Source organism: Pholcus phalangioides, unplaced genomic scaffold (assembly GCF_987345545.1).
Source record: "Pholcus phalangioides strain wild (caught in Gottingen) unplaced genomic scaffold, Ppha-v1.0 ptg000024l_1, whole genome shotgun sequence".
Classification (NCBI taxonomy): Eukaryota; Metazoa; Arthropoda; class Arachnida; order Araneae; family Pholcidae; genus Pholcus; species Pholcus phalangioides.
Window position 1 is genome coordinate 9994465 of NW_028301616.1, and position 144179 is coordinate 10138643.

The following is a 144179-nucleotide window of genomic DNA, read 5'->3' on the forward strand; positions in this document are numbered from 1 at the left end:
TAATACCGTTATTTTGATTCATACTTTAATAAATGTCATATAACTTTAAATTTATACGATTTTCATAACATTGCACATTAAAACTGACTCCTCTTAAGTCGTCACTCCGCTTAAGCCGTCATAATTTTTCGATAACTTGAGGTGACGACTTATCGAGGTTTTACTGTATATGGCATCCATATTTATTATGGGCATCTTTTTCTCAGCCAACTCGTTGGGCATTTTTCCTGTTGTGGTCTTGTATTTGTGTTTGTTATGGTTTCCCTTGTGTGTGTGTGTGGGGGGGGGGCGACGAGAGGAAAGATATTTCCAAAGAAGAGGGCGATGGAACGAAAAGTTTCAGAAACTATACTCTTAGGTGGAAGCATATGCAGAAGACAATATACTCTATCTCAATTCTTCACTATTACTTTTCTTGATTTTTATCTCATAGCAACATTGTCCATGGCACTTCAAAGCAATTTACTATCGATTGAATTAGATAGGTGACTTTCCTTTTCAAAATATATGGCAAAAATATTTCACTGAATTGTGTGTGAATTTATTGTCAAATAACTTCATTACTCGTAACTTGAATATTCTTTGGGTGTTCCGAGTGTAGCCAAAAAACGTGCTGGGCATCGATTCCTTAAATGATAATGCTGAAAAATATATTTTGCGAGTATACTTTTTCCCACAAACATAATCCTATTGCAGACAAAGATGCATATGAAAGACCGTCTCCTTTGATGGTCAGTTGATTAATAGAAGAAATTTGGGAAATTATTACTTTTCATTGTTGCATAAATAGAAGATTTCGTCCTTATGATTATCAGTTGAACGTATCGTTTCATTGTGGTCGTTCATTGTTGTAACAACAATGATATTTTTATTCCTCTTTCTATATAAAGAGCCGCAGTTACGGTTTCGGTTGCCGGTTAGTTGACTCTCTCCAACTTTTGAAAAAGTTTTATTCTCAAATAATTTTGGGGGATCTATGTCTCTTCGTTGAGCTGTTGGATTGGAGCCTGGGTAAAATGCGTGGTGAAGAACCTCGGGTTCGATAAGATGCCTCTTTGCATTTATCGATGAACGTGGTTGTCGAAGCGGTGGTCTGGATACAGAGGTTAGCCATAGTCCGATCCTTGATATGTATGTGGCCAATAATCTCAACTCCTTCTGGTCCGTCATGAAAGGGGAAGGCTTTGGCTGATTGAAGGAGCGTTCCAAAGCTTTGGCTACCGTTGGTAATCGTGATGCACATATGTTGTCTGTAGCCCCGTTTGTTCGACTCCTAACGGTGTCCCGTGTTCCAAGAAGACTGGGAAGGCTGAGCCGAAAGAGAGCCCATCCGTATTTTATTTGAGGGTTAATTTCAAAAGGTGAGTCGACCAACCGGCGGGGCCTGACCGAAAGAATGGTGCTGACTAGACCTGTTAGTGATTTCTGGACCGTCGGGTCCTTATGAGCAGATAAGCAACCGAAAACAATAAGGAGAAAACATTCAACCACATCATTGATGACGCAAAATATGAACTCCTGATGTTTTTTTCATTTTCAGCATTTTAATGCATTTGTTAGCATAAGTTGATAAATATATTTTTTTAAAATAAAAAAAAATTCAAACACTAAAATTAAATTTGATGTATATTTAAAATTAATGTGTAATATAGAGTTCTATTATGAAGAAAAGCTACTTATATAGCTACTTAAAGCTACTTATAACTTTATACTAACAGTTGCTCTGTTAGTCTATGGGGATTCTTCTTCATGTTGGAAATTTTTTTGGGTGAAAATTTCTGTTTTTCTGTCTTTTTGTATGTCACCGGGATCCACGTTTGCTGTAAGTAACCTAATCACAAATTTTAGGATTCTTTCTCTTGGTGTTTAGTATGTATAATATTAAAAACAAAAATTCATCAAATATTCTTGTGACTATCAAATACAAATACAAACACAAATACAACGCCACAACAGGCAAAATGTCCAACGAGGTGGCTGAGAAAAAGATGCCCATAAAAATATGGATGTCATATATTTCAAAAATACAGCAACCCAATTAAAAATGCAATTAATAAAAATTATAAACAATATATACACGTGATAAAATATTATACAATGCCCATAAAGAATACTTATGGTTGTCTTAATCTAAGAATGGATAGCTTCTCGATTTACCCCAACATGTTTATCGTATTTCTTTTTAAACGTGTCAATTGTGTTACAATTTACTACCTCCTGTAAGCTATTCCATTTATTAACAACCCTATTGGAGAAAAATTCCCTGCGACATCATAACCTTGCATTGTCCCTCACCAATCGATACTGGTGTCCCCTTGTAAAAGCAGTCGATTGGCGGTGTACTAAAAATTCATGGTCCATCCTATCCATTCCATTGAAAATTTTGAACACTTCGATAATATCTCCTCGACACCTGCGTTCATCCAATGTAAACATATTCAAAAAATGAAGTCTCTCATCATAACTCAAGCCTCGTGTGCCAATAAGGACACGCCTAACTCTTCTCTGCACCCCTTCAACCAAGTCTATGTCCCTTTCTGTAGGTATGATCTCCAAAACCTTACAGCATACTCCAGTCCAGAACAAACTAAGCCTCGAAAAAGCGGAAGAATGACTTTAGGAGAACGCGAAGAGACCGTTTTGAAAATGAGACCAAGCATTCTTGCTTTAGTGATTCTTTGCTTTGTTGAATCACTAGTATTGTCATTGTTTAAAATCATTTTATCAACCTTGCGTGTTACAACAATCAGTACCTTCCTTTTTCTTAACTTTATTTCTAATTTTAACCTCTGATTTTAGCATTTCACCCTTAGGGATAGATGTGAATTGGATATTGTCAAAGTCCTTTTTTAAATTTGCTGACTGTGTTTACAACATTCCAGATTCATCGAATCAAAATTATCAAAATACTTTTCTTTATCCTCCTTCCAAGAGGTCTCCCATCACATAAAATCAGCAATCACTATTAAATCAAACTCTTTTGCCAAGTTGCATTTATCACCCCAATGTGATTTAAGCTATCACTCTCATTTTTTATCTCCTTGACATAACTCAATAACAAATCCTGAAATTCACTCCGAATCCCACATGTCTTACTAGCACAGATGCTAATTGGCATAATTTTTTCACAATCAATAGATCAGAACTCGCATATGGATAAATTCGGTCCATTTTTAGCATGTGCGAATCACTTACCTTGATCTCAGCAGCAGCAAATCCATCAGTAAGAGAAACATAACAGGGAGAAAAAATAGCAAAAAGAGGAGTGGACGTAAGCACTGGGGGGGGGGGGCGGGGGGAAACACAATTTCAGCAACCGGAACGATGAAAAAGCACAGTAGCTAAAGGACCTTATTCACCGACATGGTTTAAATTGTAGTCACAATTTTTTGATAGGAGATCGACACGGATTGGTTAAATTCAGGTTTTTAACCAATCTATGTTGATTTCTTATCCAAAAATTGTGACTACAGTTTAAACCAGTGATTCCCAAAGTGGGCGTTAGCACCCCCTTGGGGGCGATGAAATGTTCCAGGGAGGCGGTAGAAGGTACGGGTATGTAGTATCCTATGGGTTAGATTGCGTTGGGAGATGAAAATTTCTGAAGGGGCGATGGGACAAAAAATTTTAGGAAACTATGGTTTAACCATACCCGTTTCCCAACCTTTTTCTTGTCCCCCATCGCCCCCTTCTTCAGAAATTTTTTTCTCCCATCGCAATCTAACCAATAGAATCCTATGTATATCCGTAGCTCCTACCGCCCCCTCCCCCCCGGAACATACCATCACCCCGACGTTGGGAATCACTGGTTCAACCCATGTCGGGGTGAATAAGGCCCTAATCCGATTTCCCAAGACAATTCTTTGAACATCGTAGCGTTATGAACTAACACTTCCAAGACGATAACGAAAGAGGCGATATATCAGACCAGACCAGACCAGAATTGAACGTTTCCGTCGCTGCCCAGCCTTTGCAGGCTGTCTGGCGACTTACAGATCACCAGGGGTGGTATGAGAAGGAAAAAGACAAGTTTGTGCATGTGTGTAAGGTATGTAGTGTATGTGTGTGTGTGTAGAGAATGAATGAGCCAGGAGAGTATTGTTTACAAATCTTCGCGAAATGAATGCTCATCGAGATGAAACACAACACAATCGAAGAACAAGGGGGGAAATGTCTTAGGGGAAGCAGCTGATGATATGCTACACAAAAACTCCAACATTATAAATATTTACATAATCGAGAGACACTAACCAGAGATGTTTGAGGTACTGTTGAACCCTCATCAGTCATATAACCATAATCAAGAAAGTCAAAGAAAAAGTTATAATGAAGACATGACACATACCATCTCTGTATTGTAATAACATCAGGTTCAACACGACACGAACCCAATGCACCATTTTATGCAAGCGCAAATTATGAATAAATGAGAAAAATTATTAATTGCGAAAAAAAAAAACATATAAATGCCTCTGAATTGCGATCACAGCATCCGCAATATCAAACAAAACTGATATTAAATTGATAAATTGTTTGGGAAAAAAAAAATCAAAATCATGAAAATGTTCTGAAAATTACATCAATTCGTCACCCAATCCACGCTCAGCAAGTCCATTGGCCTAGAGTGTACTGTGGGTATTCTAGGGTGATAATAGACAATTTCTCTAAGATGCGAGTGTTCAGAAGATCGTAGTCTGTCAAAATGAGCATTTGCAAGCTCCTTGATATAGTCCAAGATTAGTGGTAAGTCAAGATCTTTACGGATGTTTTTTCCTCTCACATACCAGGGGGCTCTGGTAAACTGACGAAGAATGATGTTCTGCTGTGTCTGTAAACGTTTCATATTTGCAAGACTGGCATGAGCCCACACTGGGGCAGCATATGTCAGAATAGGACGAATAATAGTTTTAAAAAGAATTACTTTATTCCTCAACGTTAGCCTGGCCTGTGGGAATGTGATTCTGGATAGCATCCCAACTGCTTGTGAGGCCTTATTTCTTACGTACATCACCTGAGGAGAAAATGAGAGCGACTTATCTAGTATACAACCTAGATATTTGACTTGGAGTTTTCTTATCAACACCGTATTGCCGATGTATATGGGAGTTCTTGGAAACTTGTACCGTCTTGTGAAGAGAATATATTGACATTTTTGATGATTCAACTTTATATCGTTGTCTTGGCACCAGTCCTCAACGTCTTCAGTTGATTCTTGTAAATTTTCAATACATTTTTTCCCTTTTTTGTGATTGGTCAACAGGATGGCATCGTCAGCAAATAGACCAAGCATTCCGCGCTGAGGAGCTGGGAAGTCATTGATGTATAGCGCAAAGAGCAGTGGTCCCAAACAAGAACCCTGCGGGCAGACGCTCTTATTGGTCTAACAGTTGAGAGACAGTTGCCATTTTTGACTTGGAATCTTCGATTGGAAAGGTAACTGTTTAAAAAGATGATGAAATAGTCAGGCAAACCCAGGTCAATTAGTTTGGATAATAAGGTCGTGTGATTCGTTTTGTCGAAGGCCTTACATATATCCAGACAGAGAGCACAGACATGTTCCTTGTAGTTGAACGCAGTCATCACAAACTCGGTAACTCTGTGCAGCTGAGTGACGCAAGAATGCCCCCGCCTGAATCCGTGCTGCTCACTTCGAAGAATGCTGTTGAAGGACAGGAAAGCGTCAAGACGTGAAATATAGATACGTTCAAAGACTTTAGAAATGTTACTGAGTAAGCTGATAGGTCTGAAGTTTTGAGAGAAAAGTGGGTCAGTTCCAGATTTATGAAGAGGTTTGACAATAGAAAGTTTCCAGACATTAGGAAAATAGCTTGTCTGAAGCATGCTATTAAATATATTAGTGAATGATTTGAGGATAGAAAGAGGAAGATTTTTAAGAGCGAGATTTGAAATTTCATCATGACCAGAAGCTTTTTTAGTTTTGAGTTTGTTAATCATGCCCCTGATTTCGTCAACATTGGTCAAACCGGCAGCACCCATTCCGCGCAAGGCATCCGAGCGAACTCTATCCAGGAATTCTTGAACTTTTCCATGATGAGCTGAAGCAATACTTCGAGATTGCAGACTGTTTGGCATGAATTGCTTTTCATAGTTATAAGCAAACGTTTCAACAATCTCTTCATTCGTATACAACAGTTGACCTTGTTCGTTTGTAATTTTGTCCACCGCTGAAGAGGCGATATATTTCTTTATACTTGCATATACACAAATTAATACCTTTATGAAATTTCTAACATTATATATAGTGTTCTCCATAATTTCGAGAATAAGTCAAAAATTGATAAATTTAAAGGAGTTAATATATTCAAATGTGGTTTGCGAAAAATTTATTCTAACAAAGGGGTAATTTTTGATGGGAAAAGTAGTTGAGATCCTTGTCAATAGAGAGCGCTGCATGAAAAAAGTCACGAAATATGCAAATCGCAGTCCTATGAAATACAAGGTATACGGCAAAAATTTCCACTTTTTACCAGTACCAAAAAAAATCACTTCTTGGCAATAACCTTTTTTTGTAAACGGCATTCGAAAATACCAATTCCTTCAATTTTTATGAATTTACAGAAATATAAAAACGTCCGACGGGATTATTATGGGTCACAAAAAATAATTACAAATATTAATATTTTGAGCACCAATATAGGCCAGGAATGACATTAAAAATCCCGCAAGCCTAACGTTTTGAACTGACGTCATTCAAACAGCACAAGATTAGATACAATCACTTAGCTACGTATAAGGAAAGCTTTCCCTATAGCTCAGTGGATACAATGCAGACAGAGAACGAGAGAAAAACTCTGAATGCAATTAGATTATGATGGCGTGAATACAAGGATTCTCAAAGCTTTCAGCATTAAGAATATTGATTACATTTCTGACTTTATAAATGAATCTATTTTACTCAACAATAATTTCCTTATCCTTTGAAATGTAGTACAATTATTCTTGTTTCTATAGTAGGATATAGAAATATATTAAATAACTACCGCCCTATTTCTATTCTTCCTATCTTTTCTAAATTAATCGAAACTGCGGTGAAAAATAGACTACTAACTTTTTTAAACAACAGTAAATTTTTTGTCCCCAATCAGTATGGTTTCTTGGGAAATCGAGGTACCGAAAATGTTTTAATAGAATTTGGTAGGGTTGTCTACAAAAGTATTGACCAAAATAGACAAACTGTTTCTCTCTTCCCTAACACCTCAAAAGCATTTAAAAACGTCAATCACGAGATCTTACTTAATAAATTATCTAACGCTGGTGTTAAAGGTGAAATGTCACAATGGTTCACGTCTTATCTAAACGGCAGAAAACAGAGAGTTCAGATAAATAACTCTTTTAATGAATACACAACTATAAAAAAAGGAGTTCCTCAGTGCTCTATTTTAGGTCCGATTCTTTACATCATTTTTACTAATGATTTTTGTACGCTGCAACTCTTCGGTAGTAACATAGGCGATGATTCCGTGAATCTCTATTCCTGTACTGTTGTACATTCGCTTAATCCTGTCTTGATGTACATTCGCTCAAAAGGCAGGTTGAACACGATCTTCTAATAATCAATGATTGGTTCAATAATAACGACAGGGAATTGAATCTCGAAAAAACTAAATTTATTTATTACAGTTTGATTTGGAATAGCATTTCAGACGTAGTACTCAAATCACATCTTACAGACTGCTCAAGAAATGATTGCAACCACCCTAATGTAAATAGAGTTTTTCTTGGAAATATCTTGGAATCCAGTTAGACTCAAACTTGAAATGGAAATCTCACGTTACTATACTAACCAAAAAACTTAGATATTTTCTCTGCAGGTTCTATCATCTCCATAAAATTGTCCATCCTTCCTTTTTAAGAACTTTATACTACGCATGGATACAATCTTCATCACAGTATAGAATAACAACTTGGGAATGCGATTATAAAACCAACCTACTTCATATCATAACCTCTCAAAATAGATTTCTTAAACTTTTAAATCATTCGGTTTTTTTACTTCTGCTGCTACCGTCAAATACATCTTGGGTTTTGCGATACTTGGTTGTCTACAAATCGATATTGACAATTCATAAAAATAAGAATTTATGCTCTCCTAAAAAACTTATTTCTCTGAGGAGGCCTGGTGAAATATTTGAAATACCTTTACATAGAAAAGGTATAGGTTGGCAGATAACATTGGCTCTGACCCAAAATCATTTTTTCGATACGTCAATAATGGGAGTAAGGGGACAGTTGGCCCCCTCTCGATAGGAGGCTCTAGGGTAGTGAGCAATGTAGGCATGTGTAGTGCTTTCAATGACTTTTTCGCGTCGGTTTTCAATGGAGATAATGATATTCTATATACGGGTGTTGCATGGGGTAATAAAACCCTCAACGATATTCAAGTAAAAGACGTGGAGGTCCTAAATCTTCTAAGAAATGTATGTGCAAGCAAAGCACCAGGAGAAGATGATATCTATCCCAGGGTTCTCAGGGAATGTGCTAATGAATTGTTGGGGGCCAGTCGCACAGATATACAGGATTAGTGTTGCTGAGGGTATCGTCCCGAGAAATTGGAAACTGGCTAACGTTGTTCCGATATTTAAGAAGGGTAGTAGAGAAGCGGTGTCAAATTACCGTCCAGTGAGTTTGACGAGCTCCCTCTCGAAAATTTTGGAAATTATCATCAAAAGGCAGTTTGTGAAGTGGATAGACGAGAATAATGTATTGTCGGATAATCAGCATGGGTTCAGGAAGGGGAAGGCATGTGTAACTAACCTCCTTTGCTTCTATGATTACGTGACTAAGGCTTTGTGTAAGAGCAGAAATGACGACGTTGTTTACCTTGATTTCCAGAAGACATTCGATCGGATCCAACATGGCAAACTCTTGAATCGTTTACACGAGATTGGAATTGGGGGCAACTTGCTGAATTGGATAGAATCGAATTGCTGAATTGGTTAAGACATAGGTCGCAACGAGTTATGGTGAACGGGGAATTCTCTGGTTGGATAGACGTCACAAGTGGAGTTCCTCAAGGAAGTGTCCTTGGCCCCATACTTTTTTCACTTTTTATCGACAAACTCGATCAGGGTATCGATGGGATTACTAGCAAATTCGCAGATGATGTGAAGCTAATGGGGGTAATCGAGAATGAAACCGATAGGGAGTTGCTCCAGACCAACTTAAACAGTACTGCAGCATAGGCAAATGAATGGAGCATGACGTTTAGCGTAGATAAGTGCATGGTCGCTCATTTTGGTTCGAACAACCCACGGTTCTCTTACTAGTTGAATGGTGTCACTATCCCGGATGCAACTAGGGTCACCGATTTGGGAATTCTCATTGACGAGCAGCTTAGGTTTTCTGAACATTGTTCAGCGGTGGTCAAAAAATCGAATACAATGCTTGGTCGCATTTTCAAAAAGGTCTCTTCGCGTTCTCCTAAAGTCATTCTTCCGCTTTTTCGAGGCTTAGTTCGTTCTGGACTGGAGTATGCTGTAAGGTTTTGGAGACCATACCTACAGAGGGACATAGACTTGGTTGAAGGGGTGCAGAGAAGAGCTACGCGTGTCCTTATTGGAACACGGGGCTTCAGTTATAAAGAGGGACTTCATTTTTTGAATATGTTTACATTGGACGAATGCAGGTGTCAATGAGATATGATCTAAGTGTTCAAAATTTTCAATGGGATGGATAGGATGGACCATGAATTTTTAGTACACCGCCAATCGACTGCTTTTACAAGGGGACACCAGTATCGATTGGTGAGGGACAATGCAAGGTTATGATGTCGCAGGGAAGTTTTCTTTTATAGGGTTGTTAATAAATGGAAAAGCTTACCCCCCGGAGGTAGTAAATTGTAACACAATTGACACGTTTAAAAAGAAATACGATAAACATGTTGGGGTAAATCGAGAAGCTATCCATTCTTAGAATAAGACAACCATACGTATTCTTTATGGGCGTTGTATAGTATTTTATCACGTGTATATATTGTTTATAATTTGTGTTAATTCACAAATCTTTATTTTTTACAAATTTTATAATTTTTTTTTGTAAAAAAAAATAATTCACTTCGTTCACATTTTTTCGTCCAAGATGATGCACGGTGTAATCGTCTGCACACACAATTTTTTTCCAGAATTTTATTGCTACATTTTATGTAATAAATCACAATTTCCCCGGACTTGCTTTTTCCTAGAAGCCATCTTAAAATTTAAAAAAAACCCTGAGAATTCATTTTAAGGTCTGCCTTCTGATGAAAGCCGCCAAACTTCGTGTCCACCGTATTTCTAACTCAACAGTTATACAATCGTTAATTCAGGGCTTAACAAGCACCACCTAAAATATGGGTCATATGATTACCTCACCGTTAATTATTGCTAGAGCCCGGAAGTTTAGGCAAAATGCCATAAATGCCTTATTTTGTCTGTTTTCAAACTTTTTGGTAAAATGCCCTTTTTTTAAATTTCCGTGCCATAAATGTCTATTTTAACATAGTTTTAAGTTTATTAGTGAACTTCAGAGTCCCTATAAAACTTTGATACTTTGAGCATTCAGAACAATTGCTCTTTTTAAGAATCTCCAACTCTCAGTGTTCATTACCATCAGAACCCCCCCCCCCCAGTCACATTTAGACCAGAACAAATGATGTTAGAGATTGGTGTTGCCCTGCATTAATTTTGCTTTGACCTGATGGTGTTAGACCTTAATGATTTTGTTCCAGATGAACCCAGCCCTTGTTAAAAAGACAGGAAACTTAGAATTTTTTTTGTTTCTCCACATGCTTCACATAACATGTCTCACTCAGGCATTGGACTGCGGTCACGAACGGCGGGCTGAGGTCATGAATTGACGTCATGGCTCACACAAGGCGGAGAAGGAGCAGATAGGATTCGGCCCCATGATGTTTTGATTTTATTTTTTGCACCGCAAATGCACTGAAAAAAACTATGGCTATTTATTAAAAATATATATTTAGTATTCGATTAAATTGGCTAGACTCTCTCTCAGGGTTGAATGGCAGATGTGTCACACCGGGCCCCGCGCTTACAGGAGTCCCTTATACATGGTAATATTCTTTTTACAAAAACATAACAAGATATTCATGTTTCAACTATAGAAATGATAATGATTATTCCAAATAATACAATAAATAAACGAGAATTATTCGAAACTGTAGGGAGCCCCACAGATCATTTTTCTCTACCGGCTCTGCGTCTGGTAATGGTGCCCTGGAATTGGTCTGATCCTGAGGGTCTACTAACATTTTATTTTGGGCTTGAAATCACTTTAACTTGGATAATAATGCAGTTATTATAAAATATAATTAAAACAATAAATGTGGATTAAGTGCAGCCGATTTTTCAGCTAGTTTTTGGACCCTTAATACCTTAGTTTTTAGTTATTTTATCTTCCTTATAAAAATTATAAATGTCTTTTTTGTTACTTATTTTAGGCATTTTTATTGCATTTTGCCTGCCTATTTCGACCAGTTTTAGTACCTGAATTTCCGGGCTCTATAATTATTACGTACCATTATTATTCCCTAATATTAATAACGCACACATAAAACAGATCCTCTCATGTAAGAAAACAAAGAAAAATAATTTCGACCATAAGTGAACGCAGTTGTAAAATTGCAAACAGCAGGCCCCGGTTAATCGGATATCAACGATTCCAGCACACAATATCCAATTATGCGGGGGAACAATAAAATTTCCATTTTACAACGTTTGTATAGTTTGCATATCGAAAACTCTTATGAGGGATAAATATTACTAAAGCTTCTCGAATAATTCTGACACCAAAATCGAAATGAAAATTATATTTAATTGGAATGATCACTATATCTAAGATTTTTCAATTTTCATTTGGAAAGCTAGCGTCCTCTATTGGCTCAACAGAGAACAAAAATATAGTAATTAAATTTACGTATTGAAGACAACTCGAATACTTGGTTTATGCACAATTCTTAACAATATCGTTGTAGCGAAAATCTCGTTTCAACGAATACTTTAGTAGTCACCCGGGTAAGTTTGCGCGCACAGGAACACGCATTTCAGAAAAAATAAATTCCTTCATAACGAAGTGCTTTTTTCTCCGGTCACTTGGAGTTTGTTATGACGGGATTGAATTAAGCAGGGAAATGCTCGTAAAATTTTCATAAAAGAGGGGAAATTTAATATTATCTCTAAGGCCGGGATTACACTATGAAATTTTGATAAAAGATCTTTTACAAAACTGAAGAAATTCAACCAATAAGAGCATTACATTCGAGAAAATTCCACCGGTGATCTTATTGGTTGAATTTCTCGTGTTTTATCAAAGAGCTTTTACAAAACTTTTATAGTGTAATCCCGGCCTCACGGGAGAAATTTTGGTGCCGGAGGATTTTCTCAGTTTTAGGTGTCTGACTACGTTGGAACGTCATTTTGGAAGAAAATATCGACTTTTATGTATATTTTTAAAATTTTTAGAAAAAGACCTTTTCGTTGTGACACCAAAGCAGGCCTTGTTTTGATTATGTGACGCTTATAGAATCGGAGTTACATCCACTTAAGTATTTCGTTTTTACATTCAAGTAATTCGTGAATAAAAATTTCAAACGTGGTTTACGAAGAATGCTATTTTTGACATTTTACTTGAGTTTGAAACATGATGTCTAAAAATCTACTCAGTGTATCATTACGAAATTTTAACATACAGTAAAACCAGTAAACCCCTCGGTAAACCAGTATCCCGAGGTTTCCATTTCGTATGCACTGGCAATACCGGCACTCCAAAGCAAGCGGCCTCGCGGAAAAATACATGGATGTGTGATTTCTGCAGGTCTTTTGAAAGTGCGATATTTTCGAGATTGGAACCAATGTTTGCGGCTTTCAAGATGGAGATTTTGAAGGAGATCGAAGACAACTCGCAAAAGCTGGAAGAAATGAAGGAGTCAATTGAGATCTACCGGGGTCAAATACACGAATTGCAAGTGTCAACCGATGAAATACGTTCAAAACAAGAATCCCTTTCTCGGAATCAGGCATCGCTGGAAGTTCAAGTAATTGGCTTGATTTGCCAACTAAATGACCTGTCACAGTATTGCCGGAATCGGAATATAGAGATTTCTGGAATTCCACGCACGAAAGATGAAAATGTGAAGACTATCGTGTCCACGATCGGACAGAAAGCTGGACTTGAGGTATCGGAGATGGACACTGATGTCGCGCACCGGATCAGAAACTACGGTGACCAACAACCTGACAAAATCGTTGCACAATTCCGTTCACGGGACATTCGAGATGCCTACATTACCGCATCACGAAAAATGCGTTTGACGGCGAAAGACATCCATGTCGCCTTCTCAGAGCAACAGCGAGTGGTCATCAACGAGCACCTCACGCAGCAGAATAAACTACTTCTCAAGGAGGCCAAGGAAGTTGCGAAACAGAAGGGTTATACTTTCGTGTGGGTCAAAGATGGTAAGATTCTAATGAGAAAGCAATCAGGTGATCGATCATTTCGCGTAGTGAATTCAGATATATTGAAAAATTTGTAACTCAGGTATGTGATTGATTTTGCTTGTTTTTTTTTTAAAAATGGATCAGAATTTGACATTTTCTACAGTTGATGATTTCAACATATTTTGTTATGACAATATAAATAATCATACCATGGCCCATTTAAATATACGTAGTTTACATGCAAATTTTGACATCTTTGTAGCATATTTAGATCAGCTTGATATAAAACCCTCAATAATAATACTCAGTGAAATCTGGATCTCTGAATGCGAAACTTCGTTTTACAAGATACATGGGTACAGAAGTTTATTTAAATGTGGAAATATAAATCGCTCTGGTGGTATAGCACTATTTTTTTCTGAAAGTATAATTTTTAATAAGTTGCATTTAAATGAGATGACATGTGTTGATTCGCTGTTGGTTGATTGTACTCACGGAAAATACAAATTTATTTTATTAAGCATTTATAGGTATCACATGTATTCTATTGACACATTCATAAACGAAATTAATTATTTGCTTGATTATAAACGAGATAAAGATATGTATTTGATCGGTGACTTAAACATTGATATTTTAAGATCTGAAGACTTAAATATTTTTTTCCTATGTGAATTTGATGTCAAGATCTGGATTTGAATCGTTAATTAATTCTCCAACTAGAGAAACCGATGAAACGTCAACTTGCATAGATCATATTTTTTGTAGATCCAGGAATTTAAATTAAAAAAAAAACTGTACTTCTCGATTTGTGCATAACTTGATCATAAAATGGCTTTATTTTATTTAGAAACAGATCATGACAGCAATGACTCAAATTGTGAAACAAGGTGCTTTACCTATCTTGATAAAAATCAATTGATTGATCTTGTAAAAATGGTTACGTGGGATACTGTTTACAGTCGTGAATCTGCAAACTCGGCAATGAATACTTTCTTGGATTTAATTAAGAATCGTGTTGATGCTTCTACTCGAGTAAAGTATAATAAAAGGATAAGAAAACCCTGGATTACGAAAAAAATTTATGATAAAATTAAACATAGATTATTGAAAGAAATTAAAAAGGAACCGTTTGATATTGAGCTGCGATATAATTTCAAGACATTTAGAAATATGTTAAACAATGAGATAAAACAAAATAAGAATGACTATTATACTTCAGCATTTATTCAAGCAAACGTTGATTCAAAATCTCAATGGAATTTAATTAACAAATTGGTGGGGATAAATATAGCATCATTGACACGGTTTTTACTGAAACAACTTGTGAAATAACGAATCCAATTGATATTGCTGAATGTTTTAATGACTTTTTTTCTAATTTTTGTAACATTGATGTTCCTAATAATTGTAATTCATTAAATTGTTCAAATTTAAATTTTTTTGATAAATCCTTTTTTATATACCCTACGGATAGTCATGAAGTATTGAGTATAATAAATTCTTTACACTCCAAAAAATCGTCAGGATTTGACAAAATTAATTCCATAACATTGAAGTGCATTGCACCATACGTCAGTGATGTCTTATCGTTTATTTTTAATTCAAGTTTTATCACTGGCGAATTTCCAGAGTGCCTGAAACTTGCAATCGTTTCTCCAATACACAAGAAAGGGGACAAAAAGAATGTCAATAATTACAGACCGATTTCTTTACTATCTGTCTTCTCAAAGGTCATAGAAAAAATAATTAAATCCAGAATAATTAAATTTCTTGACAGCATTAATTTTTTTAGTGAGAACCAATTTGGATTCAGAAAGGCAAAAAGTACAGAGGACGATCTTTTTAATTTTCTTTCAAATGTGTATATAGCAGATAACAATAATTGTAAAGTTGCGTCATTATTTTTAGATATCAGCAAAGCTTTTGATACCGTGAATCATAGTATTCTTCTAACCAAACTAGAATATGCAGGAATTCGGGGTTTGCCATTTAAATTTTTCAAAACATATCTTACTAACAGAGTTCAAAGTGTGAAAGTAAATTCCGTTTTGAATTCTAAAAGACAAATTACATCTGGTGTACCTCAAGGATCAGTACTTGGACCTATTTTATTTCTAATATATATAAATGACCTGTGTAACTTTAATTTGAAAGGAAAAATCACTGCTTTTGCTGATGATTTGGCTCTTTGTTACTCTGAAAGCTCTTCAATCAACTTGAGGAATAACATGCAAAATGATCTTAACTCAATAAATATCTGGTTTAGAAATAATAATTTAAAATTAAATACAGATAAAACTAAATATATGTTATTTGGTTCTGGTACTTTCGATGATTTCGGTGCCCTAAAATATCATAGTATGACAGATGGCTGTATCTCGGATTGTATGTGCACAGTTGTAAATAGAGTAGACACCTTTAAGTATTTAGGGATTTTTTTAGATTCAAAACTATCCTGGAAAACACATATTAATTATTTGAGTGTAGAATTAAATCGGAACATTAGGAAATTTTATTTTATCAGGAATAAATGTTCCCAATCCATTTTAAAACTTCTTTATTTTGCGTTTGTAGAATCTAGATTGAGTTACGGCATTACATGTTGGGGTGGGACGTACTTCAGCAATCTTTCTTCACTTTTTGTCACACAGAAGTCCTTCATCCGTATCATTCTGAGTAAAAATAGACTCACGCATACATTTCCACTTTTCAATCAATTAAAGCTACTCCCTCTGCAACACTTGTACGTTTATAAAATACAAATACAAATACAACGCCACAACAGGCAAATTGCCCAACGAGGTGGCTGACTTAAGAACATCATGGATCCCCGAGCCCCTACCTACTACTGTTACACCCCCCTTCCCCACGGAACCCCCCAACGAATCGGCACATGCGGGAATGTGCGTGTACGTGTAGTGCAACCTGACGTAAAGTTTGTTTCTGTGTAATGCTTGTTATGCGTAGTGCTGTCATCTGCCCCCAGTTTTACTAACTATGAGTGAAGTGTTATGGTTGAATGATTTACCGTTGTAGGACTGTTGCTCTCTGTGGCGAGACTTTTTAACGGGGAGATCGACTCGCATTCACGCCTTGAAGTTGGGAACCACAGAAAACCAACTTCAGCCGACCACCACTATGGGGTTCGAACCCGGATCCTCGCATCACGAGTCCGGCACTATAACCACTCGACCACCACAGCGGCTAAATGGCACCAACCTGGCGTTGACGAAAACCCGGCCCGTTAATTCTTTTTTTTCTTATTTTTCGACATTTCTTGTCTTCTTCAAGGAGAAAAATGATGTTCCGGCTTGAACATGAGTTTGAACATTTTAATTGGAGAAATCCCCGCCTTGCCGGCCCGAAGGGCGGACAGCACCACTGTACACTCGTACAACACCAATTGGCTAACTTGAAGCCGTCAAGGAAGCACTGCACACGGACCACATGCGAGTTACACACACCAAGCTGGCACCTAAAAAGTTTAAAAATGTTTTATAAAAGAAGTGGCCATCTCAATCTGAAATTACATAAGTCTGGAATGCAATTTAGACGTCATTCTATACAGGTACCAAGGCCAAACAAAACTCGTTTCCAAAAATTTTTCCTTTATTTAGCTCCCAAAATATTTAATTTACTTCCTCAGTTAATAAAAGAACAATCTTCACGTACATCTTTTTTTGTCAATTTGAAATCGTGGTTGTTAACTCAAGAAGATTTAAATTATCTGTTTGATATTGTAATGTAATCTCCTTTTATTTTGCATACGGTGCTAAATGCCAAATGTTTTTGTTTATCAATTCCATTCCTGTTGCCACTTATTTCTTGGTGTTATATGTGTGTGTGTTTTTTTCTTCTCTCGTTATTTATTTATGCCGACAGATATGTATCGGATATTGTTTTGTGGGCTCACAAGCTTGCTTAGCCCCTAAATGTTTTTTAACTATGTGCAAAAATCTTAAATAAAGGAAATTTGAATTTCATAGACGCGGGACAAAAACATTCGTCCGTAAAACAGGGGTGGCCGTATCAGAGGGAATTTTCTGTTGAAACTAAAATACAGTACTCACAATAACTGAAATGGTTCTTTTTATTTGAAAATGAACGAGATTCTGACTAATAAAAGGGGTCATTCAAGTATTACGTCAGCATCTGGGGGGGGGGGTTTGGTTTCGCTGACTTTTGATGACAAATGAATGAATGCCAGGGTCTTTGCCACCGAACTTATCCCGTTGCCGAGATCTCTTCCAGTCCAGCTTCGTGGTAGAGTCTGGAACAAAGTGAGTGTGTACACCTAACAGTCTGAGTGTGTAGCTAGTGTTGTGTATGATATTTCAGTGCTGCCATCTATACTTCAAATTGTGAGTGAAGTGTAATGATTGAATATTTGTAACGTTCACTTATACAAATACAAATCACTAATACAAATACAATGCCACAACAGGCAAATTGCCCAACGAGGTGGCTGACTTAAGAACATCATGGATCCCCGAGCCATTTTTTGGAGGCCCCTACCAACTACTGCTACACCACACATGCACACCCCCCCCCCCGCGGAACCCCCCAACGAATCGGTACATGCGGGAATGTGCGTGTACGTGTAGTGAAAGCTGACGTGAAGTGTTTTGTTTCGCTGTAATGCTTGTTATGTGTAGTGCTGTTATTGTAGGCCTGTTGCTCTCTGTGGCGAGACTTTTTAACTGGGAGATCGGCTCGCATTCGCGCCTTGAAGTTGGGAACCACAGAAAACCAACTTCAGCCGACCACCACTGTGGGGTTCGAACCCGGATCCTCGCATCGCGAGTCCGTCACTATAACCACTCGACCACCACAGCGGCGACTTTTGATGACGGGGGGGGGGGGTTGAAGGTTGTTACGTCATCAACCACCTCTAAGCTGCTGACGGGGGGCAGGGGTCAAAAATGGCTGAAAATCTGCTTACGTAATACTTGAATGGCCCCAAATGTGTTGAAACATAAAAGTCCATAATTATCGCATAGATACGCAATTGACATCATTTCATTATTTTTGTCACACCACGGTCATTTTCTGCACACAAGAGCTAATTAGACCGGGACCTGCAATTTATTGCCGATTGCTAACGGCAGGCTTGTTTTTATTCTCATCGAGATGTTGTTGCGCTAACCCCTCGATTGGGAGCTCCCTGCAGTAGCCATTTTTTGTTTCGGCGGTCATGTCGCCGTTTCTGCTGTACCCCTGTGTCAGGAAAGTTTTCCGACAAAGACGAACCGGGTATCGAACTCGCGACAACTCTAAACATCCTTTGGCAACTTTAGGCGAATATCTCATCGACCTGGGCTACCGCGCTCGCAATTAACATCGTATAAGAAATATTGTACAAAGTTTACATACGGAATTTACAATCGTATCGAAGAAACAGATCAACGGATGGTGAAATATTTTATACGACGAATTTCGGAAATAAAAAAAAAATATACACACATACACCCGCAAATCTCACACATTCGACGCGACGCCCACTCATTGGGCAAACATTCTCTCACGCAAGCATGTGTCGTTATGTCTACTGCAACATATCACTCATCGCTTCTTCGATTCCTCCATGAACACGTGCTGGTGATGATGATGGTGGTGCTCATATCCGCTCTACAGCTACTGCGTTGGAAGGTCATCAATTCTTCAGCAATGGTGGTGGTGCAATATACTCGCTTCACAACCGTCACCTATGATAAAATTGTTGTTTGTATTACTCATCATCACACACCACACCAGCTTTACAAAAGCGTAGCTGATGCACTTGTTTCGTTCTGATATCAGGATTTTTTCAAGGACTAACAGCGTGGTTCCCCATTCTATGAAATAGTTCATTGAAAAACAGAGGAAATATAGTCAGACACGGTTATAACGGCATTGAAAATTCCGCGGAATCTCGTCGTTACAACCGAGGTTGATGTTTCCAAGACTTTTTGACGTAAAACAGGAGTGCGTATATGCAATCTTTTCAGCCCGTGGGCCAGATGTGAGGCATGTTGAGTACTGCAATGGTGGGTTGGTAAGATATGGAGTCAGAGATGAGAAGAGTTCAGGGTACATGGGTTCAAACCCACCCACCTCCAGATAATTTTTTCATTGTGCCGGACTCGTGATGCGAGGATCCGGGTTCGAACCCCACAGTGGTGGTCGGCTGAAGTTGGTTTTCTGTGGTTCCCAACTTCAAGGCGCAAATGCGAGCCGATCTCCCCGTTAAAAAGTCTCGCCACAGAGAGCAACAGTCCTACAACGGTAAATCATTCAACCATAACACTTCACTCATAGTTAAAAAAAACTGGGGGCAGATGACAGCACTACACATAACAAGCATTACACAGAAACAAACTTTACGTCAGGTTGCACTACACGTACACGCACATTCCCGCATGTAGCGATTCGTTGGGTGTTCGTTGGGGGGTTCCGCGGGTGGGGGGTGCATGTGTGGTGTAGCAGTAGTAGGTAGGGCCTCCAAAAAATGGCTCGGGATCCATGATGTTCTTAAGTCAGCCACCTCGTTGGGCAATTTGCCTGTTGTGGCGTTGTATTTGTAATTTGTAATTGTAATTTCTGCAGCTTGCGAGCCAGCAACGATGTATGTATGTATACATGGGGGTGACCATTTGAGACCTGTATCTTACATTTTACGGGGTAATCTATTCCCGCCATTTGGGATTGTTCAGCACTTTTAGCGCTAGTTTGCAACTTTATTAGGCTTTTACAATTTTATGGCAGTAATTGGTAACTATATTTGCCTTTGACAATTCTTTTTTGGATGTAAATGTCAACTTAACTTGCGTGCATGTGTGTGTGTGTGTTCCTTTGACAGTTTTTGACTGTAATTGGCAACTATTGACGTTATAGCAGAGATGCCATTCCAACCGACGTCATTATAACCGAGTTTGACTACATTTAAATCATTGATTGGTTTAACGACTGCTGGTCTCAATATATATCACAGAAATAAGGTCCAAAATCCTGGAACTGAGGCTGTCGAGATCACCTGCCTTTGCCGTCCTTCTCCCGGACATGGGAAAAGAAAAACCCGGGACACTCGAATGAACAAAAGCATGTTCCCACCCACTACTTCATCATTGATCAATGTCTGCCATGTTAAGCAGCAGTTACCGCACCAACATCTGGTCTTGAATATGCAGGCACACACAACACATCTATGTATATCATGTGGTACCATTATTCTTTTTTTTTTTTTTTACATAGAGGGAAAATTCTCGAAAGTTCCTTGCTAATTAGAAGCTGAAATTTTTAAAATCCTGGAAAAAGAAAGTTCCAGGATTTTTCTTTCTCTTCTAATAGTTTTTTTAAAATATTAAATATTAAAAAATGGTTCATTTTCTTGTCGCTGCCACCAGATCACAATGCGAAAAAATAAAAGGCCGGGATTACACTGCAAAAGTTTTGTAAAAGTGCTTTTATAAAACTTTAAAAATACAACCAATAAGCTTATGGATTACATTCGAGGAAATGTAACCAAGTTTATTGGCTGTATTTTTCAAGTTTTATAAGCGCGAATTTTACAAAACTTAAAAAACTCAGCTAACAAGCCTATATTCGCATGAAACCGATACGCTTAATTATTGCATCGAGTTGGAAATTTTTCTGAATTTTTGCGTCATTTTTGGCAATAATCAGCGATGTCCAGTGTTTCCCGCATTTGGAAACCCAATGTCCCATATACATTGACGGTGGTATGTACAGTTGAATCCCGTTTCAACGAATACCGTTATAGCAAAAATCTCGTTTTATATATATATATCTAACACTTTTCTAATCCCCCAGATAAGTTTACATAAAAACAAAATGCATGTTCTTGGAATTCCTTTATAACGAAATTTCATTAGAGCGAAGTGATTTCTTCGGTCACTTGGAGTTCGTTATAACCGAATTCGACTGTATCTCGAAGAAATACGATCAGCTCACTCACACACACATCAATCATGTCATTTGTAACTTTCGCGTAATTTTTTTGGGGCTATTTCAAGTTTTGTAAAATACTTTTTACAAAACTTGAAAAAAACCAATAAGCCTATTGGATACATTCTCTCGAATATAACCAATACGCTTATTGGTTGAATTTTTCGTTTTATAAAATAACTTTAATAAAACTTTTATAATGTAACCACGGCCTTAGTCTGTTTGCCTATCTTGTTCGAGAAGTAAAAATCTGAAATTATCTGGAAAATAATTTCACTTTTCCAGAGAATTAAATGGATGGTTGAAGGCCCAAGCGTTGAATCCCCTAACCAGGCCCCAATTTCACTAAATTGTTAGTTTTCAGATGCCGGGATCGGGTCGTGTGACCCGTGCGGCCACAGGGGACGTCCCTCTGAAGGAGTGCCTAGAAGGACAAAAACAAACAAATCGTACTCCGAAAACATATAATTTCTGTCTACTGTAGGAGGGACGCCAATAGCGGAAAATAACTTTCATTGACCGTAAGAAATGATGGAAAATTATTTCTGTCCTCACTATAGGGGGCGCCACGCGAGGTGAAAGGGCGAAAAGCAAAATTATCAACCAAAATATATTATCCGAGGATGATGTCACTCTCCGCCATCCGTAAGAAGGCTTTAAACAGCTGGTTGATGCATTTCGGTAAAAAAAAAGAAAAATTCAACTGCCCTCTCACCCGGCAAGATAGAGGACGTGGGTTCGTGTCTCCGCAAGAGCAGTTGAATTTTTTTCTCTTTCGTAAATGCATCAGCCAGCTGTTGAAAACATTCGTACAAACTACATTAGGAAAAAATTATTTCTATGAGCTTTAGGATGAGCACCAAATCCAAGATGGAAGGACGCAAACATTATTTTAAATAGAGATGAAAAAAGGCGAGAAACAAATTTTATCGACCAAAAAAATAGTAGGGGAAATTTTTTTCTGTCTAGGACGGGTCCCAAAATCGTTGGGAAAGGACGAAAAAGAAAATGCGAAAAGTCATTGCTGTTAGCAATAGGATGGGCACCGAATCCGCGATAAAATTGAGGGAAAAAAATTATTTAGACCTAAAAAATTGGTGAAAATAATTTCCATCCGCTACAGCAGGGGCGACAAATCCGTAATAAAAAGGTGAGGAAAACATTACATCGATTGAAACCATAAAAGCCAAATTCTTTCTTTATGTCTGTTCTGGGCACCAAATTCGAAGTGAAAGGGCAAAAAAATTTCATCAACCAAAAAAAAAATTAATTCTGTCCGTACAGATGAGGGGATTGTCACTTCCTAAATGAAATGTCAAAAATTTTTTTTTTTAATTTAGAAAATGTTGGTATGGGGATAAATTTAGAGGAAGGGTGGGCATATAAGACACTAAAAATGTCTCGTTCTCGTAAGCGATTTCGTCTTGTTCCTTCGGAATCCCCTGGGTAGACCTTTTGGCCCGGGTATATTGGGGCTAATAACATTATCCCCCCCCCCTCGGATTATATACCCGGGTATATCGGTTTTGTTTCTAGTGCTATTTCCTATACGACTTCGATTGACTTGATAAGTCTCATCTCCAATATTCCCAGTCCTCCGCGGTCATAATAAAGAGTTCAGCCCGGATTATATGCACTTAAAAAGCCAAAATATGCACTTAAAAAGCCAAAATATGCGCTTAAAAATGCAAAATAAGCACTAAAAAATCCTGAAAAGGTTAAAAATTCCGAAAATTTGTAGGCTAACACAAATAAGAAAATATGCATTAAAAAAATCACCACGCAAAAAAAAGAGCAGATATATTTTCAAAATGCATATTTTCTATTTCTTGGTGCATATTCATTTACAAAAAAATATTCCCACGTATGTATAATACGTGCAACTAATATCCATATATTTTTTATTTAAGCATTTTCAATTCCTAGCTTGTGATAGCTGTGCTCAGTGCCAGAATACCAGTAACAACAGGAGATATCGACACTATTTGTAAAAAAAATTCACACTTTTCACATGTTTCTAGAAACAGCGTTACAATTAAGCGGTTGATATTTGGAAAATACATTATTACAAACATCTCTATTAATTCATTAAGGCTTCTTGGAACTGACTGTTCAAGGGGTGCTCGTCGAACGTCTGCATCTGCTAAAAGTTGAAAACTGCCCTCTCCTCCCCCCACGAACAAGCAGAAGAAGCCATTTTGTCGTTTTCCTACGCCCAGTGCTGTTGCGAGTAAAATGGTCATTTTGTGGAGAAAACAGAGGGGCGTATGTTAAGCTCTTATAGCATAAGGCCGTATATTTACGGCCAGGACCGTTTGGAAGTCAAAAACTCCGCGCGTAAAAATACGTGCAGGACCGCCGGTCAGTTAAATCCCTCTTGTAGAAAAGAAACCGATGTTACGGAAATATTATGAGCAATATTTATTTGAAAAATTATAAAAAAAGTGACAGCTTAAATGAACGTTCAAAAATATGCACTTACTCTGAAAGTTCTTTGATTTTATGCATTTGTGTATGCATTAATGCTAAAAAAAAGGCAAAAATATGCAAATGCATATAATCTAGGCTCTAATAATGAGTATCGACTAGGGAACCGGAATATGCCTAGAAATGCTTTATGTCAATCAGTCCTCGATATAACGAGGAGCCATCCATGTCTGATTCATTATGACATGGACGTCGAGGGTACTCGATGTTGTTATTGCACCGCGTTCGGCGAGCGAGTGCTGCGCGTGAGATAGCAAATATTGGCTTAACACTGCAATATGATCTCGTCATATTAGGAGCTTGTCAATTACAGTGGTATATATATATATATACACTATATTCAAATCAACGCCCTTATACGATTGTTATACATGGGGCATAGGAAAGCCCCTTCATCCTGGAATAACTCGTGAACCGTTGATCCCAGAAGCAACTTCCAGTTGGAAAAATGATCTAAATTAAATATAAACCTCAGATTCGTCATTCATCTGTCGTGGTTCTTTTATGAATGCACAATATCTACTATAAACCATTGTTTCCCAAAGTGGGTATTATCGCCCACTGGGTGTGGGGGAGGGAGCAATGGAAAAAATGATCCGGTGCGGTAGGAGCTTCTGCTATAACATATGTTGATTTGAATCTGGGTCGAAGAGAAATTAAAAAAAAAATGAAGGTGACGATGGAACGAAAAAAAAAAATTTGGGACATTATGTACTAAACCAGGCATCTTTAACCCGTTGCTCGCGAGCACCACAGTGCTTGCTCCCTGAAGCATCCAGAGTGCTCGATGCTCGTGTCCGATTTCGTACTCGCGAGCACATGACCAACGTTCCAATTAAGTTACATTTGCACAAATTGCATTCAAGGATTGAAACATCCTGATTTGAATGCACTCGTATGTCAAACTTACCGTAAGGGTCTTTTATACGACGAACGGAAAGCACATGAATTTTCATCAAGAATAAATTAATACCGCGTTACATCTCATCATGAATAATTTATAATGATTAAGTCATAGTAAGAGAATCCTGGCAATACATGCGATTTGTAAACATTTAGGAACATGTGGAATCGAAGAATGAGTGTTAAATCGGATTTGTCGTTTAACGCTGAAAATTCGCATTTCTCTCATCATAATTTGAGCGTATGCAAATAATTAATATGCAATATTATCGTTTGGAAAACGCGTCATATTTCATGAGTGCATATTAAAGGTTTTGAGGATTCGTCTCGATACTATCTAAAATTCGAACACGACACTAAAAAGAATGAAACTGTAAAGGGATTTGCCGTATTTTGTTGTGAAAATGAATGAGTTGATTCGATAACACAGCAAGAGTAGAATTGCGTACTAGAAATAACATGTCTAACATTGCTTCCGAATCATATTCTATAGATCCTATAGCATAATGACATTTTAACAAAGTAACTAAAAATGCGCTTTTCGTTATTTGATCGTCAGAAACATTAATTACTACGTAAGGGGTTCTCGACCCATGTGTCGTGACCCAAACTTGGGTCGCAGGAGCTTCTGAGATTGGGTCTTAGAAATCCATATTCAATCTGGTAATGGATTCATGTGTTGCGCCACTGATTTTAGGAGGACGTAATATCTGTTCTGTTCGCGTCTGCGAAAGAATGGAATTCCCGGTTTAAACGAAAAAACAAACTTTATTTAATTCCGAATTGATCAGATGAAAAATTGAGCAGTCATGCTTCTCGATCGGCGGTAACAACAACACTCATTCGTACACACTTAGCACCGAGGACCAAACATCCACATACGAAAATTAAAGAAAAAATATATTTAAAAAAATGTGAACACAACGCCATCTCGTGGCGTATTACCGAACTGTAAACATACTCCTGCCCTAATTAATTACTATTAATTATTATTGATTAGAGTCAAAGGGAAGCTTGATGATCTTGGTGATAGTCCGCTTGTAGAGGCCCTTGCTAGTCTTCACCGTTACTACACGAACGAGTCCATCAGTTCCGGGATGTATTTCCACAATTCTAGCAATCGGCCAGCTTGATGGTGGAAGGTTGCTCTCCTTAAGTACCACAACATCACCTACGGGCAGGTTAGGGCAGGTGCTCTTCCATTTATGCCTTTGTTGCAGAGAATGGAGATATTCAGTGTGCCATTGTTTCCAGAAACTATTCTTCAGATTCCGAACAAGTTGCCATCTCGTTGACGGATGCTTGACATCGTCCACTTCTTCTGGAACTGAGCACAGAATATCGCCAGTCAAAAAATGAGAGGGTGTCAACACTTGCATCGAATCTATGTTTTCTTCGTTGTGAGCCACCAATGGTCTGGAATTGAGTATTCCTTCGATTTGACACACTAGAGTAGATAGGTCTTCAAATGTCAGGCGTGAATCCCCAACGACTCTTTTCAAATGAAACTTGACTGATTTAATTCCGGCCTCCCAAAGCCCTCCAAAATGAGGAGAGGAGGGTGGTATCATGTGCCACTGAATTGAGCGTTGGTTGAGGAAATATGATATTTTTGGATTGTCATTTATCTCCTTCGCGAACAACGTTAGTTCGTCGAGCTTACGCCTTGCACCAACGAAATTCGTTGCATTATCACAGTACATATTCAATGGCGCGCCACGTCGCGCATTTAATCTCTTCAAGGCCGCAATGAAAGAATCCGATGAGAGATCACTCACAATTTCTAGGTGTACAGCCTTAGTTGCCAAGCATATGAAAAGAGCAATGTATCCCTTCGCGAATTTGGATCCACGACCCTTATGAAGCTTTATCTCGATAGGGCCAGCAAAATCTACACCACAGTTCGTGAATGGTCTGCTCACGGTGACTCGAGGACCTGGTAAATCAGCCATCAGCTGAGAGGTTGATTTGCAACGGAACCGGAAACACACAATGCACTTGTGAATAACTCTATGAATTATCCTCTTAGCTCCAATAATCCAATACGATTGCTTCAGGATGTTGGATAGAAGCGTCGGACCAGCATGCAGATTCGCAATGTGAGATTCACGAATAATAAGCAGACTAATTGGATGATCTTTTGGCAGAATGATCGGGTGTTTGGCTCCATATGTCAATTTTGCTCGTTGAATCCTGCCTCCTGCCCGTAAAACACCATCTTCATCGATGAATGGATTCAGTGATCCAAGAATGCTTTTACAGTTTAATGGTTTTCCGTTGCGAATGCAATTTATCTCATCGTTGAAGGAACAGTCTTGAACCCACCGAATGATCACCTTCTTTACACGTTCTATGTCAGACAACTGCTATGGCTTCACAGTGGGTTTCGCGGTGTTGCCGTCAGTGGGTTTTGTCCCGATGCATTCTGACAAAAAATCTGAAACAGTATGCAACGATACGAATGATTTTGGACAGAGATGAATATTTTTCAAATAAATCACTCAGAGTGTCGTTGATCGATGTTGCGTATGAGTATATTGGATCCAGTCTTTCTTCAGGTATAGGTGATGATTTCAGCAATTCATCATTTGTCTTAGGCCAGGTTGCAAATGGATCACGGAGATATGGTGGTCCATGCCACCAGAGTTCACATTCTTGCAGCAGCTCAGGACTGATTCCTCGAGACGCAAGATCAGCTGGGTTGTCCTTTGATGTGACGTGATTCCATACACTTACTGGTAGCGTATCGAGAATCTCAAAGTCCGGTTGTGTAACACTGCGAGACGCAGACGGTGTTACAGTTTCTGGCGCCTCGACGGTCTCTCGTAATAATAGAGCCGCCGACATGAAGGGAACCGGCGAGTTCCGAGAAGCAATTCTTCTGAGGAACCGCTGGTACCATCGGGCCTATATAAGGTGGGACGCTGCTAAAAACGGGGTCTTTTTCCCCGTAGTCAAAAAGGAAGTGAGAAGAGTCGAGGTGAGAGAAGAACGAAGGGAATCTCTGGTGATGAGTACGGACGATCAGGATTGAGATGGGTCCGAAAGATTTGGTGGTGAGTGCCGTATAAATATAGTCTCGGGATTATCTCTCTCAGTAAATAATCTAAGTTCCATTTCTATGCAGATAATTAATCACTTAAAATTCGGCCTGTCAAGTTCATGTATGTATGTGCGATGGCGTTATATCATGTTGGATAAGGATCTCCTCTTTGAATAGCTCTTATTTTTAATTGTTAATTGAATAAATTACTTTGTTATTACTAACCCCTTCGTGTGAATTCTATTAGTTTTCAATGGTCAATTTCTTTGTTGACGGACGTCACAAAACACAACGCAAAAATAGTCCTTAATCGTAAATTTAATTGTTTTTCATTTTGTGCCCCTTCCCCAGTCGACACCGTCACAGTGGTGCCAGGTGACCAGGATCCATATCCAACATGATTAAAGTGTTATGTATTTTATATGCCGGGCTGTTAATTGTTAAATTTTATGCCTAGTATTCGCTTATTAGTGAGGAAAGTTTATTGTTTGGTATATGTTGGAAGTTTTATTTTTGATGAATCTTAATGAGAATTACTGCTGTGTCCATATTTAGTTTAGTAATTTCGTATTAATTATAGTTAGAAATAATGGCGAATGAAGAAATTTTGGGGGATGTAAATTCTTCGAACGGTTCTATGGGTCGGGCGTTAGTTAATCCTATTGCAGGATATTTTTCATTGTTAGGCAGTTACAGTGGAGCGGAAGATACTTTAACAGCTTCTGTTTTCATTAAAAATTTGGAGGATATAGCTGCATTAGCGAATTGGGGTGATGTTGAGAAGATAATTGTGCTGAAAGCGAAATTGAAGGGTAAGGCGGCGGAATTTCTTGTCGATAATCCCGATGTATCTTCTGAAACCAATTTTGAGACTTTCAAGTCTAGGTTTCTAACACATTTTGAGGAAGATATCCCGTTGGCTTGTAGGCTTCAACGGTTTACCACATGTAAGCAACTGCCGGGTGAATCGGTGAAGAATTTTTCGTCTCGGTTGAAAAGATTGGCCTTTGGCTTCTTGCAGGGCAGCAATTCGGATGACGAGCAAGTAAAAAGACTGTCCGACAGGACAAAATTATCCCAATTCTTGGCCGGATTAAATCCCGGATTACAGAGATTTGTAATGCACCAGAATCCCGAGGATCTCGATGCGGCTATTCGCACAGCCTCCCTCATCGAGGCGAACGAAGCCATGATACAGAAGTCCTCGTCCTCGGTGATGTGCAATGAAGTCGAAGCAGGTTCCCAGCGAGATGGATTGACATCACTGTATAATTTAATAGCTGAAACCAAACGACAGACAGACTCCCAAACTGCTCTTATAGCCCAGTTGACTAAAGAGATAGCGGGCCTAAAAATGTCCCATTCTGTTCATCCTCAGGCTTCTCAGCCCATAAACTGCACTAATCAGGGAGTAAACGGGCTTCCTGGGATGCAAATCATTTGTTTTTTTTGTAATAAACCTGGACATACCTGGAGGTTCTGTAGGGCGAGGGTACAGGCGGAGGAAACCAACCGATACGTATCCCCTCCCAACCCCACACAATGGCATCAGTCGGGAGGACGTTTTCCCAATGACAATAGGAGTGGGAGTGCCGGAAAGAGATGGATTCCTCGGAATCGAAATCGGCAAACATGACTAGATCAGCGGGGGAGGGAAAAAGCCAGGATCAGGGCCTGTTCGTTCCAAGGGGTGTCCAGAAATACTAACAGAGTGAACGAGAGAGAGAGAGAAACCGAAGTGGAAGAGAAAGACGTTTTGCCTAAGATAACAGCTGAGATTGGCAAGAGGTCGTTCACTATGTTGATTGACAGTGGGGCCGCTGTTTCCCTCCTCAGCCAGACTTTGGCCCAGGATCTTTTTAGGAGAAATTTATGCAAGCATGTGCCATCCGAAGAACTGGTAATAAAAGGCGTTACTGGAACATCCTTGAGGTATAGCGCTTGTGTCCAGGTGATGTTGACTGTCGGGGGCAGAAAACAGCTTCAAAAATTCTATATATTGGATAGAGAACTAAGCCCCCATTTCGAAGCACTGGCTGGCTTTGATTTTTTAAGAAATCAAAAAATGATTCTGGACTTTAACAAAGCCATTCTGTTTAATGATGAGATTCGCTTGCCCCTACTGCCATCTGGACAGGCCATGGGTGTGGCAGCTCATGTTGCTGAGGTAGCTGTTTTGAAGTTAAATAAAAAGTTAAGGCTACCGGCCCGAACCCATAAATTGATTTTCGTGAATAATCCCGGAGTGCAAAATACGGGTCCTCTCCTAGTTGAGTCCTCCCATTCACAGGGTGAAAAGGAGTGGCTAGTCGCTAATGCGATCACGAAAATTAATGAAAACGATAAAATTGGTATACTTCTTGCTAATACATCTAACCGGCCCAAGCATCTAAATAAGGGAACAAGAGTGGCTTACGTGTACCACATGGATGATAAAGTCGACCAAGAAGAACCAATACCCTTATCGAAAAAGAAATTGCCCCCACTAAGTGACAGAGATTTTAATTTGAGTGAGGTGCCCAGTACCATGAAAGGACCGCTAGTGAAGTTACTTCTTAAGTATAAAGGTGCTTTTGCTAGAGATATCACGGAACTCGGAAGAACTAATTTGGTCCCGCATAAAATAAATTGGAATAATAAAAAACTGAAACCCTCGCCAATGTATAGGACACCATACGCATTACGCAATGAATTGAAAAATCAAATGAATGATTTGCTGGAGGCTAATATTATTGCTAAGAGCAATAGCCCTCTCCCTGCGCCTACCCTATTGGTGAAAAAGAAACCCAGTGGGTACAGGTCGTGTGTTGATTTGCGGAGGTTAAATGAAACCATTGAGCCAACTCCTATGCTATGCCCCGTTTGGAAGATATATTTGCCCAACTCAATGGAGCAAAATATTTTAGTTGTTTGGATTTGAAGTGCTCCTATTTCCAACAAGAAGTGGCTCAGGAAGACAGACATAAGTTAGCATTCAGAAACGAAGAAGGTGTGTTTGAATTCCAAACAACCCCCATGGGATTGAAATCGGCATCCGCCGCTTTCCAGCGATTGGCTGATGCGTTGGTTTCGGAAATGCAAGATGAGAAAATATTCTCGTTTGTGGATGATTTGTTAATAGCGAGTGATACTTTAGATGCTCATCTAATTAAGTTGGAAAAAGTTCTTCGTACGCTTAGCAAACATAATCTAAAGCTGGCTCCCTCTAAGTGTCAATTTTTGAAAGAAGAAGTATGTTTTCTAGGACATAAAGTTAGTGCAGCGGACATAAGTCCTAGTGATGATCACCTGAAAGCTATTGAAAATTACCCGCGACCCACATCGGCAAAACTATGTAGACAGACTTTAGGTCTTTTCGGATTCTTTCGCCGTTTCGTGAGAAATTTTGCCGACCTGGCTAAACCTCTCACAGATTTGACGAAAAAGGATGTGAAATTTGAATGGGGTGAACGGGAAGAACAATCGTTTCAAAGCCTAAAACAGTGTTTAATGTCTCCGCCCATATTAGCGTTTCCCAGATTTGACCAGCAATTTTTTCTCAGTTCAGATGCCTCTCAAACTGGAATAGCTGCGGTGTTATTCCAGGAGCATGCTGATGGACCGCATGTTATCGGGTACATGTCTAGAAAGTTGAAACCCCCGGAAACAAGGTATGCAACAATCGAACAAGAGCTCTTGGCAATTATAGAGGGAGTTAAATACTTTAGAGAATATCTGATTGGACGAAAGTTCACTATAGTTAGCGATCATCGCCCGTTGACGTATTTGTTGTCTTTGAAGAATCCCTCATCACGATTAACTAGGTGGAGTTTGGCCTTGCAAGAATACGATTATGAAATAAAACACAAGCCTGGAAAGGAAAATTTTGTCCCCGATGCTCTCAGCCGATGTTTCCATACCACTGACGTAGACAAGGATGATAATGAATTATATGACCGTGTCAAGTCTTCGCAATATGGTGATCCGGCAATAATGGCCATTATAGAAACGCTGCGTGGATCAGTTAATCCCAGGAAGGTTTCTGATTCGTATTTTTTGAATGAAGAGCTCTTGTACCATTTTGCCCCACCCCACATACGACCTACTAAAGAGCGGTACATAGAGCAGTTGGTGGTCCCGCAGAGCATGAAGAAAGAAGTGCTTGAAAAAACGCATGACAATTTAGGCTCCCATCAGGGGTTTGAGAAGACATTTGAGCGTTTGAGACAGGATTATTTTTGGATAAATTATTATGCGGAATGTAAGCAATATGTTAACACATGTAAAACTTGTATAGAGCGTAGAGGATACAATGCTAAACACAAGGCACCTCTTATGCGCAATGTTTGCGCCTCCGAACCATGGGAGGTTGTTAGTTGTGATATTGTTGGCCCCCTAGATCTGACAATTGCTGGTAATAGGTACATATTTGTCATGGTTGACCAATTTTCCCGTTTTATGGAAGCTGTACCTCTGGCTGATACTAAATCTGCCACGTTAGCAGAAGTGTTTTTCCGAGAAATTATCTGCCGGTATGGGAGACCCGAAGCTTGTTTAACCGATCAAGGTAAAAATTTGAATGAGTCAGTTTTTAGAGAAATGCTTGCCAAGCTAGGCATCCGCAAATTAACAACCAGTGCATTCAGGCCGTGCTCTAATGGTATTAATGAAAGGTCCCATGCATCTATATTACACATGTTAGCTTGCATGTCTAATAACACGGAGGAATGGGATAAAATGCTTCCTCATGTGCTAATGTCATATCGTAGTGCGATACACGCCACTCTCCGGGATTCTCCCTATCATTGCCTTTTTGCAAGGGATATGCGACTTTTTCCATCTGTATTAAAGGAGAAAATTGCTTGGGGTTATTTCGATTACGAAGATTATATTAAGACCCTTAAGATAAGAATGCAACGTGCTCACGAGATAGTAAGGCAACACCTCGAAGAAGCGGCTGAAAAACAAGAACAACAACGAGCACAGCATTCCATAGACAAAAACATTCAAATAGGTGATCTCGTATACTTGTATACGCCCCAAGTGAAGAAGGGCCAGGGGCGCAAATTGGCGCGCTATTCTAAGGGTCCTTATCGGGTTGAAAAACAATTGAGTCCTGTTCTCTTCGAGATAAAACACACTGAAGATAGAAAAGATGTCCAAAAAGTTCACTCAGATAGGTTGACTAAGGCTTCACTGGATAGGACATTTTTAGAGGTGAGAGAGGGCCCCGACACTGTAGAAAATGAGAAAATCCTCGAAACAAACCAAGATGCGGAATCTAGTTCTTTAATGGTTTCAGAAAGAGAGGAATGCGATACTGAATCGGATGAGACAGAGATTCTGCCGTGGGAATATTTACAATCTTTTTGTCGGCCGATACAAACGCCCCAAGGAGCTGATGCAGCACAATCTCACTCCGATAGCGCAAGGGAGATTTCATTATCAAGTAATGTAGGCAATGAGGAACCGCAGTACGGGCCTGAACAGCAATCGACTGAGGCCACTCATAGCAGATACAATCTCAGACCACGACACACTCGCATAGCGCATGTAGAAAGCACTGATGTAAATCAAACAGCTGTTAAATACCCTGCCTCTCTCACGGAGAGAGTGTTGAAATGGTTCTGGAATGACGAATAATAATTGAAGAGTGAGAAATTTTTTTTTTAATATTAGAAACACGTGTATATAGTACTTGTTTTCGAAGTATTTGGATTATTTCAGCGCATTATGAATTTGAAATGCCTTTTAATGTGTTGTTAATAATTGTTAGGGTATCGTATTGTATTTGTATCGTAAAAAAATATATAATTATATATATATATATGTATATCTTGACACATGTAAATTGCAATGACATTTTAACCTTGTAATGAGAGAGAAATTTCTTTTTCTTCTTATGGCACTCACTACTTTATGTATATATGTATATGTCTCTATTATGTTTAATGACAGTTTACACCACCAAAGTGACCATTGTGAATGCGGATTCCCTAAGCAAACAATAGTTTTGTCACTCAATGTCGGGACTTTCACGATGATGATGGTAGCTAAAGTAACAGCCCATCCCTCTTCGCGGCAATTTTCTCTCGTCATGTGTATATACTCAAACAAAACAGTCCGGAAGCAGTTCTGAAACATTTTTTTTGGAACCGCACCTCTTTGTGTTCAGCTTAACGACGACGAAAATGGTTTGCCGACATCTGGAACATGCTGATGGAAAAGTCGGAAGTTTAATGCAATGCCAGGTGGTTACTATGATTGGGCGCCGGCTCATAGTTGTGATAAGGTGACTGATGGGTCCCTGAGGAAGACTGGGTAGGTCTTCTTATCCACAACACCTGTGGATTGATGGGAGGCATCTCCGACAATCCAAAAGCCGCCCGGTCAAGTCGGCCTGTGAAAACAAAACCACAAAGAAGACGAACATCAATGTGTGCGCGAAGAGACTGTGTTGTCTTGTCGGACGCTCGAGACGGCTTGTCGCCACGTCGGAGTCGATATGCTTTGTGTCGTGATAAAGACTCCCATAGAGAGACTTGATCCACAAAGAGACTTGAAAAGTGTAGTGCGTGTGCCATCTGAATGACGGAATTCAGTGTTGTTCAGGGAAAGAACATAACTTCTTCACAGTGTTTTCGGGTTTGAAAGAAGTGTCGGGATTAGTGAACTAAGAAGAAAAAAAAAAATGATGGAGACTATTCCGAAAGTGTTTTGTGTACTCTTTCCATAGCAAAGCCTTTTCTTTTCCTCACTCTACAATTTATGGTTGAGATACATTTTTATTTTTGCTTGTATAGGAATTATATATACCGTAATATTGGAAGTTGTTATGCATGGGACTGAAGTTTATCATTGTGTTGCAAAAGAGCAAATTAATAGTTATGTATGTAATCTGTATAACCAATGTATATAGAGTGAGTGATTGTGTGTTGTTTTTTTTTTTTGCAAGAATAGGTTGACATGTATGTTTTTGTTGAATTTGAGTTTTACAGGGTATTTATATAACTAGAGAGATAGAAGTATGAAAATCAGGGCCTCACCACCATTAGGATATTGATTTTTATGTTTAATATGTGAGCTATATGACGATGAATACCGACGTATCTATAAATCTACGGTGTCGATTTCCATGAAGGGGAAAGGTATGTAACACTGCGAGACGCAGACGGTGTTACAGTTTCTGGCGCCTCGACGGTCTCTCGTAATAATAGAGCCGCCGACATGAAGGGAACCGGCGAGTTCCGAGAAGCAATTCTTCTGAGGAACCGCTGGTACCATCGGGCCTATATAAGGTGGGACGCTGCTAAAAACGGGGTCTTTTTCCCCATAGTCAAAAAGGAAGTGAGAAGAGTCGAGGTGAGAGGAGAACGAAGGGAATCTCTGGTGATGAGTACGGACGATCAGGATTGAGATGGGTCCGAAAGATTTGGTGGTGAGTGCCGTATAAATATAGTCTCGGGATTATCTCTCTCAGTAAATAATCTAAGTTCCATTTCTATGCAGATAATTAATCACTTAAAATTCGGCCTGTCAAGTTCATGTATGTATGTGCGATGGCGTTATATCATGTTGGATAAGGATCTCCTCTTTGAATAGCTCTTATTTTTAATTGAATAAATTACTTTGTTATTACTAACCCCTTCGTGTGAATTCTATTAGTTTTCAATGGTCAATTTCTTTGTTGACGGACGTCACAAAACACAACGCAAAAATAGTCCTTAATCGTAAATTTAATTGTTTTTCATTTTGTGCCCCTTCCCCAGTCGACACCGTCACAGTTGGCGACAAAGGTTTTCCATCTTCGTGGATGTGACGACAACCAGGACAAGACCACTCTGGAATCAGTCCATGCAAAAACTTTAATGCCTGGTATCTTGATAAATTTCAGCACAGATTTGAACAGCTGAGCCAGCAGGAATGCACCACAGAGTTCAAGTTTTGAATTGACAGCTGTTTCACAGGCGCTACCTTAGTCTTCGACACAAATAAAGTGACCTTAGAATGCCCAGAAGTTTCTTGACAGTAATAAATCACCGCAGCATAAGCTTGAGCTGAGGAATCACAAAATCCATGTAACGATATTGGACCCTCTGATGCCGATACACAACGAGGCACCTTTAGCACATTTATTGCATTAAAATGAGCTTGAAAGTCAACCCATTCCTTAGTTAGAACATCGGGTAATGGATCATCCCAATCACATTTCACCACCCACAACTTTTGGTAGAATATTTTGATCCATACTATACATGGGGAAATTAATCCCATTGGATCGAATATCTGAGCAGATCTAGAGAGGACTTTGCGTTTCGTCAAGGGAACATCAATGTTCAAACATGGTGTGAAGAAAAAGGCATCATCCACAGAGTTCCAGTTCAATCCCAATACCTTGGACTGTTCATTGCTGTCAATTGCAATATTGTGGTCATCACAATCTGCATCCAGCTCCTCTAGAAGTGATTGCGAATTCGATCTCCACTTACGAAGCTCAAAACCTCTGATTCGAAGTAACGAAGACACTTGTGAGCACAACCGCTTGGCATCTTCCGCAGTATCTGCACCGGATAGCAAATCATCTATGTAGAAGTCATTAGAAATTATTCTTGCTGCATCTGGATAATCGCCATGACTGTCAATGCTTATTTGCTTCAAGCATCTAGTAGCCAGGAACGACGAGGAAGACAAACCGTAGGTGACAGTTTGTAATTTGTACACAGCGATAGGATCGGAGGAATTTTCACACCATAATATACGTTGGTATTATTGATCAGAAGGAGACACAAGTATCTGTCTGTACATTTTCGCCGAAAATGTCTGCCGAAAATGCAATTTTATGCACTCGAAAGGTCAGCAATATTTCAAATATATCACGTTGTAGTTTAGGACCAACACCAAGAATGGAATTCAATGAGACGGAATTCTTACTAGCACATGATCCGTCGAAAACGACTCTCAACTTTGTGGTTGAACTAGAATGCTTATGTACAGCATGGTGAGGGAGAAAAAATTTCTGATCATCTGGGATCATCGAGCAGTCATCATCAGCCAAGCGCATGTGGCCCAAATCTGCGTATTCTTGCATAAACGATCTGTATTCCATTGACAATTCTGGGTCGTGCTTGAATTTTCTTTGCATCGACTAGGTATTTAATTGCCGCAAATGCGCAAAATGCGAGCCGATCTCCCCGTTAAAAAGTCTCGCCACAGAGAGCAACAGTCCTACAACGATAAATCATTCAATCATAACACTTCACTCATAGTTAGAAAAACTGGTGGCAGATGGCAGCACTACACATAACAAGCATTACAGAGAAACAAAAAAAAACTTCACGTCAGGTTTCACTACACGTACATTCCCGCATGTACCGATTCGTTAGGGGTTCCGCGGGGGGGGGGGGTGCATGTGTGGTGTAGCAGTAGTAGGTAGGGCCTCCAAAAAATGGCTCGGGGGATCCATGATGTTCTTAAGTCAGCCACCTCGTTGGGCAATTTGCCTGTTGTGGCGTTGTATTTGTATTTGTATTTATTTTGTGACTGCAGACGCGAGAATGCAGAGTCATAAGAATTTCCCAATTTTACATCAGGTTTGCAGATTGGAAGCTTCACAACAAAACGTCCATTCTCGTTGATCGAGACATTTTCCTTGAAATGCTTTTCACAGAATTCCTCCTCAGGAGTTAGTTCAGGAACCTTTTCAAAAGGAATTGATTCGATCTCCCAAAACCGTTTCAGTTCGTCATTCATGCTGAGATTTGTCACTGTCAATCCAACAACCGAAGAGGCATTGTTGATTTTGCCAGTAACGATCCATCCCAATCTCGAATTTTGGGCAATGGGCTCCTTGTTTGCATTCATCACCTGACCAGGAAGAATTATCGAGAAGAAGTGATCAGCTCCTATGATTAAATCAATGTCACTTGGAGTAGAAAATGTTGGATCCGCCAGGTTTAGACCATCAAGCATGTCGCGATCTTTGAACTTGATCACCGAAGATGGTTGAGGAGCAGTCAATCTCTTTAGCACAAAAGCATCCATGTTGAATATTTCGCGTTGGTCGTATTTTGATGTTATGCACAAACTGACAGTTCCTTGAGTAGTAGTCGGCTGAAAAGATGCCAATCCAGCTACTGGGACACGGACACAAGATGATATCTTAAGGCCAAGCCTCTGGGCAGTTGATTGAGAAATGAATGTAGCCTGAGAACCAGAATCAAGTAGGATTCTGAAACTTTGATAACGACCCCAGGCATCACGGCCGATGCCACTGCAGTAGGCAACAAGGCAATGTTTCCCTGTGCAGCGTTGAGAGATAGTTCAGGTGGTCTTTCCGAAGAATTTCCAGTGCACTTGACAGCTGGCTCATCACGCGACACCGAAGCACTAGCATAGTTTGAATGCATTTGCTCGTGGAGACTGGAATGATGTCTCGCGTTGCATATTCGACATGAAAACTGAGAGCAGCACTTCTTGCTCAAGTGCTTGTTTGACAAGCAATTAAAACAAAGATTTTTATTCCGCACAAAATCCTTGCGTGCCGCGACACTCAGATTTTTGTAACTAATACAATTCGCGACGGGATGGTTACCGTTACATTTTGGACACTTCACGTCAGACAATCTAGATGCAGCGCTAGACGTACCTTTGGGTTTCACTTCAGATGCGGAATCGACTGCCGTATCCTCGATAGCCGATGATCTCTCGTTGAGGAAATCGATGAAGCTCTGGAACGTTGGAAAGTCTTTGTCGACGGTCCTCTCGAACCACATTCGGCGAGTATCGGCGTCAACCTTTTCAAGCAGCAGATGTATCAACCATACGTCTGGGTTGACGGCCCCATCACCAAGAGTTTTCAAGCCCCGGACGACTTGTTCGGAAGTGTCGGCTATACATCGTAAGTTAGATTTCACACTGGTGACCCTGGGCTGATTCAAGAAAGTAGAAACCATCGAGCTGGCTATTTGCTTTTTCTTGTCGTAACGCTCCACCAGCCTTCCCCAAGCTTCTTGATAGCTAGCCTCCGAGATCGGAATGTGGCGGATGACATCGGCTGGAGCTTTCTCGAGGAGTCCTTTCAAATAATGAAACTTCTGTATTGGGCTGAGAGTTTCGTTATTGTGCACAACTCCTAGATACATGTCCTTGAAGCTGAGCCATTCCATGTATTCTCCGCCGAACGCGGGAATGTTCAGCTTCGGGAGTTTGAACCCACTTGACCCAGTGACCGAGTTTTGCACTTGGGATGCGTAGTTGGAGTCCGACGCCTCCACCATCTTCTTGGCATTGATGATCTGATTCAGATTCGGATCCCGGCCGAGCCCCCAAAAAATGTTCTGTTCGCGTCTGCGAAAGAATGGAATTCCCGGTTTAAACGAAAAAACAAACTTTATTTAATTCCGAATTGATCAGATGAAAAATTGAGCAGTCATGCTTCTCGAACGGCGGTAACAACAACACTCATTCGGACACACTTAGCGCCGAGGACCAAACATCCGCATACGAAAATTAAAGAAAAAATATATTTAAAAAAATGTGAACACAACGCCATCTCGTGGCGTATTACCGAACTGTAAACAATATCATTATCTCATTCTTTATTGAATATCATTATCTCCATTAAAAACCGACGCGAAAAAGTCATTGAAAGCACTACACATATCTACATTGCTGTCTAACCTAGACCCTCCTATCGAGAGTGGGGGGCCAACTGTCCCCTTACATCCATTATTGACGTATCTAAAATTATTTTCGGTCAGAGCCAATGTTATCTTCCAACCTAAATTCAACTTCCTTTTTACTATCCCTTATTGTTTTCTTCAACGCTCTTCTTTTATCAGTCACGATGATAGGTCACCTCGTCCACTTTTATACTCTCTGAATGATCTTTTCTTTTCAAGATAAAGGTTCCGCACGCTATCCGTGAACCATAGAGGGTGCGATGTACAAACACGCTTTTTTCGAACAAAGGGTATGACGTCGTGCAAAACAGAGGACAGCTTCGTACTAAATTCTTCCCATTGACCTACCACCCCTACTGACTCCAACCGGTCTCTTTGAAAACTTCCGCTAACCTTCCTCTCAAAACATCAAAGTTAGTTCTCCGAAAACAAGGTTATATACATATTAGATACATAGTATATATATATATAGATTATTTACAATATTGACTACAATTTTCTTTTCCAGGTACCTTTTGCTTTTAATATAAGCCCTCAAATTTTTTTCCCCCCTGCATATTTCAATGCTTCAAAATTAAAGTGTCAACCATAATTTTATTGACAATATCTCATGTCAACCAATACGAGCTGGAGATAATTAGCTTAATCACCGGTGAATGTGATAAATTCGCAAAATTTATCAAACTTACCAAAATGGTCGAATTATAACCGGTCATTGTCCATACCTACCGGATTTATCATATTTACCGCTTATAATAGCAGAGACGGGATTTTTTTTTTATAGTTCTTCTTCACGCGCTGTCACGTGCTGCTAGAACGAACACCGTTTAAACTCCGCCCAGTGGCGATGACGCGTTTGTGAAGATCTCTTCATCAACAGACAAAACACAGACTCGCACCACAACGCAACCTGCAATTGAAAGAGAAGGAAGTGATTTCTTACTGTCCCGTAGCTTTTGTTCAACGCATTAGAACTGAGACTCGAGAATTATTCCTGGGTCGATCCGCCAAGACAGACTCATCACCAGTCAGGGGAAAAAAGTACTTTTTTACCGTGGTCCAAGTGTTTCCGTGCTGCCAGTGTTTGTAACGACAATTCGCCCGTCCGTGCAAACAAACAAAGGACTCGGGAATTTGGTGCCGTGGCCCTCTACAAATTTCAAACATAAACTGTGGGTGTTTGTCAAAAAACCTCGTCGCTGCAAGCAAACGAAATACTACTGATTTTGGAAATTCGTTGAGGATGGATCTTTCAGCGACTGGAGAGACGTCTGAAGATTCGAGTGAGGAAGAGGAGGAGTTCTCGATACAGGATCTGATGGACGACATCGAATCGAATTTGTCGGAGGGTAATTTTCCGGGAACCTATGCGGCTATGGAAAAAAACCTTCCCAGGATGATGCGGAGGAGTTATCGTCATACCGGTTTTCTTCACAGCATGAAGATCTTCAATTTTGCAAAAGACGCCAGAGTCATCTACTGCGCCAAGGACATAATTAAGGACTTTATAATTAACGGCGCTGGTGACAGTGACGACGATTGTGGTGATAACGTAAACATCGCCGAAAAAATTGAAACTGAGAGTTACGAGGCATTCTCTAAAGTTATTCAACTTTTCACACGTTGCGAATCGGAATTAAATAAAATGCGATCTGTGACTTTTGTCGGCACCAAAATTACCTTGTACGATTTCTTGCTGGAGACCGACTCCGCCCGGCTGTCCTCCTACGTTTCACTAACGAATTTCCGAACCTGGAAGAAGTGGAAGGCCCGTTATTCAAGGCAGTTCCCGATTTTCTACGGAAAAATAGTCGAACAAGCCAAAATTGGTGGCACCAGATGCTGGATGCTAAACAAATGTGAAATGATAATGCGGCACTCGGAGTTTGCCGTACTACCACCGGAAGTGCGAAGCATCATAATGGGGAATTTGATGAATCATCACCTGGAAAACATCGTGGACTCCTTACCGGATACCTCCGAAGAAGACAGTGCTGAACGGGCTGATCCCCCAACAGCAAAGAATCATCGTGGACAGCAGTCCAAGTACGCCCGAGGGAAGCAGCGCTGAGCAGGCTGATCGCCAACAGCAGAGCAGCATGGATTGATTCCCCCTACAGGTTCATGAAACACTCAGATACTGTTGGTGTAGACGGAGATGATGTACTCTTCGAATCGATTTCTAAAAAAGTGCCATGGGACTTTTGCAGACATTGACTGGATAGATAAGATAAGTTCAGTAAACTATTCTTTCTCTTTGTTTTTTGCTACCGCATTTTCCCCATATTTACCATTATATTTTCTTTGTTTAACTTCTGATAATAATTTGTCGAAACATTATAGCACTCTGCTTTCCGCTATATCCGATAGATGTTTTTCTCTATTACGCAAAAAAGGATTTTAGAACGATAAAGATTACTTCAGTTACCCATTTATGACCACGCTTATAATTCAAGACCAAATTGTATAATTGTACGACTGGCTACTGATATAACATATTTTCGAAGTTTCAAAAAATTTTGACTTTAATTTAGCATATTTTTCTTGGTAATGAATATGAATTTACAATCAGTTCATTTTTAATGAATTTAAATAATTTACTCAGTTTCGTCAAAATGATTAATAATTATGCTTTTTTGGGAAACCTCTCATGTGACACGTAATAAAAGGAAAATTGGAGAAAAATTATCTTTTTATACATATTTTTAGAAAAATTATTTATGTTCGTGGTCAGGAAAAGAATGTTCCAGGTTATTATATTTTAAAAATTACATTTTTGAGAACGCATAGAAAATCATACTTCAATGTCAACCAATTTTAAAAATAACGATGACACTTCTTCGGCCCCTTTTAGTTTCCAAAAATGTTTTAGTTTCATATAGAAATTTGTATGAAAAGTGTTTGAAATACATCAATTTTTAAACAAAGCGTTGCGTTTATGCAACGTCAGTCAAGAATGGGTCAAACCAACTATGATTTTCGTCTTTTTCTCAGTGAGGTTTTCTTTGTTCAATGTTCCTTTGTTTATTTGCTTTTATTTTCTTTGTTTATTATTAGTTTTAGTCGTTTAATTTTTGATAATAATTTATCAAAATACAATACACTGCTTTTTCTGCCTGATTTTTTATTTCATTAATTTAGAAAAAAATGATAACAATTGTTTATGTTTTGTGAATTATCCGAGATTTAAAAATCGAATTTCACGAATACGATAAAATGTGTGCAAATATTTGTGCGTGAGATCATGACATGTTTGGTCTATGATATTCACCAGTTTGATCTAATTTAGTAACTGCAGTCGAATGATTAAGAGATTGTACAGTTTAACTATGTTTTAATCAAGAATAAAATGAAAATTAATGTTCAGTTCATGTTTACGAATATTTTTTGAGTTTATTATTCATTGTCTCATACTGAGAAACATGCAACGACGTGAAAAATTCATTGATAAACATTATATGATTGGTGAATTTTTCTGATTTTCCTCTGATATATAAATCGTGAACTATATGAATATAGAATTTATTAACAACGATTTAATCATATATTCAAATGGTTTTGTCTGTCATAAAAACAACTTTATATTTCTTAGCAACAAATTTTCGTAAATCTGAAAATTTTCATCAATTGAAAAAACAACACAAGGAGACCACATCGATTTGCTCATTATAGTATCAACAATAATTTATTATTAACAATGTCAGTCTACAGTAACTTTAATTTCCCCGGTAGAGAGCACTGTTTGATTTTTCATACGTCTCTATGATGAAACATCTATCCTAGGAAAAAAATGTTGAAATATCGTCGCTCTGCACATTGCAAAGTATGTACGAAATCGTAGAAAATGCAGTAACATGTTATGTTTGGAAATGTAAAAGTCTTTTCCCCATCAAACATTGTCTTCTATCGGTTGAAACAAAAAGTATTATAAATAATGTATTGTGAATGGAAAATTTCAAGAAAATCTGTGACAATAGCACGGATTTGTTGCAGTTCTTGTATTGTTTTCACCTAATAACAATGCCATTCAATAGCTCCTGAATAGGACAATGAAACGTAAATGGGTGAGGAGCCAGTGAGGATGAAAATTCAATTTTTAAGCAGACCAAGCGGGACAGGTCACTCTAACGGTTGAAAAAAAATATTCTAAATGATCCATTATAGTTAATTAATGTTGAGACGCCAGGAGAAAAGTGTAAAAAGAATTCCAAGCTACTGCTGCGTAATATTTTGATCCGTTACGTTGCCCAAATTTATTGATCAAGGGCCGGCCTTGCCAGATGCAGGGCAATGGGTATATACAGAAAGATTCCATAAATTCTCTGTCTCCCCATTTTACTGTTTACCCCATTTAGGGCCGTTCAAGTATTACGTCAGCATCGATGGGGGGGAAGAGGGTTTCCGATTTGCTGACCTCTGATGACAAGGGGGGGGGGGGGTTTAGATAATGCTGACGTCATCAACCACCCTTTATGAAAATATGAGTTAGGATTCAGAGGGGCAGAGCTGATGAGGGGGGAGTGGGCGTCAGCGTTTTGCTGACAAGGGGGGGGGTCAAAAATGGATAAAAATTTGCTTACGTAATACTTGAACGGCCCCTTTATATTTCCAATTGGAAAAAGTGTCCGAATAACGTGTAGGCAGATACATCATTGTTATTGCAAAGAGTTGAAAAGTCATCAAAATACAAAAATTAACTTATTATAAGGACAGTTCTTTTCTCAAAAGCACAATTAGAAAATTATTGCCCTGTCTCTCCTGAACTCAGCAATAACCAAAAAAAAAGAAAATTCCATGAAATATGACTGAGATATTTGTGTGAATTCAAAAATCAGAGAAAAGTTCGGAAAGAACAGTATAAACGAAGGAAAGGGAGCTTTGTCTGTCATTTCACGCTGCTCTTTCCTACGAAAAAGATGGCAGAAGGAGAAGAAAGACTAATTCTAAGAAAGCCAAAAGATAGAATAAATCTGAAAAAAGCAGCAGATGAAATGAGAATTTGAAGAAAGGCTAAAATGAAAATAAGAAATAATAGCAATTGATAAAATTCTAAGAAAGAAAGAAAAAGAATAATCGGAAAAAAAATTAGGAGGAGAAAAAATTATTCTAAGAAACGCAAAAGATACAATTATTTTTTTTAAATATGCAGAATAAGAAAAAATTATAATTCCAAGAAAAGGCAAAATGATAATTTAAAGAAATGCACAAGAAGGAACGATAATCGGAAAACAATTACCAGAAGTAGCAGACAAAATGATTTCTAAGGCCGAGCGCATAGTGGAACGAAGAGGTACGCGATACAAGAATTGCTACCAGGAAGAAAAAATTGCATAGGGATGGAGAGAAAGATGAAAAATGTCCGCAGAAAATCAGCAGGTCGAGAAGGAAACAAACAGGTTTGTTCAAGTTGCACGCTTCGTTGAATGGCTTCTTTCTCTCCTTCTCCTTGCTTCTCGAGTATGTGCGGTGTAGAACAAAACAATGCGATTTTTTTCGTCGCTAGTCTCCATTATACACTCACGTATCACTTGGTCGCCTCCCTATGTGCACAAAAATGTTCCTCCCTATGTTCCTTAAAATGGAAAAGAAAGAATATTAAAAAAAACCAAAAAGAATATTTAGAGAAAGACAAGAACACACACACGCACATGTAACGATAATCTGAAGAAAAGCAAAAAAGAAGAAAGAATTTGATAAGACACGTCATTCATGTAATTCATGAAAAGGGTGACCATACTTCCCGTACTTCCCGAGACAGTCCCGGTTTTTCCGGTTTATCACGTATTTCAACGAATACGTAAGTAAGAGTCGTTCATTTAAAGTTAATTCTTTAAATAATCGATTAAAATTATCTTCCCGACTCAAAAATTACATAACGATAATTACGACAACAAATATGAATAGTATTCATCTCGCATGTTTGCCATGTTTTTTTAATTCATTGCAATTTGAAGTGCGCTTCATTTCTCGCGATTGGCGACCTTTCTGTGATTTTTCGTCACAGAAGGTCGCCAAAAGTTTTTCCTAACTTTTGGCAACATTATTGGCGATAATTGGAATTGTCCCGTATTTCGAAGCTCAACTTCCGGTATTTTTCCTCCTACGAATAGGGTCAGCTTAGGGTGACCATACGTCCCGCATTTCCCGGAACAGTCCCGAGATTTTCTCTTTTTTTTGGCCGTTCCGACTTTTTGGCAAAAGTGTCCCGGTTTTTTTCGTATTTCACACGAAGCCTACTTGAATTTTTATTCTTTATTGAAGTCGAAAATTGAAATTATTAGTCGATAGTTACAACTATATATGGAATATTAATCTCCCGCATTTGCCTTGGTAAACGTTTTTTTTTTTCGTGGAATACATTTTAATCCACTGCAATTTGCAGTAATGCATCATTTCCCGCCATTGTGATTTTCCGTAATTTCAACAATATTTGGCAACTTTGTTTGGTTTTGGCGTAGTTTTTGGCAATAATTGGCGATGTCCCGTATTTTCCCGTATTTGGAATGCTGATGTCCCGTATTTCTCTCGAGGAAATATGGTCAGCCTAATCATGAGCAGATATATGTTCAAATGGGCTGACCATACATCCCGCATTTAACGGGACAGTTTTTCTTTTTCCGGCCGTCCCGACTTTTTGGCAAAAGTGTTCCCCAGTGTTTTTCGTTTTTATATGAAGATTACTTGAATTTTTATTCTTTATTGACGTCAAAGATTGAAATTATTTTAAACTCATAAATCATATTACGCGATAACTAAAACTATCAATAAGAATATTAATTTCCCACATTTGTCTAGGTGAACGTTTTATTTCGTGGAATGCATTTTAATCTACTACAATTTGCAGTAATGCTTCATTTCTCGCCATTGTGAATTTTTCGGAATTTCAGCAATATTTGGCTACTTTGTTTCCTTTTAGCGTCATTTCAAGAGATAATTGGCGCTGTCCCGTATTTGGAAACCAAATTTCCCGTCCTTCTTTCGAGTAAATATGGTCAGCCTATATATATACACATTGGATGACCATGACATTTCCGTACTCTCAAGCATGTTTAACCATACCGACATTTGAAAATGTCCAGTTTTTGAAAAGAATCGTAATCAGGTCGCAATCTTCACTGAAAGAGTGATGATAATAATTACAGTATGAACAACAACAGATAAAAATAATTTCCACAAATTTTGTTTGATTCGATTGACACACACACTGTCAATCGGAGAACAAGGTACTTCGACGAGAGGACACTAGAATCCATTAGTAAGAGACAACTCCATATGTCATGGTCTCGCTTTAAAATATTCACAAACTGGGTTGTGAATAAATGCAATATCTTAACTCCGGAGATCGTGAATACTAAAATCGGAACTTTTAACACAAAAATAATACTCATCATTTAACCCAGTGATTCCCAACATGGGCGGTGGAATTTTCCAGGGGGGGGGGGCGGTAGAAGCTACAGGTATAATATAGGATCCTATGGGTTAGATTGCGTTGGGGGGTGATGGGAGAAAAAAATTTGTGAATAAGGGGGCGATGGGACAAAAAAGGTTGGGAAACTATGATTTAACCGATCGAGAAGCTGTCGAGTGCTCAGATAAGACAAACAAACCCCACCGTCGCCACAATGTGGTCGGCGGAAGTTTGTTTTCTGCGGTTCCCAACTTTGAGGCGCAAATGCGAGCCGATCTCCGCGTAAAAGAGTCTCGACACCGAAAGCAACAGGCCTACAAACAGTACAAATATACAATCATAACACTTAAATCAAAATTTGAAACATAGATGGCAGCACTGAAAAGTCAGACACGACACCAGATACGCGCCCAGATTGTTAGGCGCACACACTCACACGTCCGGCACAACTCACTGGGTAGTAAATAGCCCGTGGCGATAAACCGAGTTATGCTCGGTTTGAAAGTAAGAAAGAAAGTTTTCAATTCATTCAATCGTATTTTTTAATTTTTTCATACTAATTTCCCTTATTTGTTGTTGCGGGGATACTACATATACTGTCGACGCTGGGTATAACGACCGGTACGGCACAGGTACTAAATATTTTCCTATTTCCACTAGTTTATTTTCATCCAGTTTAACGACCGCTTAAAACCATTCAATTCCATTAGAACGACCGAAATCAGGTCACCCCTAGATACCTGCTATTTTGCAAAATATTGAAAAAATCCGTTGTTGATCGTTTTAAATCTTGAAATTTAATGCTTGGAGCAAAAATAGGGGGTATGAAATATATATAGTTGTTTTGAAGATAAAATGTTGTCGCTTAGGGGGGTATTCACCGACATGGTTTAAACCATATTCACAATTTTTCGTCGGAGATCGGTTAATTAATTCGGTTAAGAACCTCAATTTAACTAATCCCTGTCGATCACCAACCAAAAAATATTCACTAAGTATAAACCATGTCGGTGAATACCAACCTTATACCGAAAAACCGGTTGTTAACAAGCATAGCCACTGCTACTTCACCAAACAATAACTCTGGCCAAATCGCAATACTGCAATTTACTGCCGTTAACGAGTTGTATACGAAATGAAATCGCCATCTATCGGTGGCCACATCAAGCTCGTTAGGGAACGCGTTACTCCGACTTCCCACGTGTTTCCTTTAATTCTGAATTTCAATGCGCGATTTTACTTGATTTCTCAAAGGGAGAGATAACATGCAAGTATCAACTTTGGTTTTCATGCTGAAAATTATCCATTCGGCTTGGCTGTCTTGACCCCTTAAAGGCTTTTCACAACAAATTTGGATGATCTCCATTTGATGAATCGGTGACAGAACTGGTAACCTTGTCCGAACCTAACCGCGCATTGCTAAAAAGAAGAAGAAGGGGAAAGCAAAGAAAAAAGTAGAAGAAAAGAAAGACAAATATAAATATAGAAAGAGAAACACAGAATGTAATAGAAAGTATATAAGACAGTATGTATATTTCTTTTTTCACCCTCACCCTATGAGGGAGGTATCTGTATCTCTTACACGTATACAGGGTGACTCAGAAAAGATGGAAAAAAGGGGTGATAGTACACACAAATACAAACAATTGTCATCAAAGAATGCATGATCTAACATTGAAACGTAAACGCGTTAACGCGTTTTGAAACGGCCGCTCCCCGCAAATGATAAAACGGCATTCCTGTTGGAATTTATCGGGAGAAAAAGAACGCCATGCATGCAAATGTAACCTGGGGAAGAAGAAGAAACAGATGCAAATCTGCGTCACAGTGAATAAAAGGCGCGGATGCCAGCCCTGTGAAGTCATTCCAGCCTTTCTAACTGTTGTAACGTACGGGATAATGGCGCACTCCGCACTAATACTGAAATAACAGACATGCATTTCATTTCCAAAGCTGCAAGCAAAAACTTTGTTTTGTGTGTACTACCACCTCTTAAACTCCCCCCTCCCTTTTTCTGAATCGGATTGGGCAACCGCCTGTGGAGAAAACGCTCACCGTACATTCGTGCTGCCTCTTGGTACTTCCGTTTCCAGCTCCGTAAATGAAATACATGTCGGGTTTTTCAGTTTTTCTTACGTTACAACTGTTAGAACGGTTGGAATGACTTCACGGGGCTGGCGTCCGCACCTTTATACACTCTGACGCAGATTTGCATACGTTTTCTTCTTCTTCCCCAGGTTATATTGGCACGCATGGTGTTCTTCTTCTCCCGCTAAATTTCAACAGGAATGACGTCTTAACGTTTGTGGAGCGGCCGCGGTTGCGTCTCATGTTAGACCATGCATTCTTTGATGACAATTGTTTGTATTGGTGTGTACTATCTACACCTCTTAAACTTTTTTCCAACTATTCTGAATCACCCTGTATATGTTGCTGTCAAAGCCCGAAATTGGTAAGATACTCGCCTTAAGTACCAAAGGATGTTCAGAACTGTTGCGAGTTCGATGCCTGATTAGTCCTTGTCAGAAATTTTCCTGTCGTGGGGGTATAACGGAAACGTCAACATGACCACAGAAAAGATTGCTACCGCAAAGAGTCCCCCACCGAGTGGTTAGCGCACCAACCTCTCGGTGAGTACAAAAAAGGCTGCCGTTCAGAAATGACAATAAATTGTAGGTGCCGGTCTAATTAGCCCTAAGCAGAAAATGAACGTGGTACGACATAAATGCCCAATGTTGTAAGTGAAAGCAAATGTATGAAGACAAAAAGCCCTTTAATTCAGATCTTGATCAGTTTCTTTCATTTGAACCGATACAAACTTCTCTTTCCAAGAAAATTTCTCAAGGGATCTGTGGAAAACGTTTATTGCATTAACCCTGTAAGTGATTTTCAAAATTTTCCTGATCCGCATTATAACTGCTACATTTGAAATTTCGAAACTTTCCAAGTTGCCAGCTATTTTCAAGAAGTATAGTTTTTATCCAATTGCGAGCTGATAACTGCTTCCCCCCCCCCCAACAAAAAACTTCACTCCACTCGTCACTTTTATTCCCTCACTATGATAACAAAAACACCTGCCGATGATGTGTGTGTATGTGAGCCGCTGTGGCGGTCGAGTGGTCATAATGACGGACTCGCATCGCGAGGATCCGGGTTCGAAACCCACCGGCGCCACAGTGGTGGTCGGCTGAAGTTAGTTTTCTGTGGTTTCCAACTTCAAGACGCGAATGCGAGCCGATCTCCCCGTTTAAAAGTCTCGCCACAGAGAGCAACAGGCCTACAACGTAATATTACACTTCACTCACAATTTGAAGTATAGATGGCAGCACTAAAATATCAAGCACAACACTAGCTACACACTCAGACTGTTAGGTGCACTCACTTTGTTCCAGAGTCTGCCACGAAGCTGGGCTGGAAGAGATCTCGGCAACGGGATAAGTCCGGTGGCGTTCATTCATTGCCGATGACGTGTGTGGCTTTCTATAGGAAGAGAAATACTATTTTTGGAGAAAAAATTATATTATTTATACTGAATGCATGTTTCTTCATTATGCTGAAAGAAAGGGAGAAAACGCCCACTGTGAGTCTTTTTTTTCACTCTTTTTCTCTTATTTAACCTTGAGCAAGAGTTGACTCCGCCCACTGGCAGTTGATTGGTTGGAGGGCGGATAGAAAACGTGTTTTACAGTAAAAACATCTTCGACGCGTTTTTTAGAAGAAGCGATGTTTCGAGTTGGCTGAAATAAAGCTGATCAAGTTTGACGAGATATCTCGGGATTGCCACTGAAAGTGTTAAGCGGCGTGGACTATATATCTCATATTGTCTCATATTTACTGAGACTAAATTTGCTCAACACGCCCCGCCTCCTCCCTATTCTTTCTATAGGAAGAGATTTTTTTTTTTTTTTTCACATTACCACATGCATGTAGTGGCTGGTGTAGATGGGATGTTTTTCGAGTTTTTTTCTCACGCGGAAAACACGTGCAGCTGAAACCAAAAGCATTAGGCGCCGCCCAATGGCCATGACGCCGTATGTGAAGAACTCTTTTTCCCTCTCGATTCAGTTCTCACGGGCACCACAATTCAATCTACAACCGAAAGAGAAGGACGTTATTTCTTGCTTTCCCTGTAGCTTTGCTTAGACGCGTTACCGCTGGCACTTGCAGTGACAAACAGAAGATTCTGAATTCTGAAAATTCATTGGGGATGGATCCTTCAACATCACGAGAAAAGTCTGGAAATTCCGTTGACGAGGACTTGGAGGAAGAGCATCTGCTGGATGGGATCGCGTACACTTTCTCCAGGAATTTTCCACTTTTACTTAGGACGATGCGGTGGACTTATCATTTTTCCTATTTCAACGTGATCATGAAAGATTTCAAGTTCATAGAAGACACCAGAGCCACCTACTGCACCCAAGAAATAATGAAGGACTTTATTCTCAGCGGCAACGATGATAGTGATGACGAATGGAGTTGTCAACGTGACACTAACGACGGTCTGTCAGACATATTTGAACTTCTCCAGCGTTGTGAGAAAGAATTCACAAAAATGCTGTCTGTGACTTTTGTCGGCACCAAAATTACGTTGTATGAGTTCGTACTAGAAACTGACTCTAACCGGCTGGCATCGTACGTAGCACTAACCAATTTCCGGACCTGGAAGAGGTGGAAGGCCCGTTATTCAAGGCAGTTCCCGATTTTTTACAGCAAAATAGTCGAACAAGCCAAAATTGGTGGCACCAGATGTTGGTTGCTAAGCAAATGTGAAATAATAATGAGAAACTCAGAACTGGCTGCATTACCAGCTGAAGTGCGAAGCATCATCGTGAGGGAATGGACGGATCATCAACTGCAAGGCATCATGGACTCCCTGTCTCTCCTCCACAGCTCCGAGGAAGCCAGTGGTGAACGTGCTGATCCCCAACCGCCGAGCATGATGAATTCCGTTCCAAGTACGTCCAAGGGAGCCGGAGCCAGTGGTGAACGGGCTGATCCCCAACTGATGAGCACGATGAATTTCGTTCTCAGCATGTCCAATGGAGCCGGAGCCAGCGGTGAACGGGCTGATCCCCAACCGATGAGCACGATGAATTTCGTTCTCAACATGTCCAATGGAGCCGGAGCCAGTGGTGAACGGGCTGATCCCCAACCGATAAGCATGATGAATTTCGTTCCCAGCACGTCCAAGGGACCCAGTGCTGAACGGGCTGATCCTCAACCGATGAGCATGATGAATTTCGTTTTCAATATGTCCAAGGGACCGAGTGCGGAACGGGCTAATCCCCAACCACCGAGCATGATGGTTTCCGTCCCAAGCGCGTCCAAGGAAGTCAGTGCTGAACGGGCTGATCCCCAACCGTCGAGCATAACGGTTTCCGTCCCAAGTGCGTCCAAGGAGGCCAGTGCTGAACGGGCTGATCCGCAATCGGAAAGCATCATGGACTGCACACCATCTACGTCCAAGGAAGGCAGTGTTCAATTAGCTAATCCCCAACCGCCGCCGAACATAATGAATTTCGTTCCAAGTAAGTCCAAGAGACCCAGTGCTGAACGGTCTGATTCCCCACCTCCCAAAAATAGATTTTAAACATCATCTATTGATTCACCTACAACGCGCGTTCTATGAAAATGTCATCGGAGATGTGCAGACATTGACTGGATAAACAAGATAAGTTCAGATAACGGACTATTCTCTTCGTTCTTATGCACTTTTTCTTAATAATTACCATTATGTTTCCTTTGTTTAATTTTTGATATTGTCGAAATATATTACTCAATTTCTATTACGCAAAATGTAACGATAACAATTATTTTCTTCTGTGTTCTGTGAGTTGTCCGAGATATATAACAATCTTATTCAACAATTATGTTTAAAAATATGAAAAAGTAGTAATTACATGTTTTATCGATAACATTTTACCACATTGGTCTAATTTTGTAATAGTAATCGGATGATTATAAGGGAGTGTGCACTATAACTATGCTTTATTAAAGAATAAAAACAATTTTAATAATGTTCAGTTCATGTTTACGAATATTTTTTTGAGTTCGTTATCATTTATAGCGTCACAATTAAAAGCATGAAACGATAGAAATTGATAGAAATTTACGAATTTCATACAAAAACACTATATGATTGGTTTGTAATGCCTGTAAATAGAATTTATTAACAACAATGTGTCCATATTTTAAAATATTTTCGTCATTCATAAAAATAAATTCATATTTTTTAGCAACAAAATTTCGCGAATCAGAAATTTTTCATTAAGTGCAATTTGAAAATTCCAGAATTCACGGGACTAAAGAAAAAAGAACAAAGGACATTTTATAAAGAAAGGAGTTGGACTGCCAAAATTACGGAAATGTGCCGTAAAATACGGGTTATATAACCACCCTTTATATACAAGTTTCTGGACCGAACTGAATAGTTTTTTTGCCCCCCCCCCTGATGTCAGGGCCTGCTTCCCTTACCAGACGCGGGGCCAGAGGCGTCTAAATAATTTCAGCCCCCCCCCCCAGCTCTGATTTTATGCATTCCGTGGGAAAGGGGGGAATCACCGAGATAAAATCCCAGCCCCAATGAAATTCAGAATAAATGGAAGAAATAATTCCACACCTGATGAACATTCGGAAAAAACACAATAAATGAAAGAAATTCTTCAACAAATGAAAATTGAGAATTCTGGAATTCACGAAAATTAAAAATTCTAGAATTTTTCCAGGTTCTAGAATTTACGAAATTTCAAAATTGATAAAAATTAAGAATTTCAAAATCGATGAAAATTCAGAATTGCAAAATGGATGAAAATTAAGAATTGCAAAATGGATGAAAATTAAGAATTGCAAACATGATGAGAATTAAGAATTGCAAACATGATGAAAATTAAGAATTGCAAACATGATGAAAATTAACAATTGCAAAATTGATGGAAATTAACAATTGCACAATTAATGGAAATTAACAATTGCAAAATTGATGGAAATTAAAAATTGCAAAATTGATGGAAATAAAGAATTTCAAAATTGATGAAAATTCATAATTCCAAACCCGATGAAATTTTAAAATTCCAGAATTAATGAAATTTCAGAATTCCAGAATTAATGAAATTTCAGAATTCCCGAATTAATGAAATTTCAGAATTCCCGAATTAATGAAATTTCAGAATTGCAGAATGGATGAAAATTAGTAATTGCAGAATTTATGAAAATTCGGAGTAAACAGAATAAATAAAAGAAACACTTCTCAAATTGATGAAAATTTTGAACAAATCAAAGAAATAATTCTGCACCTGATGAAAATTCAGAAAAAAAACACAATAAATGAACGAAATACTTCCTCAATTCTAGAATTCCAGAATGGATGAAAATTGAAAGAATTCTTGAATTCACGAAAATTCAGAATTGCAGAATTAATGAACATTCATAGTTCCAGAATTGATTAAAATTAAGAATTGAAGAATTTTTTAAAATTAAGAATTGAAGAATTTTTTAAAATTAAGAATTGAAGAATTTTTTGAAATTTAGAATTGCAGAATTTATGGAAATTCAGAATAAACAGAATAAATGAAAGAAACACTTCTCAAATTGATGAGAACTCAGAATAAACGAAAGATATAAATCCAAAGCCGATGAAAATTCAGAAAGAAATGCAATAAATGAAAGAAATCCTTCAACAAATGAGGAAATTTTAGAATTGATGAAAATTGAAAATTTCAAAATTGATGAAAAGTCAAATTTCCAGAATTGATGAAAAGTCAAATTTCCAGAATTGATGTAAAGTCAAATTTCCAGAATTGATGAAAATTCATAATAAACAGAATAAATGAAAGAAACACTTCGCACATTCATGGAAATTCTGAATAAATGAAAGAAATTATTCCCCAAATAATTACATTTCAGAATTCCGGAATTGATGAAAATTGAGAATTTTAGAATTCATGCAAATTCAGAATTCGAGAACTGATGAAAATTCAAATTTCCAGAATTAATTAAAATTCAAATTTCCAGAATTAATAAAAATTCAAATTTCCAGAATTAATAAAAATTTAAATTTCCGGATTTGATGAGAATTTAGAATAAACAGAATAAATGAAAGAAACACTTCGCACGTTTATGGAAATTCTGAACAAATGAAAAAAATAATTCCAAACGTGATAAAAATGCATCGTAAATAAAATAAATGAACCTGATGAAAATTCCGAAAAAAACACGCAAATGAAAGGAATACTTCCACAAATGATAAAATTCCAGAATTCCAGATTTGACGAAAATTCAGAATTTAGAAAAGAGTTGATCATTACCGTAAATGCGCCTCCCCCCCACCAAAAAAAAAAAACGAGGGGCCCGGTGCGACCGCACCTTTCACTTTCCCACCATGGACGGCTCTGCCTGATGTATGGTGTGTGATCATCGTACTTGAAACCATGACTAATTTTTTCAAACAAACAGTTAATCAATCGGTTGTTGTTATCAAAAACACCCGAGTCGCGATGTGATTCAGTTGAGCGGCGTGCGCTGTCTCTGGTCTCTTTCCCAATATTTACCGTGATGAAATATGTTCAACAGCCGCCCCTCCCATCCCACGCATAAATACATACGCGTGTAATGGTAGATAGAAATTTCTTCGGGTTCTTTCCCTCGCGCGATCACGTGCAGCAAAAAACAAAAACCATTATAAGCTCCGCCCTGTGGCCACGGCGCGTATGTGAGGAGAAGAGATTTCTTCCTCTTCAAACCTCACACACACCACAATTCATCAAGTGGAAAGTGATTTCTTGATTTTCCTGTGGCTTCAGTTAGACGAGAGTTCCGGGACTTTGACCGAGACCGCTGGTACTTTTGAACACCTCGTCTTGCCAAACAAATAAAACATTCTGACTTTTGAAATTTCGTTGACGATGGATGCGCCCCCAACGCCTGTAGAAAAGTCTGGAAATTCCGGTCGCAAGAAACTTTCGGAAGAGGATCTAAATGATCTGGAATCGGGTTTGGCAAGGGACTGCGCACTGCTTGCAAGGGCGATGCGGAGAGATTATCGGCTGTCCTGTTTTTTCGCGATCAAGGGCAATTTCAAGTTTGCTGGAGACACCAGAGCCATTCAGTGCGCCCAAGAGACAATTCAGAACATCATACTATACGCAAATGATGATTATGATGAAGAACGACTTTATGAACCCGACAGTACTGACGAATTCTCCAAGCTCTTTGGACTTTTCCAACGTTGCGAATTAGAGTTTGAGAAGATGAACTCTGTGACTTTTGTCGACACCAGCGTGAACTTGTATGCGTTCACGCTGGAAACGAACTCCAGCCGGCTCGCCTCTTACGTGTCACGCATCAATTTCCGGACCTGGAAGAGGTGGAAGGCCCGTTATTCAAGGCAGTTCCCGATTTTTTACAGCAAAATAGTCGAACAAGCCAAAATTGGTGGCACCAGATGTTGGTTGCTAAGCAAATGTGAAATAATAATGAGACACTCAGAACTGGCTGCATTACCAGCTGAAGTGCGAAGCACCATAGTGAGGGAATGGACGGATCATCAACTCCAAAGCATCGTGGACTGCATAGTGTGTACTTCCAAGGAAGCCAGTGATGAACGGGATGATTCCCAACCTACGAGTATCATGGATTTCACCCCAAGTACGTCCAAGGTATCCAGTGCAAAACGGGACGATCTCCAATCACCAAGCATCATGGATTTCACCCCAAGTACGTCCAAGGTATCCAATGTGGAACGGGCCGATCCCCAACCACCAAGCATAATGGATTTCACCCCAAGTACGTCCAAGGGATCCAGTGCTAAACGGGCTGATCCCCAATCACCAAGAACCATGGATTTCATCTCAAGCGCGTCCAAGGGACCCAGTGCTGAACGGGCTGATTCCCAACCAAGGAGTATCATGGATTTCACCTCAATTACATCCAAGGGTCCCAGTGATGAACGGGCTGATTCCCAACCGCTGAACATCATGAACTGCACACCATCATCGTCCGAGGAAGGCAGTGTTGAACTGATCCTCGGAAGCTAAACATCATCGATTGATTCACCTGCAGTGCGTTCTATGAAAGTGTCATCGGAAATTATAGGCGAAGATAGACATGAAAGGATGGGGGAGGGGCGAGATAATGAAAGGGATCCTGATGATGATCATGCCAATTCATTAACATATACATTAGATCAGTCGGCTCCGTCTTTGAAGGGCATGTTTTGTACCCTTTATCGTCTCCCATGTCGGAGATAGCGGATAGTGACTGGATAAACGAAATACGTTTAGATATATAACAGACTATTCTCTCCGTTATTATAAAACTTTTTCTGAATATTTACTGCTTTCTTTGTTCAATTGCTGATCATATAGTTTGCCGAAATATATATATATAACACTACTTTCAGCCGATAGAATACATTCTTCTATTGTGAATGGAACGATTAACAGTTCTATCAAACGATAACAATTATATTTTTTGTGTTTTGTGAGTTATCCGAGATTTAGCAATCTTATTCACCAACTATTGAAATGTGCTTGCGTGTTTGAATTCGTCGTTGATATCTACTATTTTGATTTGGTTTCGTAACTGTAATCGAATGATTACGGAAGTGCATTACTATGTTTTAATCAAGAATAAAGACAATTAATTTTTAGTTCATATTTAAGAATATTTCTTGAGTAAACTATCATTCATTGTCTTAAGTTTAGGAGCTTGCAACGAAGTGAAAAATTGATAGATATTTATGTATTTTATTGATGAAAAATATATAACAATATAGGGTGGATTTTTAAAAAATTCTTCTGGTATGTGAATGAAAAGATAATTTAAAAAATCATTGCTAACAATTTATTAACATATTCAAGTTATTTTTGCAATTTATAAAAATTACTGTGCATTCTTCATCAACGAAATTCGTGATAATGAAAATTTTTGTAAAGTCAAAGCGCGCACGCCCACAAGTTAAAGACAATAGAAAAATATTACACAAATTATCTTGTCAAGAATATCCATTAAAAGCCTCTATTCATAATGCTTAATTTACAGTAAATTTTGTTTACCGGTAGAAGACAATGTTAGTTTAACATGCTTAAAATGTATATAATCAGATATAAATTTTGTCCTAGTGTTGCAATCGTGGTTTTTCCCATTTTAACATATTTAATAAATCCTGTTATATTCCGAAAATGCAAAAGCCTTTTTTCCCTCTCAAATAGTGTCTTCTACCAGTTAAAAAAAAGATAATGAGAATAGGAAAATATATATCTTTGACAATAAGACAATAAGGAACTTTGCACGTCTTCTGTTTGTTTTCACCTAATAATAATGTCATCCAATATTTCCTAAATAGAGCAAGAGAGCCTAAACGTGTCTCAAAGCGAAGGTAAAAATTTGAATTTTTTAAGAATACTAATTGAAACAGTGCCGTCTACAGTGTAGGGGGGGGGGGGGAAGTATTTCTCATATTAATAGTTATGAGAAATTTCTATTGACTAATACAGTAAAAAATAACAATTTGAATGTTCTCTCTCTGTTATGTTTTCTCAAGTGATAACTGGTATATCCGCTAAAATGTATTGGATCAAGACCGCCCATAACAGATGCGGAGCCCGGGGCAAAAATTATAGTGCGCCCCAGAAAGCGTCTTGGAAAAATTTGCACGATTTTATAAATTTCGTGGTGAGGGAAATTGTCATTCGAAAATCCATACGTTATTTCGAAATATACAGAAATTCTAAGAAACATCTATATAAAAAAAATATGAATACGCCACTTGATTAACACAAGAATAATGAAAATTCGGAACAGAAAAAAAAATATGTTAATGAAAGAAATAATTAAAAAGATGACAAAAAATAGGACATGATGAAAAACAAGCTCATCTGATGACTTATTAAAATTCATAATTTAATAATTAAAAGATATAAAAATGATTGAAAAAGAAATAACTTAATAATTGATGAAATAAAGAAGTAATGAAAAAAATAGTCCCAGAGTCCAAAGAATTCAGAATCATTAAAAATCCAAAACTAATGTAAGAAATGATTGCAAAATTGATGGAAGAAACAAATCCAGAAATTGATTGGAAATTATGGCAAAATAAATAATAGTATAAGTTGATAACTATTGAGAAAGCATTACATTGAAAAAAAATCAAAAACAAAAAGTAATAATTGAAAGACAATTCCAAAATCAAAGAAAATTCAGAATTAATGAAAGAAATAATTCGAGATTTTATAAAAAGTTAAGAATGGATAATAATTCAATATTAATGAAAAAAGATTCCAGAACTTCAGAATTTATGGAAGAGAAACAAAACCCGGAAGTTATCGAAGAGAAATATTCATGAAATTCATGAAAAGAAATAGAAATAAATAGTAATGAAAGAGAGAGATATATATCTACTGTATAATATAAAATCACAAACTCGAAGAGGACCTGTTTCTATGCAACAGAAATTAGTGACGTTTTCGTGTTACGGAAATCGGTTACGATTTTGGGTCAAGTTTTCATTGAACTCTTGCATATATCGGCACCTATTTGACCCATCGGGACCAAGTTATGTGCATGTACCGATAGGCTCCCACATCCTACCGCAGGGCCCCTAAGCTGGAATAACCAGCTTTCTCAAGGGCCCCTCTTTTGTTAATTTATAGTGTGAAAAATCAAAAAGTAATAAGAATCGTTCCGGCCCCTGTCAGCCCTGCCCTTGTGAGGGTCATGCAGAGAGGTATGTATATGTATAATATATACATATCACCAGTGCTCCCAACACTCGGGGTCGGGATACTCGAGGGGGGGGGGGAGGATCGCACATATACCTTCACGGGGAAGTTAAAAGGTTTCATTTCCAGGGAACCTTGATGGATCTCATTGTTTTCTTTCTGCTTTAACATTGAAAAATTTGAGATAGCGGAAGTCCAAGATATATCCAGTCTGGGGCCCCACTAAAATTCAGCGAATTGGAGTCTGGGGACCCCCCCCCCCATCCCCTGGGGAAGTTTTCTGGGGGTACTTGATGAATCCCCTTTGTTTTTTGTTGCTTTATTATTGTAACATTCGCTTCTTCAGTAAGCTGGTGCTTTCACATGTCCCTTTCCATAGCACACTGATGAAGTGGGACGAAATAAAGCGAGCCCCCCCCCCTAGTAATTAATAAAAGAAATGATTCCCAAAACCAACAACAAATATTCAAAGTTTCCAAATTTCCATCACCATCCAAACAACCATCCAAAAATTCAGAACTGTTGAAAATTCAATATTAATGAAAGAAATAATTCCAGAATTATAGAAGAAATGACTCTAGAATAATTTCGGAATAGGAATATTCAGACTTTGGGGAAAAAAATAATATGAGAATTTAAAAAAATTGCATTTATGAAAGAATAATGAAATAATTTTTATAATTCCAGATTTTATAAAATTATGAATAGATAAAAATTCAATATGAATGAAAAATATTCCCAAAACTCATAAAAGTTGAAAATTTACAAAAGAAAAACATTCATATTTTATAAAATTTCACAATTAATTAAAAATAAAAATTCATTAAAGAAATAAAACAGAATAGTTATAAAATAATTCATTATAATTAAAAAAATAATTCCTTTATTAGACAAGAAATGACTCCAGAATCAATGGAAGAAATAATCTTAGAACTGGGAAATTCGGAATTTATGAGAGAAATTATTCCAGAATCAATGGAAATAAACTTTCCAAAATTGGAAAATTCGTAATTTATGAGAGAAATCATCCAATCATCAATGAAAAAAATAATTCCAAAATTGGAAAAATTTGGACATTACGAGAGATAATAATGAAAATTCGAGGTTTATGAAATAAATACAAATAATTTGGTGGCCTACGTTCCCTCTGGCAAAATAGGGATTCCGTGTTATGCGTATACTATATCGTTAATAAGTATTACTATATCGTTAATAAGTATTACTATATCGTTAATAAGTATTACTATATCGTTAATAAGTATTACTATATCGTTAATAAGTATTACTATATCGTTAATAAGTATTACTATATCGTTAATAAGTATTACTATATCGTTAATAAGTATTACTATATAGTCAGCGTATTCTTATTGACTCCAGAATATAACGAATATTATTAAATTTTGATTGACTCTTACGGACAATATAAGAAAAGTGATTAAGAAATCCTGATGAGATAATTAATAAAACATCGTAAGAAGTTATCTTACGATGACGACAATCACATAAGAATCTCGATCTCTTCGAATAGATGCCCATTAAAGTTTAAAATTTTCTTGGAATCACTTTTGCCGCTGTAATTCTGTGGTGATACGAAACGTTTCTTATCCATACCATTAAGTTTTCGAAACATTTCCAAAGAAAAGAACAAATCTCACAAATTCAGAATAACTCAGAAATTATGAAAGAAATGACTCCAGAGCTAATTAAGAAATGACTCCAGGACTAATTGAAAAATGACTCCAGGACTAATTGAGAAATGACTCCAGAATTACTTAAGAAATGACTCAAGAATCAATGAAAGAGTAATATTTCAAGATTTGTAAAATTCATAATTTATGAAAGAAATTTCTCCAGAATGAATGAAAGAACTAATTTCAGAATTGGAAAATTCATAAAATTTATGGAAAAATAATAATTTCAGAATCGGGAAACGTAGAATTTATGAAAAATAGGACGCCTTATTTAGAGGAGATTTTCATCCAGCAGTGGATTGAAAATGGTTGTTGATGATGATGAGGAGGAGGAGGACGCGAAAATTAAAGAAAATCCAGAATTTATAAAATTAATATTTTCGAAATTATTGAAAACCCTTCAATAATTTGGTTATTGGATTTGAGCCAAGGATCCTTGGCAGAATAGAGAGAATATCCTTAATGGTTTTTTTCTATATGTTACTGCCAAAGCCCAAATTGCGGCCACTTCACGAATTGACCTAGAGTTTTGGCTAAAGTCCGAATTGCAGAAATGATTCGGACTTTATCCCGCCATTTCCTGAAGTGGCCGTAGATCCCTGGCCAAAGCTCGATGTGCTGATGTAAAACGGCTCGGTAGGAGCCAAACTCATTCACTTTAATCGCCAACGTGTGATGCATGTCTATACATAGCAGCCGTGTTGTATTAGCTCCATGTGTCGAGAGACAAAACAAAAGTGACATTTATGAGAAAAAACTATAGAAATAATTGTATAAAAAAACATAGAGTTTTTTCTGCCAAATTTTGGAGGAAAAAAATGATTACCGCATCGTGACAGGTTGATGTAACTAACGTGGACATAATTATCACGAAACAATACGTCAACCTGAGGATGATCCCGAATCATGTACTTTGTTATCGGACTTTGGTCAGGAATCTGCCGGCACCTCGCGAACTGGCCGTCCAATATTCAAAATTCTGACATTGGCGGGGTTAATATTTAACGGAATTGGCCAATTCACGAAGTGGCCGGCTCCGTCGCAAATCGGCCAATTTCGGGCTTTGGCAGCAACACATACAGGGTGATTCAGAATAGCTGGAAAAAACTTTAAGAGGTGTAGATAGCACACACCAATACAAACAATTGTCATCAAAGAATGCATGGTCTAACATGAAACTCAAATGCATTAGCGCGTCTCAAAGCGGCCGCTCCGCAAACGTTAGAACGGCATTCCTGTTGAAATTTATCGGGAGAAAAAGAACACCATCATGCATGCGAATGTAACCTGGGGAAGAAGGAGAAGAAACCGTATGCAAATCTGCGTCACAGTGAATAAAAGGAGCGGACGCGAGATCCGTGAAGTTATTCCAGCGTGCAACCGTTCTAACGTACAGGATAATGGCGCACTTTAGTAATACTGAAAAAACAGACATGTATTTTATTTACGGAGCTGCAAACTAAAGTACCGAGAGGCAGCACGAATGTACGGTGAGCGCGTTTTTGCGGTTTCCCAATCCGATTCAGCAAAGAGGGGAAAATGTTTGACAAGTGGTAGTACACACAAAACCATAGGTTTCGCTTGAAGCTCTGCAGCTCCGTAAATAAAATGCATGTCTGCTTTTTCAGTATTACTAAAGTGCGCCATTATCCCGTTCGTTACAACTGTTAGAACGGCTGCACGTTGGAATGACTTCACTGGGCTGGCATCCGTGCCTTTTGTTCACTGTGACATAAATTTGAATACTGTTTCCTCTTTTTCCCCAGGTTATATTTGCATGCATGGTATTCTTTTTCTCCCGATAAATTTCAACTTGAATGGCGTTTTAATGTTTTCGGGGAGCGTCCGTTTCGAAACACGCTAGCGCATTTGCGTTTCATGCTAGACTAGTGATTCCCAACGTGGGCGTTAATGCCCACTGGGGGGCGATGGAATGTTCCAGGGGGGGGGGGGTAGAAGCTACGGGTTTAACATAGGATCCTATGGGTTAGATTGCGTTAGGGGGCGATGGGACAAAAAAGGTTGGGAAACTATGTGTTAGACCATGCATTCTTTGATGACAATTGTTTGTATTGGTGTGTACTATCACCTCTTAAAGTTTTTTTCCCATCATTTCTGATTCACCCTGTACATACTCTATATTGCTAGCCTATTCTAAATGTTACGATTGATGTGAAATTTTGATGGTCTTTCACATCCATGTAAGGAAAGTGATTAGGAAATCCTGATGATAATTAAGAAAACATCGTAAGAAATTATCGCGTGACGACATCCACGTGAGATAATCTCGATCTCTTCGAAAACACATGGCTATTAAAGTTTACAACTTCTTGGAATGGCAAACACCGCTGTGATTTTGTGACGGGTACGAAACGTTTCATTTCCGAAACATCTCACGATGATACATAATACATAAGTATGAAATTCGAGACAATTAAATTTAAAGACAAAAACTCCACAGAGAGAGCGAAGTTTAATTACCGAGATCGTAATTAGTTTTCGCGTAATTACCTCATCTCCTCCCTATCATCATCATCGTAACCCATTGTCACGGAACGTCTTTACTCGTGATAAAGTATTTCTTCATTAATATGACTATTACTATTATCAGTACTAGTACACGCGAACTAGTTTCTCTTATTGTATAAACCTTTATTAGAATATGTTAATTAATCTAAATTACAGATATTATTGATTAAACAAAATAATACCGTGCGTTATTTGAAAGCGAAAACATGTTATCCGTTCCGATTTCAGTGCTAATTAGGCGATTATTGCCGGTGAAAAACAACGTTTTTCTCGTGGAATCGGGACTATGCTAATTGTCGAATCGGACATTGGCTAAGCTCTAAATCGTTGCCAATTTTCACTGATGTAAGTTCTCGTATTGTTATAATTATTATTGGGGAATGCCGTCCGTGATTTGTTTTGGGTTAACGGTGAGAATGACGCCGTTTTTAAATGAGAAGTCTCCGTCGAGAGACTAATGAGTTCGTGCTTCTGAGTATTTTTAGTGCAATAGCGATTTGTTTCTAAAAATGGAAAGGAATTAGCATTATTTGACATTTTCCCTTCCCCCGTAGAGGGTTAACTGCTAAACAAGCAGCCCGGTTCATTAGCTGATAATTCTGTGTGTAGGTACGTAACTAGAATCCCGGGGATATGTGTTCCTTTGAATTCATTACGCGAATAAGTCATTGAATATCGCGAAGAGGCTTAAATCTAAAATTAATTGCATTCGTTACGAACTAATTAATAGGACTCGGATTCCACCATGCTCTAACTATTCAAAGTTTAGTCCTTTAAGAACAATCGCGGATCCAGAGGAGGTGCTGGGGGCGATCGCCCCTCCAAAGTGCCGAATATGCGGTAAATTTGTCTGTCCCGTAAAATACAGGATGATCCAATACACCTACGCAATGAGTCGATTTTCCGACACATTCCCCCTCCCGGATCCATCTGCCACCGCTTCATTCGCACGTGAAAATACTTCCCTGCCTCCATTGTATTCACAGACGAAGATGTCTGCTTTCGTTCAGGCGCTGATTCGGGGGGAAGAGGAACGGTGGCCCCTCCTAAGAGCCGGTGGGGGGTGGTAATCCCCCACTTACGGTAACAAAAATTTCTTTCATAAATTCGGAATTCTCATCAATTCTGGAAATCTACATTTTCATCTTAAAAATTGATTCTGGAATTATTTTTTCCACAAATTCTAAACTTTCATCGTTATTGGAATTCTTAAAAATTTTATTAATTCTGAAAAATTTTATCAATTCTGAAAAATTTTATCAATTCTGAAACTTTCTTTCATTTATTCTGAAGTTTCGTGAATTCTGGAGTCCTGTGAATTTCCATCGCAATTCTAGAATTCTATAAAAATTTTCATAAATTACAGAATTTTATAAAAATTTTCATAAATTACAGAATTTTATAAAAATTTTCATAAATTACAGAATTTTATAAAAATTATCATAAATTATAGAATTCTATGAGAATTTTAATCTATTCTGAAACAAATTCCTTCATTTATTCTGAATTTTTATCAATCGTGGAATTATTTCTGTCATATATATTCTGAATTTTCATGGGAACCGGAATTATTTCTTGCATCTATTCTGAAAATTTACATAATTTTCTGAACTTTCCATTCCCCTCTCTTATAGAAGAAAAAAATCAAGAGGCTAAAGAGCTCCGAAACATTATTTTATTTCAAGACGCCTGTGGCCCCGCTATAATTTTCACACCCGGTCCCACGTCTGGTAAGGGCGGCCCTAAATAAAACTGAGGACACCTGGGAAACGACTTGGCGACAATTTCCATTAAAAATTCTGGAAAAAATTCTCAATTTTTTTTCTACATCGTAAAATACACCATTTTCCAAGAGCTATTTATAAGTTTAAAATCTGATTTAGAGAACTGTATTATTCCATCAAAGGTCACTATTTAACGGAAACGGCATCATTTTCATTTCAGAAACGCTCACAATCCACGAAATGCGTTGGAAGAATGCGTATCTAAGTCTATATGTGCGAATACATGTTTGGTTTTTCGTACTTATTCCTAAATGACCTGAATAAAGACGTTAACGATCTCATCGTTGAATGTTTGCATTTCCTTCAACTGAAGGCCATATAAACTAAAAGAAAATACTGACTACGTGGTGGATATGGGCAATATCCAACGGATGACGATTCGTTACGCTCGTATCATAGACTGGTGAGGGTAGAAAAAAAGTACGTTGGAATTCGTGCACACATGGCCATCCAAAATGTAGAAGCCAAAACAAAAAAAATGAGAAAAATAGTCTCTGGCTGTCAGTTTGTGATGTTTTATTGCCTCTCTCTTTTCCTCGTTTTTCTGTTTTCCCTAAGGTTTTTCGAAATCTTCGAAAACACTTGTAAACACGCCATAAATATCTGTGGTGGGATTGGCATCTGCAATGCTCGTTACGACTGCTCTGGATGGGAAAATAAAAAAAAAAAATGAAACATAAATATATAGACCATGCCTTTTTTGGAATCGAATTCCTATATAAGCACGCACGTTCCTGCTGCGGCATGCGGAACAAAATTAGTCACAGTATGTTCCAATATTATTCATGATTATCAGAACCCGAGTTGCATGTAAATGCACACGTGCGTATGTATTTGCATATTTTGACCTTTGTTTTAGCGTTGATGCATATAAATTAGGGCCAGGAATCGATTGAAATTTTTAGTGATTAATCAAAAAATAATAATATATTAAACGAGCAATTTTCGAATATTTTCAAGTGTTATTCATTCATAACAAACGTAGTGTTGGTAACTATGTAATAAAAATTGATGCTATAAAAAACTGATTTCACGCATCTACCCTCTACTGAATGGATGTAAATAAATATAGAAATATATAGATTAACAAATAAAGGCCACCCACTTGAAGCTATCTAATATCGTCTCTGCCAGAAACATGAATGTGCAAATTTCTAGAACTTCGAAAACGACTTTTGAATATTTATACTCTACCCATTTTATTCAATGGAAATTGTTCTCCTAAAATGTGTTTTGTGAAATGCGTTGCGCAATAGGGGATACACATTTGCGCTTTTAGCAAACTTGGCAAAAGTGATACAACCAGCTGATAAACCCAAAAGTGAAAATTTGCACATTCATGTACCTAGCATAAGGGGGACGATACTCTGAACATGCTTGGATGTTGTCGTTTTTTTAAATCAGTAACTTCAGAAATCATCATTAGTTTTCGCTGAATCGACGTGTTTCCTCATGTCGAAAAATTTGATCAAAATATTGATTCAAATATTTTTAAATCCAAAATGTTATGTATTGGAACATAATTTAAGACATTTAACCAGTTTATTCAAATAAATCAAGTAAAATTACAAACTAGATAAATTATTAAGAGGCTACCAATGTCTCTACTTCAATGCCACAGTAAATGAAATAAGGAAGGCAGGCTCATGCCTCCAGTGGTGTAGATGCTTGCTCGGTATGCAAGAGGAGCCTGGGTTCGAGTCATGATGACTTTTCTTTTCGAGTTCACCTCTGCATAATATCCGGAAAACAACTATTTCCTTAAAATTATGTATAAACTGTTAATAAATACTTTAGTCGAATTTAGTTCGAATCGATTCACTCAACTAAAATTTTTAACTGCGATTTAACCAAATTATCGATTAACCAACCCGATTAACCGGACCAGTCATAACATAATAATATATAACTTTAAAACAATCAAGACTATTTCAAAACATCATTGAAGGTTTAAAGTTAATCACTTTTATTATAATTTTACAAATAAATATTGCTCATAAATATTTTCATAACATTATTCTGTTTTTCTCTTGAGGTAGCATTTAGTGAATTTACTACTTGTCTGACTTTCCCGTATCAAACACGGACATCCGCTTCTTCTTCTTGAAATTGACAAAGATAGTAATCTTTGCTTCTAGAGGCCACTAACGAAAAGAAAGCATTCAACTAAATTTGCATAAAAGATATGGCTTCATGTGACAGCAATATCATGATATTTTAGTACATAATCTAGTGCAGTTACTTAATCTATCTAAAAACTAGATAATTCATATTACATGCGAAAACATTCAGATAAGAGCTTGTCAATTTTTTTTGCATTCCAAAAATAGGTAATAAGTAAATAAAACTTTTAATATTTTTAAATTAAAAAATTAAATACGATTTTCTCTGTAATTGTCTGTTATTACTAGTCATAGACATATGAAGAGAAAGAAAAAAAAACCTGACATTTTCTGTGCACAAAAAAATTAAGGATTCATCAGGCAAAATCGGTTAATAGAGATGTTTGTAATATAGCACTTTCAAAATATTAACCCTTTTATTTTGTATAATATGGTCAGAAAGTTCAGAGATATGTCAAAATTTTGTTTTAGAAATTAGTGTCAAAGTTTTTTTTTAACTGGTATTTCGTTGCTGTAGTAACTACGATAAATTTGAAATAAAAAATGACTGATTAAAAAATATGTGTGTGGGATATGTTTTGTAACTGAATATACATTAAGAAATGGGAAGTATGCATTTTAAAGGCATATCTTCTTTTATTTTTCCCATCGTGGATGATTTTAAGGCATATTTTCTCATTTTCGGTACATATTTCGGAATTTTAACTTTTTCACTATTCTTAGTTGAAAGTTTGGGTATTTTTGCATATTTTGGTTATTTAATACATTTTTTTGGAATTTTTAAGTAATTTTGGGATTTTATGCGTATTTGGGCATTTTTTTATATTTTGTAATTTTTAAGTATATATTTTACGATTTTTAAGTATATATTTTACGATTTTTAAGTATATATTTTACGATTTTTAAGTATATATTTTACGATTTTTAAGTATATATTTTACGATTTTTAAGTATATATTTTACGATTTTTAAGTATATATTTTAAGATTTTTATGTGCATGTTTCGGGTTTTTGTATTTTGATATTTCAAGTGAAAATTTTGACATTTTGAGTGTATATTTTGGCATTTTTAAATGCATGTCTGCATATTTTTAGAGCGTATTCGCCACGTTTTTTGTGCATATAATCCGGGCTCTACTCATGATAAATTAGGGATTGACAATTCGTAAAAGTCAAGATATTTTCGGACATAACGATTAAAAAACGTTGAATAAGATAATCAGAGATACGCGGTAGAACACCTGGAAATTTTACAAATACGGCCACTTTTCACCTACGAACGGGATTCGTTCCGAGAATCGTCTGTAGGTTGAATCATTCGTAGGTCGAAATCGCTCCAATTCACTGATTTCAAATCAGAAAGCGAAGAGTTGATGTAGGGTGTGTTGGAACCTTATCTGAGGATGAAATATTTTTGGCAAATGCAATATACGCCTCTTAATGTAATTACATCGGGGATCAGTGTTTCTGATAAAAATAACCAAATGATAACTATATCCGAAAAATGTCCCATTTGTAAGTACGGTGGCCATACATCCCCTGCGGTAAAATGGGATGAATGGTAAACGGAAATTGGTGAAACGTGACAACTGTTTTTCTTTCCAACGTTATTGGTTGCAAAATCTCCGGTCGTTCAGTATTTTTTTTTTTTTAATTCTATAAATCAGGATTTCTTTTTTTCCCCCCTCACTACAGGAAGATCCTTGCAAAAATAGCTCCACACGAACATGGATCACAGCGAATAATCACCCCGATTACGGAGTATGGAAATGCTTGTCAGCGAAGAAGGGACGAGTGAACACCTTCTGGCCTCCTCAAAGTCTTGCAGCCTGATAACAATAACTTACAGAGAAAAAAGTAAGTTTTGATAAGACTTACCTTCAGAATGCACAAAAAAAAAAATTCGATGGAAAAAAAATCGATTATATTATCGGAGAGAGAGAGAGAGAAGTCACGATAGTTAAAAACGAATTTTTCCCGCATGTTATAATATTGTTTCTTTAGAAAAGTGATACCAATACCCGAATGATAACATTATCCGTGATTTTAATAGGTGGCATCGACTGCAAGGGCAATTTGTGATTCTCCAATATCGCCGAACTCTTCGGTTCGTATCTCGAGAAAAAGAATGTAAACTAACGAAATGTAAAAAATGTAACTAAAATGTAAAAAATGTAAACTTCGTTCAAATTTGGGACACTCAAATTAACTGGGATTCTTTATATTTATTACATGCACTCACAACGTTGCTTAATTTTTGGATCACTTTATAAGAAACTCCTTTCTATCACTCACAACGCTATAATGGGGTCCTTCTTATTACTCACAACCGAATGGGATCCTTTCTATTGCTCACACCGAAGGAGATAAGGATATCTTTTGTATTACTACTCACAAATATGTTTAGTTTCAGACACTAAAATTTATGAAAAATCATTTCTAATTTAGTTTTTGACCCTGAAATTTATATAACGAATCCTTTCTATTACTCACAATGTTGTTTAATTTGGATTGTTTATTGAGATTTACAGAGATCCTTTCTATCACTCGAAAATATAATAGGATGAACATATCATAATTTATTTGTCTCGACAATACTATACAAATTAGAGTTTACAATTAAATTACATAGTTTACAATATTTGATAGAAAATGCAAAGAGAAAGAAAAAAATGTTTGAATGGACACGGTAGAACAGTTAATCCATAATGTGATGAAGAAAGCTGGGTCAGGGAAGAGAGCAGTAGCTAAAAGCTAGTAAAATGCTTTCGACCCTATGACGCCATCTTTATAAGTGACGTACATAGTATATCTTCTTGTTTCTTTTGGCCTGGAAGAAAGATAAAAAGAACGAAGTGTATCGGCCAAATAGGTGTAAATATATTTATTTATTATATTAAATGAATTAAGGCAAACAAAAGCTGATATAAGAGAATTTCATGCTACGGTATTTTCCCCCTTTAAATCATAACAAATTTTTAATAATATAGAAGGGAGAGAAAAAGTAGAATCTCTACACTATGTTTACTATCTACATAACCCAAAAATAATAAATTGAGTTATTGTTTTCATTTAAATTTCCCTGTCGAATTAATTTATTGTAAGATACGGTATTAACAATAACTAAAATGGATTCCTTATTTGAAAATGGACGAAATTCTGACAATATAAGATGCGCTTAGTCGTAAAAGTACAATTTTATTGCACTGAATAGCGCAACTAAAACTATAGAAGAAATATTTCACAAAGTTTGCGCACTAAACGATGTTTAGTGGGTTTTGCTGAATTTTCCAACTCCTTCAAAATATAGTTTGTGAGACAAAATCAAATGCATTTTCCGTCACTGTGTTTACGGGAAAATGTATTTCATCCGTCCAGTACTTGGAGAGCGACTATATTAAGCAGCGTGGAATAATGTGTAAAATATACGGACACAACCAGCAACACGTGATTTCAGATTCCAAGGTGGCATCAGAGTTTTTTGCCAAATAGCAGCAAACTTCACGCCAAAATTTCATTGAAAAGCATTCAAAAAGTGAATCAAATATTAAAACTTGTACTGATATCTAGCGAGCATAATTTAAGCAAAAACTACAACTGTTGGTGTCCATACAGGGGTTAGTCCAATAGAACGAACGATGAAAATGAGTCCTTGACCGTATCTAAGGGTGACTGTTAAGCAGTGGTTTAAAATTTATTATTTACAAATAGGCCTTTTTTTTTTTGCCGAGAAATTTTTAATAGGCCGTAAAGCAAGGGGAAGTGCCGTCTTAAGGCATGGGCACGGCCCGGGGGCCTCAATAGAAAAAGGGCCTCAAAAAAATGAAATCTGGTTGAAATTTTCAAGAATTTGCCTGGTAAGAAGGACCTCAGAAAAATCACTTGGCTCGGGAGCCCATGATGCTCTTAAGATGGTCCTGGCAAGGGGGTGACCACTTCTGTAAATAAAACTAAATGGAAGGCTATGTAAATAAGTACCGCTTCTGTAAATACTATTACTACACCAACTCTGACCATATCGATATATTGCAATTTACTGCCACGTGAGACATGTGCACAGCGGCAGCGTGAAGACCCTTCAAAAGGAGATATCCAGAATACGAACTGGTACTAACTACGAAGATAGTTAGAAAGTGTTAAACTGCTTTTGAGAAGTAATTGTCCCACAAAAGAAGTAGAACTGTTAAATGTAAATATGTAAATAAAGATTATTGTATATTGCAGGATACGAAGCTGTGTAAACCTGTAAAGTTTTGTATAAATCAATTTCCAGCCACGAGGTCGAGTGGGAATCCGGGTGGATTTTGAATTTATTTTGGCGCTAATCGCGTTAAATTTGAGTTGGGCACCAGGGTTTGGGACCTGCTCGACTGAGCAGGCCGGCTTCGGACCGTCCGATCATCAGATTAAAGGCGCATGTCCCTAGGGATGGGTCGCTAAGTTTGCTGAGCTTACTGCCATTAATGGGATGGATTGGAAATGAAGGCGCTGTCCATCGGTGATCACCTCAAGCTCGTTAGGGAAAATATCCTATGTATATATATCCTCCGTCGGAATTGAACCTGGACCCGTGACGGCAACCTTCACGGTGGTAGTCGAGCATCTTATCACCACGTCACTCGGGCGCTTCTGTAAAAATACTACTTTACCTCACACCAACTCCGGTCATATATCGCCGTCTTCTGTAAATACTGGTCTTACTGTAAACAAAACAATGATTATAATTGAAATGAGTAAGAGTGGTGTAACTCGTATATTATTGAATTGTCTGTAAAACACAAAACCCATTGATATAAAACGTGAAATATTTTCACTCGAAATTTATTCCAGATGGATGAATTCCAGGAAAATTAGAATAATGCAGTTGATACATAAGAAAGAGAAAGTGACACAAGCACGTGTGAATATCAATGATGGTCTTTTGTTTCAGGGCCCAGTGTTTTCACAAAGAGTAATAATACGAGAGAGAGGAAGAATTTTCAGAAAGTTTCCTCGGACTGATTAATGGTTGTTTTTCTTCCTCTTCAAAAAATAACAAAGAAAGTGGGGAAGAACCTATCCAGACTCGTGTGTTTTAATGTGAATCCATAAACAATACAAGGGAAAGTTTTTCTAGACTGAGTCAAGTACGTTGATTACTTTCTGTCAGTACCTTTGGTACACCAACAAGATACTTTGGATCCCGAAGATGAAAGTTTTTTCTTGGCATCGAATTTTTGCCATAAATTTAGAATTATAGTTTAAAAAATTGGAATACGCTGTGCAATGGACACGGCCGCAAGTTCAAACGTGAATACGTTTTCTGTGCCTTGAATCGCAGAAAACAAATTATCATCGGCTTTGTTTTTGGAATAGCTAACGATACCAATGCGATGAATTTTCATTGTGAAGCACTCGAGATAATCCGGAGAAAAAAGTTGCTACGATTCAGGGCAGCGGGCATGGTGCCCAGACAAGGAAGAGATATTGAAACCGGAGTGATATCATTGGATGCATGCACCATTGCCATGTGTATCTGACGGTACCATTGCTTTTGGCATGCGTTGAATACGTTTTGAGATATAGCGGAAAACAATTTATTACGAATCATGGCCACGAACCTGGTGGCCAGACGCGATGAGATATTGAAACCGGATTAAAATCAACGGACGCATCTTTATCATGTGCATCTGACGATGTCATCGCTTTTGACATGTGTTGCGTCTTCCTGAGATATGAGCGTCTAAACAATTTTGTCACGTAACTTTCTTGACAATGCAGGCGATTCAAAAGACGTTTTCATGTCAAATAATTTGGTTGGTAAGGGTTGGTGTTGTTTCCAATCAATCAACTTTGACTAAAAAACCCCTTCAGAAATATAGTATATTTTGTAATAACGAGGAAACAAAGAATACCCATTGGAGTTTTTCACAATCCTACAACAATCGTTTATGTCACCAAATCGTTTATGCCATGTCCTTATAACTTCATTGGCACCACAACACAGTTGCTTAGGATGCCAAAATAGTACTAAAGCGCCTGATACGCAGTCACTAAACTACGTCTCGCTTACCACTATGTCTCGCCGCTGTGGTGGTCGAGTGGTCATAGTGACATACTCACATCGCGAGGCACCGGGTTCGAACCCCACCGTCGTCACAGTGGTGGTCGCCTGAAGTTGGTTTTCTACAGTTTCCAACTTCGAAACACAAATGTGAGCCAATTTCCCCGTTAAAAAATCTCGCCGCAGAGAGCAATAGGCCTACAACGGTATACTATTCAATCATTACACTTCATGCATAGCTAACAGATGGCAGCACTACACATAACAAACATTACACAGCAACAAACTTCACGGAAGGTTCACTACACGCACACACATACATTTCAATATGCACCAATTCGTTAGACGTTCCGCAGAGGAATATGGACGAGGTGCATATGTCTGGTTTAGTAGTTCTTAGTCTCTGAACTGCTTAATAAGCAAGCTCTACCCAAACATGAAAAATGAAATGGGATCATCTGATGCCGCATCTACCAGTTAGTTCTCGGTAATTTTAGTAATTACTAAATAATTTAAATAATTTTCTGTGATTTTTTTTTCAGTATTTTGGGGTCCAAAACTAAACAAGGATTCCTCATAAATTTTAGGGTCCAAAACCAAACAAACAAGGTTGTGTGAGTAATAGAAATGATTCCCCATAAAATTCATTTTTTTCGTCTGGTGCAATACATACTTGAGAAGTCTGGCGAGTGGGTATTGCCTGATGAAAACTGACGTGATGTATCCATTCTCGTCCTTGGAAAACGATTTATGTGCCGACTCTGCGAAGGTGATGAAACTATTTTAATGGGTTACAAGTATTGATGTGCCATTTAATACGTCTGGAGAGAAAAGACAACTGATATGCGAGAGAGGAAAAAGTTCCTTTCTTCCAAACAGACACAGACAATTACGGGGGGGGGGTGTTTTCTTTTTTCCCATTATGTGCGTGTGAAGGTGTAAATACTTTTTCCTCCTTTCAGTCTCGGGGTTACTTTAGAACCTTTTTTTTTTCCGCCCTCTTTTGGCATCGGTGACTAAAATTCCATGTTGACATGCGCTGAATTTAAAAGTTTTTTATGATGCGAAGTTCCAGTGCAAATACATTGTTAGTCTTGACGTGTTTAGTCACTCTCTTCTCATCTTGGCTGTAGACATCTGGGACAACCCGTTCAAATTGGCGATGTTCCGCGAGGTATATGCTTTTGATTTATGCAAGGATGAAGTAACTCTGCGTTATCCATGCGAAGGTTTTCAACAGCTAGCCGATGCGAAGATGAATTCAGGAAAGAAAGAAAATTCAACTGTGCCTTTGCGGGGGGGAACCGAACTCACGTCCTCTCACTTACCTTCGTATGTATGTTTCCGTTAGAACCCCGGCTTTTGTTTTCCAATCTTACACTGTATACTTAGAAGCATTTGGCCCTACATTCAATTATATTCAAACAGAAAAGTTCAACTTGGAGGCAACAAATTATTGCTTTGGGGGATTAGCTATAACAAAAGATAAATAGGATGAACAAAGTGTTAAACAAGTTTGTTTTGTCTCTCTTACGCTTCTATGCTGTAGTTCTATGTGAAAAAAGTAACAAACACCATTGGATAAAAATACTAAATACCTTGTACTGTACCTATTGTTTGATCAACTTGAATCATTTAGGTATATTTATAATGCTGAGTATAGTGTTTCAATGGCATGTGTTTGCCAACGTTGAAATTATTTGCAGTGACCCTGGACAGATCACATATAGATCTCTTGGGTCTAATATGAATATATGCATTGATTTTCTCCCACTCCCATTGTGTTTGTTTTTCCATTATTCATGTTTTATTCCCCACCCCCAGTTTTGTATGTTTTGTGTCAATAAATTCTATTCTATTAAAAAAAAAAGGGTTCAACTAACGTCCAGTTCATTTGAGATGTAAACGCATTTCTAACTGTTTATTTACTAATGTTCATTTTTCGATGAAATTACATCCACGAGAGACTTGGAAAATTGGAATTTCTGTTGTTTTTTAACGTATAATATATACGCGGATTATTCACAGGAAAATGCTGTATTTGTATTCCAATAAATGCTATTTTACTTTAATCATTTATGAAAAACCACATTTTAATAAAGTGTCAAACTTATTTTACGTTTCATACGTGACGCTGAATTTAAAAAAAATACTTTTAATAGGTTTCGTAGGTGCCTATGGGTGAAAGGCACGTTTATGCAAGTATACGAATCCTTAAAACCACGATCAAAAATGTGAGGCATTTTGTGCCCTCCAATATAAGGTTCAACACCAGTAAATGGTAAAACTTATCACCTAACTTCAGTCGCCTTCCTCGTTGCTGGTTCATTCTCTCTTCGTGTTCTTTCTTCCCTGAAGTAAGATTTGTGGATCCCTAGGGCGAAACACGCCACAATGTGGTCGTCATCCTTTCCTCCAACCAAAACGTCGACTTTTTATCAGCACCGACGCAGGTAATATCGTTTGAACGCGAGGAATAGATCGTTCTAATACATATATATAGGAGTCTGAAATTCAAGGAAGAAAGCGTCAATAGAAAACACCTTCTTTTTCGGATTAAATTCATGAAAAGTTTCACGTTGAAAATGTTTAAATATTCTTACTCAAGAGATATTTGGGTGATATTGTGTAACGTACTGATAGAACTGATATGTTACTGGATGAGAGCTTCGATTGGTGATAACTGGATTCAGAAATCTAAATAAGGTTTTGAAAAGGGGAATCATGTGCAATCAGTTTCAGCGTTGATGGAAATTTACTGGTTAACTTCCCCCGAGTAGCTGATAAGGCTGATTTATTGTGTGTAAAGTGGAAATATTTAGAATGATATGCATCCCCACGGTATCAGAAGCCCCGTTTACATGTGCTAATATTGCGGTAGCATTGGGAGTTCTAGTACCCGCTTGGGACGACTTTTTCCCCTTCACAAGGAAATAAATGTAGAGCAGTCATTGGTGAAAATTCTCGAAGAGGATTCTAAACCCGCTTTTTCTATTTCCCATGTAAACGGGGCTAGATGTCTCTTTAAAAGAGAGGGTTCATTTTGTTATGGGGTAAGACAAAAGATAATTCTATTATATTTTGCAGTATGCACCGGTGTTTTGCAATCAAGACGAAGATGATTCACGTTCGTACGTCGAAACGCGATTTGCCATAGGTTTCTATGAAAAAAATCGTTTAATTCATTGCAGATATGGCCTAGAATTTTAAAGATAAGTTTTATTTTTTAAATACCGTGGAGCGGTATAAAAAATGGAGCGGTTTCTGGGCCTAATGGGGGTTGCTCTGGGCCTCCGTGGGAGGTTTGTCACTACTTTCCTACATGCTGCTCCCTATACGTTAGAGGTTCCTGTTGGAATGTCAACGTGGGAGTGTGTGTGTGGTTCTCAGTATAATTCTGATGATGACTGGCGTGAAAATTTAGCTCACGAGTAGAGTCTTTACAAGCCAAAGCCAAAAATTGGCCAGTTCGCGAAGTGGCCGGAAGTCCATGGCCAAAGTCCGCTAACGAAAGGCATGACTTTAGGTCATCGCCACGTTGGCGTATTTTTTCGTTAAAATTAATGTACATCCACGTTTGATATGCCAGCAACCCATCAAACCACAGTCACGATGCGGTAGTAATTTTTTCTTTCACAATTTTTGCTTTTATAATTTCTCCCTAAACCTTTCTTTTTTTTTTCTCGTTACATGGAGCAATACAGGTTCAATTACATTGTCCAATACAGCTACTATATAGCCTATATAGCTATGTATCACACGTTGGCGATGAAAAAAAGGAATTGGTGCCTATCGGACCGTCTTGCATCAGCAAATCGAACTTTGGCCAGGGATCTCCGGCCACTTCCCTAATGGCCGGAGAAAGCCCGAATAATTTCTGAAAATCTGACTTTTTCTGAAAATCTGACGCATTCACTGCTACTAATGTACACACATGTACTTCGTCCATATTCCTCTGCGGAACCTCTAAACGCATTGGCACTGGAAGCCTGCGCTTTGTATGGTTTAGTTCGGTGTTCTCCAATCTTTTTCTCATTGTAGACCACTGAAATTTAGTTGAACCTTTCGGCAACCAGCGTAAATGACGGAAATAGTTTGCGACCGGGGAAAGAAAAATGGAGGAAAATTTCTGAGAAACTTCTGACTTAATAATATTACATATTTTTGTAATATTATAAATTCTGGATACCCCCCCCCCCGGCTTGAGCTAGTGCTTCTGCTGCCACCTACTGAATAAAATAGAAACTGTCTATTATAAAAGTTCTTGAAATAAAATTGTTGTTGGTTTTAAACCGAAATACAGAATGGAAATAAACAACGTGACGTGAAATTTCAATTATTTTCGTTTTTTATGCTGCATACTGATTTTAAACCAACAACTGACTTCACTGAAAAATAACAGATAGTTTGGTTTTTATTTGATAGGTGGCAGCAGAAATCTTTTTTTTTTTTTTTAAATAATATAATCATCACGTATTCCCAAGAGATCTTTACAATCTGTCCAGGGAATTTGTTAGTATGTTGGTAAACATCCATGCCCGAACCGGGATTCGAACCCGGACCTGCACAGTCAGAAGCTAGCTCCCTAACCACTGGATTGCCAGCCGGCGAATGTTTTCGTGAGTGATATTTTTGTGCGGAAGGGAAATGCTAATAAATATTTTCTACAATTTTACAATCAATCGCAGAATTTTTTTTATATTTTTCGAACACTACTTTTTCTTAGTCTCCATGAAATTGGAAAACCGCAGAAAACCAACTTCAGCAGACCACCACTGTATCTTAAACGGGATTCGAAGAGATATGTGTGTAGAGGCAGAGAAGAACATATACGTTTACCCTAGAAATTCTTGAGTAGAGTGCTTAGGCCTACAAATTTATGAACGCGCCTGGAAATTCTTGCGAAGTGTGCGTACGCCATGAAATGCTGGGAAAGCGTAGATACGCCTAAAAAGGTTTGGGAAGTGTGCTCATACCTAGATATGCTTGAGTAGTGTGCGTAGTCTTAGGAAGGATGCATATGCCTAGAAATTCTTATGAAGGGTGCATACGCCTAGAAATGTTTGATAAGTGTGCATATACGCCTGGAAATGCTTGACAATTGTGCGTAAGCCTAGAAATGCTTGTCAATTGTGCGTAAGTCTAGAAATACTTGGTAATTATGCGTAAGCCTAGAAATGCTCGGGAAGGATGTATATGCATAGGCCTAGAAATGCTTGGGAAGGGTGCATATGCATAGGCCTAGAAATGTTTGGGAAGGGTGCATAGGCCTAGAAATGCTTGAGAAGTGTGCGTACGCCTAGAAATGTTTGCGCGCATACCAAAAGCGGCTAAAACAATGACGATAATGCACAACTGCAGTCTACGCAGAAGAGTAGAATATTCTCATATCACGGGTTCTGATCACAGAAATGTTAACTGTCGGTGGAAGAGTATTATATCCTCATGGGTATATCTTTGAAGATAATTTATAATATTTCAAAATCATATTAGTTCTCATGTGTGTATATCCATGACGGGGCGATATACTGGATGTTTCGGGGGAATGTCTGCACGCGTTAGCAAGATCGTAAAATTCACGGACAACGGTCCTGAATCGTGAATGACTTTGAGAAAGTCCTCGGGGAGATATAAACCATAATCTCGTTTTAATGAAAAGGAAGTCTAGAGGATATTACCTGTGATATTGCGCTGTTGAGTAACAATCCAAAGACGTGCGGAGAATCAATTGAATGTCAACCCTTAATCCTCTTACTACGAAATTGAGGAGAAAAGACGCGGATATTCTCTCGATTGCGGATTCATCCGCCGATAAAGAAAGAAATCGGATTTTTCTCGGCGCATTCGATTGAAATCGCTCCGAATTCATTCACATCAGGTGATCGTTTTTCTCCTAGAAGTAACAGTAAATTCTGCTTGTTACGGAGAAAATCATTTTTCTCTCGGTATTTCAAGAGTGGTAACGACATTGAAATCCTTCGAACTCACGGATGGTAACATTCGTAGTTGTATTGGAATTCAAAAAAAATGAATGGGTTATTCTCTCGTGGAAGCGTAAAATTAGTGAATTCTATGGTGGAGGTATAATAACAATATTGTCTATGTTTTCTATTCAAAAAAGGTTTTACCCCTTGTTCGGATCAAGTTGAAGTCAAGTGTCATTTTCGGTTTAGGATGATTATGAATATGTTCCGTTCAGTTCACCGGTCCGTCGTTCCAATTGTTAGTGAAGTGTAAGCGTACCAATTAAGCATCTAATAAATTAATTTCCAAATGGTTTCCCACGAGACATTCAAAACGGCTGTGTTTGCATTTTAGGGGTGCTGCTGTCTAACACATCAGAATCTAGTATAGCGCGTGCAAGTATTATCAACTGTAGCTTGAATGCAGCTAATGCTGTAGAACGGCGTTTCTCAACCTGTGGTCCGCGACGATGGCATAGACCGTGGGCTCTTTAACCTTTTCAGCCGCAACCCAAAATCAATAAGATCAGCTTCGCGACTCATGGAACTGGAGAAACCGCGAGACACCCAGGCTCTGTCGTAAGAAGCAACGTAAACACTTCGGCCCCCCGGGGGGGGGGGGAACAAGGCATTTCCGGTAAAACCAAAATTTATTGATACGTCAAAGATTACATGTAGTGCAAGGAAATCAAAAATTATGTAAATCGAAACTCATGGAACTGTTCATTTTTCGAAATTAGCGAAACCCTTGGCCACAATGAGTGCATAAGTGCGTTTATAACAAGACTGTGAGTGGATTTGTGCAACCCGGAAACCCCTGTGAATCAAATTTGAGTTCGGGTCCCATAGCTCAAAAGCCCCTTTGACTGTTAGTGGATTTGATAGACCCATCTCGATAGCACCAACGACTCGAATTTATGTTGCGACTCATAGGTTGAGAATCCTAGGCGGTCCGAAGGCAGACTTGATACAATTATTCACCCGTTGAAATTGATATTAGTAATATCCGTATGGGTTCAAATAAAATTCGGAGAAATTATTCAAAAAATGTTTATGACTTGTTTCTTTTTGTTTATTTTTGTCTATAATGTGTTGTTTATATTCAATAAAAAACAGTGTTCCTCAGATCAGATATCCATTGCTACAAAAAAGTATACAGTTGAATCCCGTTTTAACGTATACCGTTATAGCGAAAATCTCGTTTCGACGAACACTTTTTCTAATCCTCCAAATAAGTTTACGTAGGAAAAATGCAAACTGGAATCCCTTTATATAACGAAATTTCATAATAACGAAGTGATTTCTCTGGTCCCCCGGAGTTCGTTATAACAGGATTTTATGTATTTCAACATAAAACTGCATTGCAAAACAGTACATATTCAAACATTTTCTAGGGTCTGTCTAATTCGGAATTTTTTTGTTAAAAATAGTTGCCTTGAGCGTCTTATACCAAGATTCCAATCATGAGTCTGAACTATATTAAATATAATTTTTAAACTCATCACTGGAATCTCGACAAAATGACTGAAAATAATTTTTTTGCTCAATTTTTAGCAAAAAAAAAAATAGTTTGTTATTCCGACGATAGATGTCACTTCTCCATAAAAGCGTAAATTTAGAAATGAAATTATCTTTGAAAACAGCTGTTGAACAATGATTACGATAAACTGGATTTTTCATGGTTTAAACGCATATCTGTATCTTGATTATGTACAGGGTGGGCAAAAAGTCCGTAGAAAGTGGAAAAATGAATAAAAATCGGAAAAATAACCTAAATAAAAAACGGTTTGCTGTGTTAGCATCGCTTGGTCACGGGAATGTTTTTAAGACAGGAAAAAATTACAAAAACAGGCGATAGGTGGCACCAGTACGAACGACTTCAGTGGAAATATGCAAATGAGACGATTATAAGAACTGCGCTCCTAATCCACAACCAGTTCACCGTTGTAAACCGTCTATGTGGACGTGGTGGACTCTGCCGTTGCGGTATTTGTGACTCTCCTGCAATGTGTTATCCCCTGTGGTGCTGGTGGTGGTCATGCGGAACATATACTGCTGTAATAAACGATTTGGAGGCATTCTGTTCGTTATTTGCGTGTCTTTACTTTGACGTGTGCACATCAGCGCTACCTATCAGATGACCACCTAAATATTTTGAGGTTTGATTTTTTTCCCTGTCAAAAAAATTCCCGTGACCTAGCGATGCTAACCCTGCAAACCGTTTTTTATTTCGTTTATTTTTCCGGTTTTTATGAATTTTTAAATTTTCTACAGACTTTTTGCGCACCCTGTATATAAAAAAACTGCGTAATTTAGTCATGAATTGGAGGAGCGGCCAAAATTGGGTTAAAGAATTTATGTTGTCAGAGTTATGCTTGTTTCCTGTTCTTGCTGGTGCAGCCATCTGTCGTCTATCCTGGAAACATCCATATACATTCGATATTAGCATCGAAAAGGTTAAAAATACTATAACCATTCAACGCTTTGGAACGAGGTATCTCGTGAAAATTCAATTGGAAGAAATACATTCCAGCTCTCCCTGTTTTTTACTTCCTTTGCCATCACCACGAAGCTTCATTGTAACCCTGTAAACGGAAGTTTCCCCGTTCCTTCTATACACCTGTTTGGTATTTTCTCCCTCCACGTATAATGTATCTTTTCCATATTTATAAGAGAGAGAGAGAGAAGAAAGACAACAAATAGAGGGAAGGAGGAGAAGGTAAGAGTGAAATCTATACTGCACTTTTATTTTACCTCTTCTATTTCGAACATGCGAACAAGAAAACTAGTTTATCACTGTTATTTCAAACACAGATCATCTAAAGTTGTTGCCAAAAATCTGCACGTGAAGGGGTTAATTTTACTGGTTCCTAACAAATATTTTAACAAGATTTCATCTTCTCAATTTGTACCATTTTCACTAGAAAACCAAGAAGATCGATTCAAAACAATGCTTTTTTGTAAGCCCAAAAGTGGCGCAGTACATATTTTTGTACTTCAAAGACTACTATTAAACCACACAATGTACCTCGTCCATATTTTAACGAATTGGTACATGTTAGAATGTGCGTGTCGTAAACCTAAAGTGAACCTTGTTACTGTGTAACTCTTGTTATATTGCTGCCATCTACCACATATTTTTTGAACTATAAGTGAATTGTAATGTTTGAAGATTTTACCTTTGTAGGCCTGTTGCTCTCTGCGGCGAGATTTTTTTTAATTGGGCGACCGGCTTGCATTCGCAACTCGAAGTTGGGAACCACAGTACTTCAAAGACTGAAAAACATAAGGTAAGGGGCCATTCAAGTATTTCGTAAGCAGAATTTTAGCCATTTTTAATCCCCTTCCCCCCCCCCCCTGTCAGCAAAAGTCAGCAAAACACTGACACCCCCCCCCCTTGTCAGCAAAATTTCGTCAGCAGCTTGGAATATTTCATATCTTCAAAAAGGGTGGTTGATGACGTAAGCAACCTTCAAACCCCCCCCCCCCTTTGTCATCAAAAGTCAGCAAATCCGAAACCCCCTCCCTCCCCTTGTATGCTGACGTAATACTTGAATGGCCCCTAAACAGTAACTTGTGGCAAGAGATTCATGTCAGTTTTATCAATTATCAAATAAAATGCGTTCGATATTTCTTGTTTTTCAAATACACAATTTTTTACAATTTTTTAGGGCATACGGCCCTTAAACATGTTAAATGAGAGCTGTCGCGTATCAACCAGTCATATGGCTAATTGATGTCCCCGTGTGCTACTCGTTAAGCCGCTTTTTATAAAGTTTGAAGCTATTAAAATACGTTTTTTTGATTGAATATTTTACAGAAACATTGAAACTGATGTTCTCTTCCGGCATATTTAAAATTATGAAAGTTGATTAGTAAAACTAATTAGTTTTTTCATAGGGATGTTCGGTTCTTAATTAAATTCAATGGGAGCATTTGTTGTTCAAGTTCAAAATGGATGCAGGATTCAATTCAGTATTACTCAATAATTCATGTTAAAAATGATGTATTGAAATTTATCAAATGACATAAAAATATTATATTTTTTTTCCTTATTCTCTGGTTACTAATTATAAGATAGAACATGTATTTTTAAAAAAAACGCTTGTGTGGATGAAGCCTTTGTAAAGCACGGCCAAGATAATAGTAATAACAACACAAGACCTTGAAGTATATTGTTTAACTCCATCCAGTGGCCAGATAATAAAGTAGAAGGATGGCTGTGTAGGTGTCAGAAGCTGAATCACAGTTGGCTTCCTCAATGAAATTAATAAATCTTTGACTAGTAAAATCCTTGATTTCTGCTCTTGTAATTCTTCTGAGGTTCACATACCTTCTCTTGTGCCCAGGATCCTGAGATCTTTGCCATCTCCTTCTTGCTCTATTTTTTGTACGAATAAGATCCCTTAAATATTTAGGTAAGGCAAGTGGATTAAAGAAACATTTATTCTTAGATGAATTTTCAATCGTATTTCTTATAGTAATTGTATTAATATCTTCTTCAATGTCAATTGCAAAGTTACTGACCTCATTAATGACAAATTATTCCGACATAACAATGCGATAGACCAAAAACCTGCATGGCATCAAGGTTAGGCCACCACATTGGCCCGCTTGCTAAGTGCGGCACAGTTGCCCAGATGCAACGGCACCGCCGAAAAAGGCTTCATTCACGTCAGGACGACATGCGCCGTCGTCGCCAGGTGACTACTTCACCAAACACCAACTCTGGCCATATCGCAATTTACTGCGATGGAAGTGACGCCTCGTTCTCGTTTGGGAAAATATCTTATCTATATCCTCCCTTGGATACGAACCCGGGACCCTAACAACAACCTTCACGATGGTAGACGAGCATCTTACCACCATGCCACTCCGGCACAATGAAGTGGATAACTTTCGCGAACTGGATTTGAACCTTGGTCTTCAGGTTCACAGTCCGACACACTATCACCTACACTGATTCCGCTCCGCCAAAAAATTCTGCTTCGGCTCTAAATTTATTGCATAACCTCGGAGCAAGAAAGTATAAACATTTTTTTGGGAATTGTTTTTCTTAGTCATGCTACAAAATATGAATTCTCTGTTTCGTGAAGTACTTCTTCGTGTATTTCTTCCGACGGGATACCAATTAGGATTTCTGCACATGAATACCATTATTTTGTATATAAGAATTGTTGTTAATTCCTCAAAAAAACTAAACTTTAAAACTGCTGAATTTGAGTATCCGTAACGTCAATTAAAGGATTTTTTTCATTAATTTTCAAAATGTGTCGAGCACTTCTAGCCCAGCCCTGTATATTCCAGTTTTATCTGGTTTTTTTAAATCTTTTTATCCAGTTTTATCTATAGAGCTAATTCTGAAGTCAACGAATGTTTATCGTTCCTCGAATTTTGTTTATCTAGTTTTATTGGAAAACTATTTCGTTCAGACAGCACGAGAGAGTTTAATATTCAGAGAAACCATAACACAATCCATAACTCGTTTCTCTGTCGAATTTTTAGCCTTGTGTATTTTTTATGGGTGAAAAGTCAATAAACAAGTCATAGCCGGTAAATCTTCAGTCAAAGTATATTCTAGAATAAACCTGTATTTTTTTTTTTTCATTTGCACTTCAATCTGTCAAAATGTCAATATTTCCTCTGGAAAGGAAGAAAACGCTCCCGCTTTTTTTCGACGAATTTCCTTTTTTTCCAGTAAACTGTATATTGACTTCATGATGAAATCATGACCCAGGAAATATTGTCTCAGTCCACAACAAGAAAAATTATTTTTGTCACTATATAAATGGAAAAACTATCCTTTTATATTAGAAATCCTAATACTTTACGCAAATTTCACAGTTTGTATTGAGTAAATCTGCGCGTAAAGTATGAATTTTGGTGATTGCTTTTTAAAGAAATCTTCAAGAAGTTGGTTTAAGAAAAAACCGTCCTAACTAATGACCATATGATGACCTGGAGGGCCTCTCTCGGTGTTCAAGTTGATTTCTTTATTCACACACACAACACAAAAGAGCATGCATTACGCAATTACTTTAACCCATTTTAAAGGGTGTTCTGTAAGTCATAATTCGGGCTTTATATCATCAACCATACGTCGTAGAGATACGTTTCCAATTTACAAAATATGTTCAGAAATCACTCTGAGAAGGTTTGAGAGGGAAAACACAGTGTGTCACAAAATAAAATATCTAAATTTTTATAAGGTCACCATGTCCTCTAACTTAAAATTAGAAAGTTGTTGCTTGTCTCTTTTCTGAGGCCAAGAAAAAAATTTCCATGTTTCCAAGCGCAATATTCGCTGACATATTTGAATTCAAAAACCTGGGAGAAGTTGGCCCCAAGCCCCCCAAAACTAGTTGAAAATTGACATTTTCATGAAAAATTATAAAAAAAATTTCTTGAAATTACTTTTGACGTAGGGTGGGAAAGTTCTGTCTTGGGCATGCATATTAGTTTGCGTAATTTTATTTATTGAAATACATTCATATCTTCTGGCCCAAGCGCCCAAAAAATAGTTAAAAATTCACACTTTTATGAAAATGTATTAAAAGTTGTAAATTAATGAGAAATGTTTATAAATTTTGCAGAGTATTCGGGTATTAAAGTATAAACTTATAAATAATAATAATTTTATAATATAATACATGAAGTATAAATTTAAAAATCAAAGCAATAAATCTTATAAAAATCCAACTTATATCATAGCTTTTTTAATGGTATTGATTTGAAGATTTACATATTGTTTGGTATTAAAATGTTTGATATATATGGCTTCTTGATTTTATCCAATTCAATATGAAGCCGTGTCTCTTATCCACACACACTTTCCGACGCCTCAGACACTAGGCGAATGCATCATTCAACTGCTTGGGTATAACATGAATATGTCCGCCATTCTTTCCAACTTGTAACATGGTTTCCAACTTTTACTATACTAAATAATTTTATACATTTAACAATAAACAGTAAATGATTTTTCATTCTCTGCCTATACTATTTTCCCTGTGAAATCGATTATTTTACTCATTTTTTATTTTTTATTCAAAATTTGCATAAAAATCGATTTTTGGCAAATATTTAAGTGTCTTGGGGCACCGGAAAAAATTAATTGAAGTTGAAAAAATTTTGTATTCATGCTAGTATGCTTAAAAGACAACTTTTGCACCCCAAGCCGATTCTTTTATCCACATTTCAATTTTTCGATCCACCCTAGTGGAATGTCCCCTTCTCGTCAAAACTACTAACTTTACATCGTAATTTTTACCAAAAATATTTGAATTCGAATAAACCCTGTTGCTTGATCTGACAGAGCTCATGCCAAACATTCAGAAACCCTTGAAAATTAAATTTCGAAAAAAAAAATATGGAAATGTTCCCTTTTTTAAAATAAACTCTTTCACGTCCACGTAAAATAACAGCAGCGCAACAAAAATTATAAAATGATAAGAACCACATATTCCCAATAAATGAAAAAATTCTTATTTACATGCAAATTGCATAGATCAAGATTCCATAATAACAAAAAATATTATATACAGTATATGTATAGGTTACTCGAAAAAAAAACCCATCAATATTAAATATTTTTTAGAGAATAACAATATCATTATCCAATAATATTTAGAGATAAGCTTTGCGCTTAACCTTTCTGGGATCGAGAATATTCGAAACAATTATTATGGTAATGTGTTTTTCCCTTCAGATGAAGGAACGGAAGCAGAGATAAAAAGCCCGTTCCGTTGATCCAAGTAGTTACGGGCAAAAAGAGATAATGAATTTTCGTCCCATAAGGGAATTAACCCACTCTCTGCAGTGTGCGAACAATAAAATTCTTCTTGGAACACAGCTATTAAAGACGGTTTGCTAGTTCTATTCATTCCTGGATATTTCCTTCTGAAAAAGAAAATCGTTTGTACACTGTGTGTGCGTGAAGTGATACTGAATTATGGTACTGCTTGCCAAACATCAGCTGCAGCTGATGATGTCGTGCATGTCGTTTCTCTAGAAATGTATCAATCAGACCTGGACATATCTTCTCCAAAAATTTACATTCATGTAACTCAAAATAATAGATGCCCGAATTAATGTTACACATGACCGTAAAATGTAATCTCATGGAAATTATTTACTTTGAAAAATTTTGAAAACCAATTCATTCATTTGCATAAAAAAAACGAAAGTAATATAACCTTTCCGTCGAAACTCACCAATATCAGCTGTAATATGCAGTGTAGTAAAAAAGCATTGTAAAAGTTTCACATTTGAATGAAATACTGCAAACAAATTAATATATGAACTGGGAAGAAATAGTAAAAATATGAAAATTCAAATAGGAATTCAAAAATGAAAGGGCTCTCATGTCTAGGGCTCTCATCAGGGGAAGGGGAACACCCTGACATTGGCTTAACACAGAACGTTTCTGAGAGCATTTCCGGACTTCAATAGCCTAAATAGATGCTCGATCCCCCGATGTTCTGCTGTAGTAAATTTGAATTCAAAAATCAAAGTAGAAGCCAAAAAAAAATGGTTTTTTGTCAAGTTTATGAAATAGTAAAGTATCGGGCATCTATTTAGTCTATGGAAGAAAAGAAATGCTCTCAGAAACGTTCTGTGTCAAGCCAACGTCAGGGTGTTCCCCCCAATGAGTTTCCTCCCCCAGACATTGGCTATAGTTTTTTTCATTTTTGAATTCCTATTTGAATTTTCATATTTTTACTATTTCTTTCCAGTTCACATATTAATTTGTTTGCAGTATTTCATTCAAATGTGAAACTTTTACAATGTTTTTTTTCTTTTACTACACTGCATATAAAAGCTGCCTATGGCGCTGATATTGGTGAGTTTCGACGGAAAGGTTATATTACTTTCGTTTTTTTTTATGGAAATGAATGAATTGGTTTTCAAAATTTTTTGAAGTAAATAATTTCCATGAGATTGCATTTTACGGTCATGTGTAACATTAATTCGGGCATCTATTATTTTGAGTTACATAAATGTAAATTTTTGGAGAAGAATTTTGAAGGAAGGTTATGTTCCGGATGGTGCCCGTGATAACGGAATTCCGCAATAACTGAAAAACCATAGGTTGTTTTCTTTTTGTATATTTCGTTTATTGAAGATCATGAGAAGAGCAGGGTGACGCAGAGGGTAGAAGGGAATGTAAAAGAGTGTGCAGCGAGAGATTGTTTGCGATCTTTTCTGAAAGAACAGCGTTATTTCTGTTTGCCGTTTCTTCTCTTCTTCATATTATCAAGTGGGAGTATGTTGTTATGTTGACACAAGGCTTTCCTCTACCAATTTTCCTACACGCGAAGAACGTACCAATAGATGTTACTTGTGGTGAACTTGTCCTCCACTCTTCTTTACCTTGATCTTCTTCATCTGGTACCGCTTCCGTTTCAGGAGCAGTCAGCTACATTAATTCTTCCTTGGTCAATGCCTCTGAATTGCTATTAATTAGCAGTTTTCTTCTACATCCATATCGTTGATACTCCACCCACCTGTTTCGCTAACGTGACAATGTCTTTTACAATCTGTTCAGTTGGCTCTGTAGAACTGATTGCGTACGGGAGCCGACATTGTGGCCAAAGGTTAATCCAACCGGAGGTGACTGTTTCCCTCGTAAGAGCTGCCACGGCTCTAGTGATGGCAGGAATGGCATTAGCGAGTCATCCAAAAATGAGTGTATCCTAAACATACACAACTCAAATTTTGTAAAGAAAACACATGAACGAGACGATTTGTGTGTGTTGCCAAAATTTTTTTTCCAAAGAAGGGAGAAAACCACGAATATGGGTACCGCGAATACGAGGGCCGACTGTATAGAACGCATTTTATTCGTTTTCATGCTTCACACTTGTTTGGAACGACAACGTACTTTACTTAAGAAGTTATAACAGATAGTTTAGTTTTTTTATTCTATAGAGACTGCAGGAAATCCATATTTTTGTGATATTTTTTTCGGATATTTTTGTGTAGAAAAGATATGCGGCACTCGTGTTTTTTAGAATCAGTCGCAGAATTTTCATCCCGTTCGGGCACTTCATATGCTGTATAGTAGAGCCATATAGTGTATAATTTTTTTCGAAAAATACATTTTTAGATTTTTTTTCATGTTCAAATGATTTTTTCTCTTCTTCCATGATAGAAATACAAGAAATACAAGGCCACAACAGGCGAAATGCCTAACGAAATGACTGATAAAAAGATGCCCATAACAAATATGGATGTCTTTATATTTCAAAAATACAGCAACCCAATTAAAAATGCAATTACAAAAACTAGAAGTAATATACAAGATAAAATATTATACAATACAAATACAAATGTAATGAATATGAACATGTTATCCTGTTTGTCTGGAACTGAGATTTTCCATTTTCCAGAACAGCTCAGTTGCAGTATATGAGGACCCATGGCCACACCGGGCTGCCAAGTATTAGGACCGAGAAAATTGACTAAAATACGTTGATTACACGTCTATATCGTTTCTGCCGAAGAAAACATTTCTGTGGAATTTCACACATTTGTGTAGGAACACTTAAATCATCGTCGATGAGAAAACTAAAAAAAAAAAACGAAAGTGTTTAGTTTTATATTCTATATCGTGTCCGGAAAATTCACCGCCAGCAATTCACCGACAACAATTCACCGCCGGAAAATTCACCGACCAACAATTCACCGCTAGGAAAATTCACCGACCAACAATTCACCGCCATGCAATTCACCGCTAGGAAAATTCACCGACCGACAATTCACCGCCATGCAATTCACCACTAGGAAAATTCACCGCTAGGAAAATTCACCGACCCACAATTCACCGACAACAGTTTTAGTGCGAGTCAGTTAGCGAGGGAGTGAGCGATTGAGTTACTGAGTGAGTGAGTGTCCCAGTGAGTGACTGAGTGACCCAGTGAGTGACTGAGTGACCCAGTGAGTGACTGAGTGACCGAGTGAGTCAGTGATTGAGTGACCAAGTGAGTAGGTAATTGAGCGAGTGACCGAGTCAGTTATTGAGTGACCAAGTGAGTAGGTAATTGAGCGAGTGACCGAGTCAGTTATTGAGTGACTGAGTCAGTGATTGAGCGAGTGACCGAGTCAGTGATTGGGCGAGTGACTGAGTCAGTGATTGGGCGAGTGACCGAGTCAGTGATTGAGTGACTGAGTCAGTGATTGAACGAGTGACCGAGTCAGTGATTGAGTGACTGAGTCAGTGATTGAACGAGTGACCGAGTCAGTGATTGAGTGACCAAGTGGATAAGTGATTGAGTGACTGAGTCAGTGATTGAGTGACCAAGTGAGTAAGTGATTGAGTGACTGTGTCAGTGATTGAGTGACCAAGTGAGTAAGTAATTGAGCGAATGACCGAGTGAGTAAGTGATTGAGCGACTGAGTCAGTGAGCGAGTGACCGAGTCAGTGATTGAGTGACTGAGTCAGTGATTGAGTGACCAAGTGAGTAAGTAATTGAGCGAATGACCGAGTGAGTAAGTGATTGAGTGACTGAGTCAGTGAGCGAGTGACCGAGTCAGTGATTGAGTGACCGAGTGAGTGAGTGACCCAGTGAGTAAGTGATTGAGCGGGTGAGTGAGTGACCCAGTGAGTAAGTGATTGAGCGGGTGAGTGAGTGACCCAGTAATGACTGAGTCAGTGATTGAGCGAGTGACCGAGTCAGTGATTAAGTAACCGAGTGAGTAAGTGATTGAGCGAGTGACCGAGTGAGTAAGTGATTGAGCGAGTGATCGAGTGAGTAAGTGATTGAGCGAGTGATCGAGTGAGTAATTGATTGAGCGAGTGATCGAGTGAGTAATTGATTGAGCGAGTGACCGAGTCAGTGATTGAGTGACCAAGTGAGTAAGTAATGGAGCGAGTGACCGAGTGAGTAAGTGATTGAGCGAGTGACCGAGTCAGTGATTGAGTGACCGAGTCAGTGATTAAGTGAGTGACCCAGTGAGTAAGTGATTGAGCGGGTGAGTGAGTGACCCAGTAGTGACTGAGTGACCGAGTGAGTAAGTGATTCAGCGGGTGAGTGAGTGACCCAGTAGTGACCGAGTGAGTGATTGAGCGAGTGATCGAGTCAGTGATTCAGCGAGCGAGTAAATTGGTTAGTGAGTGAGTGAATGTTCAGTAAGTGAGTGAGGGAGTGAGTGAATTGGTTAGTTAGTTAATTGGTTAGTTAGTTAATTTTTTTAACGTAGTAGTGCCACAAATGATTAAAAAATCCGATTGTTCCGAAAACATATCCCTTCTCAGTGAGTCTATATTACAATATTGATCTAATGTCATATTTATAGCTTCAGCTGTTTCGGCTCGGCATGATTTCAACGTTGACCCCCCCCCCCCTCTTATGACGCCCTTAGGTTGTCGAATATGGAAAAACCATTTCTTAGTGAGTAGTGAGTTTTTACGTCGTGAAAAAAACTATTCACTAAATTTGATATATTTACAGCTTCAGCGGTTTTGGCTCGGCGATGATGAATCGGGCATGACATGTTATTTTATATACAGTACTAGGGATCCCTGCCCCCCCCCCTGCCATTTGTCAACCCCCCCCCCCTTTTCTATTCACAACATATCTTATTTATTTCGTCCCACTTCATCAGCGTGCTATGGAAAGGGACACGTGAAAGCACCAGCTTACTGTAGAAGCGAATTTTATAATAATAAAGCTACAAAAAACAAATGTGATTTATCAAGTAACCCCAGAAAACTTCCCCATGGGGGTCCCCAAACTCCAATTCGTTGAATTTTAGGGGGGGTGGCCCTGACTGGATTTATCTCGGGCTACCGATGTGTTGAAAATTTTACAATGTTAAACAACAAAAACCAATGAGATTCATCCAGGGACACCCGAAATGAAACCTATCAACTTTTCCATGGGGCCCCGACCTGAAGGCTTGTCGGACATACCCCCTGTGAGTGGCCACGAAAATTTTTAATTTTTATCAATTTTAAAACGAATAAAATCCAGGGCCCACATCCAGTAACGGGGACCCCATACGCAGATTTTTAGTGGGGCACACAGACACTGGATTTATCTCGGGCTTGTGCTGTTGAAAATTCTACAATGTTAAACAACAGAAAAGAATGAGATTCATCCAGTGCCCCCAAAATGGAACGGGACCCCTGACTCGGAAGCTAATCGGGCATCCCCTGTGAAGGCCACTGCAAATATTTATTTTACCAACGAATAAAATCCAGGCCCCCCCCCCCACGCAATTACCCGTGACCGAATTCGCAAATTTTATGGGACCTCAGACTGGATATACATTGGGCTTCCGCTATCGCAAATTTGTCAATGTTAAACCAGCAAGAAAACAATGAGTTCCATCAAGGACCCCTGGAAATGAAACCTTTTAACTTCCCCATGAAGGTGTATGTGCAATCTCCCGGGTACCCCGACCCTGTATGTTGGGAGCACTGGTGATATATGTATATTTTACGTATACATACCTCTCGACATGACCCCCACGATGGCAGGGCTGACAGGGGCCGGAACGTTTCTTATCCTTTGTGATATTTTCACACTATAAATTAAGCACAGAGGGGCCCGTGAAAACGCTGGTTTGGGGGTCCGCCATCTATTTCAGCTTAGGGGACCTGCTGTAGGATGTGGGAACCTCTGGGTACATGCACATAACTTGGTCCCGATATATGCTAGAGTTAAATGAAAACTTGATCCCAAAATCGTAACCGACTTCCGTAACACCAAAACGTAACAGATTTCCATCACTCAAAAAACGTCACCGACTCCCGTAATAAAAAAATCGTCACTAATTTCCGTTGCATAGGAAGTATATATATACGTATATAGTAAATATAGAGTACATATACTAGATACGCACTAAGGCGGGATTCCTGAAAGTACATCACGTGAAATCGCGGGTAACAGCTAGTTCATCATAAAAGAAATCCATTGGTTACTGATGATCAGCGATGTTTTTTATAACATCAAAGTGATAACAGGAGATGATTTTAAGCATTTTTAGGAAGTTAATTCATCGCGTATCCACTTACTTTATTATCTTTTAATTCTGTTATTATCCCTTTTAACATTCCATTAGAAGGTTCTGAGTAAAACAGAGTTAATGAAATTTTGTTGAATATAGTATCTTGTATTGGGCAACAGCAATTTGTAATTTATACAAATACAAGGCCACAACAGGCAAAACGCCCAGCGAGGTGGCTGAGAAAAAGATGCCCACAATAAATATGGATGTCATATATTTCAAAAATACAGCAACCCGAATCCGTATCATCTGAATTTCTTCTCATAAAGTCATTATTTAAACTTTCCGCCATATCTTTAGGATATGGCACTTACTCACTCAATAGATCACTCACTCACTAGATCGCTCACTCACTCGCGGACTGACTTACTCGCTCATTGAATCAGTAACCCACTCGCTCACTGAATCACTTACTCACTCGGTCACTCAGTCACTCACTGGGTCACTCACTCACTCAGTAACTCAATCGCTCATTCCCTCGCTAACTGACTCGCATAGAACTGTCGTCGGTGAATTGCATGGCGGTGAATTGTTGGTCGGTGAATTTTCCTAGCGGTGAATTGCATGGCGGTGAATTGTTGTGTCGGTGAATTGTCGGTCGGTGAATTTTCCTAGCGGTGAATTGTTGGTCGGTGAATTGTTGGTCGGTGAATTTTCCTAGCGGTGAATTGCATGGCGGTGAATTGTTGTCGGTGAATTTTCCGGCGGTGAATTGTTGTCGGTGAATTTTCCGGCGGTGAATTGTTGGCGCTGAATTTTCCGTAAACCATTATATATATATTTTGCCCGATTATGGAATGCGGTCGAAAAAAATACATGCCCGGTCAAAATTTTTGCACGCCTCGGGCGAATTCGACGATAGATTTGTCCAGCCCTGGTCGCAATGAAATTCTTGTATTCCATGTCACCAGTTCATTGCAGTCCACAGAGATCGATAAATTGAAATCGACAGTGTATCCAATCGGGATCTGTGAGAGAAGCAGTTGTCCTACTGGTACACGTCACGGGTTAGATGACAGACATAACTGGATGTAGCTTCAGGAGTCTTCAACGCATGACTCGGAGGGGGCCACACGTACCCCTCGAATCTCTTCCCCCGCCGACGAAAAGGATCACATAGATACAGATTTTATAGAAATGCTGTGGAAGAAAACCTCAGTGAAAAAAAATGCATTTCAGAATTGATGAAAGATGTGATAACAAATTTACTCTCACAAAACATTTCACAAATAATAATGAGCGGAATAATTTCAGACTACATGAGAACAAATTTTAAAATTGATGAGAAACTATTTTTCAGTTTTACTCGAAAAAAAGTATTTCGCGTATTACTCTTGCCAATTGATGCATGCCATGACGTCCTGCGTGTAGGGGTGCCTACCTTACGTGAAGATGGTATGTAAGGAATATATGGGACGTATGGTCACCCTAATTTACGCATTAATGACTGCTCTCTGCTCTTATATATACGACCATATTCGCTCTAGAAAAATAGGTGAAACTGGGCTTCGAAATACGGGAAAATACGGGACATCGTTAATAACCGCCAAAAATGGTGTCAAAAGTAGCCAATTCGTGCTAAAATCACAGAGAAGTAGCCAATCGAGGAAAATAGCGCCACTTCAAATTGCAGTGATTGTAAAAAAAAAAAAAAAAAAATTCTTATTTGTAGTCGTGATTATCGTAATGTAATTTCTGAGTTGGGAAGATAATTTTAATAGCTGATTTGAAGAATAAAAGCCGAGTTGGCTTCGTTGAACATACGTGAAAAACCGTGACATTTTTGCAAAAAAGTCAGGACAGCCAGAAAAACAGAAAGAACCGGGACTGTCCCGGCAAATACGGGACGTATGGTCACTCTAAGCACGAGTCAATTTTCCAATCTTTCAATGCGCCCTTTAAGGGCGAAATTTTTAACTATATTTTCGAATTTTCCAGAAGATATTCTTGATCCCCACGAAAAGTTTTCAACGAGTTTGATTTCGATTAAGTTTTCCAATGGGATCTACTCCCTTGTTCCACGCTGTACGTCATTAAATCTCTCCTGTGCCCTCCTTAAACTTCTTTGCAAAAATATATACTTCCAAATATCAGGTTATACGCCAAATATATTCATATCTCTCCCCCCCACCAACTATTCAATATTCAAATTTGTTAAATTTTCCAAAACAAAACGATGATCTAGCAGATAGTTCCTTTTCTATTCAAGAAACCGGAGAAATATTCCAGAAAAAAATAATTATTTTCCCGGAAATATTCTTCGGAACAATTTCGAAAATAATTGGTATTACAAGATCGATATCAAATACTTTTACTCAAAGAAGAAAATGTTTCCGAATATTATTTTAAGAGAAATACACCCGCGAGTTTAATCTTTACTCCGTCAATTATCTCTTATTTCCACAGCTGCATGGAACAATCACAAAATAAAACACCTGGAAATGACAGTTTTTTGTTGTTGTTGTTCAAACCTTTTGTATTATTATTATTGATTATTATCTCAGAGAAGGGAATGAAACAATCTTTTGCGCTGTAATATGGATATCATTAGTACAATAAACACTTCAAATATTCTTAGGTAGTTTCTATTTTTCTTTAATTTCATGCATTTTCTGACATGAAGGATCAAGTTTCGGTGAAGGGTAAAAATGTAAAATATGTGTTGGATTTGAAATATGGCATATTTTTGGAAATAGTTGAAAATGAATGATGGAATTTCATGTAGTTTTTAAATTATTGTAGTTTTGTGTTCGCATAACTACCTGAGTTTTTCCTCCAAGTTTTCTCTTTAAGTTATTCAAGATTTTTTTTTTTAAACTATCGCAGGTTTATTAAAATGAGTGATCAAGTTAGTGACCACATAAGCGACCACACTCATTTGTTCGCATATGGTCACATATAGTCACTCATTCATACAGTCATCCACCGACTCACTTGCTCACTCAACCTTCCAAGGCAATTGTCTTTCCCCAAAACGGTCATTCACCCCTTCAGTTTGTCACTCACCTCTTCGTCTGGTCACTCATACGGTGACTCACGCATTCACTTGGTCACTCATATGGTCAGTTAGCCGCGCACTTGATCAAACATACAGTCACTAACTTGGTCACTCACCCACTAACTTCATTACTCACACGGTCAGGGCTACATATGAATAGTGAGGAGTGACATCACACACACACACATCCCAGAATAAGTCGCCATCTGGTGGCAGTGTCAACAATTCTGAGCTTTAACCCGAGTTAGGTCCGACCGTCCCGTTCAAGTGCACACGTACTCTAAGGAAAGATTGCGATTCGTTGCCTTTGTTAGTCTAGTAGTCACTAGTGTGAGTTCGATACCCTGTAAGAACATTGAATTTTCTCTCTTTCCTAAGTTCACCTTCACTTCAGCCAGTTGTTACAAAAACCTTCATATTAGATTACAGGTCAGGGCTTCAACTTTTCAGACATCGCGAGTCGAATTGACACTTTCCACGAAGCCCGCGGGCCACCAACTCATACTGAGGTAAGAATTGTAAGAATGAATCTCCAGAGAGAGAGATTCAAAGAGATTTTCATACAATGTATACATCAACATCTTAGAGAAGTGACAACGGGGATGCGTGTTAAACTTTTCATTTTTCAAAACCAAGGGACTTTTATTTATCCTGAAATTACTTTTTCATTAATTATCATTTTTCACACACATTAGTTCTGAAATAATTTCTTTCCCCCCAATTCCGAAAAAAAAAGTTTTTTATTAATTAGTTCGTTTAATAATTTTGTAATTATTTTAAATGAGTCTGGAGTTATTTAAAATCGAGGGTGCTCAACCTTTTTGGGGGGGATGCGGGCCACATAATCGGTTTGAAAACATGTCGCGGGCCACTCAGGTGATCTGTAAATCTGACGCGGGTCACTAAAGTCATCTGTAAATTTGTTGCAGACTGCTTAAGTAATCTGGAATTGTGAAACGGGCCACTTAAGTAATCTGTAGTGGCCACGGGCCACTTAAGTAATCTGGAAATGAGCCGCCGACTACTTAACTGAAAAGAGAATATACCGCATACCACTTCAGTGATCTTGAACAGCGCTCCAGGGCACTTAAGTGATCTGTAAATTTGTCACTTAACGGATCTGTAAATGTGCCGTGTCCCACTTAACTGATCTGTAAATGTGCCGTGTACCACTTAACTGATCTGAAAATGGGCTACGGATCATTTAAGGGATGAGGAATTGCATCGCTGGTCACTTAAGTGGTCTGGAAATGCGTCATTTTGTTAATTTTTACGAAATTAGGTTTGAGGTAGCGGGCCACATCAGATGATTCAGAGGAAACCGCAGAAAACGGACTTCAGCCGGCACACTTCAGCAGATGTGGTCGGCTGAAGTTTGATTTTCTCCGGTTCCCACCTTCCAGGCGCGAATGCGAGCCGATCTCCCCATTAAAAAGTCTCGCCGCAGAGAGCAGCAGGCCTACGACGTTACAATTATTCATTCATTACACTTCACCCACTATGAGTTGAGAAAAAAAGCGCATAGTTTAAAAAATTGATTGCAGATGGCAGCACTACTACACAACAAGCATTACACAGAAATAAACTTCACGGAAGGTTCACTGTACGTACACACATATCCCAACATGTACTAATTCGTTAGAAGTTCCGCAGAGGAATATGGACGAGGTACATGTCTGGTTTAGTAGTAGTAGTAGTAGAGGGCCACATTTGGCTCTTGGACCATGGGTTGAGCATGTATATTTTGAATTATTCTGGAATTATCTTCGTTTTAGTAATTCTGAAATTATTTCTTTCTCAATATATCTTGAAATACTTTCATTAAATAATTATGTAATTATATTTTTCTATGATTAATGTAATTATGATAATATCTATCACTGATTATTTCTTCCACTAATTCTGGAATTATTCCTCCATTAAATAAAAAGTTTTTATCTATCAATCACAAAATAATTTCAATAATTCTCTGGAATCATTTCTTTCAATATTTTTTCATTACGTTCTTTTCCCGGCATTTCTGAAAAATTGGTAATTATAAATGCCTTTTTAGATGCCGATTTTTCCGTCCTGAAATATTTGATATCAGAAGCCTCAAAAATTCTTTAGGCCCCCGGAATACTATCCCAACTTGTTGAGGTGGCCCTGGTAATGCACCAAATGCACAGTCTTGGCTGATGAACGTAGAGGCCTGCGGGCTTGATCAAATTATTTCTGTCGTATATAATCGTCTTTCAATCGTTTTCTAAAAATGGTCACTGAGCCACAGGGGAAAAAAAAGCTCCGAGTGCCGCACGTGCCCTACGGGTCATACGTTGAAGACCCCTGTGTGCTATAAGTAATCCCAAACAAAATATCGTTGTAGATGGATTTATTGTTGTAGCGAGGTTCCACTGTATATCTTGCAGTAAATGTGATGAACCGAGTTATTATGCATAATCGTCGAGCATTGTGGTATGCTTGATAAATTTTCTTAAATTTATCACTTTTATACGCGATTATGCGTAGTACACAAGCGTCGTTAATAAATTTGATAATTCCAAGAAAATAATCACTTTACCGGCGATTATGCTTAATAATCAATCTTCGCGTTGTTGGAATGCATGATAAATCGTACTATACATAATTCATGCATGTGTTCATTCGGCACACATACTAGACTCATTGTGAATTTTTTTCATATTTATCAAATTCACCAACGGCCCTTGGTTAAAATGCACATTCGCTCGTAAAAGTTTTATCAAACTTACCAAGGCATTTGGTAAATATGCATAATAGCCGGTTATTATGTATTACAACCGGTTCATCACATTTACCTTATCATATATACGTTAATGTTGCTTTGATAGAACATTATTATTTTCTCACGGCATGGAGATGTCCAGCTAGTGTAGAAAAATAATTAGACAAACCAAAATAGAGTAGATTACCCGTATTATAACAAAATATAAAATGCGTCTGGGGCCCTCTTGAATTTTCTGTGGCAAGCCGCCATTGCATTTAACCAACCGTTACACATTTCTACGCATTTATTTTCAAAAGCATCAACAGATAAACAGAATGTCTGAAATAGAGTAAAAGATAAATTAGCATGAAAAAGATAAAACTGCAAAAAAAAAAAAAATTGTGCCAATTTGGAGCTTTTGTCTTTATAATTATTATCATTACAACTAGTAGAAGACAGCGAAAGACACTCAGAGACAATAATGGCAGACATATCATAGAACAATTTACCCACGAAAATGAAGCCCTAATGATCCCTCAACAACAAAAAAACTCACTGCAAAAAAAGTGTTTTCTTTTTCTTTCCGAAAAATATAATGAATTTTTCCATAAATTTATGGTTGGTTTGCGAGATTTTTAAGAAAAAAAGTGGGGAAGAATAAGCTGGAAGAAGCATCATCGCAGCCCTAGGATTATGCTTTTACCATTTGCAGCCACCCTATAATTTTCGCCTGCATTTCTCTACATCATCAAATGCTGGTTTGAAAACAGCGATGCACACAAGCATGTGAATGATATATTAAATTAATGCTCGTGTAAGTTTTGTGAATTTTTTTTGTGAATCTTCTCTAAGAAATTCAGTCTTTTTTTTTTCTTTTGTTGTAGAAATTTCCTTAAATTGATATTCGGTCTTATTAAAAATTGGGAAATGGCGCTCGAATTTTAAAATGTTTTCTACACCCATCATTACAATTTCTGAAATATTATATAACGGCTTCACTCGTTAATAACTTGTTCTCTATGTTTTCCTATAGTAACGTAGTATGTGCTAAAGAAAATGGAAATACAGGATGTTCTGTAAGTGCTGATGCGGCCTTTATCTCATGAACATTCTCGTGACATGAACCGTCGTACAGGTGTAGTTTCAATTTAAAAAATGCTCAAAAGGCGTTCAAACATTACCCTGTACCAGTTTTGAGAGTGAAAATACAGTGTGTGATAAAATAAAAAGAATCTAAATTTTTATACGTTCTCCTTGTCCTTTAACTTCCAGTTACAAAGTTGTTGCCGTGTATCTCCTGAGGGGCCAACAGAAAAAAAAATCCATGTTTCTAAGTGCAGTATTCGTCAAGGTATTTTAATTCAAAAATCTGAGAAAAGTCATAAAAGAACAACAAGAACTAGCGGACAACGCTCCTGTCCCTCATTTACGCTGTCCTCTCCAAACTTTTCTTCGATTTTTGAATTCAAATATCTTGGCGAATATTGCATATAAAAACTTGGAATTCTTTTTTTGTTTGACTCTGGAGAGACAGGGCAACGCCTTTTTAATTGGAAGTTAGGACAAGGGGGACCGTCTGAAAATTTAGGCACACTGTACTTTCATTTTCTCAAAACTGGTACTGGGTAATTTTTGAACCCCTTTTCAGCATTTTTAAATTGAAATCATACCTCTACGACGAACGGTTGATGAGATACAGGCCGCATCAGCACTTACAGGACACTCTGTACAGAACTTTTGTTCGGTGAACATTTGGTTTTTCTTTGAGTCGGGGTATACATAAAAACATTAAGAAATTAAATTTTTATGCAGTCCCTGGTGCTAAAAATTCCAATTATTGAAATTAAGATCCCACTCTGAATAGGTATTAACTGCTTAGGTATTTACCGTGTTTTGCGTATGCATTGATACTTTTCTACTCAAACAACTTTCGCGGGCCGGATGTATCCCCTCAGCGGACATCATTGGGCCGTAGCTGCCGAATCCGATTTCAACTGCAACAAAGGGGGCGCTTTGAATGTCCCACCTATTGACATCACTGAATTCCAATAATGAATTCCTAACAATGGGATGAAATTTCCGAACAATCCAACAAAAGCCTATAAATAAGATGGACAGCCAGTGCACATCAGTGCATTGGATTCTTTTCAAGATGACAATGGCGATATGAAGTCTTGTGTCAGACATCATTTGCTGGACAAATGAATGAGATCAACAGACGGAAGGAAGGAAAAGGTTGATAAGTGAGAACCCAAGAAATGTTCTCCCTTCGTGGGAGGACGTTTCTCTCACTCCAGAGTTCAGTCGTTCTTAGGTAATGTCCGAAACCTGCATGATATTCCGATATGAGTTGGCAGAGGCGAGGTGTGGCCATTCGGAATATACATGGACTCGGCGCTGTAGAAGCACGTCCTTTTTATTATATTTTTCTTTGCTTTCATTTTTTATTTTATGGACGTTTCGGTGTCGATGTAGATGTTGGTGATGTGTGAAGGCCCGTTGACTTCGGAGTCCTAATACAAATACTCGGTCTATTGTGGCTATTTCATCAAAAATCTACAAAATAAAATATTTAAATAATCAAAAATCGTTCACGAGCATGAAAATAACCGCTCATGTCATAACGTTTTTTGTAATCCGTCGACGGCATGAAACATCTCTTGTTCCAAAGTTCTTCAACCTCTGGTCTGAGGACTGGTGCCGGTTTGTGGGAATTTCCTGCTGATTCGCGAATCATTCCGCCAAATTTTTGAAGCAATTGCGTGATTAGAAAGCTGCTTTGTTGCGGATTGAGGAAGATGCTTTTCAAACTTCTGTTCGTGTGAAACACAATTGTTCAACCGTGTTAGTGATGAAAACCAGAGGAAGGGAATGGAAGTTGATGCAGCGTTTTCTTTATACCTCAGAAAAAGCGCTGAAGGTGCCCAAATATTTTCCCCCATAAATATTAAACAATGAAACAACGGATGTCCGATTACTAAAAAAAGGACCGTGAACTTTAATTCGTATGTCGAGTAACGTATATGAGCCTAAAAAACAGCTCATGACCCCCCCCCCCTTCTCCATCATAGCTTTGCTAATTAATTGTAGAAGGGCAGTGAACTCATGGTTTGATGTGAACAAAGATAGGGATGATGCTTAATATCTGAGATTTACTTCCCGCCATCAAATGATAGCGAAAGTTGAAAAGAAATGAGAATTCTGGCTGGGATTACATTTCAACCCCGGGAGTTACCAAACCCAGTTTCGAACGATGTTGGGGCATGTGGTCATTTTGACGGATGCGCATCGCGATAATCCGGATTCGGACCCACCGGCTTCACGGTGGTGGTCGACAGAAGTTGGTTTTCAGTGGTTCCCAACTTCGAGGTGTAAATACGAGCCGATCTCTCCGTTAAAAATCTCGCCACCAAGAGCAACAGAACCACAACGATACAAATATGCAGTCATTGCAGTCATTGCATGATGCAGTCATTGCAGTCATTGCAGTCATTGCATGATGCAGTCATTGCAGTCATTGCATGATGCAGTCATTGCATGTAATGGGCGTCCCATATATTCTTGAATAGAGTCGGATCTCAATTAAACAAACTCCAAGAGACTGGAGAAATCACTTTGTTATAACGAAATTTCGTTATAAAGGAATTCCAGGTTTTTGCATTGTTCCTATGTAAACTTATCTGGGGCTATCTAATGAAAAGTGTTCATTAAAACGAGATTTTCGCTATAACGATATTCACTTAACACTTCAACGATACTCGATACAACGATAAATCCCTCTAAAATGATATTTTTTCAAGTCTTGTTTGGAAATGTCTAGCCTAATGTTAAACTACAGCAGAGTATCGTTATATTGAGATTTCACAAAATTTGAATGTTGTTTAAGAAAGAAATTATTCTCACAGGAAAAAATCGATTTTTTTTCTTCTTTTCATTTACAGAAAAAAAAAATGAGTTCGAATTTTTGTCGATAGGATGCGCTGCACGAAAGCAAAAATCACTGTAAATCCTAAAAATGCAGTATGTACGATTAATAGAGAACATTTCTGAATGTTCCTCTAACTAGCGATCCCTTAAGGTTTTCATTGGGATGTTGACATTGGTGGATAAAAAAATAATTTGTGAAGTTTTACCTCAGCCACGAATCACCGGCTAAAGCTTTACGAACGTTCCAGACACAAAAAAGATTGAAGAAACGTTAGGGTCCAAGGTTACGTGACTTCCATGCAGCACCCTTCATCGACAAAAATTTGAAAAAAAATTATTCTGTGCTAAAACCCCCTTCGTGAGAATAACATTCCGCAAATCGCATTCAAATGTACCAATTAATTCCATTTTTACGAATTTTATACAAATACAAATGCAACACCACAACAGGCAAAATGCCCAACGAAGTGGCTGAGAAAAAGCTGCCCATAACAAATATGGATGTCATACATTTCGAAAATAAAGCAAACCAATTAAAAATGTAATTAGAAACATTACAAACAATATATACACATGATAAAATATTATACAATGCCCATAAAGAATACTTACGATTCACGATTTACCCCAACATGTTTATCATACTTCTTTTTGAACGTGTCAATCGTGTTACAATTTACTACCTCCGAGGGTAAGCTATTCCATTTATTGACAACCCTATTAGAGAAAAATTCCCTGCGACACCATAACTTTGCATTGTCCCTTACCAATCGATACTGGTGTCCCCTTGTAAAAGCAGTCGATTGGCGGTGTACTAAAAGTTCATGGTCCATTCTATCCATCTCATTGAAAATTTTGAACACTTCGATCATATCTCCTCGACACCTGCGTTCATCCAATGTAAACATATTCAAAAAATGAAGTCTCTTTTCATAACTCAAACCCCGTGTTCCAATAAGGACACGCGTAGCTCTTCTCCGCACCCCTTCAACCAAGTCTATGTCCCTCTGTATAGGTATGGTCTCCAAAACCTTACAGCATATTCCAGTCCAGGACGAACTAAACCTCGAAAAAGTGGAAGAATGACTTTAGGAGAACGCTAAGAGACCTTTTTGAAAATGAGACCAAGCATTCTATTCGGTTTTTTGACCACCGCTGAACAATGTTCAGAAAACCTAAGTCGCTCGTCAATGAGAATTCCCAAATCGGTGACCCTAGTTGCATCCGGGATAGTGACGCGTGGGTTTCAAACTATTTAAGAATTTATGGGACACTCAGTATTATAATCAGCATATAAATTGATCCACGTCCGTTTTTTAAATTCACTTTTATTTCATTTGAGTTCACTTCTATTAGACACATTTAGTTTCCAACTTTTCCGCAAAGTCTCTGAACATATTTGAATTCTGACAAAAAAAAAACAAACAAGCTGTCTACTAACATTAGCTGTCATCGGACTAGAAGTTTTTCCACATTTTCTATCCGCTATCGCGAATTTGTTTTTAGTGTTTGAATGTCTTATGCTGCCTTGAAAATCTACATTTTATTGGAATACCATTCCTTCCGCTCAGAAAGAAGAAAAGGAGTTCAATAATTTTTATTTTTTTTTTTTTTTTTTGAGGGAAACAATCCGTAACGCGTTTCTCTGCCGAATACAATTTTTTCCACGGTATTTTTTATGGGTAGAAAAGTCAATAAACAAGTCATGGCAGGTAAATCTTCAGTCAAAATACGTATATATTTGAAAGAAAAAAAACAGCTTTTTTTCGCTTTTAATCCATCAAAATGTCAATATATACAAGCTGCAAGTGAAGAAAATTATTTTTTCCAAATGTTATTTTTTTTTTGTTTTTACTGCGTTTCAGATGGTGAATCCATGACTAAAAATATCATTTTCGATAGCGGCATGAGAAATATTACGTCATTTTATTTGTTAGAAACTACATTTTTCCCCTCTTTAAAGCAACTGACTACGTGTAGGGCACATTTTTTTAAAAGAAAACACTGCGATTTTCACAAAACAAGTGGGATTGGAATCATAATACTGTATGAAATAAGGAAATACAGTGGAAGTTCTGAAATATCTCTAAAACTTGAGATATTTTAAATTATGTCCTCAAAATAGGCACATTTTGAGTACTTAGGCCAGACATTGCACACAGAAAACCACACAATTTATTTGAATAATTTTGATATTGTGTTATTTTGACAGTTCTATCGCTGTTATGTGCGCTACGAACTAAAAGTTTTAAGATGCATCAAATATATATTCTCTGAGATATGGCAGTTTTTATGAAACAATACGTGAATTTTCACAAAAAAATTGAATTTTTTTCATTCAAAACGCCGTAAAATATTAAATTTCTAAACATATTTCCAAGATCCTAGTCTATTGCACAGAAAACGTTATCTGGAACACTGTTGAAAAAGTTCATGGGAATATCTTTCATATTTTCTGAGAAATTTTGTTTCGCGTCGAATAAAGTAACGAAGAAATGAATCTTCAAAAACTGTTTGTTGCCTTTGAAACCATTGTTCTAGATCAGCGAATCTCAACCTTTATTGACTAGCGGAGCCCTTTTTAGTAAAAAAATTCTATGGCGGAGCCCCGTAGGCCAATTCTTTTAATTATTCATCAAAGTTACTGATTTCTTTTTACTATTTAAAAATATTTATAATTATTTTTTTAAATTTTACTGGTTTTTTTATATATTTTCCTCCAGTGGCCGCGGAGCCCGTGTAAAGTGCACAAAGAGCCCCGAGAGCTCCGCAGAGCACCAGTTGAGAACCGATATGTTCTAGAAGATTTAAATCAGCCATAACTTCATTTTTACTTATTGCTTGCACAAGTATAAAAGTTTTGGATTCTGTGTTAAGCCGGGATAACACTATAAAAGTTTTGTAAAAGTGTTTTTATAAATCTTGAAAACATCCAATAAGCTGATGGGTCACATTCGCTCGAATGTAACCGATCAGCTTATTCGTTGTATTTTTCAGGTTTTATAAAATCACTTTTACAAAACTCTTACGGTGTAATCCCGGCCTAAAACAATCTTCCAAATTAAATATATGAAACCATTTTCAACAATTTTCGAAAAAGTTGTCATTTGAACGTACTCAGTTGCTTTAATATTTATTTACATACTTGAAATATTTGTTTCACGTTCAGAGTTGCTTAGTTGGTGCTGTCATCAATTCAGCTTCAGATGAATGTACAGGTGTTACTCAGTGGCGGATTACCGCACAGGCGCATGAGGCGCGCGCCTGGGGCCTCAGCAGAGCGGGGGGCCTCCAAATAGTTGTGTGCTTCATCCTACATATGAATTTACATGCGTATCAACAAAGCTCTTGAACTAAGTACAGTATCTGCTCTCCCTTTTTTTTAGAGTTATGGAAGAAAAACGGGAACTGAAAGAAAAGAACAATTTACAAGACGCAGCTCTCAAGGGCCAGTTCTTCCCCGACAAAGAAAGAAGAGACATTGTAAAGCGATCATTCAGGGAGGGTCATTTTCAAACAGTATTTCCCTAAGGGCACAAGCAGGAGGAGGGGTGAGAACAGCAGGTCCTAATGTCTGTCCGAAATGAAAATTGGAGTGAAGGCATAAACAGATGTCTCATTCCACAGTATTAAATGCTTTTATGGGCGCCGATAATACGACAGCTTTGGTGTAAGCTTTTGTATACAGTATAATGGATGGCAAGATGGCTATCGGCAAGCGGCGACATCGACAGGAAGAGACACTCGTACTAATTAAAATGAATGTAGTAGACAAAGCTGTAGTAGAGCTCTTATTGTGATTTTGTCTCCCATTTGTTTGAATGAAATACTATAAGCTGGTTCAAACAACATATACATTTGCAATCTATGACTGTAACCATACGACCATATGACAAAAAAAAAGTGGGGTTTGAAATGAATGCTGAATGACATGCATTCTGAATCACGTGATTTTTCTGTTTCTCTTTTAACACTCCCTCCCCGGCTGAAAAAAATCAAGGGGGTTTCTTTTCCTTCTTTCTAAAAAAAAGAGCTACATTTTTGGATTGGTCAAGGAGGCTTGGGTAGACAACATCTTTGTGTCAGACCGAAAAGTGTTTACTGTTAATGTAATTGTAATGTGTGTTATTGTAATGAAAAAAATTTTCATGCCGATCCTCAAGATTTCCTTTAGGATTTAGATTGCAGAATCTCCAAAAATAACGGTAAGCAAAACTAAAAATATATAAATTATCTGATAAATTTTTATTTGAGCATTTCAATTCAACTACAGTAGTCTCTCGAGAATTCGGTCGTGCTCTAATCCAGCACGTCCAGTAGTCCAGGATATTTAGGTGGTGTGGTGTCACTTTTCTCCTGATGCCCTAACCCCTAACACGTTCTAATATTTCTTAATTGCTGATCAAGTCCTGACTATGTCTTTGCACGAAATTTCATATATTATTTCAATGGGTTTCTTCAAAGTATATCCAGCAATTTCGGTAAAATCTGGCACACCGTGGTCTAATACGTACCGGATTAGCGAGAGTCTACTGCAGTGGTCTTCAACCTTTGAGGCATAGCAGGCCATATTGAAACATTTTATAAAGTACGCGGGCCACAATGTTATACTGTGGCATTTTTCGTTATTAAACGAAACGGGGGGGGGGGGGCATAATAGATTTTTATTCACTCTGAATACAAATAATACAAAGGCAAAGGCCACAACAGGCAGAGTGCCCAACGAGGTGGCTGAAAGAGAAAATAATAATAATTAATTTAATAATAGTAAAAATAAAATAGAATAAACAAATAAAAAATAATAATTTCTAAAAAAAATTTTTAAAATAATTTCTTTCATTGACAATAATTTTAATTCATTCTGAACTAATTTCTTCCATTAAAAATATAATTCTTATATTTACTCTGATATAATTTCTTCCCTCTATTGAAGAAATGTTTTTCTATTAAATATTATCAGTATCTTTATATCAAATCAAATATATTATATTTGAGATATCAAATCTTTATTAATCAGTAATATTAAATTACTAAAACTATGACGGATCTCCATTTTTGCCGTGTGGCTGAAGGCACCAGGACGGACATCTTAGATTACTAAAAATGTGATGCAGAATTTTACTGTAATTTTTTTTTTTAATGGGAGTATGATTATTTTTCATCTAGTACCAGAGAATATCATTATATTTCCTTATCTTATTTTTGTGTTTATGGTTTTGGTGATGCAAAAATAAAAAAAAAGTTATGATTTTCATAATATTGTTCATTTTAGTGAACCATCTCGTTCTTATTAGGGCTAAAAGGGTGCAGTGGTGGATAAAGGCAAATTTGTGGGTGGGGGCGGTGGTTGTGACCATGTGTTCCATTTTTCAGGACGGTTCTGATTTTTTTTGGAAAAAATTCTGAATTTTCTCCCTTTTTTAAGCAAATTTATTTTCTTGGTTTGTTATTCAGTCAAAAACGTAGAAAACATTTTTTTTTTCCATTTAATTTTTCTGCTCTCGGGAGGGGGGGAGGGGGGTGACAGCCCCTACCTTTATTCCGCCCCTGATAGGGGGGCCTCCAGATCAGGTTGCGCCTGGGGCCTCCCAAAATCATGATCCGCCACTGGTGTTACTGCCAAAGCCCGATGTTAGATACTTCGAGAAGTGGCCAGCCCAGTTGACCCAGCTTATTATATTTACCAACGACGCTTGGGTACTACTGTGTAACCTCCCTTAACACAGACACTCCCCATTAGCGTGCACTTTTTGATCCCCGGTACCATGGAATAGGGCTTTAATGTATTTTGCTTCCCGTTAGCGGACATTCTCAAATAGCGGACAGCAAAATCAGACAAATTAATTTTTCTTTCCAAACTCTAATTTATTAATTTTTTTTCATAAATCGAGAATTTATCATACTCAACGATGATTATATATAATCTTAAGCTCGTATTGGTAATTATGGTAATCCGTCAGTTAATTACTTGATTAGCTGAGCATAAATAACTATTATCCAGGATGCTGATTCCGAATGGTAATGGTGGTTTTGTTGATACGTGTGAAGAAAGCCAACATTACTGATAATGTTGTTTTGAACGTTTATTTCTTCTTCGCACTTATTTCAATTTAATTTAATTTTTATTGCAAAATATGTGTAGTGCGCGCATCATGTACGGGTAAAATTAATTAATTGGCTCAATGAAATGAAGAGAAGAAAGGTTATAAATTTTTTCTATTTTTATCAAACTTTCCAACTTTATTTGGGAATTATGCATAATCGCCGGTAAAAGTGATAAACAAAGCGAAATTTAATCAAACTTTCCTTATCGAAACGATCGATGATTATTCATAACCACCGGTGTATCACTTTTACACCCAGTACCATAGAGGAACCGATTGCGGCCAAATCCAAATGTCGTATAAACGAAGTTCTGCCGTATAACGTACCTCTGTAAGTGCTGGGAAGACACTACATTAAGAGGGGGAGTAATGTGGTGTCTTCCCAGCACTTACAAAAAATGATTTTCGTCTTTGTGGCAACACCACAAAAATCCAATGTCAAGGCCGTCTGGCCAGAGAGCTTTTGTTGTTTATATTCACCTGTCGCATCTTTGTATATGTCCCTGCTCTCGTCCGAATTCCGTATTATTTTACCTCCGTTTATATTCGCAAATAAATAATTGTTTTATTGTTTAATCTATTGCTTCGAATAATATAGTTATGTCTCAAAGCCAGCTCCCATAACTATACCTCCCACCAGCGGACACTCCCCGTTAGCGAACAAAAGTTTTGGGCCATGGGTGTCCGTTATCGAGAGGTACTACTGTATGCATAATCACCGTAAAAATAATTAATTTTAGGGGAATTTATCAAACTTACTAAAATGCTTGTAAGTATGCATAATAACCAGTTATTATGTACAATAACCGCATTCATCACATGTATCATTGTTAAATTCAAAACAAATTAATTATGTGAACCGGAAATTGAAAATTTCAAAACTTTAGAATGAAAAAAATCGAAGAATTCAAAAATGAAAAAAAGTCGTAGCCAATGTCTAGGGGTTATAGTAGCCAGTATATCGGGGGAAACACCCTCACATTGGCTTAACACAGAACGTTTCTGAGAGCATCCCTTGCCCTCCAAAACCTAAATAGATGCTCAATCTCCCCGACGTTCTGCTGTAGTTCAATTTTTCATAATGAAAATTTTTCTATGTATATAGAAAAATTTGCATTATGAAAAAAACCATAAACCCTAAAAAAATTTCCCCCATTTTTTGGATTTTTCACATGCCCGCGTCGAGTATGTTGTCAAAAAAAAAAAATATCTGCCCGTGCGGAGTTTTTACAAGGCCCGTCACGACGGGCAATAGATTCGTCCAGACCTGGTTCACAATAACGCGACTCAACTGTGTACACGTTTTTTTACCAGACATAAAGTGAAGTTTGCTCTTTAAATACGAATACATTCGAGAAGACGAATTCGAAATTATCACACGTTTGGGATTCCAATCGTGACATTTCCCATCAGTTGCCAACACTTGAAGAAAGTAAAAACGTTTTCTCTCCTTTTATTATTGTGTATCTGCGAGTACGATTCTTTTCTCCTCGTGTTGGGAAATGATCGGTTTTTATTGTCGAGATTTTTACGAGTTTCTCGAGTAATAATATTCTCCCCGAAATGATTTTATTTACTCCTTTTTTGCGAGTTTTCTCGCAAGTACGAGTTCTTGAATCCGAGTTGTTGCCCACGCGCCGCTCTACACGGCATTCATTCCTGAGGTTTGTTCGTTCGTCTTTGTGTTATTTTCCAGCTGGACCCTCGTCGTTTATATTTCGAAAGACCACCACCCGAATATCTCTCTCTCGAGAATTACGACCGCATCTAAAAACGGTCGTATTTTGTTTTGTGTGAATTTTTAAAATACCCTTGAAGAAACATAATTTTAAATTCCAGTATGGAATGTGATATGAATTCGTTTTAAACGGTATCGTCGAGAAGAATGTGTTCATTGATGCATATTTTCAAGCTGTAAAAATATTTTTTATTGTATATGATACATAATTCGATGACAATAAATTTGTTTGGTATTTTTTGATATGAAATAATATCGTGTTTTGGACTAGTTTTAAGAGCGATAATTTAAGTTAATGTCCGAAACTAAAATATTTAGACTTTTTCATAAAAACGAGATTGTGCAAAATTGGAATATTCATTTTAAAAAAATATTCAACCAAAACCTCAACTATTTTTTTTCTGCTTTTCATTATACATTTTTTTTCTTCTCATTTTAGGATTTTGTATATTTTATACAAATAGTAATTTAAAATTTTTTTATAGCAATTTAAAAATTACTATTTGCATTTTTTTAATTTTCAGCTTTTTTTTAATTTTTTATGCACTTTTATATTTTTTACTGATTTCCAAATTACATAGCTTCAACTATATGCTTTACAAGATATACGGAAGACTGGATGTTGTGAAGATATTTATTATTTGAGATGTTAATAGTGGAGAGCGACATTCATGTCATATATGCTTTACATTCTACTTTTTTTTTTTTTCATGTTAGTATTTATTTACATTTCAGTAGTTTTTTGTACTTGCTCATTTATTTGATTCATTTAAATGAATTTGTTTTCAGATTCGGTTGCTCCCCCTTTTAACATGAATTCTTACATGCTTTGCGTGCATTTTTCTATGCCCAGTGTAAGTGCATTCATGATAACAAGGGTTGTATGTAAATGAATTGAATTATTCAGTTGACGCTCGTGATAAGGACCGTCCGTTATAAGAACCGATACTTATACCGACCGACAGGTCCCAATTTTGTTCCCATTTCTGCCATGTTTGATTTTATCCAATGTAACGACCAGTAAATATCATTCATTTCATTGCAACGACCGATCTCAGCTCATCCTGCCCATTTTATTTATTTATTTATTTATTTTTCGCCAAGAAATGAACAAAATCTGTCGTTGAGCGTGTTTGACCAGCACCTCCTAGAGATAGAAGATCTCTTGCTTGTGACGTCAGTAAGTAGTCCACTTTCCCTCAGAATATTCGTGGAAAATAAATTCCCTGCTCGTACCAGTATCATCGTTGTAAGGAAAAGAAATGATCGGGCTCAGAATTGGCGATTTCTATGCCCCACATCCAATCTCTATGCGGTATTTGTGAGCCAATCAGGAAGATTCTACTCCAAAATAAGAAGAAACGAAATTCGTACCTTCGCGTACCTCGTGGTTGCTCGAGCGACCACGAGCACTTCCGAGCACCCGCCGACGCAAACACCAAGTGCGACCACTAGCACTCCCGAGCGCCCACCAACATAAACAATCAGTGCGACCACGAGCACCCACCAACCAGAGGATCATATACAGTCAAACCTCGTTAATGAGTCACTCCTGGGAGAGCAAAAATATGACTTGATAAGCGGAGTGACTCGTTAAACGTAGTAAGCCATAGCTGTGCCAATTCCTGCATGAGAATAATTGGGACTTCCAAAAAGTGATCCGGTAAGCATAGTGACTTGATAACCGGGTGACGCACTAACGAGGTTTGACTGTATTGTGCTAGAGAGAACAGCCTTCCAATATAATGACCGTTTTCCAAGGAACGAGAATGGTCGTTATAACGAGCACCGACCTGCATAGCCATAATATTTTGTGTATTTTTTTAGATGGTGCTTCCCGATACCAGTTGTCGGTTTTCCACATCTACTTTGGAACAAAGGTAGCTGCAGCAATGTTTGTGAATTCATGTACCGCGTTGCATTAGAAATCGCGCAAGGATCATGAAGAGCCTTGGTAACAAATACCAGGGAATAAAGATGAGAAAAAGGGGGGGGGGGTAACCTACCATTTCTCATTATAGGAAGAGGGTGTTTTTTTTCTTCTTTTTCTGTACGGCTAACCCACCAATTAAATCCAACGTTGATCACCTACACTACATAAAGCTGAAGAAATCCCAAACAGCTAGGCTAATTTTGCCCCTTCTACAGTGGAAAATGGTCCGACATAGACCAGACCACTAGATTGAATGAAAGCACGTGGTCGGGTAGAAGGCCTACAAGTTAATGGTAATGATGATAGCAGAGGTAAATATAATACTGATGATTGATACGATTACGATTATAAGACTTAATGTATCAACGATGGAGTGGCAGGGTGGAAAAATTCTACGAATCGAGCACCCGAGCACCCAACGTTGGAGAAATCAACCCCTTCCTGCCACTCCATCAACGACACACTCCGTCTTATAATCGTTATCGAATCAATCATCATCACTATCTCTTTTTCTGCTATCATCCATTACCCTTCGCACGTCGCCTTTCCATCCGACAACGTGCTTTTATTCTAGCGAGTGGTCTGCGCTATATCAGACCATTTTCTACTGTAGAAAGGCTATATAGGCCTTGAACGGCTGTTTGGTGTTTTGATTTTTCTGTATTTCGAATGATCTACGTTAGATCTAATTTTCTACACTCTGAAAAAGGTATTTTCCTTATAACCCAACAATCGGCCAGATTAGAAGTGACTAATATGAGGTTAGAGTTGCATTTTTTTTTAGGTTTGAGTGGCAGTGGTGGATTATTGGGACTCATATAAACAAACCATACATTGATACGTGTAGGGGGAAATTTAGAGTCTCGTGGTCGGCCTGAATTAGTGACGAAGGAACGCATAACAGCCCACGTGATTTAAAACGGGATGTTATTGAATGCGCTTTAGTTTGGACGACGATCCGCACTATAAAACGGATAGTTTAATCTACGTATTCATTTTATAGTGAAATTTTATAGGAATTCGTTTTATAGGAATTTTTGTAACAATTAATTATCATCATTATTACTACTCGTTGAATTAATTATGACACAATAAAAGCGAAATCGTTAATTAATTAATTTAAGATAATTATAACGCTTATTCTAAATCCCAAGAAGTTTTGTAACGATTAATTGTCATTTTTCTAATCGTTAATTATGACATAATAAAAGCTAAATTGTTAATTAATAATTAACGGTTAATTAATGATGTCACGTGGGTTAATTATTCAATTGTATTATTGAATAATTATAAGTAGGGATTATTAAAGAGGTTTTAGTTAAATATATAAATTTTTTTAAAGGAATGGAACGAACCGCACTTTAGTTCGGATGATATCCACTATAAAACGGATACTTTGCACTTTAAAAAAGTGCAAAATATGTGTTTTGAAGTGCAAAATATTCGAATTATGCAACAAGTATAAAGTATTCGAATTCACATGCCTTTAATATTACCCCATTTGAAATAGCGTCTCGCTTTTCAGCGTCATCGACTCCTTGGTGTTCCATAAGTGTGGTTGAAAAAGGAACTCTGTAGACCAGACATGGTCCGGGCTCGATCCTTTGCGGCCCTTTACCTCACAAAGAAACTCTGGTACAATGTAATCGGCACCTGCGGATTACACGCAGGAAAATTATACGGTACCTGCACAAAAACGAATATTTTCAATAATTATCAATAAATATCGCTTAAAAAAAAACTCAAAGAAGAAATCACATTGTGATTCGTGTGACACGAAAACTTAATGCGTGAGTTATTTTTGGAAAGCCATTACTCAAAATGTCGGTCTTACATAACATTTTCGGAACTGGAGTAGGGTTAGGGGATTGTCTTGATATTTTTTTCCCCATTTTATTGATTGCACGTTAGCGTGGGAAATCATTTCTTATTCCCCTTTTAAATTTCGATTTCCTGGAAAAGATTCGCGTGTTTCAAAGCACAAGCTTCGACTCGAAATGGATATTTTTTCTTCTCAGCCACGTGAGAAAAAAAGGTTCTTCGACTTCTACGTGATGTTATGAAAATTTCTAAGGTACTCGCGTAAATAATATTTATTTTAAAGTTTCCATTCAAATTTCCGGCTTCACAAATGGAGAAAAACTAAAATGGCAAATACACGGGAAAAATACGGAATTCCCAATGCATTGCCACTCAATATCGATGCCTTCTTCAGAGAATAAATGTAATATATAACCAGTATGACGCTGCCCGGGGATCCCACTTCGGTTGGTTACCAAATCTTTACTCCCGGTTGCTCGGCGGGAAAATATATACGCGAATACAAGTCAAACGTCGTGGTCAGAATGAAACTGAGTGGGGGTCCGGCACGTTATTAATGCAATGTTCTGATTGGTTGCTAGTGAACTGGTGTGATTGGTCTATTCGAATTTCCCACCATTCCCGCTCCTTTTTTTCTCAAGCCTAGCACAACTCAGGTCTATCGCCATGGGCAATTCACTACCTTGTGAGTTATGCCAGAAGTGTAAGTGTGTGTACCTAACAGTCTGAGTGCGTATCTAGTGTTGTGTCTGCTTTTTCAGTTGAAGCGGCAGATCAAGCGACGATAGGATCAGAAAACGTCAGGAGGCGATTGGACGACAGGGAGGAGAAGAATGGAGTGAGGACGAAAGCAACGATCAAGAGGCAGACGATCCAGGCTCGGAGTCCGACTTCCAATGAGGACGAGGCGAAGAAGAAGGAAAGCAGGAAGTCAATAATCGGACTCTAATAAAAACAAGGGCAAAAGCTGCTACGTATAGGCAACAGTTGCGAGGCAGCTCCCTTAAAACCATGCCAATTGGGCGGCTGGACTTTGAGGGCTCGGCGGCAACTGGTCAAATGTCAGGCAGTTGAGTGTATTTTGTGCAATGTACACTTTGTTTGTATACAATCGCTTTCGTGGCCCGGGGGATTTGAGGGGACACCTACTCATACTTCCGGCGCAAATCAATCGGTAGTAAATTGGCCTATGTCGATAGACCGGAGTTGTGCTCGGTTTGAATGAATGAATGAATGCTTTTTCAGTGGCGGCATCTATATTTAGGAATCGAAGTGAGTGAAGTGTAATGACTGAATACTTGTACTCTTCGTAGGCCTGTTGCTCTTTGTGGCGAGTCTTTTTAGCGGAGATATCGGCTCGCATTTGCGCCTTGAAGTTGGGAACCACAGAAAACCAACTTCAGCCGACCACCACTGTGGTGACGGTGGGGCTCGAACCCGGCGATGCGAGTCCGTCACTATAACCACTTGACCACAAAGCGGCGAAAAATTCCCGCTCTTAATGAACCTAAGCCATGAGGCAAAAATATATGTGCCTTCGTCGAAGTCTAAATCAGCCGTTGACTTTACTTTGCGGAAAACTCTCTCTTCATGAAATTTGAATCTTGGTTCTGTTGCCAACAAGAGATATCGCCTTGCCAACAGTGACTTGTTTTGTGGGTTTTCTCGCGTCTCTGACCGTTGAACACCGGACACACTACGCTTCCCATCCCAGAGAGGTCAAAATTAAAGATCTTGATTACTGACCATACCAGTAATTCCACTGAATTGTACAGTGTTATTGGTGTGGTATGCATTCCCTGCACGAAGAAACAAAAAACACGTCGATTTTTCCCCCAATTGACACATTCTACATCAATTACACCTAGTACCCGGAAAAGTTTATTAAATTTTTGAATTATTGTAATTTCTCTCCACATCAGATTAGAAAGATCGAGAAGCACGTTTTTAAATTGGCGCGCTCAGTCGCTCTCAAAATGAGTGACTGCTCCCAGCGAGTGTTACGCATGCACGCACACAATGGGCACCACTCGAAATTTCCACGGCTAGTGTTCCGTCTCAAAATTTTTACACTTTCCGTGTATTTGCAGTTCTCTATGTGATCATATCAGGCAAAGGGGATTATGTACTTTTCTAAATTTCTGTTTTTAGCATGCGTCGATATCAAATTAAACCCTTTCGGATGAATGCAGGTTGGCATCTAAAATGTGTATTTTATTAATTTTCGTTATTTTAAATGTCAATTTTAAAATTTGAAAATTTATATTTTAAAATTCCACACTTTCCTGAAAAATATTTTCACACAACTTCCACACTGTTTTTGAATCAAAATTTGAAAGATGGGCAGCAATAAAAATCCACACGCAACCTAGATAAGCACTCAGACTTTTATTTATGCATACACACCCCGCAAAATTCACTCTGTAGTAAAATGGACCGTGTCAATAGAGACCGGAGTTGTGCTTGATTTGAAAGAAAGATGGAAGCCACGGACCGTGGACCCCTGATTAAAAACCATTGCTGCAGGAAAAGTGTTTGGATTAATTATGACTGGATCTCCCCGTTTTCCATAACCTCAAAAACGCATCCCCTTGTTTTTCTTTTGCGAATTAATTGCTTCAGAAAAAATGTATCTGAACATGTTGGTAAATCCGCTAATGCTGCTATCGGAGAGCGAGGGTGTGGACTTCATCCACCTACAAAATGGTGTTCGTATCGCGATATTCGTGAATTCTCGAACGCCAAGATAAGGAAGTGATAAACCGTCTTGTTGGGGATTATAATCAGGGCCGCAACTAAATGCTTGGACAGCCAGGGCACGCACGTATTTTGGTGCCCTCTTGTAATGTTGAAGGAGAGGTTAAAGGATGAAATTTGCGCCCCATCTGGTACGGCCACCTGGTCACAAGTCCACCAAGTTGAGACCCCGATTATAATCATTAACCTACTCTTTATATGTATAACATATCTATTTTTATGCCAAAAATTACATTGTGATATCTTCTATGCGGTTGTAAAATTTTGTTAGGCACCTTATGTCTATATATTAACATAACTTCAAATCCTAAAACCGCTTCAATAATTAGTAGACACCCTCCACATTACCAATATCACGAAATTTCTTCCAGAAAAATTCTTGAAGTTCGCTAGATAATAAGTTTAAATTCCTTAAAAAGGGCAACGTAAATAAGTATTATCGTTATTATTATTTCAAACCTATTCCTACAAGAGCCATTGAAGAATTATTGCTCGTTTTATTGTTCTCAAAGCTCCCAAGAGCTATCAAGAGTAATAATAAATATCTACCTGATTATGAGGACTTGAATGTTTGTTGTTGCTGTTGTGCCTTTGAGATAAGCTCATTTGGTTCATTAAATAAAGCCATTAACCGTTAAGAGGGAAACATTACAATGAATCACCTTTATAACCGTTGCTGGAAATTTTCCTGAAAATTTACTATTAAATGGTTGTTTTTGGATAGTTTCGCACCTTATAAAGAGGAATAATCATCATTTATTGCCATCTCCACCATTGGCCGTCCTTTATTTATTTTGAGTGAATTTTCTCAGCTTATTGTTAGTAATAAACACAATTAATTAATTAGCATTTCATTTAATTGCCAATGATGCAGGAGATGAGGATATTATGACTAATACAAGATATACAGAAGACTGGATGTTGTGAAGATATTTATTATTTGAGATGTTGATTTTTTTTTTTTTAAATCGAGGGACCCGGGTTCGACTCCCGGTAGAGGCAGAGATGAGTTTTTTCCTTCCTTAAAAAAAAAATCAACATCTCAAATAATAAATATCTTCACAACATCCAGTCTTCTGTATATCTTGTATTAACAAGTGGAGAGCGACATTCATGTCATTATGACTAATATTCATTTTGAATACTCATGAGCTGATTTTTCTTTGCCCAAAAATATGAATTAATGAAAAAAATTTTTATGAATAATTATATGAAGGATTATCAAAAGTAGACATATAATATGCGCATACCTAAGCTGACCATATGTCGTCGCGAAATCGAGGTTTGGAAAACCAGAAAATTGCCAATTTTCGCCTGAGAGTTCGTAAAAAATTACGAATTGCTTCTGAAATTGCTGAAAAACTACTAATCCGCAGGACATAAAGCCCTACAGCAAATTTGGATGTTGAAATATATGGATAAAAAAATTGAAAAAACATGAATACGTGAGGCGACTGTATTTTATAGTCATAAGCAGGGCCCGGATGTTGATGATATTTGCATTTTTTTTTTCGCATCTTTTGCATTTTCTGCTTCTTTTTTTTTTGTAGGGCATTTTTTGTCATTTTCAGGATATTTTTTCACTTTTAAAGTTTTTTGACAATGGAAAAGATTTAAAAAAATAGAAGAATACTGATTGCATTGAGCACTAATGAAAAAATACCTCATTAAATTCCTTAGAAAATAGAATGAAAGATGCTTTCTTCGCTTCCTAACCATAGGCATACACAGGATTTCCTCCAGGAGGGGGGGGGGGATTTTTCGTTTTTTACTGCAAAAAACCGTACCCCTTCCCCCAGTACACCAGTCATGGTCACACATCTAGCAGCAGGGCTCTAGAATCGTGTCAGGCCACCGGCCGGAGCCCTGTTAGCTCCATAATTGCGGGGGCCTAACACTAGTGTTCCTAACAATTCAAGAATTATAGCTCGTTTACTTAAAAATTGTTAGTTTTGAGAAAACGTAAACGTTGATAAGCAAAACTAAAAAACATCTATACATTTTGATGATTGATTTTGATGCTGTCAAAACTTTTTCTTCCGACTTTCATTCAAACATAGCCGGTTTTTCAAGAGAACTTTGTTTTATTTTATTTTGATGTCATTCCTTTCCATTTTTTAGGGCAACAACATCTGGGCCTTGGTATAAGTTATCATACATTGTCACTGAGAAATTTAATTTCCTTAATGTTATGCCGAAAGTAGTATTTGGAAAGAAAAGTGATTTGTGTCTCCATCGAACCCGGGTCCCCTTGCATACCGGGCAACTGCACGCAGCAATACACCAGAGACACAATTTTCAATTACTTATAACACGAATTTCCAAATACTACTTTCAGCATAACATGCAGAAAATTCAATTTCTCGGTATATTTCGGGTCGAAAAAATACTATCTCCTGATATCATGTCATTTTGCTTAGTTATAAATACCGCATATATTCGTGTATAAGCCGTTTTTTTTTTCAAAAAAATGTTTCTATATTCTGAGCGTAATCGGAATATACACGAGTATATACGGTAGTAAAAATTTCTCCATCAACGATTTCAGTTGAGATTGCATGAAATAAGCTTCGTTGAAAATATGGGGGAAAAAACGATTCTCATTTTTTTATATTTAAAAAAAATTTCGACACCTGAAATTACTGTAAAATACAGAAATGTTCCTTAAATTAAGAGTCATGTGGTTGATCATCCAACATAATGGTTGTTTAACGAACAGAGTCCAAAAAATGGGGAAAAAATTCCACGATTGATTCCAAGATTCAAGAAAAATATGGGGAAAATATAGTCCAGAGGATATGACGAAAAATTCAGCTGTAATAGAGTAATGGTTAATGCCAGGTTTTCTAGGACTGCATATTTTTTTGTGATCTTACGTATTTCGCTATTTTTCCGCGATAAAGCATTTTTCATGATTTTCAGCAGTTTTAAGGTATTTTTTATGATGTTCAGAGTTTCAGGCCTGTTTTCACGTGTTGCAATGATTCCCAAATGGGGTTGCCTGGACAAACATTGGTCAGGGTTTTTTTACGGGAAGTCCACGGCCTAGTTATAGATTGTAATTTTTTCATCAAATCCACCGGAGCGAGTGAACTCAACCCAATAAAACTGAAGCTGGCTTCTGGTCCGATAGTTATCAAACCCATTTGCTCACCAATAAGGTGTTAAACGAGATGACTCTGGCTCCGATGGATATTTTATACTTCACAATAAGATTCTCATTTCGTGTTTTGTTTTTTTTTTCCTTGTGTCCTGTGTATATAATATGGCCGGATAGAACCCTTTGGCGGCCTCGTTTGTCCAGCTGGTCGGAGGTTCTGCAACACTGATTTAGATCATTTCAAAATTGAAACTTCTGTTATAAAGTGGGGTATTAATATTTACCGTATTTTTTACAAATAAATCTCATATTTTTGAGTAGTTGTGGCTGTTCCGTCATTAATAATGGAATTATCTCCCCCCCCCCGCCTTATTCTTAACTAATGAATTATCATCATAACTTAAATAATGATTGAAGATAATTTTCATCATTTATAAATTATATTACGATAATTGTGGTGATAATTAAAGATATTCATCTGTCATATACAGTCAAACCTCGTTAGTGCGTCACCCGGTTAACACGTCACTCCGCTAACCGGATCACTTTTTGGAAATACCAATTATCCTCAACCAGGAATTTGCACAGCTATGGCTCACTCCGTTTAGCGAGTCACTCCGCTTATCAAGTCATATTTTTGCTCTCCAAAGAGTGGCTCATTAACGAGGTTTGACTGTATATATATATGTCTTTTTTTTTTCAACCCCTTTACCCTTAAAATACATTTAAACTCACTAAGCTTTGCATTAGCCCTTTATTTTTCGCTATTGGTGTGACTGTAGTGACAATTGGCAACTTTGTTGACGATTGGTGAATTGTTTGACAACAATTACCTATGATGCGTATTTTCCTGTATTTATATACACCAGTTGTTCCCAAACTTTTAGAAGCGCATTTTGACAAGAATTTTATCGGTGACCCTTCCCCCCTTTTTTAAACTTCAGTTCAAATTTATTCGATAGCTGGCGCTGCGCCCACTCGATTCATGTATAAAACCGTAACCCTGGAGAGTTTTCGAGGGTTACGGTAAAACCAACTCCTCATTTTTCAAATATTTTGAAAAACCAACATTCTCTCTCACACACGCACATACACACTTGGAGATACATCATTACTCTTGGTTTTATGGGTGTACGCAGTGGATACATCAACCTATATACAATGACACCCAATGGAAGTTGAATTATTGTAGGGCTTCCTATATATAGCATCAAAATCTGCAATTACATGATTTCACCACAAACGGCTCAAACTTGACAATTACAATTTTACAATGCTGTCTGCAAGCCTGGAAAAAGAATTATTATTAATGATTATTTTCCATTTACCGTGTTTAAGATTATCAATTTTAATGGGAAGTTCGTTTTTCCAGACACTTTAATTTCTCCTCTTCGTTCCAGAAGTACACACACATGTGCATCTTCATTTTTAATAGTTTTAATGATTCTTTTTCCAAGTTAAGACTTAAAGCATGCGTAAGGGTACCCAACTCCAATGGTAATAGTGATATATCGACTCAAATCAATTAATTTTTTTTTTCGTTTTAAAGGGTATTTTGACGTATAATAAACACAAATCAATAAAGAAAAAATTAATGGTTAGTTATGTCTCAGGTTAGAAGAGGTTATTAATTGTGTGTTTTACTTTCGATTAGTGAGTGCGTATAAAAATAATAAGTAGCTCAGCTAAGAGCTTTGGTGTGACATATACTTATTTAAGTTGCGAAAATTTATTTCAAAACGTTTAAATTTTCGAAAAATTTCCGCAAACCCCTTCCCCAGCTCATTTACGCGTCCTTCCAGTGAGTCGCGACCCACAGTTTGGAAAGCACTGATATACGCAATTTCCGTTATTTTCTTCGGTCTAGCCCAGTGTTTCAAAAATTGGGCAATATCACCCCTTGGTGGGAGATGGAATGGTCCAGGGGGCGATAAAAGCCACGGGTTTAACATAGGATCCTATAGGTTCACTTGAATGGGGGGGATGAGAGAAAAAAATTTCTAAAGAGAACGGGGCGATGGAACATAAAGTTTGGAAAACTGTGGTCTAGTCAGTTGTGACACTTCACCTTTTGACATGCTTTATAATTTCTGATGTTTAGCAATAGATATACAATATGAGTAGAATTAAATTCTTATTTCATACAGATGATTGTTCTGAAATTAATTTTTAAGGATGCATTAAAATATACCTCTATGCCTCTTTTTTTTTTTAACCGTGGGAATGCCTTTATGTTTTCCATCAAAATAAATACGATTTTTCACCCCAAAAAGCTGTGTTTAATGGTTCTAAGATGAATTGATTCGACCTTAAAAAGACTCACTTTACAAGTTATTTTACCTCAAAAAAATAAGTAATATATAAATATTCCAGTAAATATTTGATTCATTTATTTTAACCCCCCCTCGTCCCGAGAACTTACTTGGCTGCCGTACAAGTTTGAGCAACTTGCGGTTTTCTTGAAGTCAAGTCCATAAATTTTTTGTCCCTATAAGGGAAAGAACAAACAAAAAAAGGGCCTTATATAAGTGCAGTGGCCAAAAATATCGGAATACGGGGGAAGGTGGAAGAAAAATCGTTGCACACACACAGGGTACTACACAAACACAATCCGATTTATGTGGACCAAATAAAATATAAAAAAAATAGTAACCAATCACACAGGAAGAGACGACCCTCTTAGAATCATTTCACCATTTTCCTGGATATACTCGGCTATCATTTGGATATTTTCCAATTTCGAATATACCTTCGCTTGCCAAGATTTTATGTACGGCGTATTACTTTATCTCCCTCTCTCTCCGATGTCAATAAAAAGCCAAAAAGAGATAAAAAACCTCAAATTTTCAAAAAATAATGATAACAATGAGAATAATGGGGAATTACGGCTAATACGGGAAATTCCCCCCTTTTTTCCGTATATCTCATCCATTTTTGTTATTATCAATTATTCGGATTAAGTTACGTATTTGCCAGATGCATGAAGTCGTTAAAATATTTCTTGTTCTTTTTTTCGGATGTAGAAATAATATTACTCGTTTTTTGTGATATTTGGGATTTGTAGTGATTTGGCCCGGGATGAGATTATTTAAAACACACAAAAGGGGCCTAAAGACACGGATCCAGTGTTCGGAATAAATTGGAATGAAATTTCTTGTTATGTATAAGAGTATGATGAATAATTAAAATCCAAATTTATACCGTCTTAACTAAAACAGTTGATGGTGATAATTTTTGTTACCAAAATGTAGCATTACGTTATTTTATGACTATAAATATATTTCATCTAACATTCATTTCAACTACACTACACGGTGATTCTAAATTCAAATACAAATACAAGGCCACAACAGGCAAAATGTCCAACGAGGTAGCTGAGAACACAAAATTCACGGGACAAACTTTAAGATGTGATATAAGACACCTAAACCAGAATTTTTGATCACAGAGTGTGTGGTTGAATCGCAATGTCAAAGGAGCTAGAGCAGCGGTTCTCAACCTTTTTTGACTCGCGGAGCTCTTATCAGTATATAATTTTTATAGCGGGTCCCTGTTTGACTAGAAGAGCCCCTTTTTTGTATTTAATTTTTATGGTGCACTTTTGTAGACCTTTTTTTTAATTTATCTATCAAATTTACTGCTTTATTTTATTAACCGGAGCACCGGTTTAGAATGAGCTAGAGGGTGTTTTTAGAGAGTGTTTAACGGCACACTTCACCAAAAACGAACATTGCATATTTTTCCGACGGATTTGCTGCGACATGTGCTATCAACCACTCAAGGGTGCATATGTATCTTCATATTGGATTGGAGTTTGTTTTTTGTTGGTGTAAAACCATCAAGGTTATTCTGCGTGAAACCATGATGAAGCGGTATAATGACTTGCGGTAGAATTTGCGTTAAAAAACCGGTTGCACCACGGGCCAATTGCATTACAATAACTACCCTACATCCTCGAATGGTTGATTGCATTTATTGCAGAAATTTCGTTAGAAAAATATATTTGTTTTTGGTGAAGTGCTGTTTATGTGCACTCTCCAAAAACACCCTCTACATCTTTCCTATTGTGATTCGGCCGCGCATTCTATGACAAAAAAAATACTTTTTTAGGAGTCGTATATCACCTCTTTTAAAGTTTGTCCCATGAATTCAGGATCACCTGTATATAGCCCCAAAAGTCTGCCCAATTTGGAGTTTTTCTCGAATTTCTAGAAACTTGCTAGACGAAGCGTTCTTAAATTTCGGTCATGTCCTCCTGTTATTATTCATAATTTCCAATGAAACTTCTGGCACAAATGCATCTAAGGAACTGTCAGAAAATTAAATAAGAAAAAAAAGGTTTTGGCCAACTCTCTCTGTACCACAAAAAGTTACAAATGAATTGCCACTTCAACAAAATATTTAAATAGCTTTGCGCTATACTTGTATACAGTTTTTATGGAAATAGCATACATATTCACGAAGATATAAAAGTTGTTTTTTTAATAAAAATTCCAATTTTTATCGCATGTTTTTTTTAATACAACATGCGGAATTTCAACCAATTTTTCCGAAATTTACAGAAACTTTTACACAAAACTAAAAATGAGACCTCTCAATACTCGATTGGATACAAATATTCAAACTAAAAAATTTTTAATTAGCCAAGCGCACGCAGGAAAACTACCTATTTTATGTTTTCATAATTTGCTTGCTTTTGCTTTATAGCGCAAATTCCACATTACAGGTGAATGCCGTGAAAATTCAGAACGATATCGATGATCTAGAGTTAGCAGTAATTTCGTTACTTGCTGAAAGTTTTCTGGTTTTTGATTATTGCTTTCAATTTGTTCATTTTGATATCATAGACGTGTGTTACGCTAAAGCACTTCTCTCTCTTACATAATAAAATATATATATTTATTTATTTAATTGTTTATTTACTTATTACAATATTAATACTCATTACATTAAATTATTTTTATTATTTAATTTTTATTAATTTTATTAAAATCATACTCGCGTCTTCCCTCATTCGCATAATGCTTTATTCTCGAAATAATCAAATGAAAGAAAATAATTGAAATTACTGCTCACTCTATCACCGATATCTTTGTGAATTTTCATGATATGTACCTGGAATACTGATAAGTTTCATTATATATCTGGCAACCAAGTATGAAAAAATAAATTAAATAGTTCCTGCGCATGGGTAATTAAAAATCATTTACAGTACTTGGAATGTTTGTATCTAATTAAATATTGAGGTGTCTCATTTTTAATATTTTACAGTGTGGCTCATATCTAGGGTCAGATTTTCTATAAGTTTCGTAAAAATTAGTTGCAAACTCAACATATTATGATTAAAAACATGCTATGAAAAAAATTGGAATTTTTATTTTTAGAAAAATGTGTATCAGTAAATATGCAGGCTATTTTTACAAAAATGCGTACAAATATTATACGAAGCTATTTAAATATTTTGTAAAAGTTACAAACAATTTGTAGTCTTTTGTGATATAGGATTGATCAAAAACTTCTTTTTTAAATTTAATTTCTTGACTTTCCCCTAAATGCACTCGTGATTAAATTTTCACTCGAAATCTCCCGTATTTTACTTTTTTTTCAATATGGATATCCCTCGCTTTACGTGATTTCATTATAACGCGATTTTGGAAAGTTAATTTTAGAAATTGCGACTTGCAAAATTCGGTTTAGAATTTGATTTTAATCTTGGAAATGAGATTGCAAATCAGAATTGTAACATAATTTATACGACTATATCCGTTGGCTTTATTCATTTAGATGAGACAAACATGAAAGAAACGCTCAAATCCATACAAACATCTTCTAGTAACGCAATCGACAATGCCGTCAGAATTTTAATCAAAGAAAACGATCCAATGAATATATATATATATATATATATATATATAAAAGGATTTTCATATGCATTTACCAGGAATATTCAGAATTTTCTAGCTTTGCTTCTTAAGTTTTCATAGACGGATAAAGAATGCTGCATGTCAGCTGAATCTCGATTACCATATCAGGCTTTTCAGGAAAGCAAACATTCACATTCACTACCCCAGCAGCACACCGTTATAGAACGCCGTAGAGATTTCGATACCATTCGACATCGTTACCGAGATCTTTCTACGTAGAAATGGCATTCATTTGTCGACGTAGTTCTATATACAGAAATTTCAATTATTCTAAAAGAGACACTATCGTACAGTACATTCTCCTTCGAAACGAAATGCTGTAAAAATGAGACTGAAACGATTGTAGATAAAAAAATAAGATATTTTGTCATTTATTGAGTGAATACATTTTTACTGTATCGTTCGATATCGGACACGTAAAAATTTCCGACCTCTTTTCGACGTTCGGTATTCATCCGACGTTTTTTCGTCGGACCGGTATCGATACTATATCCTAACGATATCGTTGTACTACTGGGGCGATCAGAAGTAGCGGTGAAACACCAACTGCCAAAATAAAAAGTCATTTTTTTTTATTTTATTCTTACATCCTAAATTGAGATTTATTCATAAGCTTGAATAATTAATTCATTGAATTAAAATTGATTAATATCAATTGTATTTCGCTACTGGAAGTTGGGTTTAGTTTCTGTTATCCTTTTGAAGAAAAAAACCTATCCCCATTTTACCCACGTTAAATTTAACTCATTCCACGGGATTTCATCTAACGTGATCACTGTGTGGAACCAATTTATATAATCGTGTAAAGCGGGGGACGCCTGTATAAGTCAGCGTACCTTCACTATCATCATTAAATTTTAATCTTCACTTTTGTAAACGTGCTGTCATCTTTCTTTTTAAATGGTAGCAAGTGAATATTTTCGATAGTTGTAAATGAGAATTAGAAATGACAGCACCCAATATGAATTCAATAAACAAGTTAATTATTTATTACAGGAAAATTATAAAAGCGTAATTCTATTACTAGATTATGTAGGTATTTTTATTCATATTAAATGGTCAATAAAAGCGATTTTTTTTTTTTTTTAATATGTTTGTCAAATGTTTAGAAATCACATTGAATGGTTTTGGTGACGTTGGAGTTTTTATGAATATACACATATCATTTTCGTCTAAATGGAAATATATTGCAAACTATGCTGTAAACTTATGTTATAAAACATTGGCAAATTTTGCAATTGTGGCAAAGTGGGTCACTGAAACTGATTTGTTTAATATTGTACGTATTGTGAGAATATTTGTAATCGACGAGATTTATTTTGAAAGTGTAATCTGATGGGGAAGAAGATGTTTTAACCCCTGAAAACTTTTAACAGTATATTGATATTGTTTTGTATTAGTGAAAATGTTTTATATATAAAGGGTTATATATAATTAAAAAAAAAAAACTACCAGTGGTTGTTTTTAAGCAACCATTTTGCCATTGACTGATCAATATCTCTACCTAAGTAGAGAAACCAAGACGAAGAAGACGAGAGCTCAGTGCTCGGTACTTCGCATCAACTAGCAACGGCAACGAATTTTGTTTCTAGTTGCTTAACAATAATTTTGATGGCATTTGATGGCCAACGAATGTTTTTGGAGGTCGTCAGTGTTATAGTTTGTTGTAGAAATACGCAGCCTGCCGCTAAATATGATCGCATCGGAACCAAAGCTGTCTTAATGCAGCTTCGATCCGAGCTAGAAGTTTCTGATAACAATTGAAACTTTATCCGAAAGAAACCTGAAGTCAATCTATTGACCATACGTCCCGTTTGACTGAACAGGACATGAAAACGGAGACTATTTTCTTCAAAGCCGGGATTTCACTATAAAAGTTTTGATAAAAAAACCTTTCACAAAAATTGAAAAACGCAACCAATAAGCGTATCAGTGCATTAGAGCGAATGTACTCAATACTCTTGTGCATTCCCAATAGTATAAAAAAAAGGAATTTTTTTTTGTAATGTAAATAATGTTTTTGTGTGTAATTCAAATGTGAATGTACAGCACCTTCAACGGAGGCTATGTTTAATTATTCCCGTCGCAGTGCAGGCTCTGTGTTTTCTGTGTGTGTGTATGTCGCATATTCTGTAAAAGGAAAGGGAAACAAAACTGCCCAGCACTGTGGACGGAGACTTAGTTTCTTCGTTTCCCGTCACAGTGAAGGCGCTGTATATATATGAATATATATATTTATATACATTGTGTATTTAGACCATTCTCATATCTCTCCCACTTCAACATGCCAGCTTCTTATTTCTTGCCCACAAGTCTTTTGCACACTTCTTTCGAAATCCCAGGCTGCGGTCTCCGGCCCTTATGTGCCACTGGGCGCACGTGCAATTTTTCTCCCTAGGCAATTGGTTCACCTGTCCATTTCAGTCAAATTTCTTGTACGTTGCATCGAGTTGGCTGTCTTCATGGGGAGAACGACGCGAGTAATTCGAAACTTGCGAGCAAGGGGGAACCCCCGCTATTAATCTTCGCTAACTTTTCCGACACAACTCTGCCTCTTTTGATGTAACGAAAGTAAGGTGCTTTGCATCAGTCCGGGGTTGTGAGCGGTTCTATCTATAAATCTATTCAATATGCTTACTGATTCCTTCTGTCAAGTTTTGTAAAAGGTCTTTTATTAAAGTTTTATAGTGTAATGCTGAAAATTGGATAGAATCGTGGTTGAAATAGATAGCTAAATAGATAGAACCGCTCACAAAACCAAAGACTGATCCAAAGCACCTTACTTCCGTTACCTCAAAAGAGGCAGAGTTGTGTCGGAAAAGTTAGCAAACATTTGCAAAGTTAGCCAAGATTGGTTAAAATAGGGGTAGGTCAAAAAACGGATTATGATAAACGGGGAATTATCTGATTGGACATGTGTCATGAATGGAGTCCCTCAAGGAAGGACTTGGTCGAACACTTTTTTCACATTTTATCGATAAACCCGATTGGGCTAGCGATGGGATTGTTAGAGAAATTCACAGATGAAGTGAAGCTAATGGGTGGGGGGGGGGGGAATATTCGGGAACAGCGGTTCTCAACCGGTGCTCCGTGTGCACACCCCAGGGGCTCCGCTGCCGCTCGAGGAAAATAAAAAAACAGTAAATTTGAAAAACAAATAATTATAAATATTTTAAATCATAAAAATAAATCAGTATCTTTGACGAATAAATAAAAAATATGCCCACACACACACGCACGGGCTCCGCCATAGAAATTTTATATTAAAAAGGGCTCCGCGAGTCAAAAAAGGTTGAGAACCGCTGCTCTAGACCATAGTTTCCCAACCTTTTTTGTCCCATCGCCCCCTTCTTCAGAAATGTTTTTCTCCCATCGCCCCCCAACGCAATGTGACCCATAAGATCCTATGTTATACCCACCACCTGAAACAATTCCATCGCTCCCAAGGGGGCGTTAACGCCAAAATTTAGACCAACATAAACAGAATTGCAGCTTGGGCAAATAAAGTAAATGAAGCATGTCTTATAGCGTTGACAAGTGCATGGTCACTCATTTTCGTTCGAACACCCTTTGTTTCACTTACGAGTGGAATGGTGTTATTATTCCGGTTGCAACTAGGATCACCGACCTGGATATTTTTATTGATGAGTGGTTTTGTGTGCCAGCTCCCACCAGGGTGTCAGGAAATTAAAAATTTAAAAATGTGTAATAAATAAATAAATAATTGTGTCTGAAATTTAAATCGATAAATTGTATATGAAAATGATAATGTTTCCTAAGATTTGAAAAAAAAGTGGGTGAAAGTGTATGTTAAATAATTAAATTTTGCTAAAATTAAAAATCAGAAAGTGTTCGCTAACGTAAATATATAAAATTGGAAAATATGTGCTAAATATATAATAATATCGTTCGCCGGAACACACTGTAATGTGCAAACTTGTCAACATGTTTGTTCATGGAATTCGCCGGTCCACTACAAGCATGAGTCGTCATCACATGATCTAGTACAGCTTATACTGAAGGGGATACCGCGTGATCACGACTTTCGTCCAATGTGGTTCTTCCAATCACGTGCTGTATGAGGACAATACCATTGAAATACCGATTTCGCGACAGTTGGGAGCAGTGATGGTAACTCGTGGGAAAAATTGGCCAAAATTGGTCCACCGAGCACAACTCAGGTCTATCACCATCTGTGGGCGATTTACTACCTCACCGGAAGTGTAACTGTGTTTGTACCTAACAGTCTGAGTGCGTAGTTAGTGTTGTGTTTGATTTTTCAGTGCCGCCATCTATATTTCAGAAGTGAAGTGAGTAATGTGTTGTGATTGAATTACATTTGTAGGTCTGTGGAGAGACTTTTTTATAGGGGAGATCGCCTCGCATTCGCGCCTTGGCGACGGTGGGGTTCGAACCCGGGACCTCGCGACACGAGTCCGTCACTATGAGCACTAGACCACCACAGCGGCACGGGGCTGAAGATATGAAGAGCGACTTTTTGAAAATGTTTACATTGGAGGAGCGTAGGTGTCGGGGGAGGGATGTGATCGAAGCGTTTAAAATTTTCAACGGGATGAATTTCAATAGACCATGAATTATTAATACACCGTCAATCAACTGCTTTCGCAAGGGGGGGGGGGCACCAGTATCGATTGGTGAGGTAAAATTCTAGGTTATGGTGTCGCAGGGAAGTTTTCTCTAATAAGGTTGTTATACCTCCGGGAATGGAATAGCTTACCTCTGGGGATCGTGACTATTAACACGATTGACACGTTCAAAAAGAAATAAGATAAACATGTTGGGATAAATCGAGAAGCTATTCATACTTAGATGCGACAATCATAAATTTTTATGGGCATTATAAAATATGTATCACGGCAGTATATAAAATAAAATATGGGCATTATGGTAAAATATGAATTTTATATTTTACCATAATTTTTGTTTTTTTAATTGATTTTATTGGGTTGCTTTATTTTTTAGATATATATTCTTCCACAAAATTTTTTTTTTTTGGGGTTCACTTTCCTCCCCCACATGTCAAAATCACTGAATTGGCCCGTGGTGCAGTTTCATATCACTTATCGGCTTGCGGAACATTTCGATATCACTTAAGTGACGTACGGCAGAGTTGCAGAGAACTTAGGCTGCCCGTGTCACATTTCCATGTCACTGAAGTGACACTTGGTGCAGCTCTATATCACTTAAGTAACTCGCGGCGATCAGCGAAGTGACCCACGGCATAATTACCGATAACTTGAGTGACCCACGGCATAATTACCGATAACTTGAGTGACCAACGGCATAGTTTCAGGGCATTTAATCATCCCGCGGCTCTTTTGTAGATCACTTAATCCTTTATATCCTGGCGTTAGTTTAAAGTGTCAGGTTAGATATTTTTTTATGAGCTAACTAATTGTTTGTTTAAAAAAATTGTCTTTAATTATAACTAAAATATCCTACCAAATAATTTACATGATAACTATTTATTATTGCCATTACATTTATAATTTTAATTTACTATAATTTTCTTCTTATTCTACTATTCAAAATGTCGGATATAAAGGGTTAAGCAGCTTGCGGTGCATTTATTTAAGATCACTTTAGTGACCCGCGGGACAATTCCAGAGCACTTAAGCGGCCTGCCACGGCACTGTTCTAGATCAGTGTTTCTCAACCACCGGCTCGGTACCGGGCCCTGACATCATTCATGTCGGGCCACCAGTGTCTGGCCGTTTCCTTTTTTTCCCATTCATTTTCCTTTATTCGTGTATTTAACCACGCCTTCCACTTACAAAAAATAAATGAAATCATCGAGCCGTGGGCTTCCAAAGGTTGAGAACCACTGTTCTAGACGCTTCCATGCCAATGAAGTGTGTGAGATCCGTGATGACCCTCGTTGATGAAAGCGTAGGAAGGGCCAGAGAGCAAGACTGGACCAGGACAAAAGAGAGAAACATTATGAGAGGAGAGGCCACAGGCGACGGTCACAAAAAAAAGGAGGGGCGGGCCATCTTCTTCGGCGAGTGGCCTCCGGTCGATGCAGGCAATTAGGACAAAATGTAATATAATCTACAAAGTGTATATTAAGAATTAAATACTATATTAATCAAGAAACAAACGCTCGACTCGTCCGTTATAAAGTGTCCCGCACTTTCCAAAAGTTTGGGCACCATCGCTGTCAATGGTTTTAAAACAGAAAAGAGCTCGGTCATTTTTCAACTAAATTTTGTAATTGAAGACTATCCATTTCTAGAAGAAAATGCAGTTATCAGAGACATTATTTTCCCCGCAGAACGACTGGAAGTTTCCGATGTTTTTACTGGAAAATTCCCAGGAAAGAGAGTAGAGAGAGAGAGAGAACTTCTTCCGATTTATTTCTATTTTCGGAAGACGAAGAGCATTTAACGCAGAAAACGTATTGACTATTCGATTACGTTTCAACTTTCCATTACGAATGCTATCGGAAAATCGTCGGTTTCGCTAATCAAGCATTTCATTGGTTGGGAATCGGAAAGAGGATTACCTTCCGTTATTTCAATGATGAATGGTATTTAGGTAATTCTAGGTGAGAGAGTCGATATGATGGATACTGTTTTCCTCTCGATGACATTAAGCATTATCCGTCGATACCATTCCCATTATTTCGCTTCCCGCGATATGAATGCAACTGGAGTATAATAGAAATATATACCATACATAATTAATTTTAGAAACTTCTTAATTACTTTTAAAAATGCAGGGTGAATTTCACCTGATCTGCCGAACGAAAGTAGGTGGCAGACGAGTCCATATGAAACATAGAACACTTCTAGCATCTTCAACCCGTTGTTCGCGAGCACCACGGTGCTCCATGAAGTATCCAGAGTGCTCGATGCTCTTGTCCGATTTCGTGCTCACTGCACTCTTGAACAACGTTCCAAATAAACATCTTGTACAAATTATATTCAAAGATTGAAACATCCTGATCGCATGCATGCGTATATCAAACTTGCCATCATCAAAATAAGGGTGACCTCATTTTGGTACAGGCAGTGTTCGCGACTGCATAAAGGTTGAAGGCTTCTGCTATAGATACTCGGCCCTATTTCTAACCGTTCTCGAGTTATGATACATAGCACATAAATGCGTCAAATCTGAAAAGCTCAAATTTGTGGCGTTTTTTAAAGACCCACAAGCAAACTTACACACGAAAGAGCAGAAAAAATCCTATAAGTTGACACTATTTTCATCAAAATATCTCGATTCATTGGCGAAATGCTAGCGAAGATGGACAAAGTTCAAAATCGAATTGTCGCCAGATTCTGTAAAGGCAATTCCGCGAAAACACCCTTCTAGTTACAATCTGTGAATTTGACTAAAAACTTTAGAGATTACTTACAAATAGAGATAGTACTCTTCCATGATAACTAGGGCTCGGATTTTTATGATATGACTTATCATGAAAAAATATGACATTTTTTTCATGACAAGCCATATTTTGGACATTCTCGAGCTATTGGTCATATTTTAAGCATTTTTGAGTGATTGGTGATATTTTAGGAGTTTTCAAGCAATAGATCCTTTTTTTTTATCACCGAAAATTTCGATCTGCGGGCATTTCCTTCGAAGATGTAGTGTTGTGTGTGCACTTACAATAGGTTGTGTTTTATTTATTAATTTTCTTCTTTGGGGAAAAAACTTTTTCATTCTCAGTAGCCACCTTTTTTTTTTTTTATTTCAGAGGATCCTTTTCTATGTTCCTCAATAGCATTCCAAGTGCTTGCGAAGAAATGCCTGAAATTGCCACTTCCTGAAGTTTGATAGTTGCCCCTCCCCTTTTTGTTCGCTTTCTTTAATTCTGGCGTTTAATTCACGCTTATTATGTGTAGAGCATATACAGGAGATATGCAAGATTCCACCGAAGACTGATTATATTTTGGAGATGACGATTACAAGGAAGAAAATTCATCTCTGTTGCTTAGAGTAGATGTAGCTTCTAAGTAGTTGCTTAGAAGTAGAGTACTCGTCCGGCAATCCTATTCCAGTATGATCCACTGTCGCTGTGGTGGTCGAGTAGGCATAGTGGCACAACACGTACACTCACATTCCGGCAACCAATGTACCAATTCGTTGGAAATTCTGTAGAGGAATGTTGGTGCATATACGGTTGAGTAGTAGTAGTAGTTAATACCGCTAAACATTAGTACATAGTTACCTCTTGGCTTTGTAGAGTGAAGTAGTCGATTAATTTGTGAATGGCGCAGACAGATAGCAGCAAATACGGTGCTAAGGTTAAGCGAGCATAAGCCCCCAAGATATTTATACCGCAGAAGACTTGATTTCTTCCAATGCGGTTTTTTTTTTTCTGGAAAACATGGTGCACACATCAAGCATTTGACCGGTGACACCCTGCTTCACGTCTCAGACGTCTCGAAGCGTTCCCGGGGGATTGGTGTATACCGCAGCGTACACAAGCAAACCTCTCACTCACGCATTGCAAAGTTTGAAGAATAACATTCCTGCTGCTATCAGGACAATCATCAATGGCGCACTGCTGTACATGACTGAAAATATGAAGTATCGAGTGGCCGCGTGCCTTCAAGAAAACGCGACCACACACTTTCAACTCCTGCTCTAATTACAATGAATGCGACTCGAACGTACAGTACAACAGTCCAAGGTCAGTTATATATCAAGCAGGCGCATAATTATATGTTTGGTATCTTTTGTGATACAATCTCTATTTTTGTGGGTCCGGTTCTGTATGATTCACCCTGTACTAGATTAATAAGAAATTGCTAGGTGATTTTCAAATTAGTAGGAACATGCGTAAAGTTATGCAAATTTCCATATTCCCATCGCAGACGGCTTGCTGCACAAATCCCTTACTAATGTTGTAACTCTCGCGTTCTCCCCTCCTCCCCTTCATACAGTTAACATGTTCCAATAATTGATCAGTTCATCCTTGTAGTGTTTTGTAAAATAAATATGAAAAGTTGCACCTGAGAGACTTTCTTCAGTGCTGGGACGGTTGCCATATAGTACTGCAACATTACAAAGTGACCAGGATCTTTGCAATGAGCTGGATTTTATTTAGGTGCCCCCTATACACACACACCACCATCATTTTATAGCAAAATCAGCATCAAGTTTTTCAGCAAAACTTTCAACCAATTCAGAAATTCAGTACGATTTCAAAATTTATTGAATCAACAAATAAAATTCAGAAACAAGTACGTTCCGTTTCTTTTCATTATTCACCTTTAATGTTATATAGCCATTTTCCGTACAACCGGTGCCATTGAATACGAATTGTTATCACCATTTCATACGATTGCAATTGAAACTAGCAGATGAAACTCATTAAGATTACATCCATGATCTCATTCAACTGAACATATGTTTATAGTGCCATAAATTGTTCGTAATTAATGTACTAAAATTTTGCACAATTCAATTAATAAGGCAAATAGTATCAAAACTATTCCCAGTCGAAAATTTCACGATCATTCTCAATCTAATTTCCCTCACGATTTGATATATCAACACTCCCTTGTCTCTTTAAATCTGTTAGAATGTTGGAAATCATTGGAAATTCTCCAGCATATTATATTATATAACAAAACCAATTTCAATTCAAATATCAGATAAGTTATCCATATAATCCTTCTAATATCGAATAGTTGTTATCTACAGAGAGCTATAGCTGTCGGTAGAATATTCTCGTAGGATTGTAACGACTCTGTAGGAATGTAATTGGCTTACGTTGGCCTATTGTGAGTTAAGAATAGTCTCGAGCACGACCTTTCGTCCATTATGAAATAGCATGTGATGACTAATGATATACACATCATTTGTTTTAACGGGATTTACGACGCGACGGCACTTGGAATAATGCGATTATTTCCCACTGTAATAACATCCAACCATTCTATCATAAAAGCGGAGGGATTTTGCTAGTTTAGTAAAACAAATACATCACTGGACCAATAATCCTCAACCACCAGTCCGCGTACCGATGCCGGTCCTTAAAACATTTCAATCAATTCAAACAATCAATCAATCAAACTTTATTGTGTGACACATTGTGTACTACAAGAGATGGCATGTTGATGTTGGACACAAACAGTATATGGATAATTTTATGTAAGAAAATTAACTGTAAATATAATGCGTAAATTATTCGATCCAGATTGGCCTTGTACAGACCAACGGCATCTTTCATCGATAAAGGCTAATAAAAGGTGTAATTTTTGCGATGCCATTTATTTGTGTATTTAAAAAAAAAATTACACAGACTTGAGACAGTTGAAAATGAGAGAAAATTTATTTCTGTCTGTTCCATGGTCAGCGAAGTGTTTTAGGAATCCATTTCTTTGCTCGTCAAATAATTTGCATTCAACCAAAATACGGAAAAAGCATGGGAGTCTTCACAGAAGGAGTAACTTCATTCCCGCTCGAAGAACAAGGAACACACAGGTGTGGGACAAACAATATGTCTCTGGAACTAGACCGAGGCGGCACATCATTCTAATATCACGCTATAGGTATCCGATGTGACAGGTAATTCTATGGCAATAGAGTGTTCATAACTAATACTAATGATAATTTCTTGTTGAGCATCGTACCCGGTTGCAATCATCTAAAATGGAGGTATCAAAAAAAGCGTTCGGGTAATTGCACTAAGAATAGAAGGCGAAGTCTGAACTAAGTTATCACGTCCCATGCGCCTGGATAACCGGAGTTAATCCATTTAAGTTTATTCACCCACTATCTCTGTATTACGTTTTGATATTTCTCGAGCTCAATGAAACAGCACCTAGGTAACCTTGACTGAGTGAGGAGCAATAGGAATTTCCAATAAGAAAGCATCAATTTATAGACTATAATCGATATGGTTCTTCAGCCACATTCCAATCTGATCATGTATCCTTTGCTTAAGTGGAGGAACCTTTCAAAAAATTTGATGTGAACAGTTTCCAGGATTTCTACGTAGTCTATCGTCTAGACAAGGGCAGGCGTAAGTAACTAAGATGGAGTTTGCTAAGCTGTCAAATAATTTGAAAGCCGGGATAATTGAGCACATTTACATGTACGCAAAAAGTGTAGCCGCTTTTCGATGGCTGTATTCTTTCTGTAGAAGCCATAGCCTTGGCTGCATTAAGAAATTTATCCAAGGAGGAGAATGTTAAGCGAACAACTTCAATTGGTGTATTTCTTCAGTACAAACTAGTGTCCTTCCGGAGATGTCCCCAATTTCTGAAAACAACTAACTTAGTTTTGTCAATGTTAACAGATAAGTTATTGTGAAGAAAATATCTCCCGATACAGTCAATTTTTCGCTGGAGCTATTTTTTCATATCAGCCATCACTATCATATCACTTGCGTATAGAAGTCTAGGTTAATTTCAGTCTCTCCTCGTAAATTTTGGTACCCTGTACACCACCGACATAGAACGCTGACAATGTCACCGACAAAGATTGAGAAGAGACTTAGGATAGCTGGATCTCTCTGCAGAACACCAGAACTTAAGGCAAATACGTTAGACAAATTATTAGCAATTTAATTGCCAGTATACTCTTCTAGAGACTCTGTCGATAAATTTGGATGAACCTTTGACTTACGCCGTTAATTGCCATTTCAAAAGTAATCCCCTGTTAACTGAATCGAATGAGCGTGATTGGTCAACGAAGCAGCAGTACAGTTTTCCACGGCTTTTATGTAATTTCTGTTGGATCAAAGCATGAACATTTTGACCAATTCGAATGGAAGCTGCAAAATTTTCGATTTATTTTTAAATATCATACCGCCTTTATATTGCTTTTTTTCTCCTGTCTTTAGCAGGTTTTTGCAGGATCCGCAAATTATTTCGCCACTTCTTTATTTTTGATCAGGATTCACATTAGGATCCATTTATCTATTTTTGCCGGATTGCATATAAACGAACCCTTACATTGATACGAGTAAGGACGCAAATTCAGCGTCCCGTGATTGGTCGGAACAAATAGCAAAAAGAAACATAACATCCCTTTTGGTGGAGTTCTTGGAGAAGATGAAGGTTCTTTTATGGTGATCTTTTTCCATTTTGCACATCGTTTTCCTTTTACTTTCTCACGTGGTTGCTGAAATTTCGAATATTGAATAGTTTTTTTTATTTGTAACTCATTTCAAATTTCATCGTTTGCCTTTAACTTAATTCAAACGGGAATAAAAATCGTCATTCTGTCTTCAACTTTGCCAAGAAATCCGTCAATATTGACGTACTGCCCTCATCACCAATCACGGGATTCCAAATTTCTCCTTACTCGTATCAGTGTAAAAAGTGTGAATATGCTGCCGGGTTTGTCTGCCGATTATTTCTCATATTTATATCCCACTTGATGTTACTATTTGCATTTACTATTTCATATATATATATTATTGAAACGGAGGGGAATTCACCAGTTTATTAAGAGTATTATTAGTTAAGACAACTACAGGATGGACTGAAATTCGCTAGACCTTTTAAAAACTGAAGGGTAGAAGATAGGCAAACGTTGTAAGTGCCAATAGGGAAAGTGTTGGGAAATCGCAAAAAAAAACCTTTTTGCAGCCTGCTGGGATGTTTACACCTGCAACCTCTCTTTATATGCTCTTTTTAACCACTTAGAGGACTACCAGACAATTTTCACGTAGGCAGTATTTTAAAGCATTGCTCATTTGACACTTTAACGTGAAAAACTATGTTTGAATTTTTTTTTAGCACTTACAGCGTTTGCCATTTTTACCCTTCAATTCACAAAAATCAGACGGCTGCTAATAAGAATTGAGACCCCAAAAAATTCATTTTGTGGATGGATAAAGTGCTTTTTGAAGGTATTTGCAGTGAAACATCCATGTTCTTTCGAAAAAAGCGCCGTCTACTAGCAAAATTTCAATTCTTACTGCATTTCAGTTTTTCTTAATTATGTTATGAATAATTTTGTGTAAACCGAATTTTTTTAAACGTCTAAGTGCAGGGATGTTATCGTTCGCGAACATTTTGTGCCATTAAAATGAAGGAATTCTTCTAAATTCTTCTAAATGAAGTGACTTCTTCACAAAAAAAGCTCACGGACTACTTCAATTCTCATCAAGGGCCTCTGACCTTCATTTGGACTACAATGTATATAATTTTAAAAAACACTCGAAACGTATCTTGGGACGGAATGTGTTGGGAGGATTTTGGATATTTAACTGAGTAAAATAAATTGGTGATACACACTGACGAGCAAGCCAATACGTCGTTAACACAGTGGTTCTTAAACTTTTGTCACTCGCAGTTCCCTTGCCTAGGTCAACGTTCTTCGGCGGCTCACCGGAATAAGATAACAAAAAACCCTCAAAAGCCCTGAACAGGCACACATCAATAGCGCCATAGCGCCAGCTCACCGCAACGCCCCTGACATAAGAAGCAGCCACGACGCACACTTTGAGAATCACTGCATCAGCGCAATCAATCTGATACGCAGTAGAAAAGTATGAAAGCCAGAGCCACGTGACGAGATATGGGTTTGAAAAGATACTTGTAGGTAATTCATGAGTATCTTGTGCCACACTGTCACCAATTGGTCGAAAATTGCGGGGTTGGGTGTGCTTATGCTTGAGTGACTTCACTTTCAATTACGTCCAACAACAAATGCTCGACTGAATTTATGCTACGTGAATTTAGAGGCCTCAATGTTCAAGCCCTAGAACATGGGTTCCTAACCTTTTGTGTTCCACGCACCCTTTGCGCCGATAAGACTTAGGCCAAGGATCTACTTGCCAACAACGAGAACGCCGCGGACCCATTTCAAGAAAAATATTCAACACACCTAATAATTATAGCACATACAAGTTAATTTTTTTCTCTCATCTAAGTTCAAAGACCGCCCCCCGCCGAAACTTCTCCAAGAGATCGACACACGGACCCCTATAGTTAAAAACCAATAAACTAAAACCTTTCTCTGAACCCACTCTTTGGCGGTTCGCACCATCTGACACGATGTATTGTTTTGTTGGAAATCACAATCACCATCCTGATGAACCTTGATCTACAATGACATTCCATGCCATTGACGTACCGTGCAGTGGTCAGAAATTGTTCCCATCAGAATAACCACAGAAAAGGAGATCGTGCGATTGATTTGATACTTGCAAGCACGGGGCAAGGGGCCACTACTATTAATCTTTGCTAATTTTTCCGACAAAACCCTGCTTCTTTTGAGGTAACGGAAGTAAGTTGCTTTGCATCAGTCCGGGGTTTTGAGTGGTTCTATATCTATCTATCTATAAAATTCTTCAGCAGAGTTCGGAGAACACTCTGCAGTGGGAATTATCTGTCTCACCAAATGCTTATCTTCTACTTCTATACGGCTAAATCGATGTTATTCGAAGCCTATTGCAGATGCAGCTGCAGTTAACCCATTATACTTCCTGCGGGCAAAGATTAGTATTAATCAATACTTAGGACTTCGATTCGCTGTTACTCCATCTGTACATCACCTTTGGAAAATTCTCACAGCGACGGTTCGCGAATAGCCTACCAGGTGTGCCTTTAAATGGGCATTTCAAAAGCTGGGCCATAAAGGACATTTTCTTCATCTTTTACATCAGGAATTTTACCCATGTTACAACTGAAGGTAATACAGTAGAGCATCGACTATCCGAAATAATTGAGGACTAGGAGTGTTCGGATAACCCTATTTTCCTGGTAATCGATCATCCACGGGGAAAAAATTGTACCAGTGTCATTAGAGCAATATGAAATGAAGAAACAGTGATATTAAACCCAAAACTGTATATAATTTGTATCACACGTCTTACAAATAACACAAAGAACTTACTAGCCTAGTTTGACAAGTTCAAAATGGTCATTAAAGTAAGCCAACCGTTTAGGAAAAGAAATCCAGAATTTTCTTTTGCTTCAGAGCTGAACTCGGATTTTTTAAAGCTAAATTTCGCGAACGTTTAAAGACCGCAATTGGACACAACACACACATCACATTCTTCTTGTTTTTCTAACCAAATAGGCGTCTCGAGGCAGTGAATTTACCGACCAGAACGGTTAACTGATGTTTCGGTTGATTGCTCTTCGGATAGTCGATGCTGTAATGTAATTGCAAGAAGCTGAATCTCTGATCGTAAATATATGTCGCTGTGAGCCACTCTGGATGCATCATGCGCGCTCATCGCTGTAAGAAGTGGCTGCTGTAATATAATTTAATGACTATATAAATGGCGGCGATTTTGCATGTGCTATTAATTAGAAATAATATGTTGGGAATTAAGTCAAAAACCCATTCCTCGCTATGTTTTGGATCAGCATCAATCTCTTTACCTTATTAACTACCCTCATAATGAACTAATGCTATATTCTTGGGAGAAAAAAAAAACTAAGAAACTAATTTTGTAACTCGTCTTCCATCCACACGAAGACGTTTACCTCTTATCGCCAAAAACTCAAGAGACGTAAATTCTTTCGATTGTTTTCCGAGTAATTAACTAAGAGCCGAACAACCCCTCTCCCAATACCCTTGATTGACTGAAACGTTTGTAAAGCGATTATATACTCGACGTTTAACGCCGATGAAATGTTTTTAAAGACACATTTCCTAGAAGTGCCGGCAATTACTTTGCTTCCCGATAACAATGGCGTTATTAATTCGCAATTTCCCAAGTGTTTCGCTATTGTCATTTTGTTCAATTCAGATATAGTTTTGCGCATGTATTTTGAAATCAGACAAATTGAGCTGAATAGTCATTTCCAAGCTACAACCTGAAACGCAGATAGCTCTTACTCAGGGTACGAACTCCCCTGGTAAACTTTCGCAAGCGGAAATTTAGATGAGTGAGTGTTATTTAATTTCTTTAAAACAATACCTTAAAATTGTGTTGATTAGTAGTTTTTTGATGATTTTATAATATGTATATGACATTGTAAATAAATTTTACCACTTTATATTCAAAAAAATATACGTAGAAAAATTATGCTTTCAATTTAGACTTAGAACAGTCAGTGAGTGCTCAGTAAATGCAAGGGTATCTCATGAATTCGTAAATAATTTCAAAATTCATAAAAATTGAAGAAATTGGTTAAACCGCATTTTGCTGAAAGTTATTTTCTCACGAAGGGAGATTTTTCCCATTCGTAATAGCAATAATAGTAATATTAATAATAATAATAATAATAAAAACCTCCGAACAAACAAAAATTAGCTCAAGATTTTGTCAGAAGAGGACGCTGCAAGAAAGTAAATCTCTTGAAATATGGAAATTAGAGTCGTATGAAATGCAGGGTGTACGATTGACAGTCCGTTTCTGAATTTTCCTGTTTCTGGTGCTTGCGAAAGATTTTCATTGCGATGTTAGTCAAGTTTACCTCAACCTGAAGCAGAAATCACGGACTGAAGCTTTACGAACATAGACATTTGCCAGCATGAGAACAAAGGCAGCTTTCCATGGAATTCTGTTATCTGCTTAAGTGCAGCGCTTTCTGTTGACAAAAATTTGATCTGAATTTTTTTCCTTCACAAGAAAAATCCCCCTTCGTGAGAATATCTTTTCGAAAAACCTGCATTTTTTTTCTCAAATATACCAATTCCTTCCATTTTTATACACTTCAAATACAAATACAACGCCACAACAGGCAAACTGCCCAACGAGGTGGCTGACTTAAGAACATCATGGATCCCCGAGCCATTTTTTGGAGGCCCTACCTACTACTACTACACCACACATGCACCCCGCCCACACCCCCCCCCACCGTGGAACCCCCAACGAACCGGTACATGCGGGAATGTGCGTGTACGGGTAGTGAAACCTGACGTGAAATTTTGTTGTTTCTCTGTAATGCTTGTTATGTGTAGTGCTGCCATCTGCCACCAGTTTTTCTAACTATGAGTGAAGTGTTATGATTGAATGATTTATTGTTGTAGGACTGTTGCTCTCTGTGGCGAGACTTTTTAACGTGGAGATCGGCTCGCATTTGCGCCTTGAAGTTGGGAACCACAGAAAACCAACTTCAGCCGACCACCACTGTGGGGTTACCCGGATCTTCGCATCGCGAGTCCGTCATTATAACCACTCGACCACCACAGTGGCTACAGATTTTTAAGCTACATACGAATTTATTGCACAGCCTGTGTATACTATACTCCTAATTTATTTCTAACTAGCTATTATATATCCGGCGCTGCCCGGGTTTTCTTCAATGAGGCTTTTTGGATCCCGTGATATCTCCTTCTTTCTTTGAGGCACATACAAACCGTATCTGAGTTAACCAATATGGCGCCTTCCTGCGCGACTCACGAAAGAAACAAATCTAGATTTAAAAAAACGTAGAAATGAATATACAGGGTGTTTCAAAAAGAATCATCCGATTTAAAAAAAAATCATTACTA

General features: G+C 37.7%; 4 protein-coding genes across 4 annotated transcripts; 2 read left to right on the plus strand and 2 right to left on the minus strand.

Moving 5' to 3' along the window:
* The first annotated feature begins 12814 nt into the window (after positions 1-12814).
* Positions 12815-13549, plus strand: LOC149068709 (uncharacterized). The gene has a single exon (XM_089251203.1). It carries the CDS (start codon positions 12815-12817, stop codon positions 13547-13549), a length of 735 nt encoding a protein of 244 aa, XP_089107329.1.
* Positions 13550-25780: 12231 nt separating this feature from the next.
* LOC149068710 (uncharacterized) lies at positions 25781-27638 on the minus strand. The gene is made up of 2 exons (XM_089251204.1): positions 27293-27638; positions 25781-27009 (listed from the first exon to the last, which is right to left on the minus strand). Exons 1-2 carry the CDS (start codon positions 27636-27638, stop codon positions 25781-25783), a joined length of 1575 nt encoding a protein of 524 aa, XP_089107330.1.
* A 785-nt stretch (positions 27639-28423) lies between these two features.
* LOC149068711 (uncharacterized) lies at positions 28424-29470 on the plus strand. The gene has a single exon (XM_089251206.1). The coding sequence runs from the start codon at positions 28424-28426 to the stop codon at positions 29468-29470; it is 1047 nt and encodes a 348-aa protein (XP_089107332.1).
* A 6233-nt stretch (positions 29471-35703) lies between these two features.
* LOC149068712 (uncharacterized) lies at positions 35704-39089 on the minus strand. The gene is made up of 3 exons (XM_089251207.1): positions 38459-39089; positions 37362-38111; positions 35704-36395 (listed from the first exon to the last, which is right to left on the minus strand). Exons 1-3 carry the CDS (start codon positions 39087-39089, stop codon positions 35704-35706), a joined length of 2073 nt encoding a protein of 690 aa, XP_089107333.1.
* Positions 39090-144179: the final 105090 nt, after the last annotated feature.

Bases quoted from the DNA above. Each gene is read 5' to 3' on its own strand.
- LOC149068709 (XM_089251203.1), top strand. From the start codon at position 12,815: ATGTGTGATTTCTGCAGGTCTTTTGAAAGTGCGATATTTTCGAGATTG.
- LOC149068710 (XM_089251204.1), bottom strand. From the start codon at position 27,638: ATGTCGGCGGCTCTATTATTACGAGAGACCGTCGAGGCGCCAGAAACT. The intron at 27,010-27,292 runs GTGATTTATTTG...TCATCGATGAAG, and splicing joins ATCGATCAACGACACTCTGA to ATGGTGTTTTACGGGCAGGA.
- LOC149068711 (XM_089251206.1), top strand. From the start codon at position 28,424: ATGGCGAATGAAGAAATTTTGGGGGATGTAAATTCTTCGAACGGTTCT.
- LOC149068712 (XM_089251207.1), bottom strand. From the start codon at position 39,089: ATGGTGGAGGCGTCGGACTCCAACTACGCATCCCAAGTGCAAAACTCG. The intron at 38,112-38,458 runs GTACGTCTAGCG...AACGCTGCACAG, and splicing joins ATCTGAAGTGAAACCCAAAG to GGAAACATTGCCTTGTTGCC. The intron at 36,396-37,361 runs GTCTGCAGTCAC...ACTTCTACATAG, and splicing joins TTATGACTCTGCATTCTCGC to ATGATTTGCTATCCGGTGCA.